At 43.2% G+C, this 144,179-nt stretch overlaps 1 protein-coding gene and 2 non-coding genes across 4 annotated transcripts; 1 reads left to right on the top strand and 2 right to left on the bottom strand.

The window, feature by feature from the left end:
* Nucleotides 1-51,830: 51,830 nt before the first annotated feature.
* On the bottom strand, nt 51,831-108,012 carry sptlc1 (serine palmitoyltransferase, long chain base subunit 1). Of its 2 annotated transcripts, none has more exons than XM_078214359.1 (16): nt 107,949-108,012; nt 107,495-107,737; nt 77,392-77,499; nt 77,207-77,301; nt 75,426-75,519; nt 73,324-73,396; nt 70,742-70,874; nt 69,570-69,699; nt 69,367-69,456; nt 69,068-69,175; nt 63,643-63,738; nt 62,993-63,089; nt 61,740-61,794; nt 59,600-59,717; nt 58,971-59,044; nt 51,831-53,756 (listed from the first exon to the last, which is right to left on the bottom strand). In XM_078214359.1, the coding sequence occupies exons 2-16, from the start codon at nt 107,636-107,638 to the stop codon at nt 53,663-53,665; spliced, it is 1,509 nt and encodes a 502-aa protein (XP_078070485.1). In that variant the 5' UTR covers nt 107,639-107,737; nt 107,949-108,012; the 3' UTR covers nt 51,831-53,662. The 2 variants fall into 2 exon arrangements, with proteins under 2 accessions (XP_078070485.1, XP_078070484.1); XM_078214358.1 differs by having other exon boundaries at nt 107,840-108,004.
* Nucleotides 108,013-108,240: 228 nt separating this feature from the next.
* On the top strand, nt 108,241-108,347 carry LOC144495399 (U6 spliceosomal RNA). The gene has a single exon (XR_013498249.1). It is a non-coding gene; the product is annotated as a U6 spliceosomal RNA (small nuclear RNA).
* Nucleotides 108,348-109,478: 1,131 nt separating this feature from the next.
* On the bottom strand, nt 109,479-109,585 carry LOC144495398 (U6 spliceosomal RNA). The gene has a single exon (XR_013498248.1). It is a non-coding gene; the product is annotated as a U6 spliceosomal RNA (small nuclear RNA).
* Between the last annotated feature and the right edge of the window lie 34,594 nt (nt 109,586-144,179).

Raw genomic sequence — 144,179 nt, 5'->3', positions numbered from 1 at the left:
AAGTAGCAAATCATGTACAGAAAGCAAAATAATGTAAAGGAAAGAAAGATAGGATTCAGAGAGAGAAGGATAAAAAAAGACGCAAGTAAAAATGATTATGGATGGCCTAAATTTTTTGACCGTTCATGCAAGCGGGATTTTCCCACCCTGCTGCAATGAACGGGGATTTGACTTGTCGCCACACTCTCTGTCTTCACTGCAGCGGGAGCGTGGTGTGAGCGGGTGGTAAGATCGTGCCCTATATTTTTAAAATCTCCAACAATAATTCAAACCTGAACAAATGAGACTCCACGGTTGATTTTAATTTTCAGCATCAGGAAGATTGTCTGACAGTTATTAAAACTTATCACACAGTTCAAAATGTTCTTACACTGAAAGGGACAAGTTCTAACATTTTCTGGTGAGTTTAGTGCGTACATTTCTACAAAGTGCAGCAACATCATGGTGTTTCATGTGTTGCAATGCCAAGTCTCTTTGCAAGAAACTTGCACGGTGAAGCTTCTGGAAGAGCAGGAAAACTTGGCAATAATTGCCTGATTTCCAGGCTTAACTGTGCATGTGTAGACATCAGACATTGCTCAATTTATACCTTAATAATGTTAAGTGTTGATAGCCTCGCCATTATTTCTACTGTAAAATCCTGCCAAGTGGGTTTGACTACTTGGCCTGAATTTTTTGCCTGTCGGGTGAGCACAGATAGCAGACCTGGAAACGGGCACAATCTTCCATGGCATATGCTTCCAGCCATGATTGGTCCCGGAGCCTGATTTCAAACTGTTTGGCCAATTAACAGTCAGCCAGCATGAAACACACACTCCAAAAGACAGGGCACTGCCAGGGAGGGTGGGAAGAGGGTGGGCACAGGGAGAAGTGACGGTGCAGGCGGGCTTTTGCAACGAACTCCCTGAAGGCTGACAGCTGCCTCGGGGAGCTGCAGAATTATTCCAATGACATTTGTAACAAAAAATGCTGCAAATGTTCTCTATCATGCAGAGTCAAGCAACTGCCAGCATACCACGCAGCACATCAACCCTCAAATATTTCCTTTTATTTTGCTTCAGCCCAGACATTTTACCTCACCCTGGATTGGGAATGGTGAAAGAAAAAGTGAACACTGTCTGGCCGATTTAGCCGTGCATCATGCATAAATGTACACGGGGCGTCATACAATTAGGGCCAATTGCATGTTTACTGGATTTAATTGCACTTTCAATTGTCGCTGGCACACTTCTGGCTCTCGCGTACATCCGCAAGAGTGCCATGATATGGGGACATGTGCCCCATCCAAGCTCCTTAAAATTCTGGCCCTTGTGTAATATGCATATTTCTGCCAGTGATAATATGCAAGTCTTTTACTTAACCCAGACTTGTGTAATCTATCCAAAGGAGATTTAAGTTTCTGGAAACTCTTAGAAAAACATTTAAAAAGAGAGAAGATCTGTAGTCCAGAACTGGCACTCATGGAATAGAATTTACAGTCCTGCAATATTTATGATTCAAGTTGAAATATTTTTCTCAACAAAATTGCTAAAGCTCCCCTTTGCCTATCAGAAGTCTAGCGGTGTCAAAGTGGAAGTTGGGAATAATACATGTAAATCGAATAACCATTAAATTTTATTAATATCTAAGGATAACCAATCGACCTTTCACCTTCATGTCAAGCACCAATCATTAACATTTCAATGCTCCTTAAAATCTATTTTTGAAGCTTTTATGATGTAACTTTAATCCTGGAACATACCTTTTCTGACAGTAACATACAGAAAATATTGGGTAATTTTAATTTGACTTAATATAACTACAAATATTTACCATTGAAGTTTAAACTTATCACAAAGCTTTTGGATATCCAGGCATGCTCCGTTGCAAGGACAAGGATTGATCAAGTTCTCCCACTGTTGGGATTAGTCAATGATTGCAACTGTAGCTGAACCATTTTTGAGGCCTTGGGAGAAAGTGCCAGGAAGGACAGAGTTTTCTCTGGAGTGGGGTGAAGGGGTGGGGGAGGGTGTTGTTGTTGTGGTCTGCAGTTGGGCTAGCTGACCCATGTAAAAGTTGAGAGGTAGCCACAAGGGCTGCTCCATGTCGTGGGACTTCATCCTAGTTAGAATAAAAGCGAAGACCCTGCAGCCATTATCCCTCATACTTTCTCATCTCCACACACTTGCGATACTCCATCCATGCGACCGCATGCCCCCCAAATTCACCCATCATACACCATATAGAACCAAAGAATGAACCTCAAAGTGACTGTGTAAGAAGGATGTATTGGATGTATAAAAGAAAAGCTTTAAAAAGTCATTGACAACTTTCCATTGTTAAAAAAAACTCCTTTTTACTGCAGACCAATAAAAGTGTCAATCATCCAGACCCTTTAATTAGCATGAATTTCAATAGCAGAAACTACCAGCACTTGGAATTTTATTTTGTGTAAAACGTTATGCAATTACCAACAAAGATCAGAGAGCCAGAGCTTTTAATCAAGCAATGGTTTCCCTGGAGCTAAGGTGTTTTAATACATTGATGGATGTCTGGATTCTCAGCCAAGAATACACAATGCGACTTGGCTGAGAGCCCCAAAATCCATTATCCGGTTTAAAAACCTTTCAAAATGTTCCCTTATGATGACTATTGTTCACTACACCTCTGAAGCACTGTGAACCATAACTCTGAAAAGCTGGCCTGACTCCATGAAAATTGCAGAGGACTAGGATATGCCTACATGCCTATCCCTGCATTAGAGCCAGCCAGGTCAGTTTTGCAGCATATGATCCCATGACCTTAACCAGCCTGCATCTTTAAAAGGCCCTGGTAGAAATCAGAAATGAGATCAGGAATCCCAGAATTAGGTCCTGGCTGCCATTTTTTAAAAGTCCAAGTAGTCTCCCCAACATCTCAAAATCCAGGCCCTAAAATGTTCAATTCCTGGATCATTCTGCATAATGTTGAGAGTCTCTACAGCAGCAGAAGCATTAGTGGTAAAGTTGCTGAGAAACAATAACATTGTCCAGAAAGCTACTTCAGGGATAAATTAGAAAAAGCACCCTTGTAAAGCTCAAGAATATAATAAATAGAATTTTAGCTTAATTACTTTTCAAGTTGGCTAATGAAACACAATTTAATTCAAACAGAAACTATAAATGAAGAACCAAGATAAGAATTTGGGACACTTTATATTGTGCAACAAATAGCTTGTATTAACAAATCTAAATATTAGCTGGTTTATTAGAGGAATAAAACCAGGGCCGATCCATTAAGGAAAATAAAACCATTTTTTAAAAGTATAGCAGGGACAAGCAGTTTTTAATCTCTAATGGTTAGCTTTTAATTCAACCAAATATTTGAATTAGTTCCCATTTTCTTCAAAATTAAGATTTATTTTCCCATTTTTCCCCCACCATGATTAATGCTTAGCTTACATTTGTATAGCATCTTACATTTCTATAAAACATCTCAGAAGCTTTGATCAAAACCTTTCTTTTCCTCAGGCTGACAACCAGAATTCATTGGCCTTCCATTGATGGGGTATTGGGTCTTCTTCAACCCCTGTGGTAGGCTAATGAATGGATTGCTTGGCCACTTCAGAGCTTAGGTAAGTGACGACAAAACTGCTGTGGGGAAGGGAGTCACACATTAGAAGGGCTGTGGGAACAGAGTAGGTCCGAGTAGGTAATTCTTTCAAAGAGGTGGCACAAACATTTTGGTCCAAATGGCATACTCTGCTGTGAGTTTCTGTAACATGTAGCGCAACGAGGGTAAAAATTGCAGGTTTCCTTCCATAAAACATATTAGTCAAACTTTCGGAATTTTCAATGACAATCAGACAACTTCACGATCACGTCTGATTATGCTGGATTTTCATCTTCAGATTTTCTTAAACTAAACTTAAATTCTCAAAAACTGCCGTAATGGGACCTAAACTCATTTTATTAGTGCACAGATCTGGTTTACGAGTCCAGTAACCTAGCCAATGTGTGACTGTACCAATGTAGTCACTTAAGGTAAATAGATTTGTAGAGCACAGAATACAAGACAAAAAATTATATTCATCCCAAAAATGTTCAGTTGCACCTCACCCAGGCTCTCCTTGAACATCAGAGGACAGACATTCTCCCAAGCACATCTGCACTTTCTGTTTGTATTTTAGTGTTACCTGCACAGTGAGTAGTCTGAAAGAATATGTAAAAACTTCTACCTGGATAATTTCTGAACATTCAAGAACTTAAGAGCACCAAAATGCACAAATATTTTGAGTTTCTATCATCCTGGTGACAATATTTCCTCCCCCCACATTTTCCCTGAAAGAAAGGGAATATAATTGATTTAATTTACCCATCCTTTTTCTCTTACCTGTGTCTGGAAGTGAACAAATTCTAGTATTCATGTGCAATACTTCCACTACAGGGAAAAAGTAAAGTTTATTTATTAGTCACAAGTAGATTTACATTAACATTGCAATGAAGTTCCTGTGAAAATCCCCTAGCCACCACACTCCGGCGCTTATTCAGGTACACTGAGGGAGAATTTAGTATGGCCAATGCACCTAACCAGCATGTCTTTTGGACTGTGGGAGGAAACCAAAGCACCCGGAGGAAATCCACGCAGAATGCGGAGAACGTGCAAACTCCACACAGACAGTGACCCAAGCTGAGAATTGAACCCAGGTCCCTGGCGCTGCGAGGCAGCAGTGCTAACCACTGTGCCACCAAGGTTGTGTTACCTGCTTTTCAAGGGTTTTGAAAAATAATTTTAAATGGATTTAATGCAGTTTAAAATATAGACATTTACCGATGGAGAACATGTGAAATTAAGTACTTTTGTTATTCTATTTGGTTCCAACAAGGTTAAATGCTTCTCATTTTCTGATCCTCAAGTTCCTGTTCTTTTAGCAGCCATTTCAGGTCATCCATTTCATTGGGAGGAATGTTCCCCTCAGCCCACGGTGGGTTTCGTGTTGGGTGGGGCCAGAAAATCCAGAGACAGGACAAAAACCAGACAGCTGCCAGCAGGAAAACAGTTTGAAATTTTCCCTCACCACTTTCATGGCCGGCTGAAGGTGGGTTGGGTTTCCCGCTGATCCACGGTGGGACCCCCAGTTACGTGGATTGCTATGTCATGAATTCTCATTAAAAATGCTACTCACCGGAATCACATATCCCCTCCTAATCTAGTGTCACATCAGCGGGAAATTAGACCCGTCAGAATTACGTTTGGAAATAAGTGGCCTGCAGCCCTCACTTCACTCCTGACTTTGAGGTAAACAACACTCAAAGTCTACCTGCATCAGCGCGTTCTCACCAAAGCCAGTGATATGTTACATGGTGGGGGTTGTGGGCTTCCTCCGTTCACTGGCTTCCTCTGTCATCAGGAAGGGAGTTATCTGGGTGTTCAGGCGGGGCAAAAAGTCAGACTTAAACAACATTGCAACTGGGGATGGTGAGGAGGAAATTGACAAACAGGACAATGGGCAAAGGTGGGGTTGGAGAAGGCGGGGGCGGGGGGGGGGGGGGCGGCAGAAATGGTGGCAGGCAGAGGGGAGACCCAAAGACCAAGAGTAGGGAAGCTAGGGCTGAACATTAAAGACTGGATCACAGATACAGTGGGTGGAATGGGAACAGACCTACATGAATTGCAGCATAATTGTGTAATACGAGGAAGGTTGTGTTAGTGTGGCACAAGAGGGTAATGCTTCCACGGAGATTCATGGAAGTGGAGGCGGGGAAAGGCCGGAACTCTTGGAAGGTGGTGTTGGCTGGGTGGGAGGGTGGGGTTGCGGTGGGGGGAGGAACACTGTATTGTCGGCAGGCAAGACAGAATGGGAGAGTGAAGAGAAAGTCATAGTCCCCGGCCTGGGGCCAAGTAGTCAGGGTGGGAGAGTGAACTTAGTCATGGGGCTTAGTGCACCAGATAGTAAGGATGTGAGAGTAAATTTAGTCTTGGGACTTTGCGGACCATGCCACAGGGCAGTGCATGGCACACACATCGTAGTCCTGCTCCAGGGAGCACGAGGGGCAAAGGCTGTGTGTGCTCAACTGGCATAAGTCACAGTTTGGTATGTAGGGTCCATGGTCTTGTCTATTTTGGCACTGGGCTGCGGAAATAATGGTCAGAGTTAGGGACAGCATCTACAGCCTGCAAAGGAGGAAAAAGTAATACAGAGGGATACAGAGGGGATTTTCAAAACTTTCATGGGGGAAGAAGAGTGTCTCATTTTTTAAATGACCATGCATACAGCCTTAAGGTGGGGGTTGGTGAGCTCCACATTGGACATGGGAACACCAACAGGTTGGAGGGTTGCAATATTGACCACTGTGGGATACAGGATTACTGGCAGGAGAATAACGGAGACATCTCTACCGGCAGACTGTGAGATTCCAGGAAGATTGGAACTAGGGGCAGGAACACTCATGGAAGAAGGATCGAAACAGATTTCATAGTAAAGTTGGAGCACTGACATCTTGGCAAGATAAGGCAATTGAGCAGCAACAAATCAAAAGTGGAAAAGAATCTGGGGGATGGGGGGGTCTGAGTCAGTGTGGGAGGAGCCCAGGACTGCACTCTGGGGCCCATTTCAGGGGTCAGTCTCAATTTACTTGCACTCAATAGACTGAAATGGAGTCAGAGATGAGGGTAAAGTGGAAGATCTCCTTAAGAAGGTTCTACTGGAGCCATTGCCTTTTTTTGCACTTTAAAGAGAGGCTGCAGGAGTCACTGCTGGACAATGCAGTTGGTCCATTTGAGCATCAACAGTGAGGTTTGTGAGAATGTAAATGAGGGCAAGTATAGAGGTAGCACAACTGCTGCATATGTGCCAGATCATCAATGAAAGCTTGCAATATGTTTCATCCAACTGGCATGGATGCCGGGCCTAAGGGCAAGTTAAGGTTGATCAGTATACATGATGATAGATTGCAGGAGTTCCTTTGCTAAGGTCACACATTTCACAATGTGTCCAAAGCTCTCAAGTTCACAGGATCAAACCATGCAGAAGAAGCCCCTGGCCCATCGAGTCTGCACTGACACATGAGAACCACCTAACTGACCTACCTAATCCCATTTACCAACACTTGGCCCATAGCCTTGAATGTTATGACGTGCCAAGTGCTCATTCAGGTACATTTGAAGAATGTGAGGCAACCCATCTCCACCACCCTCCCAGGCAGTGCATTCCAGATCGTCACCACAAGAGTGTTTAAAATAATTTATGTTGCTATGTAAAGCTTGCAAATCTTTTTGAATGAAAAAAAACAGACAGCTTCATCTCTGTAAAATAATTGAAACCACTAAACACAACTAGTCCTCTTATGATGGAGGTGATGCAGGAAGGTTCATGTTGTGGCTCAGTTTGGCGCACTCCTTTCTAAGGGTGGAATTTTATTTTTAAAATTCCAAGCGCTGAATGAGAAAGAAAATGGGAGAGTTTCAGGCTCATTTCAACCCCTTGATTGCCAGCCCTGACATCGCCCCCTCCCCGTTTGCTAACCTGGACATCGCACCCCCACCCCCGCCAATTGCCCGCCAGGACATCACCCCCCACAATCGTCACCCTGGCCAATCAACCACCAGATTGCCGCTCTCTCCACCTTGGTTCCACCCCCAGGCCCTACCCTCTCAGGCCCCTCCCACCCACCTCAGGCACTGTTCCCCCCTCAGGCCCCTCCCACCATAGGCCCTGCCCCCTCAGGCACTGCTCCCCTCAGGCCCCGCCCATCTCAAGCCCTTCTGCCTCAGGCCCCACCCTTTTGGCACTACCCAATGGGCTGTGCCAGGATGCCAGGCAGGCACTGCCAAGGTGCCAGGCTGGCTAGGACCAGGCTGGCAATGCCCAGCTCATGAATATTGAAATGAGATCATGAATATTGAAATTGGCTTTGCACTCTCTATGGGCATGAAGTAGATTTCACTGGCAAAACAGAGCCGGTAAGATTGAGAGAGGTGAAAAACTGGGCATGATCCTGATTTTTCACTCACACCCGATCTTACCAGCTCACCACTCCGATTGACTGGTGGGATAAGCCAGTAAGATCGCTCCCCTAATTCATCAAAGATCTTGGTTTCAAGTCCACTCCAGGACTTAAACGCAAAAAATCTAGGTTGACATTCCAATGCAGTACAATGGGAGTGCTGCACTGTCAGATATGTCACGTGGATGAGAGGTTATTTTGAGGCCTTGTCTGCCCTCTTGGGTGACCATAGACGATCCCATATCACTCTTTTGAAGATGACCAGGGGAATTATCCCTGGCTAAAATTAATCCCTCAATCATCATCACAGAAACAAATCTTATCACATTACTGTTAGTCAGTATCTATTGTGTGCACATTGGCTGCCACATTTCCTATATTACACAGACACTAAACTTCTAAAGCATTTCATTGGCAGTCAAACCTGTTGAGATGTCCAGTGGCCATGAAAAGTGCCACATAAATAAATGTAAGTTTTTTTAAACACGTAATCCTTTCAAAATAACAAATTCCATCAACTTTATTTATGTTCTACTAATTCCCTCCTAAAGGCAAATTGTTTATGTGTGTGCTCAGACAATGAAGTTTCTGTCCTTTGCCTATGGACAATTTCTATTAAATCAGGGGTACAAAGAGTTTACTTACCGCCACCCTGACTGAGATCAGTTAACTCTGTACATTTCAAGAATTGAGCCCAGAATCTTCATCCTCCGTGTTTCTCAATGACTCACTGCAACAACTATTTGAGCGATTGCAGCTGCATTCTCTTTTGAATTAATGTTTGTTCAAACAGTATGGATGATATCATAGACAGAGAATCCGTTTGGAGAAATTATTGCCATGGAGTAAGGCTCCTGAACTATTCTGGATTAATGACTCACTTCCTAATGTTGATTCATAGATCTCATATTATTCAGGCTCAAATACAGGCTACTCTCTCCCCAGGGTCTTATCAGACTTTAAACAAACATGTTACATGCCCATCCCTTAAAAAAAGTATTCAAATTGCGATTGCCAAAGTACCATCAGTAACTTGCCCCCAGAAGAGTTTCCATATTTTAAAAAAATGATATATTTTATGACTTCCTTACACATTACAATATTACCACCTACACTGCATCTAATAGTTACTTAGAAGTTAGGAAAATTAAACAAATTAGAAGTTCATTTCTCTCCTCATGCACTATCCTCTTCATGAAAAAATATAATCGGCAGGCTATTATAGGAAAGGACTGGTAATAAAACATTGGCGTATAAAGTCTAGCTTTTAAATTGACATTGACAACAGTTTTTTTACACTGTTGAGTAATGAGAACTATACCACTGCGATGGATGATGCCACTTAACTCTCAAGCACACAGGCCTCAACACAAGCCTGCTAGCCTCCATAATCCACCACTCCCTGATATGTAGTAGAAGTGTACTCTAATTTTCTGTAAACAAAACTTAATGTAAATTATACTTCCCTCCATCATTTTAACAAGACATTCCAGCATAAATTTTATGATTTAAAGACCTGCCCGAAACCAAAGAGAATGTTTAGATGAAACAATAACAAATAAAAAGGACACACATCCGCAACTAGGCTTCTTTAAAGTAAAAATTAATTTGCTTTGACAATATGTCTCAAAAAGTAAAGTCTGGTGGGAGCTCAGTGGAAATCAAAACCAGTCTGGCTCAAACTAGTGTGGCTCATCCTCCTGTGGCACAGAGTAATCCTTTCTCTATGCATTAGGTTTATCTACCTCAAAAAAAATCTTGTGGCTTTGACAAGACACAGGCCCTGTTATTTCCTCAGGGCCATTAGGAGAGTGAAAGAACCATTTCCGGATGAGAGACGCTGAAATTTCTTGGATGTCATGCAGAAATTAACCACAAGACAGGCTGTCTGCCTGTTGGGTGGGGGTGCAAACAAGGGAGCAGATGGTAGATTCCTAGGCAGGTGTGGATAGTCGTAAATTGCAGGGTGGGCTTTGGGGGATCACAGGATGTGTAAAGCTGTTAACTTGTCGGGCCTGTGAGAAACAGTCTTTCTCCAATTGTGCTGAAAATGTGCTGACCTCGTGGATCCAGTCCTTCACATCCTCTTTTACCCGCCAAGATTCCTGAGCATCAGGAAATCTGGCCCCCATGGGTTAAAAATAACCAACCTGTTACACTGGAGGCACAGAACCTACTTAAAAGTTCTCACTGAACAATCTGCCTCCAGACATCCTTTTGCACCACCCCAGCCTCAAACCCATTAAAACTGGAAATGGGTTGGGTCAGGTTTGAATTTTAAAATACATTTTACCTCCCATGCACACAACCGCAACTCACTCATTCCTTGGGGGGGTTAAAATTCTCCCCAATGATTCGAAGGACTACTTGGAAAGTGTGCCGGAAGCATCAAAATATATCATTGTTGGGAAATGGAAAGAACTTGAGCAAAGTTTTATAGGTCAGGGTGTCATTATATAATTCCCTCAAGTTTTATCACAGAAGGTCTAGATAAATAGCAGCAATATTTTAGTTGCATTAACTGTTGTTCCATTTCCCTCATTAGCAGCAGTTGGAGAAAGCTAGCACACATTAGGTTTGAATTAGGCAAGTGAAAGACTTACACAAATACCAGATCACTTCCCTTTATGTATACTGGAATGCTACTGGCTATTGTAGTAAATCTGTATGTATAAGTCACAGTCTCTTATGTTCTCATAAACTTGGCAACTCTATTTTTTTAGTTCTAAATAAATACCTGAGCAAAAAGGCAAACAGCAAGAATAAGATATTGGTAAGCAAGCACTTAAATGTCAAACTATGTACAATATAAGACATATGGAAACCATTTGAAGATGATCCAAAGTCAGAGGTAAACCACAGTTGCTGGCACATTGCAACCATAGTATTGTTTGAGCAAATAACACACAGAACCTGGAGTAAGTAGACTCAAATGCACTTAGCATGGCTACACACTGCAACCATTATAATGAGCAGTTAGCACGAAATTTGCATGCTGCCTCTATTTCAACAAACAGGCGCAGGGTAGTCATCCATTATGATCCCTGTACCCGCATGGGCCTTTTATAATTCTCTCCCTAATACTTTTCAGTGAAATAAATACCTTCATTAATGAAATAGGTATTATATTGTACAACTGTGATGCTGGCCTCTGGAGTTGCTTACTTACTTTCACTACATTAACCAGTAACTCTAAATGTTACATGTACACAATAACATAAAAGAGATCTTTAGATATTGATGTTGAGAAATAGAAAGAACTTGAGAGAAGTTTTATAGGTTTCATATCATTCCCTCAAGTTTTATCACAGGTCTAGATAAATAGCAGCAATATTTTACTTGTATTAACCGTTGTTTCATTTCCCTCATTAGCAGTTGCTTGGAGACTTCCTGAACAGGAGAAAGTGAACTCTTTAACTATAAGCTAATATATACCAAAACTATATTATCAATGAGGCAAACAATAGAAACCAGTTCAAGAGACAATTGGTTTAGTTGGTAATGACAGGGATTAAGAGAAGTTTGGGTCATTGTCAATTGAAAAAGAGGCTTGCAGGGACAAATAAAGGAAGAAAAGAAAGAATTTGCATTTATTTAGCACCTCTCATAACCTCAGGACATCCCAAACTGCTTCATAGCCAATGGAATACTTTTGAAGTATAGTCAATACTGCATTAATGGTTCATTTGATGTCTCAATGCTGAGATCTTGAGATTTGTATGTCTAAACATGAATCATTTATTGATAATCTTTAACTATGTGCAGACCCCAGTTAATGCCATGCATGGTATTGTCTCCATGCAGACTGCTTCGAGAGTGTATTCTGTGTCTCTTACCATGTGATTCTATACATCATACCATGGATGGTACGATTCTCCAGTCCCACATTTATCTTTGCTCTGCTGAGCACATTTACATTACAATAGCATGTAGGCACATATCACATCATACAACAGTCAATGCTGTAATTTAGGCAAGGTCCCACAAACAGCAATGAGGGAATGAACAGATAATTGAATGTTGATGGAGGGATAAATTTTGATTTGATTTATTATTGTCACATGTATTAACATGCAGTGAAAAGTATTGTTTCATGTGCGCTATACAGACAAAACATACCGTTCATAGAGAAGTAAACGAGAGAGTGCAGAATGTAGTGTTACAGTCATAGCTGGGGTGTCGAGAAAGACCAACTTAATGCAAGGTAAGTCCATTCAAAAGTCTGACAGCAGCAGGGAAGAAGCTGTTCTTGAGTCGGTTGGTAAGTGACCTCAGACTTTTGTATCTTTTTACCCGATGGAAGAAGGTGGAAGAGAGAATGTCCGAGGTGCGTGGGGTCCTTAATTATGCTGGCTGCTTTGCCGAGGCAGCGAGAAGTGTAGACAGAGTCAATGGATGGGAAGCTGGTTTGCGTGATAGATTGGGCTACCTCCACGACCTTTTGCAGTTCCTTGCGGTCTTGGGCAGCGCAGGAGCCATACCAAGCTGTGATACAACCAGAAAGAATGCTTTCTATGGTGCATCTGTAAAAATTGGAGAGAGTCGTAGCTGACATGCCAAATTTCCTTAGTCTTTCGAGAAAGTAGAGGCGTTGGTGGGCTTTCTTAACTATAGTGTCAGCATGGAGGGAACCAGGACAGGTTGTTGGTGATCTGGACATCTAAAAACTTATAGCTCTCGACCCTTTCTACTTGGTCCCCGTTGATGTAGACAGGGGCATGTTCTCCTTTATGCTTCCTGAAGTCGATGACTATCTCCTTCGTTTTGTTGACATTGAGGGAGAGATTATTGTTGTTGCACCAGTTCACCAGATTCTCTATCTCATTCCTGTACTCTGTCTTGTCATTGTTTGAGATCTGACCCACTATGGTGGTGTCGTCAGCAAACTTGAAAATCGAATTGGTTATGACTGTTCCTTGGCATTTTAATAAGTTTCTATTTGAGTTTCTCTCATGGCATCCAGATTGCATGGGCATGTCTCCAAGCAGATGTTTATCACGAATCCCCCATCCTCCTTTTCAGAATAATCTGTTTCACCTTAAGTTAAAGAGAGTATTTTTAAACATAACCATCTTGTAAAGTTCAATGTTCATGACAGTTAGACCAGTGATGGGCAACCTGCAGCCCAGGAGTAACATGCAGTCCATCAGGGTTCTGAGTATGACCCGTGAGATATTCTGTTGACTGTTGCCCACACGCAGAGTTTCCACATTCTATTGGTTTCCATCTGTGTAGCTTTTTTCCTACCAGTATGACCATAGTGAAACGCATGTAAAGCAAGGGCACATGAAGTTAGGCGAGTGCTGATTGCACATATCATTGGCTGTTAGAGCCGTGCGCTCCATCTGCGTCCAACCAAGCATAGATATTTATTTTGCTTTTACCATATGAAGTTGAGGACAGTTCTATTAATATATGAATGACTAAGCATTTTCTATGACTTGGAAATATTTGGCCTATGTTAAATGTATTCAATCTTATTCAAGAGTTATAGTTCGTGAACATACTCGAATTCAATCTTGTGGCCCACTGAGATGAAAGAGGACCACTCATGCGGCCCACTCACTAGCCCAGGTTGCCCATCACTGGGTTAGACGCAGGAACACAAACTTTTGAAATGCATGTGTGTCACATTCAGGTAGATCACCCTTTGCATTTAGTCTGGTTAAATAAAATCACCTTGTTTAGGTTAGAATTCATAACCTTCTTAGCCTTTAACTTATGCATCATGTTGTTCAGTAACTTATTTGTTCCAATATGCCAACTACATAATAAACTGCTTAAGAAATGCTACAAACAAGGTAAGGATAGTCTTAACTTTATTAAAATGTAAGCTTATTGCACCCACTATATCAGATAGTTTGACTGGAAAAGGACATCCTCAATCATATTTCTGAAGGCAATCCGCAACCACAACAACTTTTATTTACATTACACTGTATATTTAACCATGGAAGGGCCGAAGAACATTTGTCTGAACTCTGCTGTCAATCCTGGCACACAGACAATTCAAAGTCTCAGTACCAGTTAGCTAACTCAAACATACGGTATCTGATGGAAGGCTGACAAATACGCACATTTAAAATTCATGTCTTAGGTCTATGCAACTTAGGACACTCAGATGCAAGATAAATTCCAATAGCTCTTGGTAGATGAAATGCTGAAGGTGCAGGCGTCAAGACAAACATTTGCATGAAAAGAATTAGCGGATAATAAGCCATAACAAGAGGAAAGGTTAGGTCACATGTTAAAAGGAGCATTTCATCAGCAGGTTCAGGAGCCTTTGTTCCATGCTGATGTTATCTACAAACTAACTAAAATCAGAGTCAGAAACTCTGTGAAAGAAGAAAGAATTCAGTCAATAAGGCCCTTTGTTGCAAACCATAAAAAATGAAAGCTAGTGCCTAAGCTCTAGTCTGTGCATCCCTTGTGACATGGACTGTTCAAAGGCCACAAAGATCAGCCCAATCGGGACCTTGCTAGCAGCCTCATTGCTGTGAAGAAAGGAAAAACTTAATATGCTGTGGCATGCTTTGAAGAGGTTCTGCTGATTACAACATGGCTGTAAGGCAATGTACCTTATTTGGTGGTGGGAAATAAAAATATGCTTGCAGCTTGAGGGACTTGTTTGACAATCGTAAAGTTAATCCCATGACTTAAGAGAAGTTTGCTGATGCTTGTAGACAGTTGTATGAAGGGGCTGAGCTGCCATTCTTACTGGCTCCTGGAATGTATCTGAGTTGTGAGAGTGAATATTGCTGCGTTTCCTTCCTAACACAATCTAGTTTCCTTCTGTTTCAAACAAGCTTGTAGAACAGAATAGCACATTTTTACACTAGCACTGTAAGTTTAATTTTATTTTGTTGTTTCTGTTAATATTGACTTTAGTGAAACATAGAATCATAGAATGCCCACAGTGCAGAAGGAGGCCGCTCGGTCCATTGACCCTGCACCAACAACAATCCCACCCAGGCCCTATCCCCGTAACCTTGCTAGTCCCCCTAATACTAAGGGGCAATTTAGCACGGCCAAACCACCTAACCCGCACATCTTTGGAGTGTGAGGGGAAACTGGAGCATCCAGAGGAAACCCACGCATACACGGGGAGAACGTGCAAACTCCACACAGACCCGAGGCTGGAATCGAACCCGGGTCCCTGGTGCTGTAAGGCAGCAGTGCTAACTATGAATATGTAGGATTTGCCAGTAAATGGATTCAAAACATTTCTTCAGCTATCAATCTGTTCAACCCTCACCTCCACCATTGGTGCTCCAGCCCTTCATTAAATCCATTTCTCTCTCACTTTGTCCATTCCCCTGATATCTCCCCATCTTTGTTCCCTAAAGTTCAGGAGACCAAGAGTTGAATAGATATGGTAGAGAGGTGGTGCATAAGGGAATGCTTTTGATACCTATAATATTAGCAACAGTTCTGAGGAAGGTTAGACTTGTACAGGCAAGTGTTGCTCCTGAACTGAACTGGGATCAATTCTTCACAAAGCATTTTGCTGCTGCTGTTTGTGGCAGTGGAATAGGCACCAGGATATAGCAGAAGGAAGGAGAAGGTACACAAAGGATGGGAGAAGGTACACAAAGGATGGGAGGAAAATAGCATTAGAATGAGAAATGGTAAGGTAGTAGGTGGGATCAGAAAAAGAAGGAACACTACACAGAGTAAATTAGGTTTACAGTGCATGTATGTAAACACATTTCATACATGTTGCTGTAATTCCTGGGTTGAGCTTCACTTAATCACTAGCATCTCAAAACCTTCAGAACAGGCATTACTTCTCTTTACCACATGGTGGCTCTGTTCAACAGAAAGTGAGTGTTCAGCTCCATAGTCACATTGTTGGCACAGTGGTGGTCCCTTATTGAAGCAGGCAGCGAGTTTTATTCTGCATTACGGTAACTTTCAAACACAGGACATTGCATTGTTTCAAAAGTAAAATCATTTGTGCGAATAATGCTGAAGTAAAGTTAATCTGATTCATAGAAGGAAAGGGTTTGATGAATCAAATGGTTCAGTAGAAAAATGGTTTGGAAACCTACCTTGATTGAAATAGAGTTCTGAATCTTTGTAAATACTGCATCAGCAATGTAGTTGTACTTATAACACAGCGTTATGAAATAATATGTTCATCTGAGATCCAGTGCTGAATTTTCACCACAGACATAGAAGCGAGGTCTGTTTTTGGATGATAAACCCAACTCCAGTGGGAAACTGATTACAGTTCAGATTTTCACATGGGGGAGCCCTTAATTGACATGGAGACAAGTTTCTTGTCCACCTTTAAAGTAGTTGGGCCGATAGCTATGCTTGTCTGAAAACACCCAATCTCGTCTGGTCTCAGAAGCTAAGCAGACTCAGGCCTGGTTTGTACAGTGTTTGGATGGCAGACCCCCCGGGAACACCACATGAAATAGGCTTTTTCCCTTTCACGGGCTGCTCCTTTAATTTGATCTTTCGTTAATTTATCCCCTTTTCTTATTGGTTTCATCAAGAGTACAAAGTCAGTGGGGGACAGCATGGAGGCAGGTCGGATGACGTGTGGGACTATTTAAACTTCCATGGCAGCCACCACTGAGGCTGCTGCTTTTAGAACATAGAACATAGAACATTACAGCGCAGAACAGGCCCTTCGGCCCACGATGTTGCACCGACCAGTTAAAAAAAACTGTGACCCTCCAACCTAAACCAATTTCTTTTCGTCCATGAACCTATCTACGGATCTCTTAAACGCCCCCAAACTAGGCGCATTTACAACTGATGCTGGCAGGGCATTCCAATCCCTCACCACCCTCTGGGTAAAGAACCTACCCCTGACATCGGTTCTATAACTACCCCCCCTCAATTTAAAGCCATGCCCCCTCGTGCTGGATTTCTCCATCAGAGGAAAAAGGCTATCACTATCCACCCTATCTAAACCTCTAATCATCTTATATGTTTCAATAAGATCCCCTCTTAGCCGCCGCCTTTCCAGCGAAAACAATCCCAAATCCCTCAGCCTCTCCTCATAGGATCTCCCCTCCATACCAGGCAACATCCTGGTAAACCTCCTCTGCACCCTCTCCAAAGCCTCCACATCCTTCCTGTAATGTGGGGACCAGAACTGCACACAGTACTCCAAGTGCGGCCGCACCAGAGTTGTGTACAGTTGCAACATAACGCTACGACTCCTAAATTCAATCCCCCTACCAATAAACGCCAAGACACCATATGCCTTCTTAACAACCTTATCTACTTGATTCCCAACTTTCAGGGATCTATGCACACATACACCTAGATCCCTCTGCTCCTCCACACTATTCAAAGTCCTCCCGTTAGCCCTATACTCAACACATCTGTTATTCCTACCAAAGTGAATTACCTCACACTTCTCCGCATTAAACTCCATCCGCCACCTCTCGGCCCAACTTTGCAACCTGTCTAAGTCTTCCTGCAAACTACGACACCCTTCCTCACTGTCTACCACACCACCGACTTTGGTGTCATCAGCAAATTTGCTAATCCACCCAACTATACCCTCATCCAGATCATTAATAAATATTACAAACAGCAGTGGCCCCAAAACAGATCCCTGAGGTACACCACTTGTAACCGCACTCCATGATGAATATTTACTATCAACCACCACCCTCTGTTTCCTATCCGCTAGCCAATTCCTGATCCAATTTCCTAGATCACCCCCAATCCCATACATCTGCATTTTCTGCAGAAGCCTACCATGGTGAACCTTATCAAACGCCTTACTAAAATCCATATATACCACGTCCACTGCCTTGCCCCCATCCACCTCCTTGGTCACTTTCTCAAAAAACTCAATAAGGTTAGTAAGGCACGACCTACCTGCCACAAAACCATGCTGACTATCACCTATCAATTCATTACTCTCCAAATAACTATAAATCCTGTTTTCCCGAGGGAGAGATCTGCAGTTTGTGCTAAAACCTTCCACTGTGTCAGAAGGAAGTGAAATGTTACAGGGGAGGTAGGGGCAAAGACACCCAAGACCGGGAAGGCCATTGATGCCAACCTGGATCTCTTGCTGAAGGTCATAAGAGAAAGGAGGTTCTCTCTCAGAGGATGGCAGGAAGATACCATCTCATTGTGCAGTTGAAGACAATCCAGAGATGCTGAAAAGGTGGCAGAGAGCGAGCGGGAATCTGCCGAAATGCAGGAAACCAAGAAATGTTAAGAGGTCCTACGGGGGACCAATGAGGGTTGGAGTGGCTAGAGGAGAACCACTTAAATTTAACAAGGCCGAAGCTAGGCCAATAGAAGTCAAACAGGTCAGGATAGAACCCGTGAGAGTCGAGTGGCTGGGAAGAGCCACTTGAGTTTAAAAAGATGCGTCAATGATCACTGAGGCACAATCATGGAATAGTTACAGCACAAGAGGTGGTTATTTGGCCGATGGTTTCTACAAGGCTCCATGTGAGAGCAATGCACCTAGTTCCACCTAGTTCCACTTCCCTGACTTTTCAACAAAGCCCTGCAATTTTTTCCTCTTCAGGTATAATCTAAGTCTCTTTTGAAAGCCACGATTGAATCTGCTGGCCAGTGTATTCCAGATCATAACAACTTGCTCTGTAAAGAAGTCCTTCCTCTGGTCTTTCCACCAATGGGAGTAGTTTCACCCCATCTCTGCCCAGACACCTCATGATTTTGAATACCTCTATCAAATCTCCTCTCAACCTTCGCTTCTCGAGGAAAACAGCCCAGATTCTCCAATTTATCTACCTAACCAAAGTACCTCATTTTTGTCAACCTTTTCTGCACCCTCTCACATCCTTCCTCGGTGCCTAGCACTGGATGCAATACTCCCATTGAAACCGAGACAGCATTTTATACAGATTTATCATAACTTCCTTGCTTTTACACTCAATGCACCAAAGGCACCAAGGCCAAACTATCCTGTATACCTTATTAACTGCTCTCTCAATCTGCTCTGCCCCCTTCAATGAACTGTGCACACATACCCAGGTCCCTTTGTTTGAGCCAGAAGGGGTCACGAGAAGGCCTTGGCAGGTAGGATTAAGGAAAACCCTATGTTTTTCTATGTTTCTGTGTTTCTATACCACTTTGAAATTGCACATTTTATTTTATTCTACCTCTCCCTACTGAAATGAATAATTTCACACTTCTCTTTGTTAAATTTCATTTGCCCACCCTTCCCACCAAACTGTCCACGTCCTTACGGAGTTTACTATCCACCTCACAGTTCACAATGCTTCCAAGTTTTGTATTATCTGTAAATTTTCACATTGTGTCCAGGTTATTTACATATATCAGGAAGAGTACAAAATATAACACAGATTCCTGGAGGACCCTACTACTAACCTTCCACCAGTCTGTTTCCAGTCATTTGGTCAATTTCATATCCATTTTGCTACTGTTCCAGTTATTCCATGAGCTGTAACCTTGCTCACAGGTCTGCTATGTGGTATTTTATCACATGTGTTTTGGAAGTCCATGCACAACACATCAACCACATTAAGCTAATCTATTCTCTGTTACCTCATCAAAAAACCAAAGAAGGTGAAACATGATTTGCTCCTAACAAAACCATGTTGTCTTTTTGTAATTATCTTGCATTTACTCACGGGACTGTTAGTTTTGTCCAAAATCATAGTTTCTAAAAGCTTCTGACCATCAAAGTTAAACTAACTGGCCTATAGTTGCTGACCTTTCTTTGTTCTCCTTTTTGATCTAGGGCGTAACATTTGCAATTCTCTAGCCCACAGACACTATCCCTGTATCAAAAGAAGATTGGAAAATTATGGCCAGTGCCTTCACAATTTCCACCCTTAATTCCCTCAGTCTCCTTGAATGCGTCACTTCTGGTCCTGGAGACTTATCAACTTCAAGTATAACCAGCCAATCTAATATTTCTATCAATTTTTAATTCATTAAGTGTCTCAACTAACTCCTGTTTCACCTTAACTTGGGAAACACCTTCCTTGGTAAAAACAGATGCAAAGAACTCATTTAGTACCTTAGCCATGCACTCTGCCTCCATGTGTAAAAAGTACCTAATTGGCCCGACACCTCAAGATGCCACACTTTCAGATGTGGGTCTTTGATAGGAATGAGTTCACACCCTTTAAAGTTGAAAATCAGCTGGGAATGGGGTTGCGAATCCTGGGATTGGGACCTGCCCACCATTTTAAAGGGTTCCTGAGTCATCATGATTCGATGAAAATCCAGGCCAAGATGTCTACAGTTGTCCGTATCGGAAATTTAAATTCCCCAGGTTAAAGAAAGGTTGAAAAGCAATGATAAACAAGGTAAGGTCTTAAAGTATCAATATACCTTTCAGATAAAACAAAGGTTAAGGAATTGTGGATTACGGGCTTAAAATTCTATCTGGGACTTGCAGGGGTACCTTATTGCTATGGGGATAGGTTGAAAGTGAGGTACCTTTTTGTGTTGGGTTTATCTGTGAGTTTCCTTACAGAAACAAATGAGTCAGCTTGGAACCTGTTGGAAAGCAATTGTGTATTTTCTAGTAGCCAATACAAGGAGTGTAGAAGCCATTAGGAACCAAAGATGTTTCTGAATTCAAATCAATATGCAGAAATTTGACTGGAGACCATGCTTGGAATGAAAAAGTCCAAATTCATGAGGAACTAAAATTCTTCTATCTGCCTGATAAAGCTAATGGAAGAGATTGGCAGTGGAATCTTTGCAGACTTCCAGAGCTCTCTCTCTCACTCACTAAGTGCAAGACTCAGAAACACAGGGGAATTGAAGTGAATTATTGATAGCTGTGGCACATCTTGATTTGGTCACAGGAGAAGAAACCCTCAAGTTCCTGTAACGTAGAGGGGAATTAAAACAGAATGGGAAGTGATCTGTTAAGACTTTTGGGCTTGAAGAATAAAGGTTTACAAAATGTAATGTTGAATTAGTAGACTTTTGTTTAATTCTTGTACAGTAAAAAAGGTTTTGTTTTAAAATGTGAAACTTTACAGCATTGTTCTTTCAATTATAAGAGTTCCTTTTCCAAAAAAGATGAATGGTCTCCCTCGGGATCAGAACATAAACAACAGCTACAATTTAAGCATTAAATAGATGTGTCACTAAAAAATGTTAACCCTTTGAGCATCTAGGATCATAGAATCCCTACAGTACAGAAGGAGGCCATTCAGCCCATTAGGTCTGCACCAACCACAATCCAACCCAGGCACTATTCCTGCAACCCTCATTTGCCCTGCTAATCCCCCTGACACTAGGGTCAATGTAGCATGGCCAATCAACCTAAGCCGCACATCTTTGGACTGTGGGAGGAAACCAGAGCAGCCGGAGGAAGCCCATGCAGACACGGGGAGAACGTGCAAACTCCACACTGACCTGAGGCCAGAATTGAACCTGGGTCCCTGGCGCTGTGAGGCAGCAGTGCTAACCACTGCACCGCCCTTACATAGAGGACCAGTTTCTACAGTATGCAGAATGGTATAAATATACTTCTAAAATTTAAAAACACTGAATAAGTAAGATTTTGTATTATTTGAGGGGGCTGGTTAGGGGCACTTGAGTGCTTTAGCCTGCTCTTCAAGTTGGCAGATACAAAATTAAAGATACTAACAGGAGCCACAAGAAGCAAGGAACTCAAACTGTTTAAATGGGCACTTAAAACCATGAACAAGCTTGTTATCAGCTTGATTAAGGGACACTCTTTCATTTTAAGAATCCGATTTGACGTTCTTTAACATGAAGGAGGGGGAGGCAGGGAATTATTTGCACCCACCAGGGACCCACCACTCTGCATGAAAAACTTCCCCCACACATCTCCCTTCAACTTTCCCCCTCTCATCTTAACCTGTGCCTCACTGTAATTGACACTTCCACCCTTGGAAAAAGCTTCTGACTATCCACCCTGTCTATGCCTCTCAGAATTTTGTAGACCTCCATCAGGTCTCCCCTCAGCCTCTGTCTTTCCAGTGGAAACATTCCTAGTTTATTCAATCTCTCCTCAAAGCCAACATCCTCGAGACCAGGCAACATCCTGATGAACCTTCTTTGTACTCTCTCCAAGGCTTCCACATCCTTCCAGTAGTGTGGCGACCAGAACTGCATGCGATACTCCAAATGCAGCCTAACCAAGGTTTTATAGCTGTAACTATATTTCCCAACTCTTGTACTCAATGCCCTAACTGATGATGGCAAGCACGCCATATGCCTTCTTAATCGCCTTGGCCACCTGTGTTGCCACTTTTAGGGAACTGAGAACCTGCACGCCCATTTCTCATTCTCTGGAGTTTTGCCAGCATGAAATGGAAACACAGCCTTAGTGAAACAGCTTTGCCAGTGTTTAAGGCTTAACAATTCACTATCATCAACATTATAAACTTACAAGTGAACCACAAAATGACATTACCATCATGGTGCATCGCCTGATGGCCACTAAGAATAGATCTTCCTCCTATCGCTGAGTCCAAGTTGAAGGAAGGCTTCACTCATGCCTATGATATGGGACACCTCAAAAGGCTTATAGAGCATCACTGTAGGAGCAGCCTATCCCAGGGTATGACTCCACAGATATTTCATCTATCAGAGAGACCATGGAATTGAATAAAGATGATGGATCATCAAGGTTGCCCCCTCATCCCACTAGTCATTTCCTCATCCCTTTTCAAGATTGACATCCTGGACACGTTAGTGCGCTGTTCCTGAATCAACTCTGAGTGATGCTGCACAAGACTCTTTGAGAGGTTGGCCACTTTCTCAATGGAGCTGCACGAGATAAATGGACTTCACTATTTTCACCCCATGACTCCGCAGAGGCTCAAGTAACTCTGACGCGTGGACACATATCTAACACTGGTTCTCCAGGAGATTTAGCTGTTTCATGATTCCGAATGTTCTGCATTGCCTGTCTTCCATCCTTCGAGGGAAATTAGCCACAACCAAATCTGCCTCACCCAAATCCTCCATCTCAAAGTAATCTGTACCACTGTCTCTCCTAACGCACAAGGACTCAATCTGCTGCTATTGGGAGAGCACCTAGCAACTCCAAAAATGAAAGAGAAATTGAACCAATGGCATTTTTCATCATGGTGTGTGTATGACAAATGTTAGAATCAAATCCCTTCTACCAACCAGTTAGTAAACGTTAAATGGAATTGCTGGTCTAATTTGATCAGTTTCAACACCCATTTATGTTTGTAGTAATGACAGTTACCAAACACCTTTACTGAACACATTTACCATTTCATTCAAAGCCGTATTTACAGAATGACCATATATTCTTCAGCTACTTGTACCTATTTGATATAATTCCTTTTCATCCATTTATGGAGTAAGTTTGGTGGGATTATTCATGTGGCATATTTAGATTTCATGTCTGACTGGCATTGCTTTGCAGGAATGGAAAGAATTTGGAGTGTTAATCTCTGGTCAGGACCTCTAGTCAAATACAGCTGAGTGAGACCGTAGCCTTCTGAATTCCCGACAGAATCAAGCACTGACCCTGAATTAACACAATAGTTTGAACATCGGTGTGCTTCAAATTTACAGATCATAAAACCCTATAGGAAAGTATGATTGATGTACCACAATTTGTCACATATGAGCTCACATTTTTAACCCAGAAACAGTTTTTTTTTCATAATGCTGGTATAATAGAAACAATCCTGCCTCTATTTTTCACTTTTGCCCTAAATTAAATTTTTATAATGAGTATAACTTTTTGGTAAAATTAAAAGTGAATCGAATGCCATTTCCCTTAATCAATCATTTTTAGTATTGTATCTAACTAAGCATTCTCCTTGCATGATACCAAAACCATGGCAATTAAGCATTTTCTTGTTTGAAGTGGAATTTTATTAGGCCACACATGTTCTTCAAGGGGGAGTGAACAAAATTATCAACTTATCGTTATTGTCAACACACTGTTGGATGTCTCTTGTGATCTTAAACAGCAAGCTTTTAAACATTATGAAGAAAATAATTTCTTCAATTTGCAACTTTAATCATTTTAATATAATTTTAACATGGAATCTTAGTGTGACTCTGTGACAAATTCTGTCTGAGAAAGCTCCTGTGAAGCGCCTTGGAATGTTTATTATGTTAAGGTTCTATATACAAATACACCACTGCAGTATAATAAAGCAAATTTCAGTTTGAAAATCTATGATCCAAGGTTTTTAGGTAGAGATGGTTTTTCCAGACTGTCAGAAAATCAATTCTGCAAAGGTAAATAGAAATTAATAAGCTAATAGAGGTAGATCATGCAATGTCATTTGTTATTACTTCTTAAAATGTCACTTGATTCAGTGTGAAAATTATAGGTGCTATTTTTGGAGATTGATTGTCTTTACAAGGTACAATGTTTTTAAATGTAAAGTTTTCTTGTAAAACAAGTTTTTTGAGTGATGAACTGTCCAATGTTTGTTGCTCTAAAAGTTGGACTTGACAACAAAAATAAAAACGTCTTTAAAAATACTTGCGTCAGAAGTAAGGGGCAATGCATTTTAGGGCTTTTCATTTTGGTTACAAGGACAAGCTTAATGAATTGGTGGGAGATAATAGGAAGGATGTCCGAGGTAGGTTCTTTACTCAGAGAGTGGTTGGGATGTGGAATGGACTGCCTGCAGTGATAGTGGAGTCAGACACTTTAGGAACATTTAAGCGCTTATTGGATAGGCACATGGAGCACACCAGGATGATAGGGAGTGGGATAGCTTGATCTTGGTTTCAGATAAAGCTCGGCACAACATCGTGGGCCGAAGGGCCTGTGCTGTGTTGTACGGTTCTATGTTCTATGAATTTCAGACTGATTTGATTATATCATTCTTTGACCCCTTCGCAGATTTGTAGGGGGCGATTCTCACAAAAAAATTCTGAGTGTTGAATTTGCGTAAAAGCTGGAGTAAATCACCCTGTTTGTTTCAGCGGGATTTTCAAAATGAATCTCCCACACTCCCGCACTGCAGAGTGCACTAGCATGGATCAGTCCAAAAATAAATATTCCCGCTGGAGAGGCTGGCAGCATAGCGCTGAGCAGGCCACTGTGCATGCACCGATCTGTCAGCGCCAGGTTTGGTGTATGCGCAGTGGCCCCTATCTGCTGGCCAGCCCCATGACCCTGCAATGCCAGCCGTGCGATTCCCCCCACAGCCTGATCGCTGGCCTTCCTCCAGACGTGACCGGGCCCAGCCCCGACCCCCCTTCCTGGCAGCCCTGATCTCCCGATCATCCACTATTCCCCACCCCCCCAAACTGGCACCCTGACTCCCTCCCCCGCAGTCCCCCCCCCCACCCCAAAAAGCAGGCTGACCCACGCCCCCTCCCCCCCCCCCCCCCCACTCTGATGACCAGCCCTGATCGCTGGCCTCCCTCTCTCTGTCACTAGCCTGAGTGCAGAATGGCAGCGGGATCCCCCATCACCACTGATCTCCCCCGCCAGAGGCCCTGCCCCTTTAGGCACCACCCACCATTAGACCCCATCTACTTGGCACTGCCCCATGTCTAATGGGTAGTGACAAGATGCCCTCTGGGCATTGGCACTTTGCCCCAGGGGACCCAAGCTGGCACTGCCAAGGTGCCAATGCCCAGAGGGCACCCTCTCCCCAGCGCCCGACTCTCTGGGGGACCTCAAGTGCCCCCCCCCCCCTTTCACTCCAGGGGGGTCGGATCGCCAGCTCCCCACAAGTGGGGAACTATAGTAAACCCCACTGGAATGAAATACTCCTGGCTGGGGGGAGATGTTAACGGACCCGGAGATTTCAATCCCGGGCCCACTAATTACATTTAAAGTATATTTAAATCAATGTCTGCATATATTATACAGCTCCACGCCAATTTCTGACGCAGAGCTGACGGTACCGGAAATCTGGCACTTGGAGACGCGCGGAGCCCGTGGCACCCTGTGGGGAGCCCGCGAAACGGCCTCCACTAGAATCTCCCGGCACGCTGTGCTACAAAAACAGCGCAGCGGGATGACAGAATCGCCCCCATAATGTCTGAGAGTTGTCATTTCAGATCACTGGAAGCTGAGACCCCCTCAGACTTGTTCCGATTCCATCTGGCACAAATTAATGTTTTAGTTCTTCGACAGGGCACGATGCCCCTATTAGCTTAGGGTTAAGTTTCAAAGGAAATTTTTTTTGGATAAAAAGAAAGTAGAAGCTAGAATGTTAGGAATGTTTTTGAATTCTATGTTGACCAAAATTCATGTTTCAAAATAAAACATAGAAATTATTTTCATTGCTGGCTTTCATTAAAAACAAATTATTTGGCTTTTTGATTTCTGATTAAGTTCAAATAAGCTTACATTTAATTGCGTTTAGAGAATCATAAAAGGAAATACAAAACGTACTTGCTATAACCATCAACCTAATGAAAATTATTTGACAAGTTCATGAGAATTTGTTGCAGAGGGAAAATCAAGGAGAATGTTTACTACCACACCATTTATAGAGTAATAACATTCCGAAGGAGGGAGGGAGAAAACAGGGAATTATCGACTGGTTCGCCTAACATCAGTAGTAGGGAAAACGTTAGCATCCATTATAAAGGATGTGATAACAGGACACCGAGAAAATATCAACAGGATTAGACAAAGTCAACATGGATTAATGAAAGGGAAATCATTTCTGACAAACCTACTGGAATTTTTTAAAGATGTAACAAGTAGAATAGGCGAGGGTGAACCAGTGGATGTGGTATATTTTGTATTTTCAGAAAGCTTTTGATAAAGTCCCACTTAAGAGGTACACAGAATTGTTACGGGGTAGAAAGAGGCCATTTGGCCCATTGGGTGTTAGTGTGCAAAATTAAAGTACATGGGATTGGGGATAGTATATTAAAAGTTAAAGTTTATTTATTAGTCACAAGTAGGCTTACATTAACACTGCAATGAAGTTACTATGAAAATATTAGCATGCATTGAGAATTGGTTAGCAGATAGGAAACCAAATAGGAATAAATAGGGCTTTTTTTTTAAATGGCAGGCAGTGACTAGTGGGGTCCCGCAGGGATCAGTGCTTGGGCCCAGCTATCTAAAGCTATTATGATTACATGGACCACTTATTCTATAAAAAATCCCAAGGGTGAAAACAACTATCCCCAAACCACCTTATTTTTTAATGTCTGTTAACTCCACATTATTTTAAGAAGAATGTTAATATGGACAAATGTGAAAAAAGGGCTAAATTAAATAGACAATACCAGATGAGGTATTTATCCATTAGTATGTTGGAACATGACCAGTGCTTTGCCAAAATACTTCAAGACATCCAACAGGGGAAAAAGCTGAAAAACAAATAGAGATGCTAACAATCACAATCAGTCATATTAATCACAATGGTTGTCAGCAAAACCCTAACAACAAAGTCAGGCTAACATGAAAACGTATTTAATATAACTAATAGCTTATCGTGGCATCTTTCAAGAATCTGTCTCCATGACCAATGTCTAAATTACGCAGAAGTTTCATTCATTTACCAGTGAATATCAACTAGCAAGGTCACACGTTAGGTGTTAACCAGAACTCCAAAAATGAATGCTACAACTGTATTATTATTCTAGTCAATGTTTCCAAATCACAAATTGAACCACAAGGGAAAAAGGTCAGTGGAAGCAAGTTTTATTGGTTCGCGTGCAGGAAATCAATGCTTGTCACTTTGATTTTTTAAACTTTCTTTTTATTTGCACTTGTGTTTGCTAATATACTTTATTATCAAAACAGAATTGAATGACACCTTGTTGCATAATTGAAATCAGTTGCCTCTCCTTGCTTTGCACGAATTAAAATCCTGCAGTTGGATGGCAATGCACAGAACAAAGCAAGTTGTTTGCTGCTTCCTTGACTGCATTATTTGGTCCTTAAATTCCCACTTCACCTTAGTAAACCAGCTGATTGTTTAATACCACTTATGCATTTACAATTGATGGCACTAGTATATTTGCACTTTGGGTTGTGTTAAGTTTTAGTCCCCACACATGATGAAAAACTAATTCAGCTGTTCATGCCAATGGGATTTTGTGGTCCTGCCGCAGGTTTCCCGAAGTCGTGGGAATCCCCATTGACACTGGAGGGATCAGAAGATCCCAGCACCAATGAATGATGTGCCACTTCCCGTCACTGAGAAAAACACCGCAGGGAGGCCAAAGAATCTCACCCGCATGGAGTTTGCAAGCTGCTTGTATCAGAAGCAACAGGCATAGGCTAATTATGTATTGCAATATTGACCAGAATTCTCTGGTCTCACACACCCCACTATCGTTGCCAACGAGAATGGAGAATTAGGCATTCAGCCAAATGTCCATTCACAGCAGCCGGACCGGATAATCCCTGCCACAAGAAAGTCAGAGAATTTCCACCTGTGTCTTTGGCCTTCTCCAATTTTGCCATCCATGCCTCTAAAATCTGTAAAACCTGTTAAATAGTAGGAATCATATATTCTTACTTCTCCTTAGTGTCCTGACCAATATTTTGCTCTCCACCAAAATTACTAAAGAAAATTATCTGGTCATTCTCAATTTGTTGTTTGGGGATCTTGGTATGTGCAAATTGGCTGCAGCATTTTCTGTGCTACAACAGTGACTACACTTCGGAAAGTAATTAATTGATTGTAAGGTGCTTTTGGACATTCTGAAGTGAAAGATTCTATATAAACACACATTATACTTTCTTTTAATATGCAGAATTGTGGATAATCAAGAAGGCTAATGGAATGCTATCCTTTGTGACAAGAGGAATTGAACATAAAAGGAAGGATGTTATGCTTCAATTATACAGGGCACTAGTGAGACCGCATCTTGAATACTGGGTGGAATTTTCCCAAAATTGCACAGAGTGCTGGGTCAGGCGAGAAAAGATGTGTGAATGGCGGAGCAGGTTTGAGGAGCTGAATGGCCTACTTCTGCTCCTATTTTATATGTTCATATGTATGTTCTTACTAGAATAAACTGCTCACATATGGTGATTACAATATTTTAAAAATAAAATTTCTTCATAAAGAACATCTTCAATTATAGTAGATTTGGTTGCAATTAGTCATGGGTGAAATCTCTTGAAGTTTGATTGATTGCCTTAGGAAGTGAGAAGAATTTGAGATATTCCTGAGTAGACTGCAAGATTTTCCTATGCCTTAATTTCTTTCCCAGGGGGCAGAGAATAATTAGAGGGTGAATGAATGGTCCATACGGTTACATCGTGCCTGAAGAGGGTGGACTTAATTTACTTTCCTACACTGGTATATCACCAAGTTATGCCATATTTGGAGTTACTCCAAGCATATTCCCTTTTGATTTGAAACAATATACTTTCTATTGAAGGAAATAAGTCGCCTTTAGTATTACGTGGTCACTACCTTCAGGAAAGGGTAGAGAAATTTTCACGATACACAGGATGTGATGGGCTGTTACAATGTAACCAATGGCAACATGCTGTGCTGATGGGCTGACTTGATAGAAATGGGAAGTAGATGGGATTGGGGGAAGCATTTGTGACCCAGGATCTTTATTGAACCTTTACTTTGGATTTACTTGGTGAAGTTGGATTTTTTTTCTTTTATTATTGCTTACTGCTGGATGAATGTTAGTAGTAGAGGATGGTTACATAATGTTTATTAAAAAAAGGGGAATCTGTTACAACACAACCAATGGCAACATGCTGTGGTGGTCAGCTGACCTGATAGAAATAGGAAGTAGATGGGGTTGGGGGAAGCATTTGTGACCCAGGATGTGGCCCAAGTGGTTGTGTAACAAAAGATCTTTCTTAAATCTTTACTTTGTGAACTTGTTTTTCTTTGTTTGCTACTGCCGGATGAAAAGGGGGTAACCTGGCTTTTTCTCACCTGCTTCTTGGTTACAGGCTGCTGTTCCTCTACTGTTGGGAGTTACATGGGCATAGTACATGCATAAACCAGGGTCCAGCTTTCAGTTAGCAGCCAACATATTTCACCAAAATGTAAATTCTTTAATATAGTCTCTATCACACGAATGTAACAAAGCTGTGATACTGAATCAAAAAAAAAAGGAACCGTCAGCAACTCGAAGGGTTGTTTTCCACCTTCATATCCAATCGCCCAATCATGCGCATACTTTTTGCAGGTTATATTATTTCAAGTATACTAGCTAGCTATTTTTAAAAAAGTAACCTAGCTTAACCCTTGTTTTCTGAGACTCTTCCTCCAGTTAATTGATAGATACAAAAACTTTGACCCATAACTTCCGACTAGCAGTGGAAAGCCATGGACCCTCAAAAATAGTTGAATTTGTTGTGAAGTTACCAGAGACTAAAAAGTTGCGGTCCAACTCCTGATGGGAGCTTCAGTCTTCATCTTAGAAATCCTACAGCACAGAAAGAGGCCACTTGGCCCATTGAGTCTGCACCGACCACAATCCCACCCAGGCCCTATCCCTACATATTTACCCACTAATCCCTCTAACCTACGCATCTCAGGACACTGAGGGCAATTTTAGCATAGCCAATCAACCTAACCCGCACATCTTTGGACTGTGGGAGGAAACTGGAGCACCCGGAGGAAACCCACGCAGACACGAGGAGAATGTGCAAACTCCACACAGACAGTGACCCAAGCTGGGAATCGAACCCAGGTCCCTGGAGCTGTGAAGCAGCAATGCTAACCACTGTGCTACTGTGCCGCCCTTGTGGGACAATTTCCACAGGCCCCCAGTGTGGTGCAGAAGGACTCGAGCTGTGCCCCTCATGATGGGGGCAGATTGGAAACACCCATTGAGGTCTAGCCTTGAAACAGCAGTCTTAAAGTGAAGGTAGAGAGATCAAAAGAATTCCCGACTATTACAAAGGTATGTTGAATTTCTTTTGCTTTTTTTTAAGCAGTAAGCCTATTGTTATTGTCTCATTTAAAGTGTAATTTTTAATTTTTTATGGTTGAAGTATTTAATTTATATAAATGAACATAGGTTTTGTTATTTGTTTTATATCTGTGAAACTATTTAAATCTGCATTATATTATTATATAACGTGTAGCATGTTTATAAGTGTTTGTATGTTTTAATTTAGAATATGGAAACTGAAAATGTAATTGGGAAGAGAGGTCAGAATTTCTTGGACTATGATTTGAATAGTGCATGAGGTTGAGCAAAGGAGAGTTCACGTTTTGGGACGTGGAAAAGCTAAACCACCATGTGTTTATCATTAGTATTCTTCTGCCTTGTTTACTTCATTTATAATTATCTCATATTTAACTGTTGTGTTTTGATGTTTCAGTAAAGCATTGTAGAATTTTGTAAAGTTTAATGGAAAACATTTAACAAAAATGTTGTACAAAACTTTGATACCATGTTAACATTTAACTAAACATTTTACTTTCACCGCTGCACTAACATTTTGTTTAATTACCTCATCTTTTCAAATTTCTTGCAATAAAATAAATATTTTCCCTTTAACACAATGATCAATGAAATATATTTTTACTTTAACACAATGGTTCTGTTGTCTCTGTAAACAAAGGGGTAATGGAGGGAGGGGAAGGTTTGGACATATTAATTGTACATTTTACATGTAGCCTGTCTAGTCTCTCATGATCTCTATGCCTATGTCAAAGCCTCAAAAGAACACAAGTGATTTTAAGAAGCCAAGCTAAAAGTGTAATGTACCAGCGGTGGTGAAAGATGACTCAATTTTCAATCTGCACTGGATTCTGCAATACATATCGGAGAGATCACATCAGCTTACAAGAGGCTTGCATTTGGTACAGTGGCACAGTGGTTAGCACTGCTGCCTCACAACACCAGGGACCTGGATTCGATTCCCGGCTTGGGTCACTGTATGTGTGGAGTTTGCATATGTTTCTGTAGTGCAGTGGTTATTACGTTTGCCTTACACGCGGAACGTCTGCGGTTCGAAACCAAGCAGAAACATTTTCCCATGTCTGTGTGGGTTTCCTCCGGGTGCTCTGGTTTTCTCCCACAGTCTAAAAGGCATGCTGGTTAGGTGCATTGACCCGAACAGCCACTGAAATGTGGCAACTAGGGGAATTTCACAGTAACTTCATTGCAATGTTAATGTAAGCCTTACTTGTGACTAATAAATAAAATTTTAAATCTTTGTCACGTTAAGGAAAACACTTTCCTAAAGCATTTGAAATAGCCAACTGCATATTTTTCACTGTAGATGTAGAACTCATTTCACCCTATATCTTCAGCAGTCTTTAAGGATCAACATTGCATCAGGGAGACTGGGATAAACAACACTTTGAAATACATAGTAAAATCCAAATGAACTTTAGCTGAAACTTATTACAGACATTGCAAATCCACTTTGTTTTATATAAACATACTTTTTAATAGAATTGACAGTATGTTATGACTTTCTGTGCATAGCATATATTTTCAACATTTTTACAAAAAAAAACCACCCAAAGGATGTCTGCTTCCTCTATTCACAGTAAGAAGTCTCACAACGCACCAGGTTAAAGTCCAACAGGTTAAACCTGTTGGACTTTAACCTGGTGTTGTGAGACTTCTTACTGTGCTTACCCCAGTCCAACGCTGGCATCTCCACATCCTCTACTCACTGCAGCTAGAGCAGAAAAAAAATAAGTGTAAATACTTACCTATCATCAGAGCAAGTAAGCAAAGTTAGGGCTTTTCTTTGAGGGACTTCAGCACAGCACTTCAATCCCAACAGCCTCAAAAAACACAACCAGAGGTTTAAACTTGGTGTGCTTTTGGTGCATGTGTCAGTGCGTCAGAACTTCCATTTGTCCTGACAGGCATGTGCGGTGCACAGTCTCCATAAGTTGGGACCGGGAAGGAAGATATGGGCCTTTATCTTTAAATCAAATGATGTCTTTATTAGGAAAATGTGACAAAACCTAGAATACTTAACTGCTACAAGACTGATTCTCTTACACTGTATCACATTTAAATGCTTCTATTCCCCTATAATAAGCTTTCAAACATAGATTTGAACTACTTATATGCCTCTAATGGGCTTGTGAGGGTGTCTCTATCTACTCATGCTGGCCAGGCATAGAGAGGGATCAGATTTCATCAAGTTTATAGCTTGAGGTTCCTTTCTTCTTCTGTTCTTTTCTTCTGGTTCTGTTCTTAAAAACTCCAATATGTATTCTTTTGAGACTGGCTAAAACACATGCACTTTTGCGCGTAGGCATTTACCATAGGCATGTTATCCAAATTGGTTTATTGCAGGCTGCCTGACCTTACTTAGGGCAGTGTCCTCAGCCTTTTTAACACTTCAAATAAATCTTATGGTTCCTGTCCATTTGATCCATTAGAATCACTTTATTCATAGAATCCGTACGGTGCAAAAGGAGGCCATTCGGCCCATCGAGTCTGCACCGACAACAATCCCGCCTAGGCCTTATCCCCTCTGCCCCACACATTTACCCTACTAATCCCTCTAACCTACACATCCCAGGACACTAAGGGACAATTTTGCATGGCCAATCAACCCAACCCGCACATCTTTGGACTGTGGGAGGAAACCCACGCAGACATGGGGAGAATGTGCAACTCCACACAGACAGTGACCCAAGCCGGGAATCGAACCCAGGTCCTTGGAGCTGTGAGGCAGCAGTGCTAACCACTGTGCCACCCATTATTTGGTTCATTATTATCCAAAGTCATTTGTTGCAAGTAAACAGAGCAATCCACATACGCAACTGCAGTTAAAACCTTCCTGAGGTTAGCGTTATTTCCCATCAGGTCACGGCAGTGTCTGTTTTTTGCTTGGCCATTTTTGAATTAGACAACCCACTGGCTACACCATGTAAGAAACTTTAAATATTCAAATATAGTCAGGAATAGGGTACATGTCTCTTTCCATACCCTTTCCAGCATTCCCCTTTCTCATCAGTGTGCTCAGGTCTTTAAGTTATGCTATTACTCCAGTAACTCAACAATCACCAACAACCTATACTTCGATGGCAAAATCAGCAGCAGGATTGCCAAGGCCTCAGCCATTGTCATGTCAAATTTGAGAAGGCAAGTGTGGATTAGAAGCAAAATAACCAAAAATACAAGTTCCGTTTGTACCAGCCTTGTGTTCTCATGACCCTCCTTTGCAGTGGTGAAGCATGAACAACTTATGCAAGCCAAGAAAAGTGGCTGAACCGCTTCCACCTCCACTGCCTCAGTTGTATATTGGATATCATCTGGCAGCATAGCGTGTTGAATACAAAAGCACACCAGAAGGCTGAGAAATCCAGCATGTTTGCCCTTGAGTCAGTGGCAAGTCCATTGGCTGGATTATGTGTGCCGAATGTATAATGGTCGCAATGCGAGCATGAGACCAACAGGTCACCCACATCTGTGATAAAAAGATATCTGATTAGCTGGACAGCAAGTTGACTGGGATCAGAGTTGATGCATTGCAAGTCCTTGCTGCTGACCAGAGTGCCTGGCAACAAGCAGGCCGGAAGGGTCAGAAAAAGCAAAGAACAAAAAAAAATTACTAGATGCTGAAAAAGAGGGCCGAGCAGAATGATAAAATATCTTTGACCCTCGGGTCACCTGTACCAGCTGTGGAAGGGATTGTCATTCACGAATCAGCCTCTACAGCCCCAACAGATAATGTTCAATGCAGAAGTAACATATACCCTCAGCATAGCCCATCGTCACTTGAGACAGAGACATCTGTCTGCTACCAATACGCTCATAAAGGTGTACTGCTTGATGTGTCTTGGAAAGTAACCAACAAGCAGTAAATCATTTGGGAAACAGTGACCAGAATATAATTAGGCTTAGGTTATGAATCGGAAAGAAAAAGGATTGAAAAAAAATCAACACCTGTTTCGATGTATGACAAGAAGGTTAGATAAATCCACTATGAGATTAAAGATGAAGAAAGTTAGTGAATTACATTCAAATTCACTGGCTACAATGAGAGGAACACAAATTGCAGTAGGATTATAGGATCGTAAGAAATAGGAGCTGGAGTAGGCCATTTGGCCCTTCAACAATATCACGGCTGATCATCAATCTCAACTCCATCTTCCTTCCCTAAACCCATATCACATTCCCTGAGTACACCGAAATCTATTGACCTTTGTCTTGAATACACTCAGTGACTGAGCATTTACAGCTCTCTGGGGTAGGGAATTATTCACTGAGTGAAGAAGTTTCTTATTTCCCTGCTCAATGGCCGACAGCTTACTCTAATACTGTGACCTCATGTTCTCGGTTCCCCAGCCAAAGGAGACATTTTCCTGGCATCTACCCTTTCAAGCCCTTTGAGAATTTTTATTTGTTTCAATTAAATCATCTCTTAATTCTACTAAGCACTGAGGAACGTTAGTCTGGTGAACTCAATCTTCCCCCACACGACAATCCGCTCACCCCAGGAATCAGCCAAGTGAACATTCTTTGTTTCTGAATGGTCTGAAGGTACACGGACTTCCTCCTCCTCTTTATCTTCTTCCTCCTCAGAGGTTGGGGCTCTGCCCATGGATTCATCATCATCAGGCTGGAAGCCCCTCTGCTGCATAGCGCTGTGCAGCATACACTAACTAACTTTGGAACCCTTGCTGGGACATACTGGAGATCTTCACCTGAGCAATTGAGACATTGGAGTCTCGTTTTTAGAATACCCATGTTCAATGGTGTTCCTGGTGATGACGTGGCTTCTTTTGTAGTTTTGCTCTACCTCTGACTGTGGCTGTCTCGAAGGGGTCATTAGCCATGTTCTTTGGTAGCGGCCAATGTCCCTTAGGCGCCACCCCGGATCTGCATGATTGGTTGAAATAATTTGGGGAATTGCAAATTCCTTAGTATGAAGGAGTTGTGGCAGCTACTCAGGAACCTTGCACACACTTGAAGAAACGCCTTATTGTGGTCACAAATCATCTGGACATTGATGGGAGAGAAATGACATCATGAAGGAGTCCACATGGTGAGTTGGGGTCTTTATTGCAACATGATTGCTTTCAATGATATCCCACATCTGGCAGGCAAACAGCCCCTTCCTCCCAGTCAGGTCACAAAAAACAATGGGAGTTAAATCCCTGGCACCATGGGCACAAAATGAAAAGTTCAATAATACTTTACAGCAGTACCTCACTTCTCGAGGCGAACGCACAGACAACAAGCTTCCACTGACCTGGGCTGCTCTATCATTTCAAGATTCACACAGCTGGGGTGAAAAAGTCGGAAGTCAGTCGAGGTAGCTGGTGATTTAAATAGCCAGCTGCCTCCCTGAATCGTGCATGCACAAACCCTGCAAAAATGGCAAATGCCAGGTCCAGGTGGGAGACTTAACAACATATCTGGGATGTTTGACATGACGGAGAGCTTCTCCATCATGATAAAAATCTGGGCGAGTGACTTTAGTTTTGACTGTATTCTCATGTTGCCTGACATCACCAAAATTCATTAAGCCATGTTGCCTTTATGTCTCACTATCCCTTCCTGACCCATGACTTATTTTAATCCAAAAGTTGCTTTGCTCTAGGACCTTGGCATTTCCCTTGCTGCTTTTCAATTTACCCCTTTCCTGAATCTTCCCACCCCACATTGTTAGTTTAAAGCCTGTCTAACTGCCTTAGTTATTCAATTCACCACGATACTCGTCCCGACCTGGTTTGAGTGAAGCCCATCTCAAAACCTTATATCTCCTTCACCAGTTCTTCAACTGCAGCATTTAATCTGTTTATCCCTTTGTTAAGTGTCTCATCGCTAGGGCAGCAATCCAGAGATTATTACTTTGTATAGTTCTGCTTTTTAACTTGGGGCTTAATTCCTCAAAATCTCGCAGCAATATAACATTTACGTTGTTTAAAAATTATTACAGTTGGAAGATCATTGCATTTTTTTCAGAAATGTTTTTTCAAGATTTTCCATTTTACCACATAACTCAACAAACCCCCAAAATTCAGTACAGCACAGAATAACAATCACTCCACACTTACATTCAGAAAAGACTGGCAAATATCATAACATATCAAAAGCATCCTTTTTCGTTGTATCACAGCTTGGTATGGCTCCTGCTCTATCCAAGACCACAAGAAACTACAAAGAGTTGAGAACGAAGCCCAGTCCATCACAGAAACCAGACTCCCATCCATTGACTCTGTCTATACTTCCCGCTGCCCCGGAAAAGTAGCCAGCATAATTAAGGACCCCACGCACCCCAGACATTCTCTCTTCCACCTTCTTCCGTCGGGAAAAAGATACAAAAGTCTGAGGACACATACCAACCAATTAAAGAACAGCTTCTTCCATGCTGCCATCAGATTTTTGAATGGACTTACCTCGCATTAAGTTGATCTCTCTCTACATCCTCGCTATGACAGTAACACTACATTCTGCACCCTATCCGTTCCTTCTCTATGAACGGTATGCGTATCGTGTGCAAGAAACAATACTATTCACTGTGTACCAATACATGTGACAATAATAAATCAAATCAAATTGACAATTGGTTTGGATTATCAATTACAATTCACTGTAATTGTTGTAATTGGTGGCTCCCATTGCAAGGATAATGAAAGGATATTACATAAAGTGGGGGATATCAGGATTACAGGATAAAACCATGACACATGGCACAATGGTACACACCCTCACCCACAGTATAACAAGGATCAAACTACAAAACATAAGGGAGCCCCTATGGGGTCAAACACAACCTATCAGAGCCTAAAACAGCACCCCAAAACCTTTGAACGATGAAAGAATACCCCAGAAAGAGGGGGACATCAGGATACAGCCCCAAACCCAAAACGTGGTGTGACAGTGTACACACACACACACACACACAGGATAAACAGGAACAGAGCTACACAGGCTCACAGGAAGAGTGTAGATAAAACAGAGCCCAGGTATCTAAACTCACCCTCGGGGCCCCACAGATAACCGGATAGCTTCCGGATAGGAGTATAATTTCCACACATTCCAAATGCAAATTTTCAAAATAGCTGCTACCCTTGCCTACACAGCTAAAGAAGTAAGGGATATTGAGACAGATAAAAGTACCAAGAAAACAAGAATTCTCACACCACGCTTGGTCTCATAACAAAACCAGCCTCACTCATCTCCAGCCACACTGGAGATTCCACTCAAGTCCCACTATCAGCCAGAAAATTTAACCCATTTTTCACCAAGGCACCCCACAAACCAGAAGAATCATCAAGACACCCACAGATGGAGTATCTCGGGGAAAGACACAATCCTGCCTCTCCTGGTAAGATGAGGGAAACCCTATAAGATCAAATATAATAAATTGGAGACTTTATCAGCCCCACTTACCCAAATAACAAAAGGAAACCTCGGAGAGAGAGGAACATCAGGATAAGACAATAGACACAAGATGTGGTTGACAGTGTACACTCACACATGCAGGATATCAGGAACAGAGCCACATAATCTCAGAGGAGAAACTTAAGAGTCCAAGTATCTGGGCTCAAACTCAGGCCCTGCAGACAACAGGACATTAATACCACCACCACTGCCCCACCCCCACCCCCACCCCAGGGGAACCTAAACCTCAAGATGGAGAGTTGTCCAGAAGTCTCAAAAAGGGATATCTCAGGGGAGGACAGCCTACTCCCTCATCTAATATATTCCCCACAGAATCTGGGAACAGATAATCAAACTAGCTACTGCCCTAATCTATCCAGCCAAAATAAGTTTAGAACAATTACACAATTAAAAGAAGGCAGATAAGCCAGGAGTATTCACACCATCCCTGGGCTTCAAACAAAGCAAACTTCCCCTTTTTCTAGTCACACCGCAGATGCCACTCAGGCCCCACCATCAACAGGTTTCCACTCTTTTTCCCCCCCCATCAAGGAAACCCTAGCAACAGGAGGAGGAGCTGCCTAGACATCCACAGTCAGGATATCTCAGGCAAGGACAAGAACCGCTTCCTCCTAACAGGATTATGTGCTTACTGTACATTCCAGGAGCCAAACGACCAAGTAGCCTTTTGTCAGAATCTGTACAGCCAAGAAAAATATAGAAAACCAACCCAAGAAATGCTAGACAACTAAGGATTCCCCAACCACACTCAGGTGTGCACCAGTAAGTATTTCCCCCAATTCCAGCTATGCCGAAGGTGCCAACAACAATAAAACCCAGTCTTTTCCAGGATATATGATCTGTCTGTCACTTCACAGGAGACCCACAAGGATTATTTAACCCCAAAATAACAAAAATACAAAAGATTAACGCGACACCATTAGTTCTAAAGGGGGTGAGACTGTTCTCTTCCTGTGGGGGAGCACTTCAGCAGTCACGGGCATTCAGCCTTGGATCTTCAGGTAAGCGTTCTCCAAGGCGGCCTTCACGACACACGACAGTGCAGAGTCACTGAACAGAAACTGATAGCCAAGTCCTGCACACATGAGGACGGTCTAAACCGGGATGTTGGATTTATGTCACATTATCAGTAACCCCCGCAGCTTGCCTCCTGGACTTGCACAATTTCACAAGCTGTACTGTCTGGAGACAATACACATCTCTTTAACCTGTGTTGAATGCTCCCTCCACCCACATTGTCTGTACATTTAAGACCTGGCTGGCTGTAGAGATTTGCATTCTAATCAGTATTCTGTAATTTGATTTCTGTGTCTGTGCCCTGTTTGAGAACAGAGACCACTCCATCTGACAAAGGAGCATTGCTCCGAAAGCTTATGGTATTTGCTACCAAATAAACCTGTTGGACTTTAACCTGGTGTTGTGAGACTTCTTACCAGGATTTATAAAGCCATACCTACCACTTCTATACCAATCCCACCACCCTGCTGTGCACTGTTATTATCCATAGTTAAAGGATACTATATAATGTAATCCCCCATTATAAATGCCAAGATTATTATACAAAAAAAAGATAAATATCGCACAACCCTGTGATGCACGATATAACACACGAGAGGCGTGATGTACTCGGGAAATAAAGGCTTTTATTGCCAACAATAACAGAGCTACCATATACAGTATACGATCCCAGACTAAAGGGTCACCAGGCAGAGCAGTGACCTTTATACCTCTCCCAGGAGGCGGAGCTGACTGGGGTGTACCATAACAACTATATTAACAGGTAGAACAGCCCAACCCTAACCCCAACAGTAACATATATACAGACTCATAGTACTGGCCAGACCATGGCTCAGCACTACCTGGTGGGAACCAACAATGGTTCACCACACCCTGATACCATACAACCATTCCAGCATGCTCCCCAATAGAATGAAGGATACCCATTATCAGTCCATTAACAAAGGAAATTGATTGTTCTTGTATTGTTCTTTGGGAATAGAGGGATACAGAAGAATGGTCTAGTGGGCACATGAGCAGCGCAGGCTTGGAGGGCCGAAGGGCCTGTTCCTGTGCTGTATTGTTCTTTGCTCTTTCTTTGTAAATATCTCCATATTACAAACACTGAACACAGGGCCAGAAGCTGGCTGGCAGACTCCCTTACCCACTCTACTCCTCCAGTACCACATGGAAAGACCAAGATTGAAAGGAAACGACAACACACTTGAAACTAAGGTCTCCCTCGATCAACCACCAGAACATACTGGTGGATGAATTTCCTTATAAATGGATATCCCTGGCTTTCAAAGAATAACAGGATAACAAGCAACATACACCTCAGTGCTCATATATCAAACACACTTGTCAGGATAGAAATCAGGGTTTTAATCGCAAAGGGAGTAGTTCAGGATTGATGATGAACTGCAGGATAATATTGCCATCTTGAAAAGGCCAAAGGCGGGACAGGATTGTTGATTAACATCAAGGATCCATCTGTCCCATAGTTTCACCGAGGCCTCTGCACCTCAGTTGTGTGGTCACCCAGAACCCCCGACAGAGAGAGGCCTAGGCCCTGTCAGGTAGCAAGGTCCCATCGCGTCCGGTCGCTTCCAACCCTTCTCGACAAACACCGAGGTCAAGACAACACAAGGCCGGTGATGGGGGTATATAATTAACCCCAGATCTCGAAGACCGGATACAGTATGCCTCTTCGAGCTTGAAACTCCCAGCCTTACGAAAGCATGGCAGCCAATCCTCGAAGTCAGCCGGGAATTTATCCTCGGCTCCTCTCGGGAGATTGTGTGCGCGGACACTCCTTCTCTGGCCCCAACTTCCCAAATTAACCAGGATTTCCGACATACCATGTAGCAGGATTTCCAAAGACAGAAGGTGAGCCTCCACAGGGAAACAGTCCTCTCAACTGACAGCATTCCTGCCTCTGCTTCATCCATTCTCTTTTGGATATCTTGCAGTTCATCAATGTGAGAACCACTGATCTGTGGCAGGAAGCTGAGACCGTCATCCACAACGTTACTCACAATGGCAGCCACCATCTTGATGCCTATAACATTGCCAGAGTGTGAGCCCACTCACCAGCTAACCGCTGCTGTGAACAAGGCCCCACCCCAGCTGTCTCCGAGCACCTCGATCAAACAAGGATTTTCCTGACTTAGCTCGGCTCCCCGTCACCCAAACTTTACCAGGATCTTCCAGGAACACAGCACCGAGTGTACACTCCGGATCAGATAATTATGAGTTGTGCATTAGGCTACATAAAAGGATTAAAAGATGAGTAGCACCAGAGCTCATGGAAACGCAGACATTCCCACGCTTACGTCACGCAACCTCCAATCATCGCATTTTTAAAAAACTGTTCCAAATACTTCAAATAAATTAAACTTCCTGAATTTGTAACCTATGCAGCTCCGAATTTGCATATTATTTCTTGATTCAGTATACAATGGATTGTGAAGAATTCTATACAAATGAAAGGATTTACTGTCGGGGTTCATCCAACCACACACAAAAAGATGAACTCTTTTTACAGCAACGCTTCCACAGATTCACATCTTGCATATCTAAACATCTAATTTCCAGTTGTTAGTTAGGAGTTAATTATTAGTTAAGACTGAAATATCCATCTATTAGTTTATTAATCTTGATATGAATACCACGAGGAGGTATTTTATTGCATTGAAGTCCTGCTCCTGTGGAACCAACTCTGATGGACAGGCCATTGTGTCCAGATGCCCAGAAACCACGCCCCTCGATACCTTAATCTATCCATTTCCTTCTTAAATATATTCAGTGATTTGGCCTCTTGCAGCTTTCTGGTAGAGAATTCCAGACATTCACCACCCTGAATGAAGAAATCTTTCCTCATCTCAGTCTGAAATGGCCTACCCCATGTCCTGAGACTGCAACCCCTTGTTCTAGAGTCCCCAATCAGAGGAAACATCATCACTGCATCCCCAATCTGTCTAGCTCTGACATGATTTTGTATATTTCAATGAGATCCCCTCTCATTCTTCTAAATTCCAGTGAATACATGCCCAGTTGACCCAGCCTCTCTCATATGACAATCCTGTCATCCCAGGAGTCAGTCTGGTGAACTTACACTGCACTCCATCTACGAAAAGTATATCCTTTCTTGGATAAGGAGACCTAAACTGCACACAATACTCCAAGTGTGGTCTCACCAAGGCCCTATACAGCTGCAGTAAAATATCTTTGCTCCTGTACTCAAGTTCTCTTTCAATAAAGGCCAACATACCATTTACCTTCCTAACTGCTTGCTGTGCCTGCATGCTTCCTTTCAGTGCACTTGGACACCCAGGTCCCTTTGTAGATCAACATTTCTCAATCTATCACCATTTAAATAATACTCTGCCTTTCTACTTATTCATCCAAAGTGGATAACGTCACATTTATTCACATTATACTGCATCTGCCATCTATTTATCCACCCTCTTAACTTGTCTAAATCATCTTGAAACTTCCTAACATCCTCCTTACCACTCTCATTCCCAACAAATTTCACGTCATTAGCAAACTTGGAAATAGTATTTTTGCTTCCCTCATCCAAATCATTGATACTATATTGTGACTAGCTGGGGCCCAAGCACAGATGCCTGCAGGACCCCACTAGTCACTGCCCGTGCCACTTAGAAAAATATCTATTTATTCCTACTGTCTCCTGTCTGCTAACCAATTCTCAATCAACACTAACCTCTTAGTGGGACTTTATCAAAAGGTTTCTGAAAATCCAAATACACTGCATCAAATAGTTAGTTATTCTTATTTATTATTAGTTATTCTATTAGTTAGTTATTCCCTTAGTTATTCCTTTACTATTAGTTAGTTATTCCCTTAGTTATTCTTCTATTACATTCTCAAAAGGCTCCAGCAGGTTTGTCAAACATGATTTCCCTTTCATAAATCTATGTTGAATTTGTTTAATCCTGTTGACAATTTCTAAATGCTTTGTTATTGCATCCTTTAAAATAGACTCCAGCACTTTCCTTACTGACATTAGGCTAACCACTCTATAATTCCGTGTTTCCTCCCTCCTTTTTCAAATAGTGGGGTTACATTTGCCACCTTCAAACCTGCTGGGTCTGTTCCAGAATCTACAGAAATTTGGAAGATGACAACCCATTCATCCACATCCTTTAGTACCCCGGGATGTAGATTATAAGGCCCAGGGGATTTATCAGCTTTCAGTACCATTAATTTTTCCAACACTACTTTTCTAGTAATACTAATTTCCTTCAACTTTGGAATTTGACTTCCTGCAGTCACAGAGGGCATTAGCACCTCATTAAAGATAATGAGGTCCATGTTAGTTTCTGAAGGTTAGAAATTCCTCTGGTATGAGTCATGGCTAGTCAGGTAAAGTCTTAGTCCTTTTTAAAAATAATAATTTTATAGGTAGCCAGGCTGACATAGATTATATACATTTTTCCTTCCTGTCTCTTGGCCGGGACAGAAAAGAGACCAAATCTGTAGAGAGTACTCCAGAAATAGTCACACTAATGCCCTGTACAGCTGTAGCAATACTACCCTACTTTTATACTCAATGCCCCTTGCACTAAATACCAACATGCTATTTGTCTTCCTAATGACTTGTACTTGCATACTAACATTTTGTGGTTTATGTACCAGGACACCCAGATTCCTCTGTACTACATTTTCTCTCTCAATTTAAATAATACTGTTGTATTGTTCTTCTGTCTGAGTGGACAAGTTGACATTTTTCAACATTATACTCCTGCCAAATTTCTCAATCTATTTAAATAGACTCTTTATGTCCTCTTGACAACTTGGCTTCTGACCTATCTTTGTGTCATCAGCAAAAACTTTGGGTGCTGAGTTTATTGTATGCAATTCTGAAATCATCCACCTTGAACTCGCAGGTCAGAGTATTTTCAATATTACGAAACGCTCGGAACAGCGAAGTAGCAGAGAGAAAATTGCAAAAGAGGAAGTGGCCAGGTGCAAAAATAATTCAAAAAGATAATGAAATGTTAGCCTTTCACTCAAAAGACGGGAATACAAATATATTGACGTAATGCTGCAGTTTTAGAAAGCCCTGATACTGCAGATGCTGGAAATTTGAAATAAAAAGCTAAAATGCTGGAAATACTCAGCATGTCTGGCAGCATCTGTGGAGAGAGAAAAAGAGTTAATGTTTCGAATCGTATATGGTACTTCTGTAGAACAAGAGTCAGATTTGACTCGAAATGTTCACTCAGCATTTCCTCAAAATTTAACTTGGGCCATTCAGAGAAGATGTCAGGAGCCATTTCACGTAAAAGGTAGTGTAAATCTGCAACTCTCACTCAAATGAAACTTTCTACCTTTGGTTACTCTTACCGTGCAGATGTAAGAATTATGAGAAATGAGAACACACTCAAATATTTTAATTAAATATCAAGCTTTATTAAATCTGACATACAATGCAAAATTCTAGTCAACTGTTTACTTTGTTGCAGCTACAATAAATGTTTTAAGCAGCTTCAAAGAAAAGTCACAGAGCTTACACAAACAGAGACTTACACACACTGTTATACTTTTCAAATAGAATGCAAGCCCTCCATAGTGTGTCTGGCAAAGCATTAGCCTACCTGGCAGTACAATGCCCACCTTAGTCCACTGTCAGTAATAAAGATGGCCTAACAATGCAACGCCCTAATATGTTCTAAATAAATGGTTATACAGTCACTCTAAAGTGGTTAGATCCTGTTGATTGCAGATATCCTTTTGATGATGGGTCAGGCTCCCTTTAAGTATCTATTCCTGAGAACAGAACAAGTATTTTATTGAAGATGAGTCAAGTTCACTCTTTGACAGACATACGCCTTCCAATGATTGGTCCCTTGACTACGGCTCTGCCTCCATCATTGGTTGGGTTTCTTCCTTGTCCACAGTAGGGAAATTGCCTTAAGTTTCTTTTATATCTTCTCCTTTCAACAGTGTAAAGGATGGTTCTTTGCCAAGGCCTTACTAACCTGATGATAGTTTTTCATCATGATAATCAATAATATATCAAGTTATTTTTTAATAATGTAAAAGTTAAAGCCCTCATGCATTTTACCTAGACTTGTTTTCAGTAAGTTCCATCAGGTGAAGACAATAGCAACAGTTGATTGGTTAGCCTTTTGGCTAAGATCAAGCGTCAGATCACGCCCAGGATAGGGTGAAATCATCTTGTCAGCTTGGATCTTGTTTGTCTCTCTTATGCATTCTCTCGTTTCCTTCTCTATGAATGGTATGCTTTGTCTGTATAGCGTGCAAGAAACAATACTTTTCACTGTACGTTAATACATGTGACAATAATGAATCAAATCAAATCAAATATGGGGACCTTCAATTGGATTTTGAATTCAGTTTTTGGAGCAAGCAAGGAATGGAGTTGGCTTTGCCTGGTCCATTCTGAGCACTGACTTTAAGGGTGGAGTAAAAAAAATTAAAAAGTTGATTGGTTGGCCAGCTCATGCAAATCTCAACAATCCAGCTGGCAAACTAGATAAGGATCATTTAGTAATCTTGTCAATGCCTCATTTTTAGGTGTCAAGATACCCAACAACCTACCCTGGTCCCCCCCCATGCGGACACAATGGTTAATAAATCCCACCAACTCCTCTACTTTCTCAGAAGACTAAGGAAATTTGGCATGTCAGCTATGACTCTCACTAACTTTTACAGATGCAAAAGCATTCTTTCTGGTTGTATCACAGCTTGGTATGGCTCCTGCTCTGCCCAAGCCCGCAAGAAATTACAAAAGGTCGTGAATGTAGCCCAATCCATCCTCCCACCCATTGACTCTGTCTACACTTCCTGCTGCTTCGGCAAAGCAGCCAGCATAACTAAGGACCCCACGCACCCCGGACATTCTCTCTTCCACCTTCTTTGGTTGGGAAAAAGATACAAAATTCTGAGGTCATGTACCAACCGACTCAAGAACAGCTTCTTCCCTGCTGCCGTCAAACTTTTGAATGGACCTACCTCGCATTAAGTTGATCTTTTTCTAAACCATAGCTATGACTAACACTACATTCTGCACGCTCTCCTTTCCTTCTCTCTGAATGGTATGCTTTATCTGTATAGCACACAAGAAACAATAGTTTTCACTGTATATTAATACATTTGACAATAATAAATCAAATTTAAACAAACGAGTCCTTTAACTACACAAAAGTCTTTATTTCATGATAGCACTGCTTGGTTCTTTTCTGCTTCGTAAAGCAAGTTTTTTACCCTCTATACCCCAGCTTCCCACAACTCAAATGTTCAAACTTCCAAATGTTGTCAAAAAAGGGGTTCTCTTCCTCACTGTTGTGACTCGGTCAATTGGAAAAAAAAACCAAAACAAAGGTGTAATTTTTTTCGTTCGGTGTTAGGTTCGACAATCTACTCTTTCCTCCCCTCACGTTAAATTCACGTTTCGTCTTTAAATTCCTTACCTGTGAAAAATCTGTTCAAAAAGCGGGCACAGAAAGTGAGGAAAGATTCCCTCCCTCCCCCACATCCCAAAGAAACAAGGTGAGTTCACTGTGACAGAGAGCGGCTCGGTGTAGCTTCATCCAGAGAGGGACGGAGCGCTCCCCCACTCCCCAAGGGACGCAGCACACAACCACCAGAAAGAGCAGCAAGAAAGGAGCCTCTATACAAAGCCCCCTTGCTCTCTCCTCCAGGATCCTCCAGCGATCAAGGACTCAATTCCAAGTTGCTCCTCAGATTCTGGAGGCGTCTTCCCGGCCAGAGTTTTCCTTCAGCAACATCTCCCGCAGTCAATGAGAGCCGGAGCGGGGCTTTCTCCTACACACACTCTGCTCTTTTTATCTTTTCCCCCCCCCTACAACTTCAAACTTTAGTCTGTGGGAACGTGTGCGCGCGCCCATATCCGTGCCCGAGGCGCGCGCGAGACACTCCCCGAGAACGCGCAGCGCGCCTCTCTGCTCGTTCCCGCTGCCGCTCCATCCCGGTCAGGGCAAAAACCAAGTTAACAGCGCATCCTGGCGGAGAGGGGAAGGTCTCTCTGGAGAACTGGCAAAGGGATGGCTGGAGGGTTCCTGAAATCACCGACATCAAGGACTTCCAACAAAAGTAGTTGCTAAACTCAACAGCTACATACTGACCAGGGGTCACCCAGAGTCCAAACGTTAGCTCTGTTCTCTCTCCACAGATGCTGTTAGACCTGCTGAGATTTTCCAGCATTTGCTGTTTTGTGTTAGCCACATACATTATTTGTGCTCTGCCCCCGTTCCCCGGGATATCTCCCGTGCTCCCGCCACTTGACCTCTTGTAGCTGTCTCATCACGTTATGACGTGACCACTCCGTCCTACACCTTCCCTATTTAGTGGCATGAGATATAACAGCGTTCACAATTGGAAACTATATACAGACCATTGTGAGACATACAATTAAAAACCAGACAATGCATAACCATTTACATGTATATAGCGACGCAGGTTACGCTGCTGCAACTGGTGCATAGCCCATCACTTCTCCTTCCCAACATTCCCAAGTTATATTAATGGCAGCTTGTAACGTTAAGTCTTTGTCACAGAATCTGCTTGCGGACTAAATCACTATATTTTCCCACAAACTGCTCGATCCCTTCATTTTGATTTGATTTATTATTGTCACATGTATTACTATACGGTGAAAAGTATTGTTTCTTGCACACTATACAAAGGATACGTTCATAGAGAAGGAAACGAGAGATTGCAGAATGTAGTGTTAGTTATTGCTAGGGTGGAGAGAAAGATCAACTTAATGCAAGGTTGGTCCATTCAAATGTGTGATGGCAGCATGGAAGAAGCTGTTCTTTTATCGGTTGGTACCTGACCTCAGACTTTTGTATCTTTATCCTGACGAAGAAGGTGAAAGAGAGAATGTCCTGGGTGCGTAGGGTCCTTAATTATGCTGGCTGCTTTGCCGAGGCAGCGGGAAGTGTAGACAGAATCAACGGATGCAGTGGCTTCAATGAAAGTTCCAAACCAATATTTTTAGGGTGGCCATGTAAGATCTGCTCTTTGGTTTGTTGAACTGAATGCATGTCTTTAAAGGATTAGGTTGAGACAAATGTTCACATTGTTTTGGGAATATCTTAGGGTCTTCTTGTACCTCCTCTGTCTGTAAAACAAATTAATCAAATTTTTCGATGGTCTCGGGCCATGAGGTTTAATAGGGTATAAGCCTGTATTCTTTTCCAACTTATTAGTGAGTGCAGTACCACAGTAAATACTTCCTTCGGGAACATTTCAATACTAGGCGAATGGGTCAATGCAGTGAAATCCTTGTGTCACTGCAAACCTCTGACACCATGTAGAATGTCGTGGATTCCTTAAATCATCAATATCAAGGACTTCCAACAAAGGTACTTTATTCCTAAACTCGACAGCTACATAAAAGTACCTGCGCTTTGCCGGAGATCCCGGGAATAATTTCCGCATTCCCACCACATGAACTCTTACATAGACGCGTCATCACGTTCTCACATGGCCACTCGGTCTACTGATGCGCAAAATAACTTTAATTAATATGCATCAACAAAGAAAACAGGAAATGCAAACCAAATTTTGGAGCGACCCCTCATCATGGTGACTACAGATGTAGATCTCAGTTGTTTCCATGTACATTCCAACCTGGGAAAGTTAGCAAAATCTGTTTCAGAAACATTGACATCCTGTAATTCCACACAAGATGATGGAGGGTGTCCTCAGTGTAGACAGGATTTCGTCTCCACAAGTATTGTGTGGTGGTTACTCTTACCACTATTGTCATAGATGCATCTGGGACAGCTAAATTGGTGAGAGATCATGTAGGTTTTTCCCCTTGAACTGGTTTTCTCACCAACTGCCCAGTATTTAAGATATATCCTTAGGACTTAGCCTGCTCAGTTAGTCATGCAACCACACCATTGCTGGGGGTGGACGTTGAAGTCCCCAACGTTCTGTGCCTTTCCACCCTCAGTGCTTCTTTAAAGTGGTGTTTAACATAGAAGAGCACTGATCCATCAGGGCGTGGGGGTTGTTACAGTCGGTACACAGCAGGAGGTTTCCTTTCTCGTACTTAACCTAATGCCATGAGACTTTGTGAGTCCAAAATCGAGGTTAAAGACTCTCAGCGCCATTCCATTCTGTTTGCCATTGTGTTGTCGCCTCTGATGGGTCTTTTCTGCTAGTGGGACAGAACATATCCAGGATGGTGATGGAGAAGTCTCGACATTGACTGTAAAGTATGATTCTGCAAGTATAAATATTTTTGGTGGCTGCTTGATTTTTTTTGTTTATTTATTCGTATCACAAGTAGGCACTGCAATGAAGTTACTGTGAAAATCCCCTAGTCGCCACACTCTGGCGCATGTTCGTGTACACTGAGGGAGAATTTAGAACAGCCAATCCACCTAATCAGCACATCTGTGGGAGGAATCCGGAGCACCCAACGAAAACCCACGCAGCCACAGGGAAAATATGCAGACTCCAGCCAGATTGGGCCAAGGTGGGAATCAAACACAGGTCCCCAGTGCTGTGGTGAGGTACCAGTGCTAACCATTGTGCCACCGTTTATGGGAAGGCTCTCCCAATTTTGGACATCCTCAGATGTTAGTGAGAAGAACATTGCAGAGTTGACTATACTAGGTGTGCTTTCCTTTTGTCAGGTTGCTTGGCTGATGCCAGGTGTCTCATCTAGTTTTACTATTAAAACATTTTCGTAGCAATTTGATACAAATGAGAGGTTTAGTAGGCTGTTTCAGAAGACTAAGATCAAGTACATTGCTGTGGGGTTGTGTAGGGATTTGGACTCTACACTGAATCCCAAAGTAAGAAAACTCTTGTTGAGGAATAACCATATTGGTAAAAAGGACAATCACTAATTTAGAATGCAAACTAAGAAAGCTTATTGGACAAAATAAAATTGATAGTTAACATTTCATTAGTCAAAGCATGGTCCAATGCACAACGTTGATCCATCTTTCACATGGGTCCTGGGGCATCTGGGATTTTCTCGGTTTCTTGAGCCTGGTCTTTGACTGGAAGGGAGGGCCGTGGATGTCGTCTATATGGATTTCAGTAAGGCATTTGACAAAGTCCCACATGGCAGGTTGGTTAAGAAGGTTAAGGCTCATGGGATACAAGGAGAAGTGGCTAGATGGGTGGAGAACTGGCTTGGCCATAGGAGACAGAGGGTAGTGGTCGAAGGGTCTTTTTCCAGCTGGAGGTCTGTGACCAGTGGTGTTCCGCAGGGCTCTGTACTGGGACCTCTGCTATTTGTGATATATATATAAATGATTTGGAAGAAGGTGTAACTGGTGTAATCAGCAAGTTTGCGGATGACACGAAGATGGCTGGAATTGCGGATAGCGAAGAGCATTGTCGGGCAATACAGCAGGATATAGATAGGCTGCAAAATTGGGCGGAGAGGTGGCAGATGGAGTTTAATCCGGATAAATGCGAAGTGATGCATTTTGGAAGAAATAATGTAGGGAGGAGTTATACAATAAATGGCAGAGTCATCAAGAGTATAGAAACACAGAGGGACCTAGGTGTGCAAGTCCACAAATCCTTGAAGGTGGCAACACAGGTGGAGAAGGTGGTGAAGGCGGCATATGGTATGCTTGCCTTTATAGGACGGGGTATAGAGGATAAAAGCTGGAGTCTGATGATGCAGCTGTAAAGAACGCTGGTTAGGCCACATTTGGAGTACTGCGTCCAGTTCTGGTCGCCGCACTACCAGAAGGACGTGGAGGCGTTAGAGAGAGTGCAGAGAAGGTTTACCAGGATGTTGCCTGGTATGGAGGGTCTTAGCTATGAGGAGAGATTGGGTAGACTGGGGTTGTTCTCCTTGGAAAGACGGAGAATGAGAGGAGATCTAATAGAGGTATACAAGATTATGAAGGGTATAGATAGGGTGAACAGTGGGAAGCATTTTCCCAGGTCGGAGGTGACGATCACGAGGGGTCACGGGCTCAAGCGGAGAGGGGCGAAGTATAACTCAGACATCAGAGGGACGTTTTTTACACAGAGGGTGGTGGGGGCCTGGAATGCGCTGCCAAGTAGGGTGGTGGAGGCAGGCACGCTGACATCGTTTAAGACTTACCTGGATAGTCACATGAGCAGCCTGGGAATGGAGGGATACAAACGATTGGTCTAGTTGGACCAAGGAGCGGCACAGGCTTGGAGGGCCGAAGGGCCTGTTTCCTGTGCTGTACTGTTCTTTGTTCTTTGACTCATGACGTTCTTTGATATTTTAGTTTAGCCAACTTAAGTCTAAAACACATACAAAGCTCTATGTAGCTTTAAGGCTTCAATTCTCGTGGATCTTTTTCCAACCTACAGTTTCCCAGTCTGTCTACTGGAACTGCTGAAGCCACACACTTCACAGCTGTCTGAGCATTCTCTCTGATGGGAACAACTTTCTAACAAAGTGCCTGACTATACAGTTAGGTGACTAAAGCAATAAGTCTGGACTGGTGAATCAGTAAACATAGGGAGAACGTGAGATGAGATTTCAATGTAGTGCGTAAAGCTTTGAATTATGATGGTAACAATGATATCCTCTATAATTAGAGGGTCATGAAGAGCCCATTAGTACAACAAAGGTTAGGATCAGATTAAAAATAAATGCTTCAGACAACACTCAGTATAAAATTTTATTGTGGTACACATTTTGACAATATATAAAACAAACTTTGACTCGTGATTTTTGGTTTTATTATGCAGCTGGCAAGTCAACTGCGAGATTATAATGGTGCCTATATTTTAACTCCAATGAAAATACCAGTCGCAATTCCACATATTGTTACATATCTGACTACGTGTTGTGCAATTTTCCAATGCACATGTACAGTGCAGTTATAAAGTAGAGGTATATAACAAATGCATCTGTAAACTGACAAGCCCCTTCCCTTGGAAAAAAATCAAAGGTAGGAAAGACTTGATGTTCTTAAGTCCTGAATAGAGTAATGCACTGAATTTAACAGTAAAAAGCACAGATTACAAAAATAACCTACCCAATCACCAAGAGTGCAGAACAATTTTAAAGCACAATTTCCTTTCCATCTTTCATGCAATTTTTAAACAAAATAGCTTTTCAGCAATTGCTTTGCAGTTGTAAACATTCGAAAAAATCTTGCACATTTCTTACATTTAGTGCTGCAAATCCTGTAAACTAGTATTAAAACGGACATGAAACCAATTTCACCTGAAAACTAACAAATCTCTAAACAAATCTTCGGAACAGCATAGAAATGTCACACTTCTCCGGATTTCCTATGCTTGCCAATACAAAAGAATGCTGATGGTAATCTTCAGTAATGTCATGTCAAATAGAAATCTGTAAGTTTACTGTTCATATTGTTGCATGACAAGGTTATCACAGATTTTAAAAGTAACACAGCAGAACCCTGATGGAAGCACAACTCATTTGCTGAGAAATGTAATGCACATTATCACAAAGGATTGGACTGGTACATTGCAACATTGAGTGGGACCATGTACATACTTGTCTAGATCCCACTGTATTTTCTTATAATTTGGAATTAAAAGGATCTACAGAAGTAATCTATAAATTATTTGGGGCTGAGAAATGTAGCCACAACCTCCTCCAGTGAAAGATGAACAAAGGTTGAACAGGTAGCATTACGTAATTGCACACAGCCATCATGTCACCCAGTTGCACTATATTGTCCAACCCTTCCCAACATACAATTTCTTTCTAATTCCAACCAAAATTAAGCATACTACTACCACATTTAAAATGAGTTGATCACATAGCCAATAAGCAATTTTTAAATCTAAAAATAAGTTGATTAGCAATAGTTCTTCAGCCACCTCCATCTTAATATCAAACAGAATCAATAACTTAGGAAATAACACATCCACGTCAATGTCAATGAGGGTAACTGTTTTTCTAAATATGTGGCAAGCACAAAAAAAGGCCAAATTCTCATACAGCAGATATGAAAAAGTTTTATAGTATAATTAGCAAAGTTGGTAATCTTAAATAGGCAATACATTTTAGCTCCTTATACAAAGTTAAACCTATACACCACATTCTCATTTAAATATGAATTAACCAACCCATACCTTTAGGAACTTCCCTACAGTTCATTACTTTTAGGCACACAGTTGTTATGAATGTTGCAAAAAATACATTTATTATTACAAAATGAAGAGAAAATTCGGATAAGAAACTGTAGGATAGAAAGTTTTCTGGCCCTTAGCCGACCACACTTTGTAACAATCATTTCTTTTTGCACTTATTTGCAAGACAAATGTACTCAAGTTCATTAGTACAATTTCCATAATTTTAACAAAATATGTAAAAAAAGGTTGAGTTCATTTACGGTAGTTGGTCATCTTTATTTTCAGTAGTGATCTGTTTCTGCACATTCTGCAAGTACAGTCCTTTAGGGTATGACGTCCCTGTGCAATTTCTGGTCCACAAAGATCATAAATATCAGGAAATCCTAGTGAAGGATGCATTCCGAAGCTTCCTGGATTAATGCTGCTGCCCTATCCAACTCTTCCTCCGTTAATTCTACAGTAACCACCACTCGCACACTAAGAATCCAATTAAAAAGCCATGTTATTTCCAATATGATTACAATGGGTCCACTTGTCTACAGGAGTCAATAGTATAAACAATTCTAAATTATTTGTAACAAAAGTATCCTACAGGCTATTCCTTTTAGTCATGTAAAATGGGAATGTATACTCCAGTTTTTTGCTATATTTAAGTACTTCGGATACCAAATCTTAAAGAAACGTAGATCCACAAATATGACTTGAACCCTACAGCTAAACCACCACTTGGAGCCTCAGCCTTTGCAATTGTCCAACAGGTTTGAGGTGCTCACTACCTGTATGGAAGAAAGTGAGGGCTGCTGAGTGGATGAACGAATTGATCCTGGCACCAAGGTACAGGAGGCCATTCAAGAGGGGGGACTAAACAGGAATGTAGTGGTAGTACAGTATAATCAGGGGAATAGACAGTTCTCTGCAAGAGTCCAGACAGCTGTGATAGGGTCCAGGACGTCGGTTCTGGGCAGAGAGAAACTTAGTGGAAGTGGAAGAATCCAGCTGACGTGCTCCACCTTGGTACTAACAACATAGATAGGACCAGACTAGGAAAGAGGTTCTGGATTATTTTTTCAGCCATGAGCAAATTGGCATAGGGTAAATAAGATTAGGGAGTCGAATGTGCAGTTCAAAGATTGGTGTGGTAGAAATGGGTATCGAATCATGGGACACTGGCACCAGTATTGGGGAAAGTGGAAGCTGTACAATTGGGATGGTCTTCACCTGAATCATGCTGGGACCAGTGTTCTGACGAGTCATATAGCTAGGGCAATAGAGAGGACTTTAAACTAAATAGAAGGGGTAAGGATCAAGTGTGGGAAGATGTGATTGGGGCAAGGGGGAAGATAGCAATAAGAGAAGTACCAAGAAGAGACAGAGCGAACAAACTTCAGTGTGCAAGCAAATGAAGTACAGTAAGAAGTCTCACAACACCAGGTTAAAGTCCAACAGGTTTATTTGGCAGCACTATCTTTCGGAGTCTCAAGCTCCTTCATCAGGTGAGTGAGGACTTGTGTTGTAACTGCCGGCTCCAAGTGGAGAGGATCTCCAAGAAGATCACGCATATCGACACAGACATCAAATTGTGAACACAAGTCCTCACTCACCTGATGGAGCTTGAAACTCGAAGGCTTGTGCTGCCAAATAAACCTGTTGGACTTTAACCTGGTGTTGTGAGACTTCTCACTGTGCTTACCCCAGTCCAACGCCAGCATCTCCACATCAAAGCAAATGAAGCCAGAAATTGAAAAAAATGTGAAGAAGACAGAATTAAAGGTTCTGTATCTGAATGCATGCAGCATTCTTAATGGAACAGATGAATTAACAGCTCAAATAAAAATATGCATGATTTGATAGCCTTAGAGGCTAGGTTCCAAGATGACAAAGGCTGGGAACTGAATATTCAAGGACCCGTGACATTCTGAAAAGGCAGGAAGCTAGAAAGGGGGGTGGAGTAGCATAAGGATGACATTAGTACCTTCGAGAGAGATGACCTTAGTTCTAAAGATCAAGATTGGAATCAGTTTGGATAGAGAGAAAAAAGACATTGTACATATAGATTGCGTGAATTGGATTGGCAAAAATAGCCTGGAAGATTAATTCATAAAGGGTTTTTGGGACAATTTCTGAGACCAGCAGTTCTGGAGCCAACCAGAGAGCAGGCTATTCTAGATCTGGTAATGTCCCATTAGACAGGATTAATTAATGACCTCATAGTCAATATATCCGTAGGCAGCAATGATCATATAACATGATTGAATTTTGCATACAGTTCGAGGGAGAGAAGAGTGGGTCTAAGACTAGTGTTCTGAACTTAAGGGTAATTATGAGGGTATGAAAACAGAGCTTGATAAAGTGAACTGGGAAATTAGGTTAAGGGATGAGACAGAGATGCAGTGGCAGATATTTAAGGAGATATACGTAGAAGCATGCACAGAAAATAGGAGGTCATTTAGCCCTTCGAGACTGCTCTGCCATTCATTATCATAGTTGATCATCAAATTCAATATCCTGATCCTGCCTTTCCCCCATATCCCTTTAGCTCCAAGAGCTATATCTAATTTCTTCTTGAAAGCTCACAACGTTTGGGCCTCAACTACTTTCTATGGTAGTGAGTCCCACAGATTCAGCATTTGCTGGGTGAAGAAATTTCTCCTCACCTCAGTTGTAAAACATTTACCTCATCTTCAAACTATGACCCCTAATTCTGGACTCCCCCACCATTGGGGACATTTTTTCTGAATCTACCCTGTCTAATTTTGTTAGAATTTTATAAATTTCTATGAGATCCCCTCTCACTCTCCTAAATTCCGGTGAATATAATTCTAACTTACTTAGTCTCTCCTCATTTGACAGTCCTGCCATCCCAGGAATCAGCCTGGTAAACCTTTGCTGCACTCCCTCTGTAATAAGAATGTCTTTCCTCCGTTTAAGGGTACCAAAATTGCAAACAATCCTCCAGGTATGGCTTTACCAACACCCTATACAGTTGTAGCAAAACACCCTTCATCCTATACTCAAATCCTCTCACTATGAAGGCCAACATACCATTTGCCTTCTTTACTATTCGTACCATCATAGTTACCTTTATTGAGATTCATGACCCTGATCTCAGAATCAACTATTTCACTATCCACCTTGATAAAGAATTCTATCATATTAAGGTCAATCATTCCAAGGGTTCTCTCACAACTAGGTCGCCAACTAACCCTTTCTCATTGCACAATACCCAGTCCAAATGGTCTGTTCCCTTGTTGGTTCCTCAACGTATAGGTCCAGAAAACCATCCTGTATACGCTCCAGAAATTCCTCCTTTATTGTACTGTGACTAATTTCACTCACCCAATCTATAGGCAGATTAAGTCACCCATAATCACAGATGTTCCTTTATCACATTTATCTCTGATTTCCTGTATTATGCTATTCCCAACATTACCACTGCAGTTTGATGGTATGTATACCACCCCCACTAATGTTTTTTGCCTCTTGGTGTTTCTCAACTCGACCCATAAAGATTTCACATCATCTGTGCTATACCCATCCTCAATATTCTATCAATATCTTCTTTAATCAACAATGCAACTCCACCACCTTTTCCTGTCTGTTGATTCTTCCTAAGCACTGAATAGCACATAACGTTTAGTTCCAATCCTTGGTCACTTTGGAGCCATGTCACTTTAATCCCAACTAAATCATGTCCCATTTACATCTATCTGCGGAGCTAATTCATTCATTTTATTTTGAATGCTCAGAGTGTTCAGGTCCAAAACCTTAAGGCTAGTCCTTTTGACATTCTGTGTCCCATGCCTAGTATTTTTTTTTTACTGTGTCCTAATCTGATTCTGGCCCTCGATTTCTCTACCAATCACTTTTTAAAATTCTCCTTGCTGTCTTTTTCCCTTGTTCTCGATTCCCCCTGCTCCAAATCCTTACACAGGGTCCCACCCCACTACCATATTAGTTTAAACCCTCCCCAACCACTAGCAAGTACCCTCCCAAGGTCATCAGTCCCAATCCTGCCCAGGTGTAACCCATTCAGTTTGTACAAGTCCCACTTCCCCCACACCAGTCCCATTGCCCCAGGACTCTGAAATCCTCCCTCCTCACACCATCCTATATTTCCTGCTGTTTCTACTCTGGCGAGCATGTGGCACTGGTAGTAATCCTGAGATAACTACCTTTGAGGTCCTACTTCTCAACTTGCTTCCTAGCTCCCTATATTCTGCTTTTAGGACCTCATCCTTTTTTTTTTAACCAATGTGTGCTCGACAACTGGCTGTTCACCCTCTCCCCTTCAGAACGTCTGTAACCTGCTCGGAGATATCCTTGACCCTCAAACCAGGGAGGCAACGTAACATCCTGGAGTCTCTTTTGCGGCCACAGAAACGTCTGTCTTTTCTCCTCACATATGAATCCCGTATGATTATTGCATTTCACCCCTGTATAGCAGAGCCAACCGTGGTGCTATGAATTTGGCTGCTGCTGCTATCCTGAGAAGCCATTCCCCTCAAATGTATCCAAAATGGTATATCTATTTTGCAGGGGAACAGCCACAGGAGATTCCTGCACTGCCTGCCTAGTCCTCCTCCTCTGCATGGTGGTCACCCATTCCCTTCCTGCCTATGGAGTTTGAGCCTGTGTAACCACCTCTCTATACATGCTATCCACGATACTCTCCACCTCACAGTTGCTCCCCAGTCACACTCTAGCTTCGTAACACTCACCAAACATGCACTGCAGTGAGAAAGAAAGATTCCAAAGAAAGGATATACCATCCATGGCTAACTAAGTTAAAGATAACATTAAATTGAAATAAAAAGATATATTGGTTTTAATTTTCCAAAATTCCTTAGATTCATAGATTCATAGAATCCCTACAGTGGCCATTTGGCCCATCGAGTCTGTCCTGATCACATCCCATCCAGGCCCTATTCCCCTAACCCCACACATTTACTCTGCTAATCCCCCTGACATTATGGTCAATTTAGCATGGCCAATCAACCTAACCCGCACATCTTTGGAAATTCGTGAAATGTCCCACCCAATTGGACAATAGCAATTGAGAGAGAAGCAGAACAAAACGAGAGGCCAGTTATAGTTTAACCTGTCATAGGGAAAATGTTGGAATGTATTATAATTCTGTAAAGATAAGTGGCAGGTTAAAAGATTAGACAGAACATTTAAAAAACAGCAAGAATGGCTTAGAGTACAAGAGAGAGCTAGCTAGAAATATGTGATTAGTGCTACTTTAAAAAGCCTGGAAAAGTGACACCATTTTGAATGAGGTAACTGGGTTTTTAATGGGCATGCGAACTTCACAATTACTGCCAAAGTCCTTCATTGTTGCTGAAAAGCTCACTTTTTATTTGGGGAATGTCAAAACTCTCCTTTGTATAGAAAATATATACTTTTAAAATAATCAGATTTCTTTATTTTAGTTTCTATCTTTATCTAATCATTTAAGTGCTTTTAACGACTTAATCTGCTGTGTGACTACTTACACATGATTGTTTACCTGCTTGTTGACGTCACTGCTATCGCACATCAAGGGATCCCTTTGATCGGGTGTCAGATATGAACTGTCATTCACGCCACAAGGAATAGAGATCGCTAGATTCTCAGGCAGCTTTTTTGCTTCACTGCTGACCACATATTCTAGCCGTTATAATCATTATATAAAATATGAGCAACATTTACCTTGGAGGCGGCAAAATCTTTTCTTCCTTGTCCAAGTAGTGTGCTTGAGTTAATGCGATACCTCGATTCATGCACTGTTAAACGTAACATCATGATCAAAATAGTGTAGCTTAAGAAAACACAACATTTAGTGCAAATATAACAGCTTCATTCTACATACTTATATGATTTACAAGTAGTATTTTATTAAAGTTTGCCACACATCCATTAATTTAGTTCCAAGGTTTTGTGGCAAATCAGCTGCAAATTTACAAAACAATTCTATCAATCGTTAATTCTGAATTGCGAAGACCATACATATACATACAATTTTCAAAGAGTAATTTAATCTTTGATCATTATCAGTTACCCCTCTGGTCATTTAAGTACCACCTTGCAATTATACCTAGATGTGTGATACACGTACTACCTAGATATATGACACATGTATTATGCAATTCAAATATCACAATCCCAAGCATTTTATTGAGATTGACCATCACTAAACTGTGGTCAACAGTATGTATATCATATATTAAAGCATTCTGTGCTATTTACAATAGTCAACTGAGATTAATAAGAGCACTTTGAGTCGCATCCAGTGCATGACCATTTCAAACATTTGCACACTGATGCTTTAAAAATCTTACATAATCAACAATTTCCTGAAGTAGCTTCACATCATTCTCTCGTGATCCTCTGCTCCTTGCCAGCTGCAGGTGAATGGCTGGAGAAAATGAATCACCCACAACTTTTAGACCAGCGATCCTGCAATGTTAAAACATAAAAATCAAAAGAAACTTCAGCATAATTCTATTATATAGTCCCTACAATTGTGAGGCATGGCGTGTCACAACAGTCATGATGTGGAGATGCCGGCGTTGGACTGGGGTGAACACAGTAAGAGTTTTAACACCACCAGGTTAAAGTCCAACAGGAGTCACAACAGAACAGGTAAGGATATTAATTATTCAACTTAACTTTAAATGGTGCATAATATTATAGTCAGCTTGGCTCAGTTGGCAAAACTTGCGTAACTGAGTCAGAAGGCTAGGTTTTAAGCTTCATACATCAGGATCTGAGTTTCTAATTGAGGCTGACACTCCAGGACAGAACCAATGCTGGCCTGTTCACCCCACTATACTTTTACAGACATATACAGATCTGTAAGGATAACACAAGTTACAAAATTTATCTCAGACTCTCATGTTCTCAGTAAATACACAGTCCATGTAAATCAATAGGTAAAATGTGGTCAGATACTCAATGCTCTGAAACCAAATGACAGATGCTATCCAAAATAACTTGTATGAATGGTAAAGTCTTCATGACATTGACCAAAGAGCCGAGATCTCCTGGTATCATGGCCAAAAGCCTTCCCTCAAACAATATCTGTAGCTTTACTTTTTTTAAAAAAACAAGTAAAGCTATAAATGTTAGTCTTTAAAATCACACAGGTCAGTTCAAAAAATGGAAATTCTCCTTTTATGGCGTGATCAAGCGCTGCATCTATCACAGTATCTACAATTTTAAAAAGCTTAATACCCACATAAAGAAACAAAATTGTGGAGGTAAAGTGATAATTAAAAATAAACATAATTAAACAACATATTTGCTGAAGGCGAATATATGTTAGTGTTACAATCCCAGCCAATGTTACTACTCGGCCAATCAGATCCCAGGCGGAACCCAGCTTAATAGATCCTATTTTCTATTTTTTGTGGATACGTGGAAGGCAGCTGAACAGAGAAACAGAGATTGCTGATGAACTTTTGACAAAAAAAACCCCCATTTATTAAACAAGAAAAATGAACCATTTTACGCTATTCCTTCACCCCACTATACCTTTACAGACATATACAGACCTGGAAGGATAACACAAGTTACAAAATCTATCTTATACTCTAATGTTCTCAGTAACTACACAGTCTGTGTAAACCAATAGGCAAAATGTGGTCAGATACCCAACACTCTGAAACCAAGTGGCAGATGCTACTCAAAATAACTTCTATGGATTTATCATCAATCTCGCCAGATGCCTGTCAGACTGTGAGCCAACTGGTCTTACTGGAACTCATATCTTCCAGATGAGGTTTCCAATTTCTGCTCTCAAAGAACACATCTTGAAATCTTCTCCTAAATGACGCTTTCTCTCAGAGGACTTCATCAAGAATCCACCTCCAGGATTTTAATCTCTCCTCCTGGTATTCCACCAGGTGAATCCAAGCTTCACCTTGATCACATTCTCTTTCAAATGTCCAGTCATGCCAACAGAACACCACTGCTCCACAGACCATATTATGGTGTCACCAACCTTTGGATCACCTTGTATCTCAAGTCATATCCCCAGGCCTGCACCATGTGGTCCTGTCTTTAACTTGGAGCTTCTCTCTGTTTTCTAGTTCCTTGATTTTATGGTCTTCCTGAAACTTTCTTCTGTTCCATTCCCTGGTTTCTGGAACTATCTTCTTTGGTTTGGGGCTTGCTTTCTGTCCTGTTCCAGCAGATTCTGTAAAAAGCTCTTTGCCTCTGGATTATTTTGGTCCAACTAAACTCAAACTACCACTGTGGGCCCCTGGGTGCTAGACAACAAGTTTTTATGCAAAATCTTTATTAAAAGGCAGGCATTTAAACAAACATACAAACTTACAAGCACCTTTTAAAAATGAAGTTAAAACTTAAAAGCTATAGCTTATGCCCAACACACACAAATACAAATATATCTTACTTAAAACTATTTTTTGACAGTTAGCCAAAAGTCACAAAGTTCAATTTCACACAGTTTCTTACCCCTGCAATGCACAATGAATTCGTTGACATTTTTGTCTTAATATTCTGAAAATACCTGTAAAACAGTTAAAGCATTTGAATTGTTATTTGTTAACATATGTAACGTAAATCGCAGTTTCATTCCTAATTATTAAATTCACTCACTCAGCAATTGTCAAGTCTTAAATACAACTGTTTTCTCCAAAACATCTAAAACCCATGTATAGAAATCAACTCACTCCCACTTTCTCAAGGGCAATTAGAGATGAACAATAAATGTGAGCCTTTCCAGCAACACACATAACCTATGAACATTTTTTAAATTAAAAATGTAGTCTGGCATTATACTGTGAGACTTTCTTTTCAATGCAAAATCCCAATTTTTAAAAATATGGCATCTTGAAAGCAATTACTGCTGCCAACATAGTTAATGTCGCTAGTCTAGCAGTCCAGAGACCCAGGCTACTGCTATGGGGACATGGATTCAAGTCCCTCTATGGCAACTGATGGAATTTGAATTTAATTAACAAAAAAAATCTGGAATTATAAGCCCGTCTTGATAATAGTAATCATGAAATCATCATCAGTTTGTCATTAAAAACCTGTCTGGTTCACTGATGTCCTTTAGGGAAGGAAATCTTCCACCCTTACCTGGTCTGACCTACATGTGACTCCACGCCTACAGCAATGTGGCTGACTCTTAACTGTCCTCTGAAAAATGGCCTAGCAAGCCACTCAGTGAAAGGTAATGAGTGCTGGGCTAAACGTGCCCAGCTCAAATCAAGCACTTGCACACAAATGACTCTTAAGTTTAACTTCACCCTTTCTGTACAGGTAAACTCAGCTTCCAGTTGCTGTTTCCTTTTGGGATGATAAATGGAATGTGATCATAGATTAGATGGTGGCATGGTGGCACAGTGGTTAGCACTGCTGCCTCACAGCGCAAGGGACCCGGGTTCGATTCCAGCTTGGGTCACTGTCTGTGTGGAGTTTGCATGTTCTCCCCGTGTCTGCGTGGGTTTCCTCTGGGTGCTCCAGTTTCCTCCCACATGCTGAAAGATGTGCTGGTTAGGTGCATTGACCCGAACAGACACCAGACTGTGGCGACTAGGAGAATTTCACAGTAACTTTATTGCAGTAAGCCTTACTTGTGACTAATAAATAAACTTTGAACTACATTATGCAATCTTATGCCTATTAACTTTGGTGCCCAATCAAGAAAAGCCACATGAGAATACACTGGCCAAGTCAACCAGAGTTAGTAATTTCAATACCTGGGTCATCCTCCATAATATTGAGAGCCTCTATGGCAGCAGAAGCAAGCATTGGTGGTAAAGATGCTGAGAAACAATAACCTTGTCCAGAAAGCCGCTTAAGAGAAAATATAAAATTTATATTAATTGGAATGCATCTTTAGGAAAGTTCACCTTAAGAATAAAATGATTAGTATTTCAAAAAAAGCTGTTTTCAAATTAACCGATGAAACAACTACATTCAATCAAGGAACTCCAAATAAATAAAGGCAAGAATTTGAGATTCTTCATACAAGACAAATCGCCAGTTTGAGCAATAGTGACAAATCTATAAGTCAACTGCTTCATTAGAAGATCATTCCCAGAGCAGATTCATTGGGGAATAAATGAACAATTTTAAAAAATCTAGCAGAGACATGTTTCTATCTATAATGATGATCTTTTAAAGTTCACATTTGCTTCAACATTAATATTTATTTTCCTTTGTTTCTGAATTTTTCTCCCCACTGGGGACTTTTTCTTCCACAGATGCCGGTTATTTTTTGCTAATTCACCGAAGCAATTTTGTACTTCAACAGTAACACTGGTTGGGTATCTGATTGTGAGATTAAATCGGCAGGGGTAAGGGGAGAAAAGAGACTATTTAATGTGCAACCTAAAAGCAGACTTACCTGGTGATCAATAACAAATGATCTTCCACAGCAAAATCCTCCAATGGAGGCCAAGGCGTTCTCCATATTTGCACTTATAAGATCGATGTCATTAATCTGTATTATTTGAATTGAGAGGAAGAGGATTATCAAATTTTTTACCTGAAGATAGGAGCATTAATGAAAAAAAGTGTGTGTGGTCACATCATTCTGAGGGCATTGATACTAAGCAATGGCATTGCCAGCAAAATTTCATATCCTGTAACGTCCAATGGATTTTGATTCCTCAAATGTAAAACCATGTGAGATGATTACTTAAGAAACCAAAAATACCTGCTGGACAGTTAATATTTATATAGCATCCTATGTTTGTACAAAACATTGCAGAAACATTTATTGGCTTTCCGTTGAAAAGGTGATGGGTCTTCTCTCGTTTCATATTCTTGAACGAATCTGTGCTCAGGCCTCAACTGTTCAACGTATTAACTACTTAGATGGTAACATAGAAAGCCAAATTTTCCAATGGCACAAAGATGGCAAAGTAAATGGTATAGATGGAACCAATGCCTAGAAAGCGGGGTAAACAAGGTGCAAAATACTGGGACAGGTATCCTAAGGAAGGAGGAGGCTAAGGCCCCGCGGCTCAGCTCGCAGCTGTCCTTAGCCAGCAGCACCATCTCTCTGCACAGATGGCCACATCCAGTGGCTGCACTGAACATTCCAACTCTGAAAGCTGGCCATTGTCCCTAATGCAACAGAGCTCCTGGACATGGTATCCTAATTTGCCACTTCCAGGGATATCTGCCAGATAGCACCAGTAAATCCTCTTCTCCTGGGCCTTGGCCATCTCATTTGATGAGTGCAGAGCACCCAAGCAACTCAGATGAAGAGAATGCAACACTGGAACAACCTTGGGCCAATGCTGCAAATGAAGTGAATACATAAAAATTGCCTCTATTTGCATGGGTGCAGGCAGGCCACAAAAGCGTACTTGTGTGGATAGAAACAGCATGTTATTGCCGGTAAATTGATTGGTGTTACTGACTGAAAAGTTTGCCATTTTTAAACTTGGAAGTGAAACCAGAAGTCAAGCACCAATTGAATATGTCACTGTTAGTTCAAGATATTGAACTATATTGGATAAATCCCCAGGACCGGACAGGGTATTCCCACGGACCTTGAGGGAAGCTAGTGTTGAACTTGCAGGGGCCCTGGCAGACATATTTAAAATGTCAGTATTCACGGGGGAGGTGCCGGATGATTGGAGGGTGGCTCATGTTGTTCCGTTGTTTAAAAAAGGTTCCAAAAGAAATCCGGGAAATTATCGGCCAGTAAGTTTGACGCGGTGGTGGGCGAGTTATTGGAAGGTGTGATAAGGGATAGGATCTACAAATATTTGGATAGACAGGGACTTATTAGGGAGAGTCAACATGGCTTTGTGCGTGGTAGGTCATGTTTGACCAATCTATTAGAGTTTTTCGAGGAGGTTACCAGGAAAGTGGATGAAGGGAAGGCGGTGGATGTTGTCTACCTGGATTTCAGCAAGGCCTTTGACAAGGTCCCTCATGGGAGGGTAGTTAGGAAGGTTCAGTCGCTGGGTATACATGGGGAGGTAGTAAATTGGATAAGACACTGGCTCAATGGAAGAAGCCAGAGAGTGGTTGTGGAGGATTGCTTCTCTGAGTGGAGGCCTGTGACTAGTGGTGTGCACAGTAAGAAGTTTAACAACACCAGGTTAAAGTCCAACAGGTTTATTTGGTAGCAAAAGCCACACAAGCTTTCGGAGCTGCAAGCCCCTTCTTCAGGTGAGTGGGAATTCTGTTCACAAACAGAGCATATAAAGACACAACCTCAATTGTGTGCCGCAGGGATCGGTGTTGGGTCCATTGTTGTTTGTCATCTATATCAATGATCTGGATGATAATGTGGTAAATTGGATCAACAAGTTTGCTGATTATACAAAGATTGGAGGTGTAGTGGACAGTGAGGAAGGTTTTCAAAGCTTGCAGAGGGATTTGGACCAACTAGAAAAATGGGCTGAAAAATGGCAAATGGAGTTTAACGCGGACAAGTGTGAGATATTGCACTTTGGAGGGACAAACCAAAGAAGAACGTACAGGGTAAATGGTAGGACTCTGAAGAGTGCAGTTGAACAGAGGGATCTGGGAATACAGGTACAGAATTCCCTAAAAGTGACGTCACAGGTGGATAGGGTCGTAAAGAGTGCCTTTGGTACATTGGCCTTTATAAATCGGAGTATCGAGTATAAAAGTTGGAGTGTTATGGTAAGGTTATATAAGGCATTGGTGAGGCCGAATTTGGAGTATTGTGTACAGTTTTGGTCACCTAGTTACAGGAAGGATGTAAATAAAATTGAAAGAGTGCAGAGAAGGTTCACAAGGATGTTGCCGGGACTTGAGAAGCTGAGTTACAGAGAGAGATTGAATAGGTTGGGACTTTATTCCCTGGAGCGTAGAAGATTGAGGGGAGATTTGATAGAAGTGTATAAGATTTTGATGGGTATAGATAGAGTGAATGCAAGCAGGCATTTTCCGCTGAGAACAAAGAACAAAACAGCACAGGAACAGGCCCTTCGGCCCTCCAAGCCCGCGCCGCTCCCCGGTCCAGGATTGAATCCTGAATCCAGGATCCCCGCCCAATTTTCCAGCCTATCTACATACCAATATCCTATCCACCGAGCTGTCCCTCACAGCTACGATGCTTTGTTCATTACAACCTATTAACTCACCCCCACCCCCCCCATTCCAGACCATGTGATCTCCAGGGAGAGGCGAAAACCCAGAGTGAAAAACCCCAGGGCCAATATGGGGAAAAAAAATCTGGGAAATTCCTCTCCGACCCCCTGAGGCGATCGAAACGAGTCCAGGAGATCACAATGGCCCTGATCGGAAAATGCTTCCCAACCCTAGCCATTTCCACTTCCACGAACACCATCTGAATTCCCTGCCCCCGAGACAGGTTCCCAACTATCCGCAGTCTCGCTCTGTACTGGCACCAGCAAGATGATCATAGAATGAAGCCTTGAAACGAGAAACAAGGAACAATTAGCCCACGCCGCTCCCTGGTCCAAACTAGACCACTCTTTTGTATCCCTCCATTCCCACTCCGTTCATATAGCTGTCTAGATAAGTCTTAAACGTTCCCAGTGTGTCCGCCTCCACCACCTTGCCCGGCAACACATTCCAGGCCCCCACGACCCTGTGTGTGAAATATGTCCTTCTGATATCGGTGTTAAACCTCCCTCCCTTCACCTTGAACCTATGACCCCTCGTGAACGTCACCACCGACCCGGGGAAAAGCTTCCCACCGTTCACCCTATCTATGCCTTTCATAATTTTATACACCTCTATTAAGTCTCCCCTCATCCTCCGTCTTTCCAAGGAGAACAACCCCAGTTTCCCCAATCTCTCCTCATAACTAAGCCCCTCCATACCAGGCAACATCCTGGTAAACCTCCTCTGTACTCTCTCCAAAGCCTCCACGTCCTTCTGGTAGTGTGGCGACCAGAACTGGACGCAGTATTCCAAATGCGGCCGAACCAACGTTCTATACATCTGCAACATCAGTCCCCAACTCTTATACTCTATGCCCCGTCCTATAAAGGCAAGCATGCCATATGCCTTCTTCACCACCTTCTCCACCTGGGACGTCACCTTCAAAGATCTGTGGACTTGCACACCTAGGTCCCTCTGTGTCTCTACACCCTTTATGGTTCTTCCATTTATCGTGTAGCTCCTCCCTACATTATTCCCACCAAAATGCATCACTTCGCATTTATCAGGATTGAACTCCATCTGCCATTTCCTTGCCCAAATTTCCAGCCTATCTATATCCTTCTGTAGCCTCTGACAATGTTCCTCACTATCTGCAAGTCCTGCCAGTTTTGTGTCATCCGCAAACTTACTGATCACCCCAGTTATTCCTTCTTCCAGATCATTTATATAAATCACAAACAGCAGAGGTCCCAATACAGAGCCCTGCGGTACACCACTAGTCACAGGCCTCCAGCCGGAAAAAGACCCTTCCACTACCACCCTCTGTCTTCTATGACCAAGCCAGTTCTCCACCCATCTAGCCACCTCCCCCTTTATCCCATGGGATCCAACCTTTTTCACTAGCCTACCATGAGGGACTTTGTCAAACGCTTTACTAAAGTCCATATAGACAACATCCACGGCCCTTCCTTCGTCAACCATTTTGGTCACTTCTTCAAAAAACACCACCAGGTTAGTGAGGCATGACCTCCCTCTCACAAAACCATGTTGACTATCGTTAATGAGTTTATTCCTAGGGGAGGCTAGGGGAGAAAAAAACCAGAGGGCATGGGTTAAGGGTGAAAGGAGAAAAGTTTAAAGGGAATATTAGGGGGGGCTTCTTCACGCAGAGAGTGGTGGGAGTGTGGAATGAGCTGCCGGATAAAGTGGTAAATGCGGGGTCACTTTTAACATTTAAGAAAAACTTGGATGGGTTCATGGATGAGAGGGGTGTGGAGGGATATGGTCCAAGTGCAGGTCAGTGGAACTAGGCATAAAATGGTTCGGCAAAGACAAGAAGGGCCAAAAGGCCTGTTTCTGAGCTGTAATTTTCTATGGTTCTATATTCTGGTTTGTACGTGGGATTGCTGTTTGCTGTGCTTACGAGGTTCAAGTCTTTTGGATATTGCGTAGGGACTCGGGGATCTTGGTATATAAATTACTGAAATGTCATGAACAGATGCAGAAAATAATCAGAAAAGGCTGGTCTTTATTTCTAGTGTACTAGAATACAAGGGTTAGAAGTTATGCTCCAACTATACAAAGCCCTACAAGGGTTAGAAGTTATGCTCCAACTATACAAAGACCTATATCGACCACACCTGGAGTACTGTGAGCAAATCTGGGTACCTCACCTTGGGAAGGATATATTTGGCCTTAGAGGGAATGTTGTATACATTTTCTGGAATGGCACTCCAAGATTACACAAACTAGGGTTGTATCCCCTTGGTTACAGATCAGGCCGAGATCAAAAGCCTACACATACATTCACAGACATGTGGACAGAGTTGGGGAGTGGGACAAATTGGACAGCTCTTTCAAAGAGTTACCACAGACTCACAATGGTCCAAATGGCACCCTTCTTTGTTGCATGATTATATAATTGTTGCATAATTATAGAGGTTGCTTCCTTAGCAAACCAGTTGGGTTTTTATGACAGACTTGCTGCTTCCCAGTCACTTTAGCTGATATTTATTTCCAAGATTTTTCCTTTAAAAATGGAATTCAAATTGTCAAATGGTCATGGTGGGATTTGAATTCGCACTATTAGTGTACAGTTTTGGATTACTAATCCATTAGCATGGACACCGTGCTATTGTACTAATGCAGTCGGTGCTGTTTTGTAGGTAAATAGATTTGCAGAACAAAAAATGCAAAAAAGAAAAGCTTACATTCACCCCAAAATGTTCAGTTACACCTCGCCCGTGCTCTCCTAGAACCCCAAAGGATAAGCTTTCTTCCAAGAATATCCGCACTTTGTATTTATATTTTAGTTTTACCTGCAAAGTAAAAGATATACACAGTAAGAGATATAAAAAGATAATTAAAGAACATTCAAGTTTTAAGAACAGAATGAACGAATATTTTCAATTTCTGTCAGTGACTATATTTCCTCCCTCATACAAAAGCCATCTTTTATTTGAAATGAAAGTAACGCAGTTCATTTATTTTCTCCTCCCTTTTCTCTTACCAGTTCTGGGAGTGGACAAATGTATCCAGTATTCATGTACAATCCTTCCACTAAAAGGAATCGTCGGGTTACACGTGCTTTGCGAGGATTCTTGAAAAAAATTTGAAATAATTTTTTAAATATATGCAGCTCAACGATGGAAACCATTTTAAATAAAGTAGCTTTTGTCACTCTACTTGGTTCCAACAATAATTGCATCTTACTTTCTGGTCCTCGAGTTCCTGTTCTTTTAGTAGCCGTTCCAGGTCATCCATATCATTGTGTTTAAAATATTTTATGCTGCTACGTGAAGCTTGCAAACCTTTTTGAATGGCAAAGCATGCAGCTTCATCCCTGTAAAATAATTCAAACCACCTTAACACATTGTCATCTTAGGATGCAGGAAGTTTCACCACAAATATTCCCAATAGAAGTATCAGGCACCATTTTCTTCTGTCAACATTACTTATTTTTCCAACAATCTAATAAGAGCCTCAAAAAAGGTAGCCTGTGACAACAAGTATGTCTGACAACTGAGACTGATCCCTGTCCTTAACAGATGTTCAGATCTGGTAAGGAGTTCCCAAAGAAGGGGATTCGAAGCAGGATTTCCCACTCTCTAAATTAAGGGCACCAAAAAAGTTTGGAGTTCCCGGTCATCTTTACTGAAATCAGTTCATTCTTTACAATTCATTGGGCACCTGGACAATTCAAAAATGTCAGAAAGTGACAGATTGAATTGAAAGTGATCAAAAAGATAGGAAAAAAAAGTACATTTTTTTATATCTCCAACAATAAATAAAATCTGGAGGAATGAGACCCTACAGAGCATTAACTTTTCAGTACCAGAGAGGCTTTAAATGCTGTTCATATCATGTTAAAAAGTTAATTACACACTGAAATCGACAAGCCCTAATATCCATCAGGCAAGTACAGCACAATGTCATTCCAATTATTTTTATGGTGAGTTTCTGGATGAGATTTTGGTCTAATGCAACCTTTGAAGGAGCTGAGCATCGAGGATAGTAACCTCTTGAGTTCCACATTTAACTGGCATGTGGAGTCCTTGGAAGCTCCTGAATTACCTGTTGATAACAGTAAGCACGGTTAGCCTCATCACCAAAATCCAACACAATGATCCTCAGGACTAATGAAACTTACCAGAAGTATCAAAATATGTCACTGTTTGGGAATGGGAAACTCGAGAAGGTTTATGGATCAGAATGTCATTATATAATTCCCTCCAAGTTACATCATAGAAACTCCAGATAGAATCTCAGCAATTTCAAACTGTATTAACTGTTGTTCTGTTTTGTTCATTTGTGCCAATTGGGGAAAACAGCTAACTTACACACATGCACAGATTAGGTTTGCTTTAGGTAAGAAACAGACTTACACAAATACCAAGTCTCCTCTCTTTGAGTATGCTGGAATGGCGCTGGCTATTGTAGCAAACCCATACGAGTAAATAATAGCTTCTTCTGTTCTCATAAACTTGGCAATTCTATCTTCTAGTTCTAAATGAACATCTGAACAAAAACAGAAGCAGAAAAATTAAAATGTTATAAGCATGCACCTAATGTCAACCGATTTTTCAATCTGAAGGTGGTCCAAAGTCAGAGGTAAATTACATTGCTGGGAAGTCATAACCATGATATTGCTCTGGCAAGCAACAACTTGGATATGCAGGAACAGACTAAGGAGATAGAAGTTTCAAAATTATATTTTGACTTGTATAATAGGTTGAATGCTCTTAAACTAAAATTTTAAGCACAGTGCGAATATAAATTAGCAAAGACTTTTTAAAAAAATGGTTATATTTCAGGACTGGAAAGTGGCAAATTGGAACTATTAAATAAAGATCATGAACTATGATTGCCCTGTAGAAGTTTCATTTTAGGTAGCCAAAATTATATTGTGGGAATTCAAGTTGAAAGGGAATATTAAGGAAGCTGGATTTGCTCTCATTGATCAGAGGTTTTACAGTTGTCATAATTAGATGAACTGATAAAGTTGCTCAAATTAAGATGCTGCCTGACCTGAGTACTTAAGAGTCATAGAGGTTTACAGCATGGAAACAGGCTCTTCTGCCCAACTTGTCCAGCCGCCCTTTTTTTAAACCCTGAACTTTGGTCCATATCCCTCTATACCTATCTTACCCATGTAACTATCTAAATGCTTTTGAAAAGACAAAATTGTACTACTACCTCTGGCAGCTTGTTCCAGACACTCACCACCCTGTGTGTGAAAAAATTGTCCCTCTGGACATTTTTGTATCTCTTCCCTCTCACTTTAAACCTATGCCCTCTAGTTTTAGACTCCCCTAACTTTGGGAAAAGATATTGACTGTCGAGCTGATCTATGCCCCATATTATTTTATAGATCTCTATAAAATCACCCCTCAGCCTTCTGCGCTCCAGAGAAAAAAAGTCCCAGTCTGTCCAGTCTCTCCTTATAACTCAAACCATCAAGTCCCGGTAGCATCCTAGTAAATCTTTTCTGCACTCTTTCCAGTTTAATAATTTCATTTCTATAATAGAATGACCAGAACTGTACACAGTATTTCAAGTATGGCCTTACCAATGTCTTGTACAATTTCAACAAGACATCCCAACTCCTGTATTCGATGTTCTGACCAATGAAACCAAGCATGCTGAATGCCTTCTTCACCACTCTGTCCACCTGTGACTCCACTTTCAAGTAGCTATGAACATGTACCCCTAGATCTCTTTGTTCTGTAACTCTCCCCAACGCCCTACCATTAACTAAGTCCTGCCCTGGTTCAATCTACCAAAATGTATCACCTCGCATTTATCTAAATTAAACTCCACCTGCCATTTGTCAGCCCATTGGCCCAATTGATCAAGATCCCGTTGCAATTGGAGATAATGTTCTTCACTGTCCACTATGCCACCAATCTTGGTGTCATCTGCAAACTTACTAACCATGCTTCCTATATTCTCATCCAAATCAGTAATATAAATGATAGATAACAGTGGACCCAGCACCGATCCCTCAGGCACACTGCTGGTCACAGGCCTCCAGTTTGAAAAACAACCCTCTACAACCACCCTCTGGCTTCTGTCATCAAGCCAATTTTGTATCCATTTAGCAGCTTCCAGCATTTTCTGTTTGTATTCAATAAGGATTCATAACCCAAGAATAAATGAATAGCCCATTTATATCATAGAACTGTTTTCAGTAGCAAACATAGAATCCTACAATGCAGAAGGCCATTCAGCCCATCGAGTCAGCACCGACCACAATCCTACCCAGGCCCTGTTCCCATAACCTCATATGTTTACCCTAGCTAGTCCCCCTGACACTAAGGGACAATTTAGCATGGCCAATCCATCTAACCTGCACAACTCTGGACTGTGGGAGGAAACCAGAGCACCCGGAGGAAACTCACACAGGCACGGGGAGAACGTGCAAACTTCTCACAGGCAGTGACCCAGGCCAGGAATTGAACCCGGGTCCCTGGTGCTGAGGTAGCAGTGCTTACCACTGTGCCACCCATATCCTAGCCTTCTTGCTGCTAAGTTTGCCTTTACACACGGAGTAGATTAAAGAACAATGGATAATTGCACAAATAAATTTGATGTTTTACTCAGTCTAGTCATGATCTGATACCAGGCAAACATCAGTATGGAGCAAAACCCAAATGCATTGCCAACATGAGCATAAAGATGAAAGTCAGCCTAATCTGTAGCCACACCCGCAATGACGAATGAACCAGTGCCATTGCTTGTACTAGGGAAACCCCCTTTGCAAGGAGGAGTCTCTGCTTCCACTGGCACAGACATTGCCATATTTTTTGCGACTACCTCCATCTGTGCAGCAAATTTGGAATAAGACTTGTAATGTAATGACGTCCTCAAAGCACTACTACTGCTACATGGGAATTTCAAAAAAATTAAATGTGATCAGTATCTTGAAGATAGAATTTGATTGGCTTTCAAAATAATTTTAACTTACCAAATGTTCCATAAAACCCTCTAGGTCCGCATGTACCAACACCATATTTTTTCAGTGAAGCCAAAGCTACATTCTGTATGAAGAAAAACTTACTTTTAAAAAATGGTGAATTAAATTAGAATTTAGCACTTACTCATCCAAGTTTAAATTATAGGATACATTTTTTAAACTAGACCTTTGTATTATCAGAAAAGTGTAATGAGAAATATAGGGCGGTATTTTACCATTTTTTGTCTAAGTGCTGGGTGGACTTGAAACTGGGTGAGTTTCAGATCCATCTTTTGGGCATGTTTTCAGGCCCCCCCATGCGCACTCTGCCTGCAAAATTCTGAGCGAGCCAGTTGCTTTGCTGCAGAGGGAGGTAGCGCGCGTGTGCAGGCCTCAGATGCTGCACATGCGCATTAATCATAGAAATCATAGAAACCCTACAGTACAGAAAGAGGCCATTTGGCCCATCGAGTCTGCACCGACCACAATCCCACCCAGGCCCTACCCCCATATCCCTACATATTTTACCCATTAATCCCTCTAACCTATGCATCTCAGGACACTAAGGGCAATTTTTAGCATGGCCAATCAACCTAACCCGCACATCTTTGGACTGTGGGAGGAAACTGGAGCACCCGGAGGAAACCCATGCAGACACGAGGAGAATGTGCAAATTCCACACAGACAGTGACCCAAGCCGGGAATCCTGGAGCTGTGAAGCAGCAGTGCAGGGTATAACAGACAAAGAGAGAGCTGTCAAGCCCCTGCTAGTGCAGGCAGCCTGAAGTAACTCCTCCCGCTCCCCCCCCCCCCCCAAACTGCAATCGCAGGGGCCTGCGGCCAGAGATACAGCTCCCGTGACCCTACCCCCACCACCCAGACTGATCGCGGACGTCCTCCCTCCCCCACCAATCGTGGCTCCACTGCCCTCCCCCCACCGATCGCTGCAGGGTAGAAGCGGGCCCCCTCTCCCTTCCTCCTCCCACCGATCGCTACACAGTGGTACCGGGCCCCCTCCTCCTATTAGTCCTGACCCCACTGGCCCCTCCCCCATTAGCCCTGTCTCTGGCTGGCACTGCCTGGTGGGCATTGCTCAGGTGCCAGACTGGCATTGCCCAGGTGCCAGGGTGGCACTGTCAGTCTGGCAGTACCCAAGGGGCACCCACCCCTTGCCCCCAGCCTCCCTGGGGATGCCTCAGTGGCCTCTGGTTCCACCGCCGAGGCCAAGTCAACTGCCCCCAGTTCATGGGGAACATGTCTATTCCTCGCTGGCGAGAACCTTTCCCAGCGAGGTCGGGGCGGGGGGGGGGGGGGGGGGTGGGGGGGTGCTGACAATTGAGCACCGGGCTCTCTAACAACATGTAAATACTTCTTTAAATAAATTTCAATACATTAACCTGCCTCTCACCCATTTCCGGCACGAGACTGACTGCGCCAGAAATCCGGCACTCATAAAACTGGCGCCAATCGCGCTAATCGCTTTACACCCCACTTTATGACTGCGTCATGCCCGAAAACGGGTGCAAAGCAATGGTGAAAACGCCCCCATAGTATGCAATCATCTTGCTGTAAACACTTTAGTCCCCAATCTCGAATGTTTTACTCAAGTTAATTGACCCCATCAAATTCTCTTTCACATTACAATGGGAGCCCATTTTGACAGTGTTTTGAGTTAAGAATTGCCACATAAAATTTCATAGAATCATAGAAACCCTACAGTGCAGAAGGAGGCCATTCGGCCCATCGAGTCTGCACCGACCACAATCCCACCCAGGCCCTGCCCCCACATATTTACCCACTAATCCCTCTAACCTACGCATCTCAGGACTCTAAGGGGCAATTGTTAACCTGGCCAATCAACCTAACCCGCACATCTTTGGACTGTGGGAGGAAACCGGAGCACCCGGAGGAAACCCATGCAGACACGAGGAGAATGTGCAAACTCCACACAGACAGTGACCCGAGCCGGGAACCGAACCCGGGACCCTGGAGCTGTGAAGCAGCAGTGCTAACCACTGTGCTACCGTGCCGCCAATGCTATTTCCTCCTTTTTTATAGTAAACAAGTATATTCTAAAGCATATTTTCTTTAGATCAATATAGCATTAAACTCACCTTGACTTTTTCATTATCTAGCAAGCCAAGGAAATTAAAGGACGCAAAGTTAACGCACTCTTTACCATTAACCACTATGTTGTGAGTTGGAGGACTGAAAATAAATATAAAATTAGCAACAATTAATTGAAATTCATAAAGCTCAGACAAAAAAAAGCACATACCTCTTAAGCTACAACAGAAATTTAGGTTTATTTGAAACCAAATTCCAATCCAAGAGGTGGTTCCAAATGCAAAAAAGTTAATATCAAGCAATTCATGTGATCATAAAACAACACTGTGAACCAGTTCCATGAACTGGAAAGGCATATTTTGAATATTAATTTTTAGATTTTGTTTTGCAATTTGCTCCCCAATCTCTCTTGAAGACAGCAATCCAAGCTGGGGGCATGTTCTATAGGCACAAGAATATTTCAAGTGCCTCACTCAATTGATCATCCTTTGTTGGAACCGCAGCTGAAAGTCCAATTAAGTTACCGCAGGTTAACTTCGGAAGTACTGAAGGAATACGGAATGAACAAGATTCTGTCATTTAATTGGGTTTTGGAGGACTCTCAGCCCAGGAGGCTAAAACCAACTACAATCTTCTTAATAAAATCCTGGCTGGGATCAGCTGATGTCACAGACAGGGTTTACTGTGGAGACTTTCCCAGTCTCTATGTCTTAGCATAATGCCATCTTTAGTCAGTAAGCCATTAATAAAAATGTGCTTTAAGAATGAAACTTTCACTGATCCATAATTTTATTCATTTTAATATAATAAGACAATGCCATTTGAAACAGGTCAGTGTTGAGCAATGTATACATAATTAAACAGTCTCAAAATCAGAAGTAGGGATGTTCATTGATGATTACATGATGTTCAGCACCATTCGAGACTCCTGAGATACTGAAGTAGTCCATGTGCAAATGCAGCAAAACCGGGACAATATCCAGCTTGGGCTGACAAGTAACCTGACACTTGTGTGGTGCCAATGATCATCTCCAAGAAGAGAATCTAAGCATTGCTCCTTGACATTCAATAGTATCACCATCGCTGAACCCCCATGATCAACATTCTAGGGGTTACCATTGATCAGGAACTGAACTGGACGAGCCATATAAATACTGAGACTCCAAGAGCAGGTCAGAAGCTAGAATTCCTGCAGCGAGTAATTTTCCTTCTGACTCTTCCAAAACCTATCCACCATCTACAAGGCACAAGTCAGGAGTGTGATGAAATACTCTCCAGTTGCCTGGATAAGTTTAGCTCCAACAACACTCAAGAAGTTTGACACCATCCAGGACAAATCAGCCCACTTGACTGGTATCCCATCCACAAATATTCACTCCCTCCACAGAGACGCACAGTGGCAGCAGCATGTACCATCTACAAGATGCACTGCTGCAACCCATCAAGCCTCCTAAGACAGTGCATTCCAAACTAGAGACCACTACCATCTGGAAGGATAAAGGCAGCAGGTACATGGGAACACCACCACCCGAACATTCTCCCCACCACACCCCACCCTCCCCCAACAAGCCAGTCACCATCCTGGCTTGGAGATATATTGCCGCTCCTTCACTGTCACTGGGTCAAAAACCTGGAACTCCCTCCTTAACAGCATTGTGAGTGTTCCTATACCACATCGACTGCAGCAGTTCAAACAGGCAGCTCATCGCCACCTTCTCAATGGCAATTAGGAATGGGCAATAAATGCTAGCCTAGCCAGTGATAGCCACATCCCTTGAATGAATAAAAAAGCTAACATTGTAATATAGCCCCAAATTGTGTTACATACCCTGAAACAACGTTATTGTTAAGGGCAGGGTGGTCTTTTGATATTGGTGGAACAAGTGGCTCTGGCTGCCATTCCTCAATAAGCTCTTCTTTTTCCTGTTAGAAAAGGGGTAACACAGAATAATGATGAGAAGTTGCAGAACAAAAAATGCAACTGACGTTTTTTTAAAGATTCTGCTTGATTACCTTTTCTGTTAGGTCAGAACGTTCCTGAAGTTTGTAGGTTTTGGAGAAAAGTAGTCTCACTATCCACAAAATGAGAATACCTTCCAGAATTAGATGGTAAGCTGGGGCCTAATGTACATTAAAAAAAACTGAATTAACTACAATTAATATAACATTACACAAAAAAAAATCTTTATTGCAGCAAAAACAGTTACATTTGTAGCACTTCCATCATAGGATTACATTGGCTATATGGCAGAGAAACAGGCCATTTGGCCTAACCAACTGGGGCTCCACTCGAGCCCCTTTCCATCTGTTCTCATCTAAATCTACCATCACAACCATATATTCCCTTCTCCCTCATATGCCTGTCTATTTCCCCTGAAATATATCTATACTGTTCACTTCATCCACCCCATGATTGTTGATTCTACATTCATGCCACTCTTTGGGTAAAGTTACCTTTGATTGCCCAAGATCAACATTTTAAAAATAAAATTAAAACAAATACCAAATAAAATGATAATTGAAAAAGACCCATGCAGGGATCGATCTGGGTCTTTACAACAGTTACCCATAAGTTAGAAGTTAATTCTTCTAACTTTCTCTGGAGTAACTATTAGCATGACCCTGGTGGAACCATGTGAAGCTAGCGATTTAAAATCACTTTTTCAGATGGTTCACAGCACAGAGAAATTGCCCAGAGGAAGTTAGCACGTCTGGGAAATTGCTGTGCAAATGCTTACCTGGTAAGTTCCGAGGAGCATTCCCCAGCATAAACCCAACGCCCTGAAGTTATAGCCCAAAGGGTGCTAAAAATCTGAAATAAAAACTAAAAATGCTGCAAATACTCAGCAGGTCAGGCTGCAGCTGTGGATAAAGAAACAACAATGTTTCAGGTTTGATGACGTTCCATTGGAACTGGGAGGAGTTATTGATTTAACCAAACTTTCTCAAGTGCTCACCTGACTTGACCCCAAATTCACATCTTCCTCCAGTTGATGCCCCATCGCTGGTCTCATCTTGTCCATGAGACCCACCTCCAGCTTCCTCAACCCTATTCCCACTAAATTGTTGATTACCCAACCTCCCTTCCTAATTCCCCATGTTACTTGATAGAATCATAGAATCCCTACAATGCCGGAGGCGGCCATTTGGCGCCATCAAGTCTGCACCCACTCTCTGACAAAGCATTTTACACAGGCCCAGCAACGCCTCCAGTTCCCTCCACTGCTGTAACACCACACAAGTGGGCAGCACGGTGGGACAGTGGTTAGCACTGCTGCCTCACAGCGCCAGGGACCCAGGTCCGATTCCCGGTTTGGGTCACTGTGTGGAGTTTGCACATTCTCCCCGTGTCTGCGTGGGTTTCCTCTGGGTGCTCCGGTTTCCTCCCACGGTCTGAAAGATGTGCTGGTTAGGTGCATTGACCTGAACAGGCACCGGAGTGCGGCGACTAGGGGACTTTCACAGTAACTTCATTGCAGTGTTAATGTAAGCCTTACTTGTGACTAATAAATAAACTTTACTTTACACATTTACCCTAATCACCTCACTAAGCTACACATTTCGGAACACTAAGGGACAATCCACCCAACCTACACATCTTTGGACTTTCAAATATGGCATCGCAATTTTAATTGTGTGAACAGTTTTCAACCCTCTGAATGCCTGGAGGCTATCAGATTCACCTTCAGTCCCTTGGTGGCCATTATAAGCAATCGAGGAGATTTTAAAACAATAGATTTTGGGTTACCATTAATCAACCAACTACCTGGAGCCCAGCGTCCATTTAACTGAATGACAACACTACTACGCAGGTGCAGCAAGCAGGACAGGGAACTTCTACCTTGTTGCCACGCATGTGTACTGTGCTGAAAGATGTCACTGCTTGCTGCCCTGCCTGGTTTTTCCTGCTGGCACTTAGTCTGCCCGGGAGCAAGCAAACCTCCAGTCAAGTCCTCGAGTGACTCACAACTCAGAAGAACGAACAAAGCAGTCAGTCCATTCAGGAGGTAAGGAGTGAGCAACAAGGCTGGGCAGCTGAAATTTCAACTACTCCTGGCTGGAAACCACCAGACCACACTCACTCGCATTCAGGAAAATTCATGCCCATGGTCCAGCCAGTCTACCCAGCCTAGAAGTAGCTCCCCATTTGATTCTTATTTCCTCAATTAAAAGTATGATTCTTTTATTAACCATAGAATACCACTGGTAAGGAGTGAACTTGAAGCTTGGAAGTTTTAGTCAGAAGGAGTAATGACTAAACAACTGAATATAGGATTGTTATTTTTTAACAAGCAAAAAATAATGGTGATTGAGGCAAGACATACCTGAACCTGCCACCTGATTTTCACTTGGCCTCAGCCAAATCGGAATAGATTCAGATTTCAGACACACCGATACTGGATGTTATAAAATTTTAGAATGTGATATCTTAAAATTAGGCAACATTTTGTAACATACTCGTCAAGCCACAGACAACATATCTCTGTCTGCATCTATTAAAAGACTATCATGCAACAGAATCAAGGAAGTCCAAAAATCAGAAGCAACTTGCTATTTTTACAGTGAAGTGCGAAAAGGTTTTCACACTTAAACTAGCCTCTCCAACTGAACCCAACAGGAGAAAGAGAAATAAGGATTTTCAATTTAAGTAACCGAGTCCAAGCTGGTCAGATAACTGCTTTGTTGAAGCATGTAATGCAAGCAAAGTAGGGACTGAAGCTCTGTACTGTTCAGATAATAGGGATAACTTACAGAATAAATAACACGTGAACAGAATGAAATGAGATGAGATTCTGCTTCCTCTGTTGCCGTATTGTTTCTTCTGTTATATTAAAACATAGATATTGGTGGAATATGGACACTTATCCATGTTAAAATAAAAAATGATGGCTTTATTGTGCACAAGTTTGGAAATGGCATGCCATAGGTCAATTAACGACAGCACCAGAATCATAGGTTCCTACAGTGCAGGAGGCCACCATTTGGCCCATCGAATCTATCACAATCCCACCCAGGCCCAATCCTCATTAACCCATACATTTACAAAAGGCAATTTAACATGGTCAATCCATCTAACCCGGACATCTTTGGACTATGGGAGGAAACCGGAGCACCTGGAGGAAACCCACGCAGACACGGGGAGAATGTGCAAACTCCACACAGACAAGCTGGGAATCGAACTCGGGTCCCTGGTCTTGTGAGGCAACAGTGCTAATCACTGTGCCACCGTGCTGCCCACTAAGAGAAAGAAAATCTCCTGAATGGCTCCACTGAGTGGACAATGTTATTTCCCGCTCTCCCTTAAATCTGCCATCATCACTCCTCCCTTAAAAAAATGGCCCCACTGTTCTTGCTCCACCCCAACATCCCTTTCTTCCTCAAGTCCTTCTAAATATTGGCTCCTCCCAAATCCAAGCCCATCTTTCCCAGAACTCCATGTCAAAAGTCCCTCCATAGCCTGGCAGTGCCCCATCTCTCTAATCTTCTCCAGCTCCACAATCCCCCAATTTTAATTGCTCCGTCATTGATGGCTGTAAATTGGACCCATATTCTCTGGAATTAAGAAAAATGAGAGATAATCTCATTCAAAAGTCGGAAGGGGCTGGACAGGTTCGACAGAGATTGTTGCCCCTGCCTGGGTAATCTCGAAAATGGGAACAGTCTCAGGATAAGATGACTATCAATTAGGAATGGAGGAGAAACTTCCTCACCCAAGGAATTGAGAGTCTCTACCCCAGAGTGTTGTGGATGCTCCATCATTGAATATATTTAAGGTGGAGATTGACAGATTTTTCATTTCTCAAGGAATCAATGGATTTGGGGAGCAAGCAGGAAAGTGGAGTTGAAGCCCAAGATGATTCTACTAAATGACACAGCAGGCGCAATAGCTTGTAAAGTCTACTCCTGCTTCTCTCTCATGTTTTTATGTAGCTTCAGCTGCCAAGGCCCTAAAGCATTCAAAACCATGTCTAAACTTCTCCATCTGTCTGTCTTCAAGACATTCCTTTAAACCTACCTTTTTGACCACACTTTCGAACATGCCCCAAAAAGAACTTGCGTAGCTCTGTCAAACGCTGTTTTATAATGCTCCCAAAAGTGCACTGGGGTATTTTATTACATTATGAATGCAAGTTGTTGCTGTTAGGGGAAGGGGATGAGAGGTCAATGGTGTGGCAGGGAAGGAAAGAACAAAGTGAAAGGTCTGTGACAGTGAAAAGTAGAATTGGTTAAATGACAAAAATGCCCATTGCCACCGGGCTGCCCACGAAGAGAAAGAAAATCTCCTGAATGGCTCCACTGAATGGACAATGTTATCTCCTTTAAATCTGCCATCATTACTCCTCCCTTAAAAAAAAACATGACTCCAGTGTTCTTACAACCACTCCATTTCCAATGGTGCAAGACAAAAAAGGATGGCAACTAGACGAGTAAGGAAACAAAAAGCTGTAAATTGCAACTTCGGACCATTTGTTTGGTAATGGCCAAGTCTTAAGGTGATGAAGGTATAGACGGGAGTTTAAGGAGCAGGTGGTCTGAGGAAAGATTGAGATACAAGGTTAGAGGTGAAACTTGGTGTTTTGTTTGTAATGGGCAGGATATGGAATTGGAAGCTTAATTTGGATATCAACTAAAACAACAGGACTTTAATGGTCTGGTTCAACCGTGACAGTGAGTGGACAGATGTAATCAACTTGGTGGCTAAGCCAGTTGGTGACATGGATACAGAGCTTATGGCTAATCAAAGACTGGATGTTGTTCAGCATAGAGGCAGTGAATGGGGTTGAGAGGCGGAGCAGGTGTTGTCATTCAGGTGACATTACTGCTGAGGGGCAAAAATCATGTTCAGAAAACTCTGACTAGGGAAGATATTAACCAAGGTCAATCCCATTGAATAATTGGATGGTGCTGTTGGCCATGTCAAAAAGCGCACAGAAAGGTTGATAATGACAAAAATGGAAAATACATCATGTGTGACTTGATTAGGACAATTTCTATGCTGTGGTAAGGGCAGAAACCCAATTGGTGAGATCCTTCACTTACATACGAATATACAAATTAGGAGTAGGCCATTCAGCCCCTCGAGCTACTTCACCATTTGATAAGATCATGGTTGATTAGTTTTGTTTTGAATTCCACATTTCCATCTATACCCGATAACCTTTGATTCCTTTGCCTAACAAAACCAACAAACCCTGCCTCCATCACCTTCTGAGGCAGAGCGTTCCAAAGTCGCACAACCCTCAAGAGAGAAAGAATTTCTCCTCATCTCTGTTCTAAAAGGATGACTCAGTTTTAAAATAGCGCCCCATATCTCTGTTATCGCCAACAAGAGGAAACATCCTTTCCACATCCATCTTGTCAAGACTGTTCAGGATCTTCAATCAAGTCGCCCCTCACTCTTTGAAACTCCAGTGGAAACTAGCCCACTCTGTCCACCCTTTCCTCACAAGAGAACCTGCTCATTCCAAGACTCAATTTAGTAAATCTCTGCTGAACTGCTTCCCACACATTAACATCCTTCCTTAAATAAGGAGACCAAAATTGCACATGGTATTCAAAGTGTGGTTTCACCAATACCCTGTATAACTGAAGTGCAACATCCTTAACTTTACGTTCAATTCCTCTCATGATGAAGGGTAGAATTCCATTAGCATTCTTAATAATCTCTTGCACTTGTGTACTAGAATACACATACTTCCCTCTGCATCTTGGAATCCTGCAGTTATTCTCTGTTTAAGTTAAGCTCTGGCAGGAAGAATAAGCAGAGTGAACAACTTCACATTCCTACATTGTACATTATCTGCCAATTTTTTGTTCACTCACTCAACCTATCTATATCCGTTTGCAACCTCATGTACTCTTCATTATGTACTTTCCTACCTATTTTTATTTCATCTGCAAATTTAGCTACCATGCCTTCGCTCCACTCATCTAAGTCATTGATATAAATTGTAAAAAGCTGAGGTCCCAGCACAGACCATGAATCGCATCCTACCAATCAGGAAAAAAAATCAATTTATGCATACTGTTTTCTGTTAGCTAAACAATCCTCTATCCATGTTAATAAGTAACCCCCCGATATCATGAGCTCTTACTTTGAACAATAACCTTTGATGTGGCACCTTGTTAAATGTCTTCTGGAATTCCAAGTATAGTAGGGCTACAGGCTCCCCTTCATCCACAGTCAATGTCACTCTTTCAAAGAACTTCAATAAACTGGTTAAACATGATTTCCCTTTCGCAAAATCATGATGTTTCTTCCCAATTAGTTTCTCTAAGAGCCCAGCTATAACCTTCTTATTGATCGATTCTAACGACAGACGTCAAACCATCAATAGAGCGGTTATATTTGCTACTTTCCATTCTGGTGAAACCTTTCCAGAATCAAGCGAGTTTTGGAAAATTAACACCAACACATCTAATACATCACTAGCCACCTTTTTTAAGATGCTAGGATGAAGTCCATTAGGACCCAAAGACTTGTCAGCTTGCAGCTCCATCAGTTTGCTCAATACCACTTCCCTAATGATTCACCAAGTTCCCCCTCTCCCTTCCATCTCCTGATTTAGTTATTGGAATGTTTTCTGTACCTTCTATAATGAAACATAAGACAGAAGCAAAATATTTGCTCATTTCATCTACTATTTCCTTATTATCTACTATTAACTCCCTATTGTCAATCTCTGGAGGACTCACTTTACTTGCTGTTTCCTTTTTGAATACCTGTAGAATCTCTTGCTATCCATTTTTACATTTCTTGCTAGCTTCCTCTTGTACTTTTTCTCCTGATTAATCTTTCAGTCATTCCCTGCCATTCTTGATACTCGAATCAATCATCTGACCTGCCACTCATCTTTGTGCAGTTATATGCTTTTTCCTTTATGTTTGATGTTTTATCTTTAGTTAACGGCAGATAGTGGGTCAGCCCCTTCGCATTTTTCTTTATGGTAGGAATGTACTTATTCTGAGGATTCTGAAATATTCCCTTAAATATTTGTCACTGCTTTATTATTGATGTAACCCCTATTCTAGTATCAGTTCATAGAATCCCCAAAGTGCAGAAGAAGGCCATTCAGCCCATCGAGTCTGCACCGACCACAATCCCACCCAGGCCTATTCCAGTAACCCCACATATTTACCCTGCTAATCCCCTGACACTAGAGCCAATTTAGCATGGCCAATCAACCTAACCCACACATCTTTGGACCGTGGGAGGAAATCAGAGCACCCGGAGGAAACCCATGCAGACATGGGGAGAAAGTACAAACTCCACACAGACAGTGACCTGAGGCCGAAATTGAACCCGGGTCCCAGGTGCTGTGAGGCAGTAATGCTAACCACTGTGCCACCAGGCCGCCCAGTTCACTCCAGCGAGCTGAACTTTCCTGTCCACATAGTTGTCCTTATTAAAGTTTAAAATACTCATCTAAGACCCACTCTTCTCACTTTCAAACTAGGTGTAAAGTTCAATCATATTGTGGTCACTAATTATCTATAGATGCCTTTACTCAGAGGTCATTAATTAATCCTGTCACATTTCACAATACCAATTCTAATGTAAGCTGCTCACTTGTGCTGCCATTGCTGCCCTTATTAGCATCGAATACCTCAGCATTTACTGCTATGGAGATCGCGTGATCTGATCCATTATTGTATAATCTTCAAGTTCCTTCCTGATAATAGATTCTATTATTTTAAATCTACAGGTCGAATATCCTTTATCCACATGTCCAAAAACCAAATGTATTTTGAACTGCTAATTTGTAATGCAAGTAGGCCTACTGAACATGTGGTAAATTCAAAAACTAAAAACAACTGAATCCCGAAAGGCAATGGCCCCAAGGGTTTTGCATAAAGGATTCTCGACCAGTACGTAAATATGATTAATGGGCCAGTAGATGCTTCTGTCCAATTTGCTCTACTTTTGTATATGGGCCTATTTTCACGTAGTGACTCAATGATTGTAAAGGGCTCACAGATCTCATTGACATTCACTCCCAGAAATCTTGGATAAATGTCTTCCCCTGGGATTTACTGTTTTGAGTCATTTTAGTCTAAAACTTTATTTTCAATTATTTCAAAACTGAGCTCTCTGTTTAGTGGCAGCATATTACTCGGTGTCTTCCCAAGTAGTGATCTCACTGGTTGTTTAAGATAAATAATGCAACCCTGTTAACATATAAACTTTCAACCATAGGCTATTTTATGAATAATCAAGCATCTTTCAGCAACTGGACAAATTAGCTTCTAAACAGACCAATAGTGTTTTGTAGTTGGAAGCTGCACTCAAATAACTGACATATCATCACAACACATAAGAAAAGGTTATTACAGAACACGTTCAGCATTTAAAGTTTATTTATTAATGTCACAGGTCAGCTTACATTAACACTGCAATGAAGCCACTGTGAAAATCCCCTAGTCGCCATACTCCGGCGCCTGTTCGGGTACACTGAGGGAGAATTTAGCATGGCCAGTGCACCTAACCAGCATGTCTTTCGGACTGTGGGAGGAAACCAGAGCACCTGGAGGAAACCCTACGCAGACACAGGGAGAACGTGCAGACTCCTCACAAACAGTGACCCAAGCTGGGAATCAAACCCAGGTCCCTGGCGCTGTGAGGCAGCAGTGCTAACCACTATGTTATCATGCCACCCAAAGTGAACAAGATACAGAAATTATGCAACTCATATATAGTACTGCACATTTTAGCTATTTATGATCCATATGCACAGTCTAATACTACATGGCTCATTACAAATAGGAACCCCAATTAACCCATTTCACTCTCATTGGCTTCCTGCCCAGTCCACCTGCTAGAGGGTAATCTTGCCAATCTCCTTCCTGTCCAACTCACCCCCTCCCATTGCTGATGCTGCAGATTCTACTCTCACTGCCCTTCCGTATTTCTTCCAGAATATCCATTCACTTGTGAACTAGGCCCTTGAAGTATTTTTGAATGTTTTCATCAACACCATGGCCTTCTGGAAACTGGCTGAGGGGTGGTGATACCTTTCCATTAAAAGGGGCCTTCATCACTTGGCTACCTAACCCACCACTTGCCACACTAAAACCATTTCAGAGACTGTATTGCTCTTAACACCAAATCTTACTTTCATCTGACCCCTTACCTCTCTGGCACTTTCTCCTCCTTGAGCTGATTTGATCTACTTACCTCATTCAAAATCAATCATTCTCTAATGCCCTCACAAGAATCATAAAACTATTCTCACGAGGATATCTTCATTGCTTTCCTTACTCCGCACCAAATGACTTCTCATTCTTGGTGATTTCAAAGCTCATCTCAACTCTAGGTTCACTATCTTATCTTGCCTAAATCTCTCCCTCCATGTAAACTCCTTACCCACTTGGCCATGCCAGCTTAAGTGGTCATGTCAGTCCCAAAATATCAGAGATAAACCCATCTCTGATCACCTCCTTGTATCAATATTCCATATTCCCCTACCAAATCCCAAGTTCAATTTCTTCTGGATTTGTCTCTTTAAAAAGTCTTTCCCAATCACTTACTTTCAAAATCGAAACCATCTAGCCAGGCCTGCAGTTCACCACAACATTTCTGCAGCTACTAATTTGCTCAACTGCATTCATGTTTCTACTTATAAGAACATAAGAAATAGGAACAGGAGTAGGCCATCTAGCCCCTCGAGCCTGCCCCGCCATTCAATAAGATCATGGCTGATCTGAAGTGAATCAGTTCCACTTACCCGCCTGATCCCCATAACCCCTAATTCCCTTACCGATCAGGAATCCATCTATCCGTGATTTAAACATATTCAACGAGGTAGCCTCCACCACTTCAGTGGGCAGAGAATTCCAGAGATTCGCCACCCTCTGAGAGAAGAAGTTCCTCCTCAACTCTGTCCTAAACTGACCCCCCTTTATTTTGAGGCTGTGCCCTCAAGTTCTAGTTTCCTTTCTAAGTGGAAAGAATCTCTCCATCTCTACCCTATCCAGCCCCTTCATTATCTTATAGGTCTCTATAAGATCCCCCCTCAGCCTTCTAAATTCCAACGAATACAAACCCAATCTGCTCAGTCTCTCCTCATAATCAACACCCCTCATCTCTGGTATCAACCTGGTGAACCTTCTCTGCACTCCCTCCAAGACCAATATATCCTTCCGCAAATAAGGGGACCAATACTGCACACAGTATTCCAGCTGCGGCCTCACCAATGCCCTGTACAGATGCAGCAAGACATCTCTGCTTTTATATTCTATCCCCCATGCGATATAGCCCAACATCCCATTTGCCTTCTTGATCACCTGTTGCACCTGCAGACTGGGTTTTTGCATCTCATGCACAAGGACCCCCAGGTCCCTCTGCACAGCAGCATGTTGTAATTTCTTTCCATTTAGATAATAATCCAATTTGCTATTATTTCTTCCAAAGTGAATAACCTCGCATTTGTTAACGTTATACTCCATCTGCCAGATCCTCGCCCACTCACTCAGCCTGTCCAAATCTCTCTGCAGACCTTCTACTTTAAATGCCCTAACCTCCTGTAAAACTATTATGCCATCTCAGCCTGGTCTCTCCCCTTGTATGGCCCTCATCCCCACTCCCTTAATTCCAAGGGACACAGACTTGAAAGGATAGAGTGAACAATTAGTTTAGCCATTCACCGCCAAAACTGGCTAGACTACAAAGCACTACTGGGTCCTGTTAGAATCAGAAAATCATAAAGTCCCGACAGTGCATTTGGCCCATCGAGCCTGCACCGACAACAATCCCACCCTGGCCCTATCCCCGCAGCTCCACATATTTACCCTGCTAATTCCCCTGACACAAAAGGGCAATTTAGCATGGCCAATCAACCTAACCTGCACATCTTTGGAATGGAGCAACTGGAGGAAACCCACAAAAACACGAGGTGAATGGTGCAAACTCCACACAGACTGTCACGGAGGCCGGAATTGAACCTGGGTCCCTGGCACTGTAATACAGCAGTGCTAACCACTGTGTTCTCATCTAATGAAACTGCTCAGTTTTCCAGCACCATTCTAGAATGCAAAGATAATCTTCAATTTTCATTTTTCTAACAAGCTGTCTTCTTAAGCTGTTCTCCCATCTTATCCTCATTTTTAACAATAAATAGAGGAGATTATGGACTTCTTTATCATTAAGATCAAGACCATCGATCAGCTAGCTGCCTCTACTGCGTCCCTTTGCCCACCAAAACAAAAATCCTCAAGCTCGCAACTTTCTCATGTTTCTCTCTCATCTTCCCTCATATCCTCTCTGGGATAATCTTGTCCATGAGTCCCACTGCCTGCTCCCTCAACATTAATCCAACAAAACTTCTGACCACACAACATCCCTCCTGGTCCCGATGGTAACCAATGTTGTTAATGGTTATTTCACTCTCCTTTAGATCTGCCATCATCACTCCTCTCAACAAAAAAAAATTTGCAAACTACTGCCCCATCTCTAACTTTCCTCACTAAAGTTCTTGAATGTGTTGGCACCTCCCAAATCCCAGCACTCCCTACTTGAATCCCTCCAATCAAGGGTTTTTGCCCCTGCCACACTACTGAAATTCTAATCAAAGTCACAAATAAATCCTGAGATTGTGACAAAAATAAACAATCCCTTCTCATCCCACACAATTCTCCTCCAACATCTCTCCACCAACAATCAGCTGGATGGTTCCATTTTCATCTTTTTGATTTGATTTTATTGTCACATGTATTAACATAGTGAAAAGTATTGTTTCTTGCGCGCTGTACAGACAAAACATATCTTCTTAGAGAAGGAAATGAGAGCGCAGAGTGTAGTGTTACAGCCATAACTAGGGTGTAAAGAAAGATCAACTTAATGCAAGGTAAGTCCATTCAAAAGTTTGACAGCAGTAGGGAAGAAGCTGTTTTTGAGTCGGTTGGTACGTGACCTCAGACTTTTGTATCTTTTTCCTGAAGGAAGAAGGTGGAAGAGAGAATGTCCGGGGTGCGTGGGGTCCTTAATTATGCTGGCTGCTTTGCCGAGACAGCGGGAAGTGGATGGGAGGCTGGATGGCATGATCGATTGGGCTACATTCACGACCTTTTGTAGTTCCTTACAGTCTTGGGCAGAGCAGGAGCCATACTAAGCTGTGATACAACCAGAAAGAATGCTTTCTATGGTGCATCTGTAAAAGTTGGAGAGAGTCATAGCTGACATGCCAAATTTCCTTCGTCTTCTGAGAAAGTAGAGGTGTCGGCATGGGGGGACCAGGACAGGTTGTTGGTGATCTGGACACCTAAAACCTTGAAGCTCTCGACCTTTTTTACTTGGTCCCCATTGATGTAGATGGGGCATGTTCTCCTTTACGCTTCCTGAAGTCGATGACAATCTCGTTTTGTTGACATTGAGGGAGAGATTATTGTTGCTGCACAAGTTCACCAGATTCTCTATCTCATTCCTGTACTCTGTCTCGTCATTGTTTGAGATCCGACCCACTACGGTGGTGTCGTCAGCAAATTTGAAAATCGAATTGGAGGGGAATTTGGCCGCACAGCCATAAGTGTATAAGGAGTACAGTAGGGAGCTGAGAACACAGCCTTGTGGGGCACCGGTGTTGAGGATGATCGTGGAGCAGGTGCTGTTGCCTATCCTTACTAATTAATCATACAATCTCTCCAGTGCAAAAGGAGGCCATTTGGCCCATTGAGCCTGCACTGACAACAATTCCATCCAGGCCTTATCCCCATAACCCCACATATTTACCCCACTAATCTCCCCGACACCAAGGCGAAATTTAGCATGGCCAATCAACCTAACTCGCACATCTTTTGGAGTGTGGGAGGAAACCAGAGCACCCGGAGGAAACCCATGCAGACATGGGGAGAACATGCAAACTCCACACAGACAGTCACCCAAGCCTGGAATTGAACGCAGGACCCTGGTGCTGTGAGGCAGCAGTGTTAACCACTGTGCTAAAGTGCCGCCAGAGTATCAACTGTAACAGTTGCTCCTACACCTTTGGTGTCCCATAAGGATCTATACTTTTCATCAAGGTGCTACCTCTCATCATCCAAAATCATAATCAGTTTTCACATGCATTATGATGACGCAGTTCCATCTGATTACCAATGCCCATCACTCCTCCACTGTTGCTGAATTATCAGATTGCTTATCCAGTATTAGATGAACAGAAATTTCTTTCCAATAACTGGAGAAGATTGAAGTTATTTTCAATCCTTACTTCAAACTCCATTCCCTAGCTACCGACTCTAGCCCTCAATAGCCTGAGAGTAAACTAATCTGTTTGTAACCGTAATCTCATATTTGACCTTGAGAAGACCTTCAAAACACGTGTTCACATTATCTCTAAGATTCTCCATTTCCCCCTCCATTACATCATCACTTTGTCAGTCTTAGTACATAAGCAGCTGAAACCATCGTTCATGACTTCATTAGCTGCAGATTTGATATTTCAAAACACTCCCACATTCTACCCTTTGTAAACTTGAGGTCCCCCAAAGTTCTGCTCACTACTTCTTAACCTACTCCGAGTCACAGTCACCTATTATCCCTGTGCATAACAGGCTGATTTAGCAACATGTTAACTTTTAAATTCTCATCTATTTTGAAATCCCTCCGTGGCCTCACCTCTCCATAGCATTGTATTCTCCTCCAGCCCTCAATATATCTATGCTCCTCTAATTCTGGCCTTGAACCAACCAGCCCTCTCCCCACCCCCCTCCATTTTAACTTACCCACCACTGATGGCTATGCTTTCAGCTGCCTGGGCCCCTAAAAAGCTCTGGAATTCTGTCCATATCTCTCTACCTTGCTTTCCTCCTTTATGACTTGACCTAATATCTTGATGTGTCTCAGTGTTATATTTGTTTCATAATGCAATCCTGTGAAATGCCTTGGGACATATATGCTTTAGGGAGAACATCATGGCACTACTGAGAGGGAACATTTCGGAGGGTTTGCCCACTGAGTCGATATAGGTAGAACTGAGAAATAGGAAGGGGAGATCACTTTGACATGATTATACTATAGGCTCCCAAATAGTCAGCGGGAAATTGAGGAGCAAATACATAAGGAGATTACAGATAGCTCCAAGAATAATAGGGTAGTAATAGTAGGGGACTTTAACTTTCCCAGTATTGACTGGGACAACCATAGCATTAGGGGCTTGGATGGAGAGATATTTGTTGAGTGTATTCAGGAGGAATTTCTCATTCAGTATGTGGATGGCCCGACTAGAGAGGGGGCAAAACTTGACCTCCTCTTGGGAAATAAGGAAGGGCAGGTGACAGAAGTGTTAGTGAGGGATCACTTTGGGACCAGTGACCATAATTCCATTAGTTTTAAGATAGCAGTGGAGAATGATAGGTCTAGCCAAAAGTTAAAATTCTAAGTTGGGGCAAGGCCAATTTTGATGGTATTAGATAGGAACTTTCAAAAGTTGATTGGGGGAGCCTGTTGGCAGTCAAAGGCATAGCTGGTAAGCGGGGAGGCTTTCAAAAGTGTGTTGATCAGGGTTCAGGGTAAGCACATCCTTTTTAGAGTGACGGGCAAGGTTGGTAAAAGTAGGGAACCCTGGATGACTTGGGATATTGAGGCCCTGGTCAAGAAGAAGAATGAGGCATATGACATGTATAGGCAGCTAGGATGAAGTGGATCCCTTGAAGAGTGCAGAGGGTGTTAGAGTAGAGTTAAGAGAGAAACCAGGAGGGCCAAAAGGGAACAGGAGATTGTTTTGGCAGATAAGGCAAAGGAGAATCCAAAGAGCTTCTACAATACATAAAGGGCAAAAGAGTAACTGGGGAGAGAATAGGGCCTCTTAAGGATCAACAAGTTCATCTATGTGCGGATCCACAAGAGATGGGTGAGATCCTAAATGAATATTTCTCATCAGTATTGACTGTGGAGAAAATCCTGGATGTTAGGGAACACGGGGAAATAAAGAGTGATGTCTTGAGGAACATTCATATTACAGAGAAGGTGGTGCTGGAAGTCTTAAAGTACATCAAGGTAGATGAATCCCCAGGACCTGATGAACTGTATTCCAGGACGTTGTGGGAGGCTAGGGAGGAAATTGCGGGTCCCCTAGCAGAGATATTCGAATCTTAGACAGCTGCAGGTAAGGTGCCTGAAGATTAGAGGGTGACAAATGTTGTGCCCTTGTTCAAGAAGGGAAAAGCTTGGGAACTACAGGCCAGTGAGCCTAATGTCTGTAGTGAGTTATCATAAGAGTCATAGAGGTTTACAGCATGGAAACAGGCCCTTCAGCCCAACTTGTCCATGCCGCCCTTTCTTTTTTAAAACCCCTAAGCTAATCCCAATTGGCCGCATTTGGCCCATATCCCTCTATACCCATCGTACCCATGTAACTATCTAAATGCTTTTTAAAAGACAAAATTGTACCCGCCTCTACTACTACCTCTGGCAGTTTGTTCCGGACACTCACCACCCTCTGTGAAAAAATTGCTCGTCTGGACACTTTTGTATTTCTCCCCTCTCACCTTAAACCTATGCCCTCTAGTTTTAGACTCCCCTACCTTTGGGAAAAGATATTGACTATCTAGTTGATCTGTGTCCCTCATTATTTTATAGACCTCTATAAGATCACCCCTCAGCCTCCTATGCTCCAGAGAAAAAAGTCCCAGTCTATACAGCCTCTCCTTATAACTCAATCCATCAAGTCCCGGTAGCATCCTAGTAAATCTTTTCTGCACTCTTTCTAGTTTAATAATATCCTTTCTATAATAGGGTGACCAGAATTGCACACAGTATTCCAAGTGTGGCCTTACCAATGTCCTGTACAACTTCAACAAGATGTCCCAACTCCTGTATTCAATGTTCTGACCGATGAAACCAAGCATGCCGAATGCCTTCTTCACCACTCTGTCCACCTGTGATTCCACTTTCAAGGAGCTATGAACATGTACCCCTAGATCTCTTTGTTCTGTAACTCTCCCTAACACCCTGCCATTAACTGAGTAAGTCCTGCCCTGGTTTAATCACCTCGCATTTGTCTAAATTAAACTCCATCTGCCATGCGTCAGCCCACTGGCCCAATTGCTCAAGATCTTGTTGCAATTGGAGATAACTTTCTTCACTGTCCACCATGCCACCAAGCTTGGTGTCATCTGCAAACTTACTAACCATGCCCCCTATATTCTCATCCAAATCATGAATATAAATGACAAATAACAGTGGACCGAGCATTGATCCCTGAGGCACACCGCTGGTCACAGGCCTCCAGGTTGAAAAACAAAAAAAATAAATGTGAGGTGATTCATTTTGGTAGGACTAATTTAAATGTGGATTACAGGGTCAAAGGTAGGGTTCTGAAGACTGTGGAGGAACAGAGAGATCTTGGGGTCCATATCCACAGATCTCTAAAGGTTGCCACTCAAGTGGATAGAGCTGTGAAGAAGGCCTATGGTGTGTTAGCTTTTATTAACAGGGGGTTGGAGTTTAAGAGCCGTGGGGTTATGCTGCAACTGTACAGGACCTTGGTGAGACCACATTTGGAATAGTGTGTGCAGTTCTGGTCACCTCACTATAAGAAGGATGTGGAAGCGCTGGAAAGAGTGCAGAGGAGATTTACCAGGATGCTGCCTGGTTTGGAGGGTAGCTCTTATGAGGAAAGGTTGAGAGAGCTAGGGCTGTTCTCTCTGGAGCGGAGGAGGTTGAGGGGAGACTTAATAGAGGTTTATAAAATGATGAAGGGGATAGATAGAGTGAACGTTCAAAGACTATTTCCTCGGGTGGATGGAGCTATTACAAGGGGGCATAACTATAGGGTTCGTGGTGGGAGATACAGGAAGGATATCAGAGGTAGGTTCTTTATGCAGAGAGTGGTTGGGGTGTGGAATGGACTGCCTGCAGTGATAGAGGAGTCAGACACTTTAGGAACATTTAAGCGGTCATTGGATAGGCACATGGAGCACACCAGGATGATAGGGAGTGGGATAGCTTGATCTTGGTTTCAGATAAAGCTTGGCACAACATCGTGGGCTGAAGGGTCTGTTCTGTGCTGTACTGTTCTCTGTTCTCTATGTAACCCCCTGTGACCACCCTCTGACTTCTGTCAAGAAGCCAATTTTGTATCCATTTGGATCCCGTGAGATTTAACTTTATGCAACAACCTACCATGCGGTACCTTGTCAAAGGCCTTGCTAAAGTCCATGTAAACAACATCAACTGCAATGCCCTCATCTACTTTCTTGGTTACCGCTTCAAAAAACTCAATCAAATTTGAGAGACATGATTTTCCACTCTCAAAGCCATGCTGACTGTCCCTAATCAGTCCTTGCGTCTCTAAATGCCTGTAGATCCTGTCTCTCAAAATACCTTCCAACAATTTACCCACCACAGATGTGAGGCTCACTGGCCTGTAGTTCCCAGGCTTTTCCCTGCAGCCCTTTTTAAACAGAGGCACAACATTTGCCACTCTCCAATCTTCAGGCATCTAACCCGTGACTATCGATGATTCAAATATCTCGGCTAGGGGACCCGCAATTTCCTCCCTAGCCTCCCACAATGTCCTGGGGTACACTTCATCAGGTCCCGGGGATTTATCTACCTTGATGCGCTTTAAGACTTTCAGCACCCCCTTCTCTGTTATATGTACACTCCTCAAGACATCACTATTTATTTCCCCAAGTTCCCTAACATCCATGCTTTCCTCAACAGTAATTACTGATGAGAAATATTCATTTAGGATCTCACCTATCTCTTGTGGATCCGCACATAGATGACCTTATTGATCCTTAAGAGGCCCTACTTTCTCCCTTGTCACTCTTTTGCCTTTGTGTATTTGTAGAAGCTCTTTGGATTCTCCTTTGCCTTATCTGCCAAAACAATCTTGTGTCTCCTTTTTGCCCTCCTGATTTCTCTCTCAACTCTACTCCTACACCCCCTATACTCTTCAAGGGATTCACTTGGTCCCAGCTGCCTACGCATGTCATGTGCCTCTTTCTTCTTCTTGACCAGGGCCTCAATATGCCGAGTCATCCAGGGTTCCCTACTTCTGCCAGCCTTGCCCTTCACTCCAAGAGGAATGTGTTTACCCTGAACCCTGGTTAACACACTTCTGAAAGCATGCCACTTACCAGACGTCCCACAGACTCCCCCAATTAACTTTTGAAAGTTCCTGCCTGATACCATCAAAATTGGCCTTGCCCCAATTTAGAATTTTAACTTTTGGGCCAGACCTATCATTCGCCATAGCTATCTTAAAACCAATAGAATTATGGTCACTGGTCCCAAAGTGATCCCTCACTAACACTTCTGTCACCTGCCCGTCCTTATTTCCCAAGAGGAGGTCAAGTTTTGCACCCTCTCTAGTCGGGCCATCCACATACTGAATGAGAAATTCCTCCTGAATACACTCACCACATTTCTCTCCATCCAACCCTCTAATACTATGGCTGTCCCAGTCAATGTTGGGAAAGTTAAAATCTCCAACTATTACCACCCTATTATTCTTGGAGCTATCTGTAATCTCCTTACATATTTGGTCCTCAATTTCCCACCGACTATTTGGGGGCCTATAGTACAACCCTATCAAAGTGATTTCCCCCTTCTTATTTCTCAGTTCTACCCATATAGACTCAGTGGCCGAACCCTCGGATATATCCCCTCAGTAAGGCCGTGATGCTTTTCCTAATCAAAAGTGCAACTCCCCCTCCTGTTCTATCTTTCCTATAATATCTGTACCCTGGAACATTGAGCTGCCAGTCCTGTCCCTCCCTTAGCCATGTTTCAGTAATTGCTATAATATCCCAGTCCCACGTACCCATACATGCCCTGAGTTCATCTACCTTGCCCGTCAGGTCTCTTGCATTGAAATAATTGCAGTTTAATCTGGATTTCCCTTACTCTCTGTCTTGCTTTTGCCTGATCTGTCTGGTACTAGGATTACTGACACTGCCTTTACTAATTAATGTGCTCTCTAACTTCTGTGCTGTCCTCAAACGTTTCTTCTGTCTCCCTACTGCTTTGGATCCCACCCCCCTGCCAAAATAGTTTAAACACTCCTGAGTGGCTTGAGCAAATCTCCCCGCCAGGATGTTAGTCCCCCTCCAGTTCAGATGTAACCCATCCCTCTTGAACAGGTCAGCCCTTCCCCAGAAAAGATCCCAATGATCCAAAAATCTAAATCCCTGCCCCCTGCACCAGCTCTCAAGCCACGCATTCATCTGCCTAATCCTCCTATTCATACTCTCACTAGCACGTAGCAGCGATAGTAGTCCTGAAATTACTACCTTCGAGGTCCTGCACTTTAGCCTTCTGCCTAACTCCCTATATTCACATTTTAGGAACTCATCCCTTTTCCTACCTATGTTGTTGGTACCAATATGTACAACGACCTCTGGCTGCTCACCCTCCCCCTTAAGAATGTCCTGCAATCGCTCAGAGACATCCTTGACCCTGGCACCAGGGAGGCAACACACCATCCTGGAGTCTCGATTGCGGCCACAAGTCTGTGCCTTTAACTAGTGAGTCCCCTATTACTACTGCTCGCTTGCTCTTTGCCCGACCTTGTCCCACAGCAGAACCAGCTGTGGTGTCATAGCCTGGCTGCAGCTGGTATCTCCCCCTGACAGGCTATCCCCCTCAACAGTATCCAAAACGATATACCTGTTTGAAAGGGGAATAGGCACAGGAGACTCCTGCACTACCTGCCTGCCTCTCCTGGCGGTCACCCATCTACATGCCTGAACCTGTGGTGTGACAACCTCCCTGTAACTAGTGTCTATCATAAGTTAAAATATCATAAGTTATTAGAAGGTATTCTGAGAGACAGGATCTACAGGCATTTAGAGAGGCAAGGACTGAATAGGGACAGTCAGTGTGGCTTTGAGTGGAAAATCATGTCTCATGAATTTGTTTGAATTTTTTGAAGGGATAACCAAGAAGGTAGATGAGGGCAGTGCAGTTGATGTTGTCTACATGGACTTTAGCAAGGCCTTTGACAAGGTACTGCATGGTAGATTGTTACATAAGGTTAAATCTCACGGGATCCACGGTGAGATAGCCAATTGGACACAAAATTGGCTTGATGGCCAGCGGTGTGCCTCAGGGATTGGAGCTGGGTCCACTGTTATTTGTCATTTATATTCATGATTTGAATGATAATTTAGGAGGCATGGTTAGTAAGTTTGCAGATGACACCAAGATTGGTGACATAGTGGACAGCGAAGGTTATCTCGGATTGCAACGGGATCTTGGGCCAGTGGGCTGACGAATGGCAAGTGGAGTTTAATTTAGATAAATGCGAGGTGATACATTTTGTTAGATCAAACCAGGGCAGGGCGTTGGGGAGTTATATAGAATAAAGTTATAGAATGGGCGGCACAGTGACTAGAACTGCCTCTCAGCGCCAGAGACGTAGGTTCGATTTCCGGCTTGGGTCACTGTCTGTGTGGAATTCTCTATGTCTGCGTGGGTTTCTTCCGGATGCGCCGGTTTCCTCCCACAGTCCAAAGATGTGCAGGTTAGGTGCACTGGCCATGTTAAATTCTCCCTCACTGTTCCCAAACAGGCGCTGGAGTGAGGCGACTAGAGGATTTTCACAGTAACTTCATTACTATGTGAATGTAAGCCTACATGCAACTAATAAATAAACTAAGGGTACAGGTTCATAGCTCCTTGGAAGTGGTGTCACAGGTGGACAGGGTGGTGAAGAAGGCATTTGGCATGCTTGGTTTCATTGGTCAGAACACCGAATACAGGAATTGGGACGTCTTGAAGTTGTACAAGACATTGGTAAGGCCACACTTGGAATACTGTGGACAGTTCTGGTCACCCTATTATAGAAAGGATATTATTAAACTAGAAAGAGTGCAGAAAAGATTTACTAGGATGCTACCGGGACTTGGTGGTTTGAGTTATAAGAAAAGGCTGGATCGACTGGGACTTTTTTCTCTGGAGCATAGGAGGCTATGGGGTGATCTTATAGATGTCTATAAAATAATGAGGAGCATAGATAAGATAGATAGTCAACATCTTTTCCCAAAAGTAGGGGAGACAAAAACTAGAGGTCATAGGTTTAAGGTGAGAGAGGAGAAATGCAAAAGGGTCCAGAGAGGCATTTTTTTCCCCCACACAGAGGGTGATGAGTGTCTGGAATGAGCTGCCAGAGCTAGTATTAGAGGCAGGTACAATTGTGTTTTTTAAAAAGCATTTAGACAGTGACATGGGTAAGATTGGTACAGAGGATATGGGCCAAACACGGGCAATTGGGACTAGCTTAATGGTAAAACCTGGGTGGCATGGACAAGTTGGGCCGAAGGGCCTGTTTCCATGATGCAAGCCTCTATGACTCTATATGTTAAAGGTGCTTATATAAACGCATGTTGTAACTGTTGATTTAATAATACATGAATTACCTTGCATAATTAAACACTGCTGTCTTAATCGTGCAATTCCTGCCCTCACTCTTCCTTTAAAAAACTCAGCATCCACAGGGCTGAAAACAAATAATACCAGTTGAAAACCCACGGAAAGCTCTGTTTGTTTTTAAAACTGTTTCTATTTCATTAAAAGTATGGCTTGGTGTTGAAAAAATAATCTTCATGTTTGTGATTTTGGACTATGCCTGAACCCTTCATTTCACACATACAAAAATGAGATACAAAAATAATAAACTAGTGGATATATTTTCTCTTCATTTCTTCGAGGTGGCAACTATTTTTCATATGCCAGCAGCCTTGTGTGCCTCAACTGGATGGTAATTCTTAACGTATGAACTGAGAAAAATGTCAGAAACTTATCCAACCACAAGAGAACATTTACACATCTGTACTTATTATCCACTATGAGTCACTGGATAGTGTTTCGGAGAAAGAATCAGCAAATATTTCCTCTTCTCTAGCCTTAGGACACCGAAACCACAGAAAACATCCCTGTTGTTTCTCCATATAAATTCAGGAAAACCAGTGATCAAACCTGGTACCTTCTGGGTAACTACAAAATAAATAAGAAAGTAATGTTTCTTTTTCAGTGGATTTTCATCTGGTACATCCAAATAAATCCTTGCTTTGTAAGACAGTAACTCACTCTCATTCAGACTAATTTAATACATAGTACAGCGGAATAAAAAGTTATTTGTACTCTTAATGAGTGAAGAAAGTTCATAGTTAGGTCAGACTGTAGTGCATAGTTCTATGGTATTTTTTTAAATATTAAAGGCAAATCGCTGTTTTTCTTCCCACTTCCCTGATCTCATTGTTCACAGTAAGGAGTCCAACAACACCAGGTTAAAGACCAACAGGTTTATTTGGTAGCAAACGCCTCATTGTTCACAACAGTGACAGTCTCAATCTGGTGGAATGCACACAATGGCTGTCTGTTGTCATGTGGCCCCTTAGAGACCAATCACGTGAAAGAATCAAATAGCCCCAATGGAAGAAATCAATGCAAACTTTCACTTTAAAATTTTTACTTAAAATTTTTACCGTAGCAAATCAAACTAAAAGAATGTAAAATTAACCATGAATTAACAGGCCATTTGTATTCAATAGAAACTATAAATTATACTTTAAAAGATAGATTGATCAGATTTCTCAGTAGCCCTTCAGTACATATAGCATTGAACTCAGCCACAGAGTCCCACATAACTCAGTAGAATTTCTGTTCCTTTACACATGGAGGAGTCAGGCACTAAGTAGCCCCTGACCTTACTCCATCTGAATTACAGGGATAGGGTTATCAGCAAAAGGGTGCACTTCTGCACAACCTCTTTAGTTCTGTTCATGGCAGTCTTAACAGCATAAATTACTCAAGAGTCACCTTCATTAGACCAGTCAATAACACTCCAGTCAGCTCTGGTTTAAAAACAACAAAGCAGCGGGAATGACTTTAATTTAAAATCCCTGCTGTGAAACCCAGTCTTTAGTTTTCAGTCTTTTTTTAACCTCTTTCCCACGCACGCATCATTTCACAGCTCATCCAGTCTGTTCTTTGCCTGTTGAAAAACTGAGCTTCAAGAACCCCATGTCTGTTCTGACCACTGGTGAAATTTTAACCTCTTCAGTTTCCATTTCCCTAACAACCTAAGCCACAAGCTGATTTCTCAGATGTCACAATTAGTAACTTCAATGTACAATTCCCCTCCCAGAAACCTAGAGATTTGGTTTTTGTCTCACTTTGTGACTCTCAAAAAAAAACACCGGCTTTGAAACTACAACCAATGCAGACAACAGCATGCAAACTACAAATGTCATCACTGTTTGTCCATTCAGCCTTGCACCAGAGGAACCTGGAAAAGGCAAAGACTCAGCAATACAGGTCAACCTTGGGCAGAAATATTTATTGCGTGGGGCCATTTGCTGCAACTTCAATATAAATGAATAAAAGTTGCAATAAATGGGTTTAGAAACATAGAAAAACTACAGCACACAACAGGCCCTTCAAGTTGTGCCAAACATATCCCTACCTTCTAGGCCTACCTATAACCCTCCATCCTATTAAGTCCCATGTACTCATCCAGGAGTCTCTTAAAAGACCCTATTGAGTTTGCCTCCACCACCACTGATGGCAGCCGATTCCACTCACCCACCACCCTGTGAGAGAAAAACTTCCCCCTAACATTTCCCCTGTACCTACCCCGCAGCACCTTAAACCTGTGTTCTCTCGTAGCAACCATTTCCACCCTGGGAAAAAGCCTCTGAGAGTCCACCCGATCTATGCCTCTCAACATCTTATATACCTCTATTAGGTCTCCTCTCATCCTACGTCTCTCCAAGGAGAAAAGACCGAGCTCCCTCAGCCTATCCTCATAAGGCATGCCACTCAATCCAGGCAACATCCTTGTAAATCTCCTCTGCACCCTTTCAATCTTTTCCACATCCTTCCTGTAATGAGGCGACCAGAACTGAGCACAGTACTCCAAGTGGGGTCTGACGAGGGTCTTGTATAGCTGCATCATTATCCCCAGACTCCTAAACTCAATCCCTCGATTGATAAAGGCCAGCACACCATACGCCTTCTTAACCACCTCCTCCACCTGCGGGGCCGATTTTAGAGTCCTATGGACCCGGACCCCAAGGTCCTTCTGATCCTCTACAGTACTAAGAGTCTTTCCCTTTATATTGTACTCCTTCATCCCATTGACCTGCCAGAATTTGCTAAAGATTGCAGAGGGAAGCCAATTTCAGCTATAATGCGGGAACTAGTTTCAATATCAGCAATGCACGAGTTGAATGATGATTTACATTGTTGATAGTCGTAAATGAATTTGTATAGAATCAGTCTATTCTTCTCTGGCTATAATTGATTTGATCACATTTGCATCATAACAAGTAAAGTCCAAATGGAGCAGGGAGCAAGTTACAAAACTGTAACTTTATTGGATTTGAGTGGCTGGGATTGATGAGAATAAATCACAACACAGAGAAGTTACAGATTACACCTCAGTAGTTTAAATTCTAAGGGGTTAGGAGTCAAGGCAACCATTTGCCGAAAAAGAGCTGCAGATCATAAGCCATAGAAGGAGAAAAGATTAGGTCACATGTTGAAAGCTGTACTTTAGAAGCAGGTTTGGAGCTTGTTTTCCATATTGATTTTGTCTGTAAATTTGCCAAAATCAGAGTCAGAACCTCCATGGTACGAGGGAAAAATCAATGAATGCAATCCTTTGTAGCAAACACTTGAAACATGAAAACTAGTTTCTAAGCTACAGTTTGTGCACCCCTTTCTACATGGGCTGTTTCAAAAGCCAGGAAGATCAGCTCAGTTGTGACCCTGCTAGCAACCTCAATGTGAATTGGGCAGGCAGAAGAAAGGCAAAATATAATGTGCTTTGGCACACTTTGAAGAGGTTCTACTGATTGCAACATATCTGCAGGGCATTAAACCTTACTTGGCGGCAGGAAATAAAAATGTGCATGCAGCTCTCGGGAATTGCTGCAGCTTTATCTAAAGAAGGAAGACTTGTTTGAAAAAATCAAAGTGAATCTCATGGCTTAAGAGAAGCTGGCTGATATTCATAGTAAGAAGCTTAACAACACCCAGGTTAAAGTCCAACAGGTTTATTTGGTAGCAAAAGCTTTTGCTACCAAATAAACCTGTTGGACTTTAACCTGGTGTTGTTAAACTTCTTACTTTGTTTACCCCAGTCCAACGCCGGCATCTCCACATCATGATATTCATAGGCAGCCATGTGGAAGAGCTGAGCTCCCATTCTTGCTGGCTCCTGGAATGTGTCGGAGTTGAGATTGTGAATATTGTTTTCTTCTTGACCGAATTTGATTTTTTTTAAAAAGAACTTCCAGAACAGATTAACAGACCAAGTTTAATTTTATTTTCATTTTTATTTCAGTATGTTTCACTATTGAAGATGAATGTAGTGGAAAAACTGAAATCATCAATAAAATCCACACTTCAGCTTAAAAATGGAGGAAAGGTCAATGACAAAAAAAAATAAAGATGGTTCGTTTCCATCCCCCCAAATAGCTGAAAACATTGTTTCTTACATTCATATAATAGGTCGAATCACGGTTAAGGATGGCAACAGTAATAAAATAGATCCCTCCTGTTACCCAATTTCCTACCAATTTTCAACTACATGAGGTCTGGCTGCAGAGCTTGATTCTGGTCTGTTAGTGTTATGGACAGGGCCAGGAGGAAACTGAAACCAGTATAAAGAAAGGAGAATCTTCTCCATGCTTGAATTGTAATTGGGATTACTTCAAATAGAGACGTCAAATATCAGGATCATTGCAGGATTCCCTCGAAGAGATGAATGTTCAGACGGTCACATACAGTTCTCACATCAGGAAGTCCAATTTCTTTATAGATTACTTGGATTTAGAAATCAAGCTGGGGGGCTCTAAGACTTTACAGCCTCCAGGTTCTTAAACAGCTTCTGTTTCTTGCAGTGTTCTCAGCAGACTGCTCAAGGCTCTCTGTGTCTTTGATAATGAAGGATTTTAGAGTCAGAGGCAGACATGATTACATGATTAATGCCCACCCAGAATTGCTAAGCCGAAAGTCATTGCTACACAATGGAGGTAGATGATAGTCCTTCACATCCACTTGTGGATAATGAGTTTCCTGTGGTTCTCTTTTCATTGAATTGCAAACCTAGAGACATGGTGTATAGAAGTTCATTTGGTTGAGTTTAGTGTAAAGAACATAATGGCAGATGTGAAGCCAATAGAGGGGTGATGTTTGGGTATGTTCATTCAAGGGGAGCCCCACCCAAGATGATTCAATTAGGAACTTTCTGGAAGCTTGATGTAGTGTTGAATTTGTAAAAGTCACTTCACCCTTGGCAGCCATCTTAGCCATTTGGTTAATGTTCACTTTTTAAAAGAGACAATTCCAGAAGATTCCACATTAGTACAATCTATGCTTAATACGACTCAGACATACTCAATGGGTGTAACAGTAGTGAGCTGATCTGTCTCTGGTCTCTATTCAGAATAAAGATAGTCCAATCTTATAGCTTCAATAGTTTGATGCCTCATTTCAAGGTGTACCTAGTATAGATTGTGGCGATTTACAATTCTGCTACTAATGACAGCCAGCAGAGTCCCATGGCTTTTCAGTCTTGGGAAGCTGGATCTGATCTTACTCCCGTAAACGTAAGGCAATTGAACTGTACGACATGATCAAAAATGTTCTCCTCACTGTGGAATTGAAATTTTCCCTACACAAGAATTGTATTGTGGTTATTTGTATAAGGAATATCATGGTCAGGTTAGCTTGTGATGGGCAAATTGACAAGGGCTAGGTAAAGCAGGATAACCCTTCAGAATCATTTTCTCACCAATGACACAGGCCTCACCTGGCAGTGACGTCCTTCAACCAATTAAGTCTGCTAAGCCAGTCTAGACGGTAGGCTTATCATTCTGTGCCCTTGCTTCCATCAGAAGCTCATTCACGTGGTGTTCAATATAGATGCACACTAACAGCTCACCTAAAAGAAATGATAAAAGTTTCCAGGCCTTGTTTGACCTGAAGCCTTCATGGGAGTTGGAATTACTGAAGACTTCCAAGACCATTCCCACACATTCATCGTGCCCCACATCCAACATCTCTATCCTATAAGACATAGTAAGAAGTCTCATAACACCAGGTTAAAGTCCAACAGGTTTATTTGGCAGCACTAGCTTTCGGAGCCTCAAGCCCAACGTCGGCATCTCCACATCATGGCTATAAGACATAGCCAGAGATCAGTCTCATATGTTGACAGACAGATACAAGCGCAACTCTTATGTGGTTGCTTAGTTAGTCCACGGGAAGCTTGACCAACTGAATCACCTGCCCTCAGATTATAGCGAAGATGATTTTGCTGAGCAGACTGGGCTGACATTACCTGCATTTTCTTCTAGTATGATGGCTTTTTTGTCATACTCAACCTTATTGCAATTGTGCACAACCACTAAAGAGGATTTTAAGGATCAACTGCACTTCGTGTAACACGTGAGTGGATGGCAGGTTTCCTTCCTGAAGTACAGTGAATCAGCTGGAACTTTTGCCGGCAATCCAATAAGTTTTGTGGTAATTATTTCCAGTGCCAGTTCCCTATCTCAGATTTACTGAAACTCACCTTCCAAGTACATTTTGTTAACTATGAATGGAGTAGGTATTTTGTTGCAATGTAGCAGGGAAGTGAATGTGCATGTTCTTGCATCATTAGAAGAAAATTGTGCATGTGCATATATTGCTTCTTGGGCTTACGAAATGTACAAATAATAGTTGTTCCCTTATTAAAATTTATAATCAGGTTGAGTCACCTGTACTAAATTAGTGATTGACTGCAGTACATCTGGGTACTAAGGACAGGGCTTCTGGTTCAAATGCAATTGAACCAACCATCTTTCCTTTTCCATGATCTTTCCCAACATTAACCCTTATGGATCAAGGCTGAAGTAAATACACTTGGAATGAAAAAATGTACATGAATGAATGAACTGGACTGTTTATAGGACTTACAAAGTATACTTAACTTTAATGAAATACATTAGTGTCAAGTAGCTGAAGAAATTTAATAGATTAATACAATTAAATTGTCTCAGTGATATGAGAAACATTCAGCAGAATTTAAAACTATAAAATGTTAAATACAATGGGAGAAACCTTTACCACACTGACTGCAATAAGAACTAGAGATGTGCAATAAATATTGGTCTTGCCAGCGATGCCCATATCCCAATTAATTAAAACAAAAAAGATAGTTTGAATTTCTTTCCTTCCCTGAAAACATTTGATTCCAGAATACAATTCCAAACGCACTAGTCAGTCCGACAGCCATTATTCTTACCAAGCATCAAAGGAGTGCTTGGGTTTGCATGCGTCATACATATAACACACACCTATCAATACCACAGTCAAACATGATCCTGCATAGTCGTAAAATGCAATGAGGCAATTACAGCATTTGGATTGCTCAACACTCCCAAGCTTCAGGATCATCCCTGAGTCACAAAGAGTCTTAATTGCTGCTGTTGAACAAACAAGCAGGACTGGATCTTTCAACTTCTCAAACCTGACCAACATTAAATCGGACCCCAGTTGATCTATGCCTTCACTCCAATTATCTACCCTGATCCTATAACCCTTAACCTTGCCTTGCATAACATAGACCTTTAGTCTCAGTTATTTTACTAATGTCATTCAGGAGAGGAAATCTGCTATTTTTATTCAGCCTGGCGCACGTGACTCTAGTTCCACAGCAATGTGGTTGGGACTCAACTGCCCTCTGAAATGGCTTAGCAAAGCATTCAGTTGTGTCAACCTGCTGCAGAAAAAAAGTACAATGGGTACACCACAGTTCAAGAAGGTGGTTCACCATCACCTTATTCAGGGCAATTTATAGATCAGCAATAAAATGTAGGCCTGGCTAAAGAAAATCACATTCCAAGAATAAATTTAACAAAATTGACCTAGCCTCAACAACTTTTACTTGAGAGCATGGAGAGATTTCCACTGCCTATTTCATGACAACATATTTGACTGGACAGTTTGACTGGAACTGTAGGATTTCAATGATTTCTATGTTTTCTAACATTCTCCCCAGCTATTCAACACAACCTGTTGGACGCCGAACTTGATCTTTCATAGAATCCCTACAGTGCAGAGAGAGGTCATTCGGCCCATCAAGCCTGCACCAACAACAATCACACCCAGGCCCTATCCCCATGTATTTATCCTGTTATCGCTGACACTAAAGGGCAATTGAACACAACCAATCAACCTAATCTTCACATCTTTCTTGCAACATACATGTCATAAATATTTCAAATTAAGAATCCTTGTTTTTCTTCCCTTTCTCCTACTCACAAGGCCACAAATTTCCATTGTTAATTTGCACAAGGTGGTGTTGGTCAACCTTCTTGAATAAAGCTTGTTGGGGCATATCAGATGGGAGTTGAGAGTCAACCATATTTCTATGCGTTGAGAGTGACTATAAAGGTAATTATTAGACTTGATTAACTGTAAAGATTCACATTTTAATTAGTATTCTGTAACTTGAGTTTGTGTCTCTCTATGCCCTATTTGTGACCATCTGACGAAGGAGCAGCGCTCCGAAAGCTAATGGCATTTGCTACCAAATAAACCTGTTGGACTTTAACCTGGTGTTAAAACTCTTACTATGTTTACCCCAGTCCAACACCGGCATCTCCACATAGTGACTATAAGGGCCAGGCCAGCTGAGGGTGGCAAATTTCCTTCCCAAAGGACAGTCAACCAGATGGGTTGTGAGGACAAACCAGTAGCTTCAAGGTCACCATTCCTGGGACTAAATCAAATCTGCAATTTGAAAATGCTAATCCATTGAATCTTAATTCCCAGCCTGGTGGGACACTCTTTTCGTTTCACTTTACCAGATTGAGACATGATGAGTTTATACCCGCTCCACCCACGATCCTTCCCAATTGATGAACTGATATTACAAACATTCCTGCCGTACCAACCGAACTGGAAAAACCCGAATGATATTGGCCAGTCCCACTATCAATCAACAAGATAGACCCCATGTTCACAGCTTGTTTCTGGCAAGACTTGTTCAACAGTTCAATACGGAACCAGCTCACAACGCCCCTCAACTTTTTTCATTTGACCTGACTGTCTTACTAATTGAGTGCCGTTCACGGGCGGTATAACTCTTGAAAGTGATTTCCACCTTTATCTTACCTCATAAAAGGCCTGCACCATCTCCACTAACACCCACTGTTGCCCTGTCGCCATCTTGCTACCTGGACGTCGTTTGCCTGCATGAAAGATGGAAGGAGCGGTGCGCGTGCGCACCGCAAGCCAGTGGTTACAGGCCGAAGCCATCTTTGATATGGTCCAATTCCCAACCCCGATCACGTGGGACACACCAACGGTCAGCTGGGTGCAGGAAAAGTAACAGTTGCTGCCTTTGTCAAACAATATCTGTAACAAATAAATACATTAGATGTTCATTTGGGGGAAAGTATACTGAGCACCCCAGGCTTTTGTTCTAAAGATGTAACCTATAATTAATCAGGTCCCTACCAGATTTTTACATGACACCGGCCTCAAGTTCCCTTCAAGATATAAGTTGTTAACACCAGCAATGTTAATGATTACTATTGGGTGAAGCACAAGGGGGAGATTTTCAAACCTGTCACTTTCATTGCAAACTTCAGGCTGTCACAATCAGCTTCCCACACTGCCAGCACAGCCTCATTTACATATAGGCTCCACCCACAATTCACAGTACAAATACTCATTTAATTATCTTTAATCAGATCAAACTTCAATCAATAAGGGGCACCAGCATGATATCTTAAACATTACAGTAACAATAAGTGCTCGAAAACCTAAACATGACAAAAATAAAAAGCAAACTATCACAACTGTAAAGTGGTACAACTGCTGGTGCTTTATATAGCTGCTGGTTCCTTCCTTTAGTCGTGCTCGCTTCGGCAGCACATATACTAAAATTGGAACGATACAGAGAAGATTAGCATGGCCCCTGCGCAAGGATGACACGCAAATTCGTGAAGCGTTCCATATTTTGCAACACACAATCATTCTCTTTACTCCGCAAACATCATATTCACCACTTTTTTTTATTCAACGCTGTGGGAGAAGTTGCGCATTGTCCTCCAGGGTCAGGCTGTATTGACTGAGGCAAGACAAAAGTAGAAGTGGATATGATGTTTGCAGTGTAAACCCCCATTGAAGCAGATGGATCGTAGCACGTCAGAACTTTACTAGTCAGGGCGACTTGACTTGGCCAGTGGGCCACCACAGCTCCTCCCACTGTTGGAGACAGCCACTGGCACCTGTTTTCTAGTGGTCACGGGCATTCGGCCTCTGATCTTCGGGTAAGCGTTCTCCAAGGCGGCCTTCGCGACACACGACAGCGCAGAGTCGCTGAGCAGAAACTGATAGCCAAGTTCCGCACACATGAGGACGGCCTCAACCGGGATCTTGGGTTCATGTCACACTCTCTGTAACCCCCACGACTTGCCTGGGCTTGCAAAATCTCACTAACTCTCCTGTCTGGAGACAATACACACCTCTTTAACCTGTGCTTAACACTCCACTCACATTGTCTGTACCTTTAAGACTTGATTACCTGTAAAGACTCGCATTCCAACCATTATTTTGTAAATTGAGTTTGTGTCTTTATATGCCCTGTTTGTGAACACAACTCCCACTCACCTGATGAAGGGGCAGCGCTCCGAAAGCTTGTGGCTTTTGCTACCAAATAAACTTGTTGGACTTTATCCTGGTGTTGTGAGACTTCTTACCTGTTTTCTATGCCAGCGAAGTTGAGATTATTCCATGGAGATGTTGAACACACCTGGCAATTCTACCACAGCAGAATGCCAACACCATACCTTCTGTGTACATAAGGGGGAATGTCAATAGAAAAATGAAACCAAATCCTTCTTCAAGAGTCCAGGCCACTTCTTTGACCCAGTAGCAAGCCTTCCTGTGTCCTAGTGGAGGCCAGTGCCAGTCATCTGCCACTGTCCTTGATGCAGGTAAGAGAGAGGCAGAAAGCTGGGACGTATTCGAAGGGACTGCGGTGGAAGTTGCACGTTGTCCTCCAGGGTAAGGTTGTATTGACTGAGACAATACAAAAGAATTAGTGGTGAATATGATGTTTGCGGAGTAAAGAATGAATGATTGTGTGTTGCAAAATATGGAACGCTTCACGAATTTGCGTGTCATCCTTGCGCAGGGGCCATGCTAATCTTCTCTGTATCGTTCCAATTTTAGTATATGTGCTGCCGAAGCGAGCACGACTAAAGGAAGGAACCAGCAGCTATATAAAGCACCAGCAGTTGTACCACTTTACAGTTGTGATAGTTTGCTTTTTATTTTTGTCATGTTTAGGTTTTCGAGCACTTATTGTTACTGTAATGTTTAAGATATCATGCTGGTGCCCCTTATTGATTGAAGTTTGGTCTGATTAAAGATAATTAAATGAGTATTTGTACTGTGAATTGTGGGTGGTGCCCATATGTAAATGAGGCTGTGCTGGCAGTGTGGGAAGCTGGTTGTGACAGCCTGAAGTTTGCAATGAAAGTGACAGGTTTGAAAATCTCCCCCTTGTGCTTCACCCAATAGTAATCATTAACATTGCTGGTGTTAACAACTTATATTTTGAAGGGAACTTGAGGCGAGGGTCATGTAAAAATCTGGTAGGGACCTGATTAATTATAGGTTACATCTTTAGAACAAAAGTAAGTGGTCGGTATAATTTCCCCCAATTGAACATCTAATGTACTTCAACCACTGCAGTCTCTTTAGTGCTGCTCAGAAGGACGATCCACCAATTTGCCCCCATGACAGTGAAGAAACAAGTCAGGATGGTGCACGATTTGGAGGGATACTTCCAGATGGTGGTGGTCCTATCCATCTACTGCTCTTGTCTTTCTAGGTGGGAGAGGGAGTGGGTTTTGAAGCGACTGCCAAAGGAGCCTTGGTGAGTTGCTGCAGCACATTGGAACAAAGAAATCTAGGAGTACAGGTTCATAACTCCTTGAAAGTGGAGTCACAGGTGGACAGGGTGGTGAAGGAGGCATTCGGCATGCTTGGTTTCATTGGTCAGAACATTGAATATAGGAGTTGGGACATCTTGTTGAAGTTGTAAAAGACATTGGTAAGGCCACACTTGGAATACTGTGTACAGTTCTGGTCACCCTATTACAGAAAAATATTATTAAACTAGAAAGAGTGCAGAAAAGATTTACTAGGATGCTACTGGAACTTGATGGTTTGAGTTACAGGGAGAAGCTGGTGGACTGGAACTTCTTTCCTTGGAGCGTAGGAGGCTTAGGGGTGGTCTTATAGAGGTCTATAAAATAATGAGGGGCATAGATAAGATCGATAGTCAACATCTTTTCTCAAAGGCAGGGGAGTCAAAAACTAGAGGGCGTAGGTTTAAGGTGAGCAGGGAGAGATACAAAAGGGTCCAGAGGGGCAATTTTTTCACACAGAGTGTGAGTGTCTGGAATATACTGCCAGAGCTAGTAGTAGAGGCAGGTTCAATTTTGTGTTTTAAAAATCATTTAGACAGTTACATGGGTAAGATTGGTATAGAGAGATGTGGGCCAAATGTGGGCAAGTGGGTAAAATGGTAAAAATTGGGTGGCATGGACAAGTTGGGCCAAAGGGCCTGTTTCTATGCAATAAAACTCTCTGACTCTATCTCGTAGGTGGTACAAACGGCTGCCACTGTGCATCAGTAGTGGAGGGATTGAATGTTGAAGGAGGTGAATGGAGAGCCAATTAAGTGGGCTGCTTTGTCCAGGATGGTGTCAAGCTTCTTGAGTGTTGTTGGAGCTGCACCCATCTAGGCAAATAGTGAGGATTTCATCACACTCTTGACTTATGCTTAGATGGTGGACAGGCATAGAGGAGTCAGGAGGTAAGTTACTCACTGCAGAATTTTAATCCTTTAACGTGTTCTTGTAGCCATAATATTTATAACACTAGTCCAGTTCACTTTCTGAAGAATTGTAACACCAGGATGTTGACATTTGGGAAATCAGCAGTGGTAATGTGAAGGAGGATTTTCTCTTGTTGGAGGTGGTAGTTGTTTGCAATTTGTGTGGTACAAATTTTCGTTGCCACTTAATGTCCAAGCCTGAATGTTGTTAAGGACTTGCTGCAAATGTACACAGACTGCTTCAATATCTGAGAATGGTGCTGAACATTTAACAACCGCAACCATTTACCTTTGTGCCTGTGGAGATATTTCCCCCTGATTTCCATTGCCTCCTTGATCAAATGCTACCTTGGCGCCAAAGGCAACCATTTTTGCCTTCTTCCTGAGTTCAGCTCTTTTGTTCTTGTTTGGGCCAAGGCTGTAATGAGATCAGGAGCTGAGTGACCCTGGTGATACCTAAATTCACCATCAATGAGAAGGTTATTGTTGAGTAAGTACCCCTTGAAAGCACTGATGACAGCCCTTTCCATCACTTTGCTGATGTTGATCTAATCATTTCCCTTTGACATTCAATAGTATTTCCATTGCTGAATCCCTCCTTATCAACATGGTATTGCGACTCTCTTTAGTGACATCAGTATATTGTCATCAGCAAATGTAAAAGAAGTTACATTTTTATGCTCTTTAACTTTGTGAATCAAGATAACATGTTAACCAATCTATTCCACATACTGTGGAAGTGCAGGTACTATATAGTACTGTACAGTTAATGAAGTCCCTTACTAATACATTCATGACAGGACTAAAACACCTTGTGACCAGTATAACTTGTTTGGTTTCATCATTATCTTCATCCTCTTGCTCAGAATTCTCTACGTCGTTTGTCATGTCGTGGTTTGAGGTGAAGGCTCATCACCATCTTCTCAAGGGGAACTAGGAATGGACAATTCATGCTGGTCTTGCCTGTGATGCCCATATCCCAAGAACAAATAACAAAAATGGCAAACTTTAAAACATTTATTTTAAGATGAGTTCAAACCAGTTACAATTATGTTTCAATTGATGTGAGCTCAAAGAAATGTGAAAGTAGCTCCTGAAAGTGATCTCACATTCAAAGTGAATCTTGAACCCATGCTGATTTGGCTGTAGTTATACTTTAACGTTGGATTGCTGTGAAGCCAGAAATGTTTTGTAGCAACACAAGGGTGGAATTTAATGTTTGCGATAGGGGTCACACTTGCTGGCTAAAGGACTGACAGGATCCCTACATTGCCTCCATTGGGGAAGGCTTGCCGGTATTAAGGCACATAAAGGACCCCGGCAGTGGAAATTCTGCCCCCTCCCCAACCCCCCCTCCTCACACTAGTGATGACGGTCAACCAGATGTCGGCATCTCCCCATTGCCATCAAAATCACTGGGAGCTGCCAGCAATGCACCCAGGAAAGGGTGACTACAGGCCAAATATGAATGATGGTGGAATGGGTTCATGGGGTTGTGGTTGTGGAAGTTGAGAGGGGATTGGAAAAAAGAGTAGTGTTTGGCTTTTAGCAACTTGCCCCTATTATGATGGTGGACCCCACGATTCGGCACTGAGCACATTTGAATGATGCCCCCCCTCCCCCCCCCCCCCCCCCCCCCCACCTCCCAAGGAATCTGCAAGCAAACATGACAAGATTTGTTTTTCAAGTTCCCCATGTGGCAACTTCCAGGAGGCAGGATGAGGTCCTTCAGTGGGCATTTATTTACCACTTAACTGGGCTCAATCAATATCCATGAGGGAAGGCTGACAGAAATCCATCCTTCCTAGACACGCTATCACAGGCCCTCATAATTTTACACTCGACATTGTGTTGCGAAGTTGGTGTTTGTAAAATTGTCTATTAAAAGGTGGTGTTTTCTTCAGTGCTTAGAAAGTTAAAAAAATGCAAGTACATAAAGAGTGCCAAAAATGAAACATTTGTATCAGAAGGCCAAGCAACTTCAGGCTTCAGGCTTTTGAATTTTTTTGAATTCAGCCAATTAAATTTGAATCAGGCACTTAAATACCAAGAACCTGGTAAATTTAAATTTGATGGTTTTGGCAACATAGGACCAATCATAGAGTGTGGGATATTGACCTTAATTAATTGATAACATAATCTAATCAGCATAACTCTGATGTAGTTGCATTTTCAAGCAATAAGATGGTAGTTACTATTCTCCGATTCAAATATTATGGAGATGGCTGTTCTATGTTCAAGTGAAGTAGCTCTGTCATAGAGGCCGAAAGCAATTTATGGATCTAAGAATTCTCCACCTTTTGATATATCTGTCAATAACAATAGCTTCAAAAATGAGAAACAAGACAAGGTTTGGAGGAAAAACACCTGTACAATTCTGATGAGGTATTTGAATGGACTTCAGCAACATGTAATTTCTGCTTGTTCCTCTGGATTACTTAGCTGTGATTTGGTACTTCATTTTGTAGTAAAACCGCCTTGGCATTACCGATATTAATCATCTTCTGAAGTGATATGCGCACATAGTGGAAATCTTACCTGGAGACAATGAAAGCGGTCTATTGTTTATTGAAGGAGCATCAAATCAGATTACTGATCTGTAACTCAACTCGCAGAATACTCTGCACACCAGGGGATAATTTTAACCTAATTCTCCCAGTGGGAAACTGACAATCAGACTAGCTGTATGTTTGGCACCCTGCCCCATAGTAATCACTGCCAGTGGAATCAGGAATACAGGGGGGAGAAGCTAATTAAAAGCTGGGGAAAAAAAATTGCTGCCATTTCCAGCACCAGCAAATTCAGGCTCATGAAGTTTCAAAATAGCTGATTAATAATAATGGACCATAAATTTGCCTTGGGCACTAGTGTAATATGGGCGATACAGGAGCTCAATGTGCACTGAGTCCAATTTTTTTCTATAGAAGTCAAATAGAAAAGCAATTTGAATGGAATGCAAAACAGAAACTGATTCACTATTGTCTAGCTTGTGCTACTGCCCAACAGAAATACATTGCTCGATATATTTTGCGTAACACATTTGCATGAATGTTTTCAATTCATTACCAGTACTTACTAAACCCACGGCTGAAATACATCATCATACCACTGCAGCCTAAGTGCAATTTTCTGTTGGGAAGTAATTAGACATTAAAATTACTGAGAGCCAAAGTTTAAGACCCCATTGTGATTAATGAAACAGCATGCAGAGAAAGTATTACGGTTATTTAAAACATGTATTCCAAAACAGAAAAGATTAGAAAATTGCTGATCCCAATCAGGCAAATTACAATATTTTCTGACGTATTCTGTCAATTCAAGTCCTGTTCCCACTCAACGGTTGCCTTAGTTGCCTCTCACCCACTGCTTTTTATTGCAAAATAAACTCTTTGTATGATCAGCTACTACTGATTTTTAATATCTTTTTATATTCAGTCTTACTACCTTTCTATAAGCTACCTGAAAATCTGCGATAAAAAATTGACTCTGCTATAAAGAACATAGAAATGTAGAAATTTTAAGACACGGAAGGAGGCCATTCGTCCCATTGTTTCAGTACTGGCAGAAAAGAAGCAAGCCAACCTCATCCCATTTTCCAGTTCTTGGTCCGCAGTCCTTGTAGGTTATGACATTTTAAGTACATACCCAAGAATTTTTAAAAATGCAATCTTTCTGCCTTCATCACCTCTTCAGGCTGAGTTTCAAACACCTACTTCCTCAGTGGAAGAAATTCTCCTCCATTTATCTCTAATCCTTGTTCCAATTGCTTTAAATATATGGCCTCTGGTTATTGACCTCTTTGCTGACAGAAATCCATCCTTCCTAGACACTCTATCACAGAGCCTCATAATTTTACACTCTGCATTGTGTTGCGAAGTTGGTATTTGTAAAATTGTCTATTAAAAGGTGGTGTTTTCTTCAGTGCTTAGAAAGTTAAAAAAATGCAAGTACATAAAGAGTGCCAAAAATGTATCAGAAGGCCAAGCAGCAGGGTTACCAAGGCAACAGGCTTCAGGCTTTTGAATTTTTTTGAATTCAGCCAATTAAATTTGAATCAGGCACTTAGATACCAAGAACCTGTTAAATTTAAATTTGATGGTTTTGGCAACCTAGGACCAATCATATTGTGGGGGATATTGAAATGTCATCACAGGTATAAAAAGAAGGGGGCAGTGCGACAGAGGAAGAGAGCAACTGCTATCTGTCATCTTTCACAGCTATCAGCTCAAAGACTCATCTTGATAGAAAAGATACCAAAGAAGAAAGAAGTCCCATACAGAAGAATCAACAGAAAAGGCCCAGAATATTCCGGAAGATGCAAAACCTGGTTGAAATTTAGAGAGTGACTAAAATTCTATTTTTTTGTTAATAAGTGGGAATTCTTTTTTCTGAACGGAATCTTGTTTTATTTGGTTTGTTAATAGTTTAGTTAACTTGTTCACTGATGGTTAGATAAATAAATTGTTACTTGTTGACTTTAAAGAGAGTGCCGGGGACTTATTTTGATTTAACCACTAAAAGTTGCTGAAGAGCAGATTGTACTCTTTCACATTCATTTTTACAGATTATGAGGTGAGGTACATCTCTTTAAGTGGTTAGGTGTTAGCTCTCGGAGGGGGGGCGGATCCACCTCCGCTTCATAACAATTGCATAAATTTACACTCTCGAATCTCTAATCCTACTTTTTGCAGACGCTTCAGATGGCATTGTGTCAGAAGCAAACAACAAATTGTAACAGAATAAGTTAATAATGTATGGGTCTCTTATTCTACAAGAGCATAACATCTCTGCAAAATTCAGTATAAGTCATATTTTCCTACTTATCTTTCAGTTTAAATAATGGGCATTGTTCCATGGCCTCAGAGAGTTGAGGTAGAACAGAGCAACCTGAAGAGATTACGGATTGAGTCCTTTAATTAGCATGAATTAATGCATTATTTGGCACAGAAGGAGAACAGGTTAAAATTAAATGTTTGTGCTCCCTCTCAGGTTTTAACATTTAGAACCTTGTTCAAGATCATGCACCTCTGGATCACAGTACGCAATACCCAATTGCCATTACATACTGGGGCAGAATTTGCTGAATAAAATATGTATGAATGACACATACCATTATTAGTTCCAGCAAGTTGTGGTGAGGAAAAGATGTTCTGTAAACTGCAAATCTCCTCAAATTGTGGACAATTCTTGCTGCTCAATGTTGGCTTTGCGAATGCATCTAATCTTCACACTCCCCATGGGCTTCATGAGGCTGTTGCATTTACACATTAATTGCTCTTTAAACTCGCCACAGAAAGATAAGTCTACTATTAAGTAGCCAAAGTTGTCTTGTAATTGTGCAACTGCAAATGTGGCTTCCTGATGGGGTTGTTGGTTGACGACTTACCCCATTAATTCTTTACATGCTTTTTATTGTTCAAGAAACATTTCTCCCAGCCCATCCCTGCTATCAGCATTTTATATTGATACTCATTCAATTTCATTCAATATTTCAGAATTCACAGGAAAAATCAGTTTTCCACTGCCAGTAACAAGCAGTCAAATGGGGTGGGAAATTGAACTTGAATCTGTCAGAACCAGTTAATCAGACATTACTTTCTTCCACTGCTTATTGTGCACAAGCTCAAGACAGGAAAACTATCATCTGAATTGATTGTTCCTGTGAATCACAGTTGCAGGCTTGTTTATTTGGTGTCTGTCTCACATAGGCTATACATAACAAGGTGCCAAATGCAGCTTTTAAGAACTAAGAACTTCTTACTTTCATCAAATAAACTTTTTTTAGAGCATGCTTTTATCCCATCTGAAGGTTTATTTCCTTAAAAATTAGTTGAAGACATTTTTAGAGTAAGAGTCAGATTTGTATTGATTTTCAGGCACTGGTGGCTGACATGCTGACCATTTTCTCTCAGGGTTTCAAGATCTGACAGTGAACAGTATCATTTGTATATTCATTCGTAGAATGTGGACATGGCTAAGCCAGCACATTCATTAACCATCCCTATTACCCTTGAGAAGTTTCTATGTGTTCAGATCATCAGCAATCTGACCTGGTCCCTCCATGCCAACGCTTTGGTTAAGAAAACCCACCAAGACCTCCAGTTTCTTAGAAGGCTAAGGAAATTCGGCATGCCCACTATGACTCTCACCAAATTTTACCGATGCACAATAGAAAGCATCCTTTCCGGATACATCACAACTTGGTAAGACTCCTTCTCTGACCAAGACTGCAAGAGTTGTGAACGTAGCCCAGTCCATCACACAAACCAGCCTCCCATCCATTGACTCTGTCTACACTTCCCACTGCCTCAGGAAAGCAGCCAGCATAATCAAGGACTCCATGCACCCCGGACATACCCTCTTCCACCTTCTACTGTCGGGAAAAAGATAAAGAAGTCTGAAAACACGTACTGACCAACTCAAGAACAGCTTCTTCCCTGCTGCCATCAGACTTTTGAATGGTCCTATCACATATTAAGCTGATCTTTCTCTTCACCCTGTCTCTAATTCAACACTATATTCTGCACCCTATTCTTTCCTTCTCACCCATGTATTCTATGAATGGTAATTGTAGCTCACGAGAAAGGATACTTTTCACTGTATCCCAATATATGTGACAATAATAAATTAATTCAATCAATTCAATTCAGTTCAACGTGGTGAGCTGTCTTCTTGAGCTACTGCAGTCTTTGTGGCGTAGGTACATGCACAGTGCTGTTAGGGAGGGTGTTTCAGGCAACAGAATGGCAACAACTAGAATACACCTGTACAAGGTTACTATTTCTCTGGAAAGTAGCATGTGTCAATCATCTGACCTTCCGCTTCAAAATACCATGTCATTGGCACAGAGGAAGTGACATAGGCTGCCCAGATATACACTCCTGAGAAGCAACTAGCAGTGGCTCCCTCATAAGCAAGGCCAAGCTGTCGTGACGATAGGGCCACCTCAGTTCTTGTGGCGTTTGAACAGCCAAACACCTCCAAAAATACTGGGTCTCAGGTTTCCCTTACAACACGTAGAATAGGAAAAAAATGGTTTGACATGATGTCTCGTCTGGGTACTGGATTGAAAAATCTCTAATTTATGTAAATACAGAGGATAAACAAAAGAAATGACGACAAGAGGCACCATCAAATAGATGAGAACACTTAATTGATAAATTTAGGCTTTGATAAATGCAAAATTGATAAGTTCAGGCCTCTGAATGAAGGTCCCCCTGATCCTTCATTGCTTCCAAAGAAATTGGGCCCACTTCCATAGGTATCTCCACACAGGGCACTATAATGCACACTGGGTAGTTTTGATGAGCTCTTCCCAATCTAGGAAGGAATTACAAATGCCTCATTAGGACACTATGGTTCTCTCAATGACAAATCTGGTCTAGGCATGTGTCATGTTGCAGCAAATCAACTGCTGTTCTTGCAACTCGTGGAGCGAGTATTACCCATGGCAGCAAGGGATGTCCTCTGTTATCCATAAGCCATTCACTTGACTATGGTCTTTAAATAACTCAGGAGATGCCAGGATTTCCAAAGATAAATGCGGCATAGGAACTTTCAGCAAATCTATTATTGACATGAAAGATGCTTTGCATAGGTCCTGACATTTAGCTGGGGCTGTGAAGAGAGTGGGTAGGACATCTGATCAGGAATCCTGGAGATACAAGTTTCCTGGATGCCCTACTGAAATTAACAAGAGAAAGTATTTAAAATTTTAAAAGTAGGTTTCTCAGCCGACAGACAAGCTGCCGATGGTAGGTAAGGAGCAGATTGGGCTGGGCCCAGGGGTGGTCAATCACAGGGAGAGCAGGATAATCAATGATTGCTGTGGGGAGGTCAAAGTCCAGGTTGAGGGAGATTGGGTTCTGGGGTGATGAAGTCAGAGATCAATGATGTGAGAGGACTGGAGATGGTGGGGGAAGTTAGAGACTGCAAAGGTTGGGGTGGGATGGAAGAGCTTGGGGAAGGTCATGGATCACATGGTTGGAAAAGAGGCAGAGGTCATGGATGGAGAGTGGGTGAAGTGAGAGATTGTTGTAGGAGTCAGAGATTTCAGGGAGCACACAGGATGAGGGGAGCTGAAGATTGGGCAGATCTTAGTCAATTAACACCCCACTAAGTGATAAACAGTTACAATGCAACTAGTATCAGTGGAGATGCATTCCCTGTGACTTTTTGGTGGCCAGATGAGAAATCCTGCCATCTGAAAAGTCTTGCTCCATGTTGAGCTGCATTGTACAAGGCTAATGGCAGAGACCAAGCTGGGGGTGAGTCGGAGAATTAAAATGGCAAGTAACTGAAAGTTCAGGGCCACGCTTGCAGATGAATGGAGGTATCCGCAAAGTGATCACCCAGTTTACATTTGGTCTCTCCGGTGTAGAGGAGACTGCCCCACAAGCAGTGAATACAGTAACTGGAAGGAGTACAAGCAAGTCATCACGAATGTTTCAAGTCCAATGTGTCTGTTCTTCAGAAGAGACATATTGGAGTCGAAATGTTAGCTCTGTTTCTCTCTCCCTATAGATGGTGCCAGAGCTACTGAGTTCTCCAGCCATTTTGGTTTTATTTCAGATTTCCAGCATCTGCATTACTTTATTTCACTGCTTCATTTTCACTTCACTGGGGAGAGTGTTCAGGGCCTTGGACAGTGAGAAGGAAGACGATGAGAGGGCAGGCATTCCATCACCTGCATTTAAATGGGAAAGTGTCACGGGAATGGAAGTAGGTGTTGGGAATGATTGAGGAGTGGACCAGGGTGTTGCAGCAGGAACAGTCTCCTTCCAATGCTGAAAGAAAAGGAAGAGGAATGTATGGTGATTGCATTGTGCTGGAAGTGGCAGAAATGGCAGAAGTTGATATAGTGGATTTGGAGGCTGGTGACATGGTTGGTGAGGACATGGGGCATTTTACTGTGGTTCTGGAAAAGACAGGAAAAGGTGAGGGAAAAAATATAGGAAATGTGATGGGTACAGTTCAGGTCCTGATCAACCATAATAGAAAGGATTAAAAAGGAAGACATATCAGAAGCACAGATGACATGATCGGAATATATGTGATAGAGAAGTAGAAACAAATTGGGGTCGGAGAAAGTGTACTCAAGATAAAGTTAGCAATCTCGATCCTGAGCTAAACCTACTGATTCCAAAAATAATAATGGCCATGATTACAGCATAATTAAGGACCACGCACGCCGGACATACTCTTTTCCACCTCCTTTCATTGGAATAAAGAAACAAAAGTGTGAGATCACATACCAATAACCTACTCAAAAACAGCTTCTTCCCTGCTGCCATCAGACTTTTGAATGGACCTACCCTCGTATTGAGTTGATCTTTCTCTACACTCTACCTATGACTGTGACACTATATTTTGCACCCTCTCCTTTCCTTCTCCCCTATGTACCCTATGAACGGTATGTTGGGTGGGATTCTCCCAAAGAAATTCTAAGTGCCAAGTTTGCATAAAAACTGGAGTTGGTTTTTTCAGTGGAACTTTCAAAATGAATTTCCCACACTCTGTGCGTCACAGAGTGCACTAGCATGATTCACTCCAAAAATCAGTGGGCAGGGCGTAATCCCGCTGGAGAGGCCGGCAACTGAGCGAGCCACTGGGCATACGCCGATCTGTCATAGATTGGCGGATGTGCGGTAGCCGGCCTCCCGATCACTGACCAGCTCGATCGCTGCCCAGCCCCACGACCCCACATTGCTGGCTGTGCGACCCCCCACCCCGATCACTGGCCTTCTGGATGTGTCCAGGCCAGCCTCGATCCTCTCCACCCCCGGCCCTCCTCGATCTCCCCCCATACCCCCAGAAGTCCGGATCTCTCGATCCCCTCCCCACCGCAGCCCCGACACCCCCCGCAGCCCTGGCCACCCCCCGGCATTTGATCGATGGACTTAAATTCAAGATACACAATGCAGTAGACCTTTTGGGTTGAATTTTCCCTTCTGGTGACTAAGTGTGGTGGCAGGCAGGATAATCAGCACGCTTCCAGCTAGGTGGCAGGGCAGTTTCTCACACCTGGTGTATGCTTGGAACCTCGCCAAGTATGCAGCAGTGAGCCACTCTCCAAATCACATGGTGAGGTGGGCACTGATTCAACCTCATAACTTTATGGGGTTGAAGGTCCTGGTGTCATATTTAAATACCACCGGACACATATATTCACTCTCTGCACTCCAGCTGTGTGGAGTGCATGTACTGAGATGGCCCCCAGGAGAAAGGTTCAGCCATGATCTCAGGCTCTCCTCAATTCCGTCTGTAAACACTGTGATGCCTTCTTCCTGAAGGATGGGACTAGGAGGTCCACGAAGTTCACCTCGCCAGCCTGGGAGGAGCTTGCGAGGGATTGTGCCATTATGACCCAAGAAAGAAAGATGCCGCTCCACCAGGGTAAGTCAATCTTCTGCTCACTCTGGACTCCTCTCATAATCATATCAGGCATTCTAAGCATAACACTCATCAGAGATCTCTCGCTTTATTTGAGGAGGGGACACGAATGTCTCACACAAACTTTAACGCCACTATCTCATCTATCATCCTGCACAACCAATACCTTCTGCCCTTACTGGAGAAAGTTGAGCACAAACGGCATGCATGCTTCCCAACTTCTCTTCCATCCGTGCTCATCAGATCCGATCTATTTGTCCTCATGCAGGCCAAGATGGCCCACAACAGGAAGGAAAGATTCCAGATGGCAAGAAGGATGGTGAACACCCAAGAGCTCACTGTCTGTTGCAACCATTATCATGAAAGTGAGTGAACACCCATGGCTATATGCAGCTTTGGGTGCTGACCTTTCCAAGAATGAGGGCTTTGTGATCCTTGAGGCTTAGAAGTCCAATGCCAAATGCTGACCTTGCTTGCAATGTCACTACTTGTAAAGGTCTTTCCAATCACTAACATACTGCTAAGGGACAGGGGGAATCTGCTCGGGTCTCATTGCCTGGACCTTACACCTTGTGGCCATCAGTGTGTCATGGGCACATCTTCTGCATTGTGATGCTGGGATAGCATATAACATGTGGAAGCTGACCATCATCACCCTCCTCAGGTTCCTGCCCTTCCAAGTTCCCCGTTCTGAGGAAATCTCTGCCTACTCCATGTCTTCCTGTGGCAAGTGATCTTCCTTTGAAGTGCTAGGTTGGGCAGGTGCAACACACCATGATGATGGAGGACACTCACTGTGGAGAGTACAGCAGAGCCCCACATCAATGGTCCAAACAACAGAAGTACAGCAGAATGAAGGACCTTGTTACTGAGTGCGCCAAGTTGTTGCTCTCCTCGGAGGATTTCTGAAGCTGACACAAGGATGCCATGAGCCATCTCTTCAGCGGGTACCCTTCATCAGCCAGCAGCCAACCCTTTAAGTGCCGTGGCCCTTCAAATATCTGTGGAACATGGGAGTGACTCAAGATGTAGGAGTCATGGGAATGTTCAAGTTGTCTGACACAAACATGCATGATGTGCTTCTAATGATCAGCTGAACATTCATTGATGGAGTGGAACCCTTTCCTGTTAATGAAGAGTAGGGGCTGCTGCCAACAAGCTCTTAAATGACATGTGTACAATTGATGGCACCTGGCACTCTTGCCAGAGATTGTACACATGTCATTTAAGAGCTTGTTGGCAGCAATCCCTGCTGCCAACAAGCCAGAGCCAGAGATTGCAGAAAATCCCAGAAATCGAGCTGCCTGACTAGCTTCATCCATTGTGAACTTTACGTAATGATGAGCCTTACTGGAGAGGACATCCGTCACCTCCTTGATACATCCATGCTTTGAAAATTTGAGCTCATCCAAAGCTCAGTTGCCATTATCCTAACTTGCACCAATTCTTGTTCACCCATCATCCCTGGTCAAGCTGACGTACGTTGCTTCCCACTTTCCAAATGCCACAAGTTCAAAATTCTCATCCTTTTGTTTAAGCATACTAATCCCCCATTAACTCTCTGTTCTCATGATGCCAGCCTCTTGTCCTTTCTTCCAGCCACTTGTCCAAATGCTTTCAGTCTTCTGGGCATCATGTTCTGGTATTCCCTCACTGAATCTCTCCACATCTCCTTCTTTAATGTTGTCCTTAAAACTCACACTTTGACCAACTTCTCTACACTCCTTCCAAACAACATCCTTGGCTTTACGTCAATCGTTTTTCTTTCTAGCTTCTTGAAAAGTTTTCGACGTTATACATACTATGTAAATCAAAGCGGTTGTAAATTACTACAGATGATAACTTACTGTCTGAATGGCAAATGAGAGAGTCTAGTCGTGAATTTCCCCGAAGCTATTTCCATTCCTTCATCATTTCAATGATCTGACAGTGAGGTAGGACCTTCATTCATGTGTATCAGTGTGGTTTTCACTCCACATCCAGTGATGTCATATCAGCAAAGCAGGGTCCCTAACATCTGTTGACCTGGATATCGGCTGAAACATGTTCCAGCTTTAGCTGACACTGTGATCACTGGGTGGTGCTGTTGCATAATAAGCAGAAGAATCATTCATTGTATTTGATTCATGATTTTGATTTTAACAACAAAAGGGAAAAAGTTATAGAGTCATAGAAACCCTACAGTGCAGAAGGAGGCCATTCGGCCCATCGAGTCTGCACCGACCACAATCCCACCCAGGCCCTACCCCCATATCCCTACACATTTACCCGCTAATCCCTCTAACCTACACATCTCAGGACTCTAAGCGGCAATTTTTGGCATGGCCAATCAACCTAACCCGCACAGCTTTGGACTTGAAAAGTCATTTTGTTGAATGTTAACACATCGACAGTAACAAAAAAACCAGACATGATACATATAATAATGACCTTTACTTTTCGGATAGCTAATAAACCACATAATAGGTACATAAGAACATAAGAAATAGGAGCAGGAGTAGGCCATCTAGCCCCTCGAGCCTGCCCCATCATTCAATAAGATCATGGCTGATCTAAATTGAATTCAAATTCCACCATCTTCCATGGTGGGATTCAAACCTGGGTCCCCAGGACTTTAGCTGAGTTTCTGGATTAATAGTCTAGTGATAATACTAGTAGGCCATCGCCTCCCCAGCTTTAATGAAGATGGCCAAGAAATTACTCAAAGCTGCACCTACTTTGTCAATATTACTTCATCAGAAGTGCAACAATTACTGCATTTTGGTGAAATAATCACAACAAAGCATGAGCAACTCCTTGGAATTTAGAAAACCAGTTGTCGAGGGCACAGAATGTATACAAAGTGGCTAAACATCAACTTCTCAAGTCTTTTTGTCCATGAAGACCTCCCTGTGCTTCTGAACTCCTGTATGGAGCTTCCTGAAAGACAACACCACGTCCCTAACCAAATATGACATGGAGACAACAAGCATTGAGATATTTCACAGGGAGGACATGAACAGTGTACATGCTGACAAAACCCACTACTACCCCTGACTCAATGTTTGTTCCTCTGCCTGACTGCAATGAAGTTGTGAATGAGCCAAATCTTCTCCAAACTAAACATTTGCAAGATGGAAGCCATTCTCTTTGGATCACTCCAGAGCATCTGCATCATAGTTTCTGATTCCATCTTCTCCCCATTTGCTTGTTAATGCTATTGCGAACTCCAATACTGTATGCATCTTTTGGTTCTTTCTGATCCAAGTCGAGCTTCAAATCCAAACTAATTCATCACCAAAGAAGATCGTAGGTGAGGGTAAAAAACCGATTCTCACCCAAAAAGGGCACAAAGCCGATTAACATAAATGTAAACCAACTGACATGATCCGGCATGGCATCTTCCGGCCTCCTGGAATCATCCCCCTCGTCAACATCCACAAGAATCAGTATCCTTCTCCACCAGCAGAGACCAGGCACCATGGACACGCCGGGGGCAGGAGGGGGGGAGATCAGAGGCCATTGGAGCTCTCGGGTCGTCAGGGGCTTGGCTGGACAGAGCCCATCAGGCAGTGGCACCCTGGCAGTGCCTGGTTGGGCACCACAAGTGTGCCAGGGGCAGGGTCAAGGAGTGGGGTCTGAGTGGGGGTGGGGCCTGTGGGGGTGGGGCTTTGACCGGGGGCGTATCCACAAAGACGGGAGTGCTTATGAAAGAAGATGCTATGCAAATGGGGGCTACGCAAGGGGGGGTGCTATGCAAGGGGGAGTGTGCAGGTGGGTGGTCAGCAAGGGAAGGGGCGTGCAGGGGGGTGAATGGCACGGGGGGCATGTGCAGGGTGGGGATGTAGTGGTCCACCAGGGGAGTCATCAGGAGGGTCCCGATGCCCAATGCTCACCACACGTGTTGGTGAGGGGTGATGACAATGCCACCGGTGATTAATGGGCATCCGATGTCTGTGAGGGTGGTCATGAGGTGGAGATGCTGGTGTTGGACTGGGGTGGGCACAGTAAGAAGTCTTATAATACCAGGTTCATGTCCAAAAGGTTTATTTGGAATCACGAGCTTTTGAAGCGCTACTCACCTGATGAAGGAGCAGCGTTCCGAAAGCTTGTGATTCCAAATAAACTTGTGGGGGAGGTGGCAGGATGTCTCCCAGTTCACTGCTCAAGGGCCCCCAAGCGCTCCGCAGCCAGCTTCATTGGCATACTTAGGTTCCCCCCTCTCCGCTCCACCCCCTCCCCGCTCCCCCCTCTCCCCCCACACCCATATCCTATTCCGGTGCAAACCTCCTAGTTGTCAGAAAAACTGACAAGAGTGTTGGAAGATTACAGTGTCAAACTCACCCAAAAAACCGGTGTGGAACACTCCCATTTTCACAGTTTCATAGAATTTTTGGCGGAAGATCGCCCCCATTGTATTGCTCATTTTATAGCTCTTTTGCTCATTGCTCTTTTATAGCTCTCCTTGTTCATTGGATTTCAATTTTATTTCATTTGAGTAAGCCTTTTCTTTGATACGATCTCTCACCTCACTTGTTGCCTTTGTTGCTCACTTACACAAGACTTGTTTTCCCTTTTAAGGGTATGCACTGGCTTTGAATCATACCAAAGATTTCTTCAAATGCCACCCACTGTTAATCTACCGGTTTGCCCATTAACTGTTCAGCTTCGCTGACTCTGCTCAATTTATTTCTCAGCCCTTTAAAGTTTTTCCTAGTTAAGTTTAAAACCTTGGTTTGTGACTTTCCTGCTCCTCTTCAAACTGAATATTGAAATTAATGATATTTCATTGCTCATTCCACTCCCCCCCGCCACCCCCCTCTTACCTACTGAAAATATGTTTAAAATCCTATGAATGCTTTGTGCTAAAACGTTGATTCCAGCCTGGATAAGGCACAGCCCATTGCAGATTCTTCCTATCCGAGTAATGACACCAGTGTCCCATAAAGTGGACACTGCCCCTTTCTGACGTACTCTTACAACCAGGCAGTGACATTCCATTTCTCACTATACTGATTAGCATGTGCTATGGGAGGTAATTTTGAAGATGAACAACTTCTTCGTGCTTCTTGGTTCATTTTTTAGCTGCTGATGTTCTGCGAGAAGATCTTCCCCTGTCCTTCGCTATGTCATTGGTTCTGTCGTGGAGCACAACAACTGGTTCATCCCCTTCCCCTTCTCACTTTCCAGCTCATTCAAAATGGGGAGGCAGTGGTGTAGTGGTATTGTCACTGGGCTAGTAATTCAGGGACTTGGGTTTGAATCCCACCATGGCCAATAGTGGAATTTGAATCCACTAAAAATCTGGAATTAAAAGTCTAGTGGTGGCCATTGTTGATTGTCATAAAAACCCATCCGGTTCACTATTGTCCTTTAGGGAGTGTAGCACATCCTGTAAATGAATAGAAATCCCATACCTGGTCACTGGGTAAGTAACTTGCCCTTCTGCATTCTCCTTCATAACTGCTGAGAATACCCGTTGTATCCTTAATCAAATCCCCAATTTCTATTCTGCTCCTGTGCCAATGCCACCTCACATTGGGACTGCTTCCTGCTCCGTGATAACTCGGTTAACATTCTGGTCATCCTTTTGCAGACTTCTTCCTTATTCCCACACGTAGTGAGTATATTATCACTCTGGGACAGGACCAGTTTCTGTGGTTTCTCCTTACCTGCTGTCAGTCACACATCCCTATACGCCACCGTAGTGGGTCGGATCCCAAACAATGATGAGACAGAGTACAGGAAAGAGGTAGAGAATCCGGTGAAATGGTGCAACAACAATAATCTCTCCCTCAATGCCAGTAAAATGAAGGGGATTGTCATCAACTTCAGGAAGCACAGTGGAGGACATGCCCCTGTCTACATCAATGGGGATGAAGTGGAAAAGGTCAAGAGCTTCATGTTTCTAGCTATACATATTACCAACAACCTGTCCTGGTCCGTCCATATCGACGTTATAGTTAAGAAAGCCCATCAATGCCTCTACTTTCTCAGGAGGCTAAGGAAATTTCGCATGTCTACTACAACTCTTATCAATTTTACCAGATGTACCATATAAAGCATTCTTTCTAGTTGTATCACAGCTTGGTATCACTCCTGCTCTGATCAAGACCGCAAGAAACTACAAAGAGTTGTGAACATAGCCCAGTGCATCAAACAAACCAGCCTCCCATCCATTACTCCGTCTACACTTCCTGCTGCCTCGGGAAAGCAGCCAGCATAACTAAGGATCCATGCACCCTGGACATTCTTTCTTCCACCTTCTTCTGTTGGGAAAAATATACAAAAATCTGAGATCATGTACCAACCGACTCAAGAACAGTTTCTTCCCTGCTGCCATCAAACTTTTGAATGGACCTACCTTATGTTAAGTTGATCTTACCATATGAATGTAACACCAAATTCTGCACCCTGTCCTTTCTTTCTCCCCTATGTACTCTATGAATAGAACATAGAACATAGAACATAGAACATTACAGCGCAGAACAGGCCCTTCGGCCCACGATGTTGCACCGACCAGTTAAAAAAAAAACTGTGACCCTCCAACCTAAACCAATTTCTTTTCGTCCATGAACCTATCTACGGATCTCTTAAACGCCCCCAAACTAGGCGCATTTACTACTGATGCTGGCAGGGCATTCCAATCCCTCACCACCCTCTGGGTAAAGAACCTACCCCTGACATCGGTTCTATAACTACCCCCCCTCAATTTAAAGCCATGCCCCCTCGTGCTGGATTTCTCCATCAGAGGAAAAAGGCTATCACTATCCACCCTATCTAAACCTCTAATCATCTTATATGTTTCAATAAGATCCCCTCTTAGCCGCCGCCTTTCCAGCGAAAACAATCCCAAATCCCTCAGCCTCTCCTCATAGGATCTCCCCTCCATACCAGGCAACATCCTGGTAAACCTCCTCTGCACCCTCTCCAAAGCCTCCACATCCTTCCTGTAATGTGGGGACCAGAACTGCACACAGTACTCCAAGTGCGGCCGCACCAGAGTTGTGTACAGTTGCAACATAACGCTACGACTCCTAAATTCAATCCCCCTACCAATAAACGCCAAGACACCATATGCCTTCTTAACAACCTTATCTACTTGATTCCCAACTTTCAGGGATCTATGCACACATACACCTAGATCCCTCTGCTCCTCCACACTATTCAAAGTCCTCCCGTTAGCCCTATACTCAACACATCTGTTATTCCTACCAAAGTGAATTACCTCACACTTCTCCGCATTAAACTCCATCCGCCACCTCTCGGCCCAACTTTGCAACCTGTCTAAGTCTTCCTGCAAACTACGACACCCTTCCTCACTGTCTACCACACCACCGACTTTGGTGTCATCAGCAAATTTGCTAATCCACCCAACTATACCCTCATCCAGATCATTAATAAATATTACAAACAGCAGTGGCCCCAAAACAGATCCCTGAGGTACACCACTTGTAACCGCACTCCATGATGAATATTTACTATCAACCACCACCCTCTGTTTCCTATCCGCTAGCCAATTCCTGATCCAATTTCCTAGATCACCCCCAATCCCATACATCTGCATTTTCTGCAGAAGCCTACCATGGTGAACCTTATCAAACGCCTTACTAAAATCCATATATACCACGTCCACTGCCTTGCCCCCATCCACCTCCTTGGTCACTTTCTCAAAAAACTCAATAAGGTTAGTAAGGCACGACCTACCTGCCACAAAACCATGCTGACTATCACCTATCAATTCATTACTCTCCAAATAACTATAAATCCTATCCCTTATAATTTTTTCCAACATCTTGCCGACAACAGAAGTGAGACTCACCGGTCTATAATTCCCGGGGAAGTCTCTGTTCCCCTTCTTAAACAATGGGACAACATTCGCTAACCTCCAATCTTCTGGTACTATACCAGAGGCCAACGACGACCTGAAGATCAGAGCCAGAGGCTCTGCAATCACTTCTCTTGCCTCCCAGAGAATCCTTGGATAAATCCCATCCGGACCAGGGGATTTATCTATTTTCAGACCCTCCAGAATATCCTGCACATCCTCCTTATCAACTGTAATACTGTCTATTCTACTCCCTTGCAACCCAGTGTCCTCCTCAGCTATATTCATGTCCCCTTGCGTGAACACCGAAGAGAAATATTGGTTCAATGCTTCACCAATCTCCTCCGGTTCCACACATAACTTCCCTCTGCCATCTATAACTGGCCCTAAACTTGCCCTAACCAACCTTCTGTTCTTGACATACCTATAGAACGCCTTAGGATTCTCTTTAACCCTATCCGCCAAAGTCTTCTCATGTCCCCTTTTAGCCCTTCTAAGCTCGCTCTTCAACTCCCTCTTAGCCAATCTAAAGCTTTCTAGTGCACTACCCGAGTGCTCACGTCTCATCCGAACATAAGCCTCCTTTTTCTTTTTAACCAACAAAGAAACTTTTTTGGTGCACCACGGTTCCCTAGCCCTACCAATTCCTCCTTGCCTGACAGGGACATACCTATCACAGACTCGCAGTAGCTGCTCCTTGAAAAAACTCCACATGTCGGACGTTCCCAGTCCCTGTAATCTCCTAGTCCAACCTATGTTTCCTAATTCTCTCCTAATAGCCTCATAATTACCCTTCCCCCAGCTAAAACCATTGGCCCGAGGTTCATGCCTATCCCTTTCCATCACTAAGGTGAACGTAACCGAATTGTGGTCACTATCACCAAAATGCACACCAACTTCCAAGTCTAGCACCTGGTCTGGCTCATTTCCCAGCACCAGATCCAATATAGCCTCACCTCTAGTTGGCCTGTCTACATACTGAGTCAAAAAACCTTCCTGCACGCTTTGAACAAAAACTGACCCCTCTAACGAGCTAGAGCTATAACAATTCCAGTCAATATTAGTCAAGTTAAAATCCCCCATAACAATTGCCCTATTACTTTCACTCCTAAGCAGGATTGACTCCGCAATCCTTTCCTCAACCTCTCTAGAACTTTTAGGAGGTCTATAAAAGACTCCCAACAGGGTGACCTCTCCTCTCCTATTTCTAATCTCCGCCCATACTACCTCAACAGATAAGTCCTCATCAAACCTCCTCTCTGACACTGTGATACAATCTCTGACCAATAATGCTACCCCTCCCCCTCTTCTACCTCCTTCCCTACTTCGACTAAAACATTTGAACCCCGGGACCTGCAGCATCCATTCCTGCCCCTGCTCTATCCATGTCTCTGAAATAGCCACAACATCGAAGTCCCAGGTACTGATCCACGCTGCAAGTTCACCCACTTTATTGCGAATACTCCTGGCATTGAAGTATACACATTTCAAACCCTGCTCCACCCCACCTCTGCAATGCCGTGCATTGCAGTCCCCATCCATGCATCCCTCACTTTCAGCCCCACTACTCAGGATCCCTCCCCCCCCCCGAATCAGTTTAAACCTCCCTGCATGGCCTTAGCAAATTTACCCCCCAGGATATTGGTCCCCTTCTGATTAAGGTGTAGACCATCCTTCTCATAGAGGTCACACCTTCCCCAGTACGAGCCCCAATTGCTTAAGTACCTGAACCCCTCCCTCCTGCACCATCCCCTCAGCCATGAATTCAAACCTTCCCTCTCCCTATTCCTCTCTAAACTATCCCGTGGTACAGGCAAGAGTCCAGAGATAACCACTCTGTCAGTCTTGGCCTTTAGTTTCCACCCCAACTCCATAAATCCCTGCCTAATATCCCCTTCCCCTATCCTCCCTATGTCGTGTGTCCCCACATGTACAATAACTTGTGGTTTATCTCCCTCCCCCCTAAGAGTCCTGAATACCCTGTCAGACACATCCCGGACCCCAGCCCCTGGTAGGCAACACACCAACCCTGAGTCCCTACCTTTAGTTCCGACCCTCCTATCTGTCTCCTTAATTGTGGAGTCCCCAATCACAAGGCCCAGTCTTTTACAGCCCCTAACCACCTGAGCTTTCTCACTCGGCTCACCCCCAGAGATCTGCTCTCTATGCTCAGTTGATTCCTCCTCAACTGTAGCCTCCAGCACCGAAAACCTATTATGGAGGGGAACCGCCCCAGGGGATTGTCTTCCCGATTGCTTCTTACCCCTCCTCCTGGCATTGACCCAAGCCTCATTTCTAGGAGTTACTATTTCTCTATAACTCCTATCAACTTCCACCTCCGCCTCCCGAATTATGCGGAGTTCCTCTACCTCCCCCTCCAGCTCCTTTACACGCTCCTCCAGAAGCTGCAATCTAATGCACTTCTTACAACTAAAATCTCCTGAAACACTACTGGATTTCCTCACCACATACATCCCACAGGAGATGCAGCATACTGCCTGAACTGCCATCCCTGAAGCCATTACCAGCAAGAAAAAAAGAAAACAAAAAACTTCCCCACACTTCCCCAACTGTCACTCTCCACTGCAGCCCGAGCAACACTCCCTCAGTGAGACACCAACTGTCACTCTCCACTGCAGTTGGTGTGCTTTGTCTGTATAGCGCGCAAGAAACAATACTTTTCACTGCATACCAATACATGTGATAATAATAAATCAAATCAAATATTCCTTACATAGAAACATAGAAACTAGCAGCAGGGGTAGGCCTTTCAGCCCTTTAAGCCATTCAATATGATAATGTGGGATCAGGATTTTGAACTTGACGATCAGCCATGATCAAAATGAATGGTGGAGCAGGCTCAAAGGGCCGAACGGCCTACTCCTGCTTCTATTTTCTATGTTTCTGTATCTAATTCTCAATATCAATGGCATATTTCCGCTTTCTCCCCATATCCCCCGATGCCATTAAAATCTAAAAAAAATTATCTCTTTCTTAAAGACATTCGGTGGCTTTGCCTCCACAACCTTCTGTGGTAGAGAATTCCATAGGATCACTACCCTTTGAGTGAAGAAACCTTTCCTCATCTTAGTCCTGAATAGTTTACCCCGTATGCTGAGAATGTGTCCCCTGGTTCTAGATTCCCCAACCGGGAAAACATCCTCCCTACATCTAATCTGTCCGTCCCTGTCAGGATTTTATATATTTCAATCAGATCTCCTCTCATCCTTCTAACTTCTAGGGAATACAGGCTCAGTCGAACCAATCTCTCCTCAGAGGACATTCCCACCAACTCCAGTATCAGCCTGGTGAACCTCGGCTGCATTCCCTCTATGGCAAGTATAACCTTTCTTAGGTAGAGAGACCAAGACTGCATGCAATACTCCAGATGTGTGGTCTCACCAAGGCCCTGTATAACTGTGGTAAGATGTCTCTATTTATGAACTCAAATCCTCTTGCATTGTGGACCAACATACCACTTGTCATTTTAATTGATTACTGCATTTACCTCTCTTCATTCATTGACGGGGTACAAGGACTCCCAGATACCTTTGTACATTCGCACTTCCCAATATATTACCATTTAAATAATACTCTTCCTCTTTGTTTTTCACACCGAAGCGTATAACTTCATATTCAGCCATGTTGTACTGCATCCTGTGTTTGCCCACTCACTCAACATGTCTAAATCACTTTGAAGCCTCCTTGCATCCTACTCACAACTCACAATTTCACCCTGTTTTTTATCATCAGCAAACTTGGAAATGGTACATTTGGTTCCCTCATTCAGTCATTTATATGTATCATGAACATCTGGGGCCCATGCACTGATCCCTGCTGTACCCCACTAATCACTGCCTGTCACTGAGAAAAAGACCCATTTATTCCCACTCTCTGTTTCCTGTCAACCAATTCTTGATCCATGCCAATATATTACCCCCCATCCATGTCCTTTAATTTTGCCCACTAACCTCTTTTGAGGGACCTTATCACAAGCCTTTTGAAAGTCCAAATACACCACATCCACTGGTTCTCCCTCATCTATTCTATTTGTTACATCCTCAAAAAACTCCACTAGATTTGTTAAGCATGATTTGCCTTTCACAAACCCATGCTGCCTTTGTCCAATCCCATTGATGCTTTCCAAATGTCCTGTTGTCATATCACTTAAAATAGACACGAGCATCTTCCCCACTACTGATGTCAGGCTAACTGGTCTGTAATTCTCCCTTTTTCTCTCTCTCCCTTTTTAAGTAGTGGGGTGACATTTGTCACCCATCAAACTGTAGAAACTGTTCCCGAGTCTATATGATTTTGGAAGATGACCACCAATGCATCCAATATTTCCAGGGCAACTTCCTTTAATACTCTGGGATGTAGATTATCAAGCCATGATGATTCGTCAGCCTTTAACTCATCCCATTAATTTCCTCAGCACCATTTTCTATCTGATACCGATTTCCTTCAATTACACATTTTTACTGGAGCCTTGGTTCCCTAACACCATCTCACACCTGGGACCATTCAGGCCCATTTCAAAAGCGGACAATTGAGGGAACATTTGCATCTTGATAAGCATCCCTTTGTAGCAGACTCAGAGGGCGCGATCTTATGACTTCGTTCTTCCCGACATTTGGTGAGGGGATAATATTGGGCAGGAGGCGGAAAATCAGAAACGCATTTGGTTTTTCGCCTCCCTCAATCATACCGGCAGTGTTTTGCCAGCGAAATCAGCTTTGCACCCAGTAAGGGCACGAAGTTGATTTACGTATTAATTACATGGTTTACCAATGGGGACCAGACATGATGGCCTTGCCAGGGGGAATCGGAGGCCATTGAAGCCCCCGGGTGGTCAGGGGCAGGGCTGATGGGGCAGTGCCAGCCTGGCACCCTGGTAGTGCCCACCTGGCACCATGACTGTGCCAGAGGCAGTGCCAAGGGGGCGGAGCCAGAGTGGGAGCAGAACCAGTTTGGGGCGAAGCTATAACAGGGGGATGACAAGGGGAGGAGCACTGCAGAGGTTGGAGGGAGTGAACTCTGCCGGGGTGGTGGGAGGAAAGGGGAACTGTGCCAAGGGGGGAGTGTATCAGCAAAGAGAGGGAACTCTGCCCGGAGGGTGGAAGGGAAGGGGATCTCTGCCGGGGGGTGGGGGGGCGGGGGGGGGGCGGTATCAGCAGGGGGAGGGAACTCTGCTGAAGAGGTGGCGATCAGCAACGGGAGTGGGGAAAGGAAACTCTGCTGAAGAGTGACGATTGTCATGGATGAAAGTGGGAACTCTGCATGGGGCGGGGGGGGGGGGGGGGTGCTGTGCATTGACACCCCTAGAGTTCAACAGCCAGATTCACAGGCAGGTCAGGCTTAGGCTCCACCGCCCCCCCCCCCACCCCCCCCCCCACACCCCACCCCACACCCCACCCCACACCCCACCCCACACCCCACCCCACACCCCACCCCACACCCCACCCACCCAGCTGGCAAGAATCGCATCCTGGTACTTTTTTTTTCACTAAGTGCCCCAAGATTGCATTTTCAAACTCGTCAAAAAAAGAGTCCTCCGTTTTCTCAACACTTAGAATTTTAAAAATAAAATTCCGCCCTTAGAATTTTTTTTCCTAAGATCGCACCCAAAAGTTCTGCGCAGACGATGGCTTCTCAACACAAAATTCTCAACATGGATAGGATCTCTTTCAAAAGAATATGGTTGGGATATTATTCGTCCTGAAACCAAAGCCAGTCTCGGACACTAGATAAACACCCCTTTTGAAATCATTATGGCGAAAGACAGTCACATGACTTGGGTGGCTATTTTGAAATCTCCATGTTCCTTTGGGAACTGGGATACCCTCAATCTGCTGAATTCCCACCGACTTGAACAGACCTACAGCAGGGATTCTAGCTAACCAAACAACTGGTGACCACGTCTCAACTCCTCAAAACCTGTTTGATTCTAAAAGTCCCTGATTATCATCTGCCAGGCAGAATAAGCACAGAAACCCCACTGTGCTGTATCACCATGCGTTTCAAGGATTTTCATGTTGCTGTCTCTAACCAGGAACTCACCTGGACTGAAATTCAGGTGAAGGAAACTCCCTCTTGGCTTTGGAAAGCCAGTGAACTAATCTTTCTGAATTAATCATAAAGGGAGTTTCCTACATGTTCCCTATAAGATTGGACCACACAAACTAGGGGTTTGGGAGAACATGCCATAGCTTACTTTAAAAAAAAATTCAAAACACCTCTGATTACAGACAGAGGGAAAAAATAAAAAAGTTCAGTTTGCCTCAGGCCCAATTTTACCGTCAAGTTGCGCCCGTTTTCGAGCGCAAAAACTTGGTAAAGTCGGACATGAGGCGAATAGTGCGATCCGCACCTGCCTCCGCGCCTATTCCCCCTTTACCAAGTCCCGAAAATGGCCACAATCGGGGCCGCACCTGAAACGGGTGCAACAGCTATTTAAATACATTTGTGTGCATTTAAATTGAATTAATGGGCTGCATGCCCAACTTTACCAGCACTTCCCCCTTCACCACCACGTTCGCCAATCCGGAATCGGCACAAAACAGACATGCTCCATAAAAGTCCGATTTGGGCGCTCCATCAATGAGGGTTAGTGAGGAGGTAAGTGCGTAGCTTCCAATGGCTCTCTGCTGCTCACAAGTGTCCTTTCGTTGCAGCCATTTTCTTTCTTGGGTTGGTGGTGGCTCTGTGAGTGTGGGGGATGGGGGTGGAGGGTTGTTGCTCAGCAGGGTCTCCGGTGTCCGACTTGCAGCACGGACCCAGGTCTCAGCACTGACCTCGGGTCTTGCAGTGCTGCTGGGTCCTAGCGCATCAGCTCACTTCCAGCTGAAGGATTTGCACAAAGTCCTTGCAAATTGCACTGCTGCAGCCTCTCAACTTTGCAAGGAGCTGTGATTGTGGGGAGCATGTGGCTGGGGGAATTGGGGTGTATGGACAGTGACTGTTGATGGGCTAGGGGCAAGCAGCATTCCTTAACCTCTACATGTGTTCCCCTCCATCTCCAAACCACCTCCCGCGCACCCCCCCCACCCCCCGCCTCGCCCCTTCAGAGTGACAAGATAGTTTTTGCTAATCGATCAATCTTGCTGTTCTTTTGGTTGCTGCTGGTGCTGAGGAGGAGGAGCAGGAGGAAGAATTGCGGGTACAGGAGGCCCGGGCCTTACACTTGCAGGAGTACAGGGAGACGAGTACAGGGAGACGACCACCAGAGGCAGGAGGTGGCTGCCATTCACCCAGAGGGGGGCGCAGGAAAAGAAGGGAGCAGAGATCCCAGCAGTTCTGTGCACGAGTGTCATTTGAACAGATGTCGGATACTGTGTGCCGCTGATGTCTCTGCCTCCAAAAGGAGACAGTGCAACACCTGTTCAACCTGTTGCAGGACCTGGCACCTAGAGGCGGTGGGGGGGGGGGGGGGGGGGGAGAGGGGGGGCACCCACTCTCGGTGGCGGTCAAATTGATGACCACTCTGAACTTTTATGTCTGTGGCATTTTCCAGGCAGCTGTGCACACCTGTGTCAAGCAGGTTACAGAAGCCCTGTATGCCCAGGCTGGGCAGTTCATCAACTTTAACCTGGACCTGGCCCATCAGGAAGCCCGGGCTGCAGGGTTCGCTGCCATTGTGGGGATGTCTAACGTATAGGGGGCCATCAACTGCACACATGTTGCCCTCAAGGCCCCCCTATAGAATCCACAAAGATTCATCAACAGAAAGGGGTTCCATTCCCTGAATGTTCAACGAGTGTGTGACCATAATATGTACATTATGCACATCTGTGCAAGACACCCAGGCAGCGTGCACGACAGCTTCATTGTCAGGAGCTCGAACATCCCGGAGGCATTTGAGGAGGAGCCCAGGCTGCGGGGGAGGCTCATGGGTGATATGGGTTACCCGCTTCAGACATGGCTGATGACGCCTGTGCGGAGGCCTGTGACTGAGGCGGAGACCTGCTTTAATGAGGCCCATGTAGCCACCCGGGCGATAGTGGAGAGGAGCTTTGGGCTCCTCAAAATGAGATTCCGGTGCCTGGACCACTCTGGCGGGGCCCTCCAATGCAGCCCTGTGATCTCTTCCCGCATTGTGATCATGTGCTGTGCCTTGCACAACCTGGCTCTGCGGAGAGGTGACCTATTGGAGGAGGAGGAGGACGTGGAGGCTGACCAGCCGGGTGTCGCTGGTGAGGAGGGTGACCAGCAGGAGGAGGAGGAAGAGGAGGAGGAGGAAGATGAGGAAGAGCATGCTGAGCAACACCACCCAGGCGCTGGAGGGCAGGCAGCTCAAATGAGACATGCGAGGGCGGCTAGGGAGGCCCTGATCACCAGGCGGTTCAGTTGCTAGGGGCCTGTGTCTGCGGGTTCTATCCCCCCCTCCCCTCCACAAAGTCTTTCTATCTCCTGCAACATCATCACATCAGAGTGGGGGCTGGGAACGAAGTGTTGTGAGTTTCATGGCAGGCAGGAGGATGATGATGACTCGCTAAGCACCATCATGATGATGCCCTGGTGCAAACTAGTCTGACTCCTACCTGAGCTCCGCATGCACGCTGGCACCTGGGCCCATGTCTGTGTAGTGGGTAAGGGATCTGAAACCCTGATACAGGGCCCTGGGGTGGGTGGGGGATGGGAAGGAATCGCTCATGGGTTCTGGGGAACCAATGGCTTCCTTTTCTCAGTGACACAGCATTGAGGGGCCTCCCCAACTGACATCAACATGAAGCATCCCTCCAGCAATCATCAGTGGAAGAGGATTCCTATTCGAGACAAATCTGAGACAAATCAGTCACAGGTGAGTGGTGAAAAAACATTTAATTGCAATAAAGGTGTTTAAATCAGACGTTCTAACATAAAAGCTTGTGAACAGAAAACGTTAAGGTGCTTAAAGATCTTTCTAACTAGTGCAGACCTTCACCCGTGCCATCTCAGTGCAGCTACAACTTCCTAACCTTACGTAGCCTACCACTACGTCTCAGTGACTCCCCAGAATGCACATCGGAGGTGGAGGGGGCCAACTGCTTACCTCGCCCTGTGATACGCGTAGCAGGTGACGTCTGGAGGTCCTGGACCTTGAGGGCCCTGGCCGGCTTTCAAGTGAGTGGGATGTTTCCATGACACCGTCTTCATCCCGCTGCCCCTGAGATGCCCCGGTGTCAGGAAGGGGAGAGTCAGAAGGTGTAGCCACAGCCACAGCCTGTGTGGAAGGCCCTGACACAGGCTCGAGCCCTTCCTCCTCCCTTGTGGTTCCTGTGGGCCCTTAGGTCACTCCATGGGATGGCAGTGAGCTCCAGAAGCTCCGGCGTCACCTGGCACTGCCAGTCCTGGAGGACCACTTGCATCCTTCCCATGGTGGTCGTGCCCTCTGCGATGGCCGCTTGAGTCGAAGGCCACCTGTCAATGGCCACAGCAAGCGCCCTCTGAGACTGGGCCCCACTCTACAACCCCTTAGCCATGACCCTCTGCGACTGAGCCACGTTCTCAAGGGCTGCTGCCGTAGCCCGCTGTGTCTCAAAGCTGTCCTGCTGGGTTTCCATCAAGCTTTCGAGCCTCTCAGCCATTGACCACAGAACCTCGAGAATCCTGTTCAGTCCCTCAGCTGTGGCCTGCTGTGACTCAGCCATCGCTTGGAGCCTGCCACTCATGGTGAGGATCCCCTGCCCCAGACTTTCCACTGCAGGCGCCACCCTTGCAGCGTTGGCCTGGGAACCACGCAAGACAGGCAATAGCTGGTCCGCCTGAAAGCTTTGGGACTCCTCCCAACAACCTCACAGTTGGTCCAGTGCGGCCGTCAGCCCCTCCTGTATTCCCTGGCTCTGTTGCTGCATCTCCAGCAGCTGAGGGAGAAGTAATCTCAGAAGCCCAGCATGTAGCCTGGGGCCAGCTGAGTCCTCGCCTCCAGCAGGCCCCCGTGTGCCAGAGGCCTCATACGTTCCCTCCTCCATCCGATGGACATTATCAGATGTGCCATGCTCACCAGAGAGTGACCCAGAAGCCTCACCACTAACTGGACCCACCGAAGTGTCAGTATCTGGGATGGTGAGTTGTGAGGTGGAAGCTGACGCCAAAATGTGACACCCTCGGAGGTCCCTTCACCCATATCCTCTGAGAACTCATCCGAGCTGTCCTGACCAGGATGGACGGGAGCTGCAGTAGGGGTCTGGAGTCCAGAAGGCCCCGAGGCGTCCGGATCTGTCCCTGCAACAGAGGGCACAAGATTAAGTGCAAGGGAGGGAGAGGAATCCGGGATGCCAAGCACGTGATTCCCATTTCTCCATTGAACATAGAACAAAGCACCAAGAAAATTACATCACAGGAACAGGCCCTTTGGCCCTCCAAGCCTGTAGCGATCAGGCTGCCCATCTGAATTGTAACCCTCTACCCTTCCGGGGACCATATGCCTCTATTCCCATCCCAATCACATAGCTGTAAGGACGCCCCTTAAAGGTCACTATCGTATCTGCCTCCGCGACCTCCCCCAGCAGCGAGTTCCAGGCACCCACCACACTCTGTGCAAATAAACACGCCTCATACATCTCCTTTAAACCTTGCCCCTCGCACCCAAAACTCATGCCCCTGAGAAGTTGCCTCAAAGTGAGTGGAGGAATGACAGATGCTAACGTCTTGACGGCAGCCCAACCATGCTGTCACCGACAGCCCGCATCTCCTCAAAGGGGGTGAGGACCCGGAGGTCTGGCTCACCACCCCCTGTCTTTGCCCTCTCATGGATGTTATGGTCGGTCTTCTCCTGTGGAGACAGAAAGAAAGCCATGAAAGAAACGGTGACGTGACTCCTGCAGAGTATCAGGTGGTGACCCTTAGAGGGCAAGAGCAGTGGGGCTCTTGGGGGGGATAGGAAGGAGCTGCTTATGGGGTCAGGAGCTGGAAGCATGCAGGGTGCTGGGGATGGAAGGATCGGGGGGAGATTTGGAGGAAGATGCAAGATGGGGTTCAGCACTCACCCTTGCTGCCCGGATGAGATCATTGGCTTTTTTCCGGCACTGCTTCCTGGTTCAGGGGACCAGTGCCCTGGCACTGACCGAGGCGGCGACTGCTTCCCAGACCGCATTTCCATCAGCCCCCCTGGGTCTGCGTCCTCCCGGGGGGAAGGGGGTGTCCTGCCTCACCTCTGCTGCATCCAGCAGCTTCCCCATAGAAAAACCCTCAGAAAAACGGGGGGCTGGTCATGCGCACATTGTCCTGTACTGCCTGCATGTCCATTCTTGACTTTTTTATGGAGCTGCCCTTCATTAGGGCAGATCAGCTGCAGGCAGTTTGGCAGAACATTCCAGCAAGTTCCATGCAGTTTGCTTGTTAGCATTGAGGGGAAGGCAAGTGAGCACTTGCAGGTGTGGCGGGAGGGGGGGTGCTGGTGGAGGGGTGGATGAGTGCCTCAATGATTGGGGGCAGGGGAGAGAGAGGGAGGTGTCACACAGCCATCGGAGTCCGGAGGAGATGGGGTCTTGTGCGGGAGGGTCCAGGGTGGGGGTGACGGAGATCACTCTGCCTGATATCTGTAGGGTGGAGGGGGCAGGGTGGATCTCTCTGTCTGAGATCAGTGGGGGGGGGGAAGGAGGGTCCGCTGCCACTCTGCCTGAGATCGGTGGAGGGGAAAGGGGGTCTGCTGCCATTCTACCTGAGATCAGTGGGGGGGAAGGGGGCCCACGATTGATCTGGGTGGCCGTGGAGTGGGGGGATAAGGGAGTCAGTAATGTTGTGGGGGGTGGGGCAATGTAGGGGGCCAGGGGGAGGCATTATCCGGCCCGGGAAGGATGTGGCAGGGAGGCATTATTCTATAATTGTTTTGTCTGCGCATGCGCAGTTGGAGGCGCCAATCGGAGCTGCAGGGTTTTGAGCGCATTAAGCCCCGCCCACAGGCTTTAGCAGCGCGATTCGGAATCACTGATATTTTTGCAGGCAGAGTGCGCCTCAGAACGATAATAAATATAGGAGGCATAATGATAATGCTGAGGGCTAGGGCTGTGAGGAGGTTCAATACATTAAATGTTTGAAGTAGAGACCATGCCAACATTTAAGAATAGGTTTGGTAGGTGGTTGAAGCAAAAGGGAATAAGTGAATATGGGAACAGGGCATGTAGCTGAAAAAAATAAGGACCAGGAGATCAACTGCCCCACTGCCCCTTGCACCTTTAAATGCAGATCTCTTGTTTGCTCTGCAGATGAACTATTGAATTTTTCACCCTCCCACATGAATTGCATGTTCCACCCATGAGTCACTTGATGTGTGTGATATTATAGAATCCCTACAGTGCAGGAGGCCATTGGGCCCATCTAGCCTCACCGACAACAATTCCACTCAGGCCCTATATCCATAACCCCATGTATTTGCCCTGCTAATCTCCCTGACACTAACGGACCATTTAGTATGGCCAATCAACCTAACCTGCACAACTTTGGACTGTGGGAGGAAACCGGAGAACCCAGAGGAAACCCATGCAGACACAAGGAGAATGTGCAAACTCCAGACAGACAGTGAACTGAGGCCATAATTGAACCCGGGTCCCTGGCAGTGGTAACCACTGTGAAAATTGGCTTTAGTATTCTAGATGTAACCTGACCAATACCTTATACAGAGAAAGCATCAGAATTCTGCTTCATAAGAATTTCCCTCGCAACACATCTCTTCACTTTCACAATGATCAATGGTGGGTGAACTGAGTTTGTGGTGGGAGCTGATGATGATGGCTTTGATCTCCGCAATGCCTTGCTGGAGAATGTTAAGGTTAATCTAAGATTGGATGTTGAGAGCACTTTGAAAGCACAGAAGCATTAAAGGTGGTGAGAGAGCTGATCAAATTGGGTATCAAGAGCACACATATAAAAGCTATCTCCAGGTTTTCAGATGCCATCAAGAGGGGTCAAGTAAAAGAGGGAGAGTTAGCAGCGTGATGTGGGAAGTGGCACTAATGCTAGAGAGATACTGGCTACAGTCAGATAGATTAGAGTAGCATCAAGCAAGAACATTGTGCAATATGGTGTTTTGGAGAAGGACAGTGTGGTTGACTGTGTCAACCAAAGCTACACAGGACGAAAAGAATGAGGAAGGATAACGTGTCACCTTCAAAGTCACTCTGAATACAATTTATGGGGGGGGAGGTGATGGCCTAATGCTGTTATTGCTGGACTATTAACCCACAAACTGAGCTCTGGGGGCCTGGGTTCAAATCCCGCCACAGCAAATGGTGGAATTTGAATTCAACAAAAAATATCTGGAATTAAGAATCCACTGATGACCATGAAACCGCTGTTGATTGTCGGAAAAACCCATCTGGTTCACCAATGTCTTTTAGGGAAGGAAATCTGCCATCCTCACCTGGTCTGGCCTACATATGACTCCAGAGCCACAGCAATGGGGTTGACTCTCAACTGCTCTCCAAGGGCATCTAGAGATGGGCAATAAATGCTGGCCAGCCAGTGAAGCCCATGTCCCACAAATGAATTTTTAAAAACTTATATGTTAGGGCTGTTACCATTTTAGAAGAGACCAAAGAGAATTGACAAAATTAAAACAGAAAAGATAGGCAAGGAGATTGGAGATGGCAACGTCTACAAGGATCTTTGAGAAGAAAGGGAGGCCGCAAATGGCAGCAGTTACTGACAGACGGACCATGAGTAAGATTTTCTATCAGTAAGCTTGTATTAGAAAAAGTTGTAATTTGTATAGGGGTGAAATCTTCCTCCAGCCCTTTATGAGTTAAAGATTCCAACCTACTGCTTAGGAAATTCCCCATGTTTATTATTTTTATCCTTCTGGGGCAAAAGAGGTGACCTCATGATTAGCAGGCCAATCAACATTTCAATTCCCTAAAGCTTCAAAGATTGCAAGGTTTCTCCTTCTGGAATTGATTCAGTCCTCATTAATAAAAATCTATTTTAGAAAATCAAAATAGCAACACTATTAGTGTTTGGATGTCATTTCTACTTTGTGTTTTTGGTTCTTCACATAACATGCATAACACATCATTTTGGAAGAACTAGTTTCGTGGGAAAACACAATCAGAAACATTCTCTTCTATCGTATCTCCCCATTATGACATGAAATATAAAGCTAACTGCACTAACAAATGTCAGCATAAGATTACAATTCACTGCAAGCTAAAATCAACGCAGATACAATCATTCAGATAGAACATTTTCACATCAGCTATCAACGTTGGGTGCAGTTTTTGAAACATTTAAAGTTTAAAATTGATTTATTAGTGGCACAAGTTGACTTACATTAACACTGCAATGAAGTTACCGTGAAAATCCCCTAGTCACCACACTCCAGCGCCTGTTTGGGTAGACTGAGGGAGAATTTAGTGTGGCCAATGTACCTAACCAGCACGTCCTTCAGACTGTGGGAGGAAACTGGAGCACCCGGAGGAAACCCACGCAGACACGGGGGGAACATGCAGGCTCCACACAGACAGTGACCCAAGCCGGGTTCCACTGCAAATAGTAGAATCTTAAAGGGGCAATGCCTTCCTGAAAAAATATTTGGCAAATCTTTTCTCATCTGTTTGGGAAAGGTAAATGTGCAGTTATTTTTGAATGATAATATTATCCATATGTGATACGATGGTAGGTTTTCATATATTTTCATTACCATATTGCCTGTAAACAAAATGCAAGGTACACTTTAATGAAGGAGGCACCCCTTTAAAATGATTGCGTGGGATTTTTTGAAGAACTTTCACAAGGCAGCAATATCCTGAATTCTGCAAGATGTCAAGATT

The sequence above is a fragment of the Mustelus asterias genome, chromosome 6, assembly GCF_964213995.1.
Source record: "Mustelus asterias chromosome 6, sMusAst1.hap1.1, whole genome shotgun sequence".
Taxonomy (NCBI): Eukaryota; Metazoa; Chordata; class Chondrichthyes; order Carcharhiniformes; family Triakidae; genus Mustelus; species Mustelus asterias.
The sequence above is the reverse complement of the archived record's forward strand: the minus strand, read 5'-3'. Positions and strand labels throughout refer to the sequence as shown.

Coding starts and splice junctions, on each gene's coding strand:
- sptlc1 (XM_078214359.1), bottom strand. CDS start 107,638: ATGGCTTCGGCCTGTAACCACTGGCTTGCGGTGCGCACGCGCACCGCT. Junction 63,739..69,067: donor CTGAACATTTTGGGGTGAAT/GTAAGCTTTTCT, acceptor CAAATAATACAG/ATTAATGACATCGATCTTAT. Junction 61,795..62,992: donor TATTATGGAGGATGACCCAG/GTATTGAAATTA, acceptor ACTGTTTTACAG/GTATTTTCAGAATATTAAGA.